Source organism: Pan paniscus, chromosome X, assembly GCF_029289425.2.
Source record: "Pan paniscus chromosome X, NHGRI_mPanPan1-v2.0_pri, whole genome shotgun sequence".
Taxonomy (NCBI): domain Eukaryota; kingdom Metazoa; phylum Chordata; class Mammalia; order Primates; family Hominidae; genus Pan; species Pan paniscus.
This window is the reverse complement of record NC_073272.2, coordinates 73,235,469-73,379,647: the sequence shown is the minus strand read 5'-3', so window position 1 is coordinate 73,379,647 and position 144,179 is coordinate 73,235,469. Positions and strand designations below refer to the sequence as shown.

Sequence of the window (144,179 nt, the reverse complement as noted above, 5' to 3'; positions counted from 1 at the left end):
GTTTTTCCCTTCAAATATGGATGTTAAGAGTATCAGTTTAAAGGTTCATTTATTTGAAATTTTCTTTCCTTAGCCACCAAAAATAATCAGCCGGAGGAAAAAAGGCCTCTAAAAATCTCCCCAACAACTGAAAGTACCAAGCCTTTGTAATTTTTCACTAACTCCTCTTTCTATTTGGCCCCTGTTATGTACATCCTATTTTAGTTTATTAAACCTTCACTAGTGTGGGTGTGAAAGAAAATGAAATACTTAAGGCTACGGCTTTACAGTCAGGATACTGTGAGAGGATTGCACACCCACCTGTTAAAAATAAAGCCACAGGATGTTCCAATATATTTGGATAACAACAGACGTCAGTATCCTCCAGTTTTCAACATATCTCAGCTGGGAATACCCTAATTTACCAATCAGAATGGGTTTGCAATTTAGGATTTCTGCCCAGACAGTAAACTGCCTCTGAAAACAACATTTTTTTGTGTGTGTGGAAATCATTCCCATTTAAATAAAGCTTTCCCGTGCTTGTCTCTGGGTGTGTTATTCAGGGTTGCCCTGACTTTGTGTACCTGGGTTGCAATTCTTTGTTATTCAAATAAATGGTATTTTCTCTGAATTTTGTATCAATATATATTTTAGTTAACATAGCTGGATTACAGAAGTCAGACCTTAAGTGATTTTACCTTCCAGTGGACTTCTGTTTTCTGAAATCAGGTGATGTACCCACAAGAAAGAGCTCCTTATGCTCTCCGTCTCTTCGGATTGCTGATATGGTCACTGGTAAGTCCTCTCAGGCCCCAACCTCCTTCCCTTTAGTTGAGGACAATGCCTTTGAGAGTTTGGGAACAGCTGTTCCAATTGTTCTGGCAAAAGCTCTTACCTTGTGCAGGAGTTTTCCTGCTTTGTCAGAAAATTTCATATTGGTTAGGAGTTCTTCCATTGATGAGTAAAATTAGCATTATAAATATGGGATTCTTTAATTCTAAACTTTGTAATTATTGTCCCCCTTCTGGGATTCAAGATAGTTATATGTTCAAAAATTATGGACTCTCCACATGTGTTTATCTGGAACCATGGATCTTTTACATAAAAGACATTTTGAAATTACAATGGCCAAATTGGTGTTCCTTTGATTTATTTAAACTAGGTTTTCTCTGAACTAAATGGAGAAGACCATGGTTTTAAAACAATAAAACCTAAATGAGGTGCTGATTTTAATTAGATTTAGAAGTGTCCAAACTCATTCAGGACTCTAAAATTGCCTCCCTCCAAAACAAAGTCTCTAAACTCACAAAGGTGAATAAAAAAATTGAAAGAAAGGAAAAGTCCTCAAGGCCCAGGTTTCTTCCCCTTACTCTCATTTTTCTACTTCTCCTGCTCCTCAGTCTCTATATCCTGTACTTGCTGAACTTCTGTTCTTCTCATCCCAAAGCTTCCCTTGATTCCCTCATTCTTCTAAACCTATTCAAATTCACCTATTTAAGCTCCATCCAAATAATAATGGCCCTCTCTTAAACATTTCCAAACACCTTGGACAAAAGCTGAACCTAGGCCTATAGTTAAAGAGTTCCCCAAAGTTACTGAGAGCCCTCATGAATTTGCTGAAGAGTTTCAAATTGTTATCCAGTCTTATGAACCTGGTTTCTCTGACCTTTACCAATTAAAGCACATGCTTGTTGGAGAAGGTCAGCCACAACACTGGATGGCAAAAGCAGGTAGGAACAATCATCTAACTGATATCCAACACAATATGCCTCCCAATAGGGGAAATGCCCAAGAAAGAGCCAAAAATTTACATGAAGGCATTCCTTTAGCATTCCCTAAGCCACTAGAATAGAACAGTATTCTGGCTGGTGCTCAAAAGGAAGGTGAGGCACTACATGATTATTACAACAGACTTGAAATAGTTTTGAGGAAAACTGGACTCCCTTGGATGTGGAATCTACCAAAGTGGTCTTTAATTCTACGTTTATAAATGGCCTAGCTGAAGAGCTTGTAATTCAGTTAAATTGGCTCAACTTAATTGGGAAACAATATCCACCTCTGACTTAGTTAACCTGGACAACAAGTTAACCTGAAAAATTTCTATGACCAATAAAGCAAGGGCAAAGAAAATACCCTTTATAATAAAACATGGCAGTCTAATGCCATAAACCAAACCTTTAAAACTTGTTTTTAGGTTTGGAGGTACATGGGCAGGTTTGTTATATAGGTAAATTGTGTCACGGGGTTTGTTGTACAGATTGTTTCATCATCCAGGTACTAAGCCTAGTACCCAGTAGTTATTTTTTTCTGCTCCTCTTTCTCCTCCCACCCTCCACACTCAAGTAGGACCCAGTGTCAGTTGTTCCCTTCTTTGTGTTTATGAGTTCTCATCATTTAGCTTACACTTACAAGTGAGAACATGTGGCATTTGTTTTTTTGTTCCTAAGTTTGCTAAGGATAATAGCCTCCAGCACCATCCATATTCCTGCAAAGAACATGATCTCATCCTTTTCATAAAACCAAATCTTAAATGGGTTTGCCACTACTGCAAAAAGTCTGGACATTGAAAAATAGTATACAATTAAAACCTGCTAAAAGTCCCCTTAATAAACTGCCCTCTATGTTGCTTATGGACTGACAGTGGTCTGAGAAAACACAGTTGATTTTTCCAAATTTGCCTCTTAATCATTTGGGCAAAATATTCCTAATGACTGAAAAAGAGGTTCTCACTGTCATTACTGGCATTGGAGCAACTCCCTGTGCATAACCTCACCTGCCTCAAGCAGCCCCTTCCTTGGAGTATTGAGAACATTCAAATGGTGGGAGTTTCTAATACACCTATAACAGTTTACAAATATTTACCCTTGCTTTTTCAGTTAAATCCTCGACAGGACAGTCATTCTTTTTTCTAGCTCCTTTGACCCCAGTTAATTTACTCTGAAGGGACTTAAAAATGTCATGCTGCCATTTCCTTTTCCCAAAAGGGGGAGAGTGTTCTTGGAATGGACACAACCCTTACTTTAACTGACAACAGTGAAAATTCCTCAACATCTTTGTCCAATTTTGCCCTTAATCTAAATAACAAAAATGAGAGATTAGCTCTTTTAAAAGAGGTTTTTGAGGACCTTTTGGCTAAATCACAACAGACATTGGATGAATCCATTTGGCTTCCCCACTAAAAAATTCAAATTGACCCAAACAAGCCCCTTCCTAATATCAGACAATACCCCCTAAACCCTGAAGCCCTTGCTTTATTGCTTTTTCATTCAATTGGTTTATAATTAAACCAAGTATAGAAGAATATAAAGCCAATCATCTTATAGTGCCTCACACAAGCATCTGCAAAACCCCTATCCTTCCCATAAATAAACCTCATGGATGAGGATGAAGAGTTGTACAAGACCTAAGAGCCACTAATAACATTGTCATTCCTTGATGCTGTCATTTCAAATCCCCATAACTTCCTTACTTCCATCTTCACAGAAAGCAAGTTTTTCACAGTAATAGATCATGGTAGTGCTTTTTAAAAAAGCATTCTTGTGAACCCTGTGAGTCAATTTTTATTTGCTGTTACATGGGAAGGACAACAATATACCTGGAGAGTAATGCCTATACTGAAAGTCCCTCTTTTCATAGATACTGAAGACAGATTTAACAGACATTTTTTTCCCTCCAAGGATCTTCTTTCTTGCAGTATGCTGATAATCTCCTTCTCTGTCCCCTTCTAAAGAGGTCTGTGAACATGATAGCATTCAAATCCTTAAACTTCTAGCAGACAAAAGCCATAAAAGGTTTCCAGAGAAAAACTCCAATCTATTCAGGCCCATATCAAATATTCAAGACACTAGATATCAAACCAAGGACTTCTCTTGGATCCTGATAAACATTTTAAGCTTTCCTCAGTCTTAGACTAAGAGACAATTACAAGGGGGTTTGGGCCTGGCAGTGTTCTGTCAAAACTGAATACCTAATTTTTCTTTGATAGCTCAACCATTATACACTCTTCTGAAAGTTAGCAAACCGGATTCCCTGGACTGGGAAGAGAATGCTTGTATAGCCTTCTATCAATTCAAAGACTTTCTGAGTTCTGCCTTAGGGCACCCCAATTATGAGCTCCCCTCCTTCCTTTTCATGCATGTAAGAGAAGGACATGCATTAGAGGTCTTTACCCCAAAATGTGGAGATCAATACAGACTCCTTGGCTATTATAGCCAGCAATTAGATTCAGTAGTTAAGGGACTTTCTCCCTGCATGAGAGCTATATGAGCCACTGTGGCTTTGTCTAAATATATGAAAGAAATAGTCATGGGATCACCTCTCAGTATCTATGTTCCTCATGCTGTAGAAACTTAACTCTTATGATACTCAACATCTATCTGCAAGAAGACTCATTTGTTCTAAGAAGTTGCTTTTGATTTTTCCTGGTATTATTCTTTCTGACTGCAATAATCTTAATCCAGCAACCCTCCTTCCCCCACCTGATGAAGACACCTCATGACTGTCTAAATTGAATTGACTAGCCACTAAAGCCTAGAGTTGATTTACAAGAAACTCCTGTACCAAACATATAACTTTCATGGTTTACTGATGGATCATATATGATATGTAATGAAGAAAACTATGCTGGATATTCTATCACTATCCTTTATGAAGTAGTTGAATTAGCCCTGCTCTTGATGGCTACTTTGGCCCAACAAGCAGAATTTATGGCTTAACCAGAGTTTGTGTCCTGCAAACCTTTACACTGGTAGCCATTATGCCTTTGGGATTGTTCATCAGTAGCATGCTTTGGAAATGAAGAGGAATTTTTTTTTCCTCCAAAGGGAATCAAATTAAAAATAAAACTTTTGCCAATAATTTATAAAATTCAACATCCCCCCTGCCTTGGCCATAATTGAAATTTCTGGGCAATAATTTATCCTTTGTGTTACAAAATCCAGTTATACTCTTTTAGTTATTTTAAAATTTACAAGTAATTAAAATTGAAATCTGATGAGGATAAAGGAAACAACTTGGCTGATCATGCAGTAAAAGTGACTGCCTTGAGTTTTACTAAGACTGAAAACCTTACAGCTAACATTATTTTCCAAAAAAGGATATAAATGATGTTGTTAAACATGGTCAGTCTTGAGTACCACATAAATAAAAATTTATTTGGGCTGATAATGGTTGCATTATTTGCCCAACAAGAGATTTATGGTATGGTTCCAATAATAAATTGGTATTATTAGAATCTATGAAAAAAACCCTACTCAGAATGACACATAAGAGGACTCACTGTTCAACAAAGTTATAAGTTATTTTTTCTTTTTCTTTTTATTATTATTATTATACTTTAAGTTCTAGGGTACATGTGCACAATGTGCAGGTTTGATACATAGGTATACATGCGCCATGTTGGTTTCCTGCATCCATCAACTCATCATTTACATTAAGTATTTCTCCTAATGCTATCCCTCCCCCAGATCCCCACCCCGCAACAAGCCCTGGTGTGTGATGTTCCCCGCCCTGTGTCCAGGTGATCTCATTGTTCAATTCCCACCTATGAGTGAGAACATGTGGTGTTTGGTTTTCTGTCCTTGTGATAGTTTGGTGAGAATGATGGTTTCCAGCTTCATCCATGTCCCTGCAAAGGAGATGAACTCATCATTTTTTATGGCGGCATAGTATTCCATGGTGTATATGTGCCACATTATCTTTATCGAGTCTATCATTGGACATTTGGGTTGGTTTCAAGTCTTTGCTATTGTGGATAGTGCCACAATAAACATACGTGTGCATGTGTCTTTATAGTAGCATGATTTATAATCCTTTGGGTATATACCCAGTAATGGAATTGCTGGGTCAAATGGTAATTCTAGTTCTAGATCCTTGAGGAATCGCTACACTGTCTTCCACAATGGTTGAACTAATTTACACTCCCACCAACAGTATAAAAGTGTTCCTATATCTCCACATGCTCTCCAGCATCTGTTGTTTCCTGACTTTTTAATGATTGCCATTCTAACTGGTGTGAGATGGTATCTCACTGTGGTTTTGATTTGCATTTCTCTGATGGCCAGTGATGATGAGCATTTTTTCATGTGTTTTTTGGCTGCACTGATGTCTTCTTTTGAGAAGTGTCTGTTCATATACTTTGCCCACTTTTTGATGGGGTTGTTTTTTTCTTGTAAATTTGTTTGAGTTCATTGTAGATTCTGGATATTAGCCCTTTGTCAGATGGGTAGATTGCAAAATTTTCTCTCATTCCGCAGGCTGCCTGTGCACTCTGATGGTAGTTTCTTTTGCCATGCAGAAGCTCTTTAGTTAAATTAGATCCCATTTGTCTATTTTGGCTTTTGTTGCCATTGCTTTTGGTGTTTTAGTCATGAAGTCCTTGTCCATGCTTATGTCCTGAATGGTATTGCCTAGGTTTTCTTCTAGGGTTTTTCTGGTGTTAGGTCTAACATTTAAGTCTTTAATCCATCTCGAATTTATTTTTGTATAAGGTGTAAGGAAGGGATCCAGTTTCAGCTTTCTACATATGGCTAGCCAGTTTTCCCAGCACCATTTATTAAATAGGGAATCCTTTCCCCATTGCTTGTTTTTCTCAGTTTTGTCAAAGATCAGATGGTTGTAGATGTGTAATGTTATTTCTGAGGCCTCTGTTCTGTTCCATTGGTCTATATATCTGTTTTGGTACCAGTACCATGCTGTTTTGGTTACTATAGCCTTGTAGTATAGTTTGAAGTCAGGTAGCATGATGCCTCCAGCTTTGTTCTTTTTGCTTAGGATTGTCTTGGTAATGTGGGCTCGTTTTTGGTTGCATATGAACTTTAAAGTAGTTTTTTCCAATTCTGTGAAGAAAGTCGTTGGTAGCTTGATGGTGATGGCATTGAATCTATAAACTACTTTGGGCGGTATGGCCATTTTCATGATATTGATTCTTCCTATCCATGAGAATGGAATATCCTTCTATTTGTTTGCATCCTCTTTTATTTCACTGAGCAGTGTTTTATAGTTCTCCTTGAAGAGGTCCTTCACATCCCTTGTAAGTTGGATTCCTAGGTATTTTATTCTCTTTGTAGCAATTGTGAAAGGGAGTTCACTCATGATTTGGCTCTCTGTCTGTTAGTGGTGAATAGGAATGCTTGTGATTTTTGCACATTGATTTTGTATTCTGGGACTTTGCTGAAATTGCTTATCAGCTTAAGAAGATTTTTGCCTAAGATGATGGGGTTTTCTAAATATACAATCATGTCATCTGCAAACAGGGACAATTTGACTTCCTCATTTCCTAATTGAATACCCTTTATATCTTTCTCTCATCTGATTGCCCTGGCCAGAACTTCCAACACTATGTTGAATAAGAGTGGTGAGAGAGGACATCCTTGTCTTGCACTGGTATTCAAAGGGAATGCTTCCAGTTTTTGCCCATTCAGTATGATATTGGCTGTGGGTTTGTCATAAATAGATCTTATTATTTTGATATGTGTTCCATCAATACCTAGTTTATTGAGAGTTTTTAGCATGAAGCGCTGTTGAATTTTGTCAAAGGCCTTTTCTGCATCGATTGAGATAATCATGTGGTTTTTATCATTGGTTCTGTTGATGTGATGGATTACGTTTATTGATTTGTGTATATTGAACCAGCCTTGCATCCCAGGGATGAAGTTGACTTGATCGTGGTGGATAAGCTTTTTGATGTGCTGCTGGATTCTGTTTGCCAGTATTTTTTTGAGGATTTTTGCATCGATGTTCATCAGGGACATTGGTCTAAAATTCTCTTTTTTTGTTGTTTCTGCCAGGCTTTGGTATCAGGATGATACTGGCCTCATAGAATGAGTTAGGGAGGATTCCCTCTTTTTCTATTGATTGGAATAATTTCAGAAGGAATGGTACCAGCTCCTCTTTGTACCTCTGGTAGAATTCAGCTGGGAATCTGTCTGGTACTGGACTTTTGGCTATTAATTATTGCCTCAATTTCAGAGCCCATTATTGGCCTATTCAGAGATTCGACTTCTTCCTGCTTTAGTCTTGGAAGAATGTATGTGTCCAGGAATTTATCCATTTCTTCTAGATTTTCTAGTTTATTTGCATGGAGGTGTTTATAGTATTCTCTGATGGTAGTTTGTATTTCTGTGGGATCAGTGGTTATATCCCCTTTATCATTTTTTTATTGCATCTATTTGATTCTTTTCTCTTTTTTTCTTTATTAGTCTTGCTAGCAGTCTTTCAATTTTGTTGATCTTTTCAAAAAACCAATTCCTGGATTCATTGATTTTTTGGAGGGTTTTTTGTGCCTCTATCTCTTTCAGTTCTGCTCTGATCTTAGTTATTTCTTGCCTTCTGCTAGCATTTGAATTTGTTTGCTCTTGCTTCTCTAATTCTTTTAATTGTGATGTTAGGGTGTCAAGTTTAGATCTTTCCTGCTTTCTCGTGTGGGCATTTAGTGCTGTAAATTTTCCTCTACACACGCTTTAAATGTGTCCCAGAGATTTTGGTATGTTGTGTCTTTGTTCTCATTGGTTTCAAAGAACATCTTTATTTCTCCCTTCATTTCGTTTTTACCCAGTAGTCATTCAGGAGCAGGTTGTTCAGTTTCCATGTAGTCGTGTGGTTTTGAGTGTTTCTGAATCCTGGGTTCTAATTTGATTGCACTGTGGTCTGAGAGACAGTATGTTGTGATTTCTATTCTTTTACATTTGCTGAGGAGTGCTTTACTTCCAACTATGTGGTCAATTTTAGAATAAGTGCGATGTCGTGCTGAGAAGAATGTATATTCTGTTGATTTGGGGTGGAGAGTTCTGTAGATCTCTATTAGGTCTGCTTGTTGCAGAACTGAGCTCAGGTCCTGGATATCCTTGTTAACCTTCTGTCCCATTGATCTGTCTAATATTGACAGTGGGGTGTTAAAGTCTCCCATTATTATTGTGTGGGAGTCTCAGTCTCTTTGTGGGTCTCTAAGAACTTGCTTTATGAATCTGAGTGCTCCTGTATTGGGTGCATATATATTTAGGATAGTTTTCTCTTCTTGTTGAAATGATCACTTTACCATTATGCAATGGTCTTATTTGTCTCTTTTGATCTTTGTTGGTTTACAGTCTGTTTTATCAGAGACTAGGATTGCAACCCCTGTTTTTTTTTTTTTTTGATTTCCATTTGCTTGGTAGATCTTCCTCCATCCCTTTATTTTGAGCCTATGTGCATCTTTGCTCATGAGATGGGTCTCCTGAATACAGCACACTGATGGGTCTTGACTATCCAATTTGCCAGTCTGTGTCTCTTTTAATTGGGGCATTTAGTCCATTTACATTTAAGGTTAATATTGTTATGCGTGAATTTGTTTCTGTCATTATGATGTTCACTGGTTATTTTGCCCATTAATTGATGCAGTTTCTTTATAACATCGATGGTCTTCACAATTTGGCATGTTTTTGCAGTGGCTGTTACCGGTGTTTCTTTCCACGTTTAGTGCTTCTTTCAGGAGCTCTTGTAAGGCAGGCCTGGTGGTGACAAAATCTGTCAGCATATGCTTGTCTGTAAAGGATTTTATTTCTCTTTCACTTATGAAGCTTAGTTTGGCTGGATATGAAATTCTGGATTAAACATTCTTTTCTTTAAGAATGTTGAATATTGGCCCCCACTCTTCTGGCTTGTAGGGTTTCTGCTAAGAGATCCGCTCTTAGTCTGATGGGCTTCCCTTTGTGGGTAACTTGGCCTTTCTCTCTGGCTGCCCTTAACACTTTTTTCTTCATTTTAACCTTGGTGAATCTGACGATTATGTGTCTTGGGGTTGCTCTTCTTGAGGAGTATCTTTGTGGTGTTCTCTGTATTTCCTGAATTTGAATGTTTGCCTGCCTTGCTCAGCTGGGGAAGTTATCCTGGACAATATCCTGAAGAGTGTTTTCCAACTTGGTTCCATTTTCCCCATCACTTTCAGGTACACCAATCAAATGTAGATTTGGTCTTTTCACATAGTCCCATATTTCTTGGAGGCTTTGTTCATTTCTTTTTACTCTTTTTTTCTCTAACCTTGTCTTCTCACTTTACTTCATTAATTTGAGCTTTAATTACTGATACCCTTTCTTCCACTTGATCGAATTGGCTGTTGAAGCTTGTGCATGCATCACTAAGTTCTCATGCCATGGTTTTCAGCTCCATCAGGTCATTTAAGGTCTTCTCTACACTGTTTATTCTAGTTAGCCATTCATCTAATATTTTTTCAAGGTTTTTAACTTCCTTGTGATGGGTTTGAACATCCTCCTTTAGCTTGGAGAAGTTTGTTATTACCGATCTTCTGAAGCCTACTTCTGTAGTCATTCTCCATCCAGCTTTGTTCCATTGCTGGTGAGGAGCTGTGATCAGAGGTGCTCTGATTTTTAGAATTTTCAGCTTTTCTGGTTTGGTTTCTCCCCACCTTTGTGGTTTTATCTACCTTTGATCTTTGATGTTGGTGACCTACAGATGGGGTTTTGGTGTAGATGACCTTTTTGTTGATGTTGACACTATTCCTTTCTGTTTGTTAGTCTTCCTTCTAATGGTCAGGTCCCTCAGCTGCAGGTCTGTTGGAGTTTGCTGGAGGTCCACTCCAGACCCTGTTTCCCTGGGTATCACCAACAGAGGCTGCAGAACAGCAAATATTGCAGAACAGCAAATATTGCTGCCTGAGCCTTCCTCTGGAAACTTTGTCACAGAGGGGCAGCTGCCTATATGATGTGTCTATTCACCACTACTGGGAGATGTTTCCCAGTTAACTACACAGGGGCCAGCGACCCACTTGAGGAGGCAGTCTGTCTGTTTTCAGAGCTCAAATGCCATGCTGGGAGAACCACTGCTCTCTTCAGAGCTGTAAGAGAGGGAGGTTTAAGTCTGCAGAAGTTGTCTACTGTCTTTTGTTCAGCTATGCCCTGCCCACAGAGGTGGAGTCTAAAGGATGTACTCAAGGCTAAGACTTCAAAGTGGAGTCAGGAGATTGTGAGATGATTGCACCCTCACCTGCTGAGTAAAGCCACAGGCTGTTCCAATAGACCTGGATAATAACAGAAGTCAGTATCCTCCAGCCTTTAACATCTCTCAGCTGGGAGTACCCTAATAAAACAATCAAAATGGGTTTGCAATTTAGGATTTCTGCATAGCCAAAGAACTGTCTTTGAAGAAAACTTTTATGGAGAGCTGGTAAGGAAAAACCTTTCCTGAGCTTCTTTTTTTTTCACTTTGCACAACGTATTTTTATTTTTATTTATTTATTTTTATTATTATTATTATACTTTAAGTTTCAGGTTACATGTACACAATGTGCAGGTTTGTTACATATGTATACATGTGCCATGTTGGTGTGCTGCACCCATTAACTCGTCATTTAGCATTAGGTATATCTCCTAATGCTATCCCTCCCCACTCCCCCCACCCCACAACAGTCCCTGGTGTGTGATGCTCCCCTTCCTGTGTCAATGTGTTCTCATTGTTCAAGTCCCACCTATGAGTGAGAACATGCAGTGTTTGGTTTTTTGTCCTTGCGAACGTTTGCTGAGAATGATAGTTTCCAGCTTCATCCATGTCCCTACAAAGGACATGAACTCAACATTTTTTATGGCTGCATAGTATTCCACAGTGTATATGTGCCACATTTCCTTTCTTTTCTTTTATTATTATTATACTTTAAGTTTTAGGGTACATGTGCACAATGTGCAGGTTAGTTACATATGTATACATGTGCCATGCTGGTGTGCTGTGCCCATTAACTCGTCATTTAGCATTAGGGATATCTCCTAATGCTATCCCTCCCCCCTACCCCCATCCCACAACAGTCCCCAGAGTGTGATGTTCCCCTTCCTGTGTCCATGTGTTCTCATTGTTCAATTCCCACCTATGAGTGAGAATATGCGGTGTTTGGTTTTTTGTTCTTGCGACAGTTTACTGAGAATGATGATTTCCAATTTCATCCATGTCCCTACAGAGGACATGAACTCATCCTTTTTTATGGCTGCATAGTATTCCATGGTGTATGTGTGCCACATTTTCTTAATCCAGTCTATCATTGTTGGACATTTGGGTTGGTTCCAAGTCTATGCTATTGTGAATAGTGCCGCAATAAACATACGTGTGCATATGTCTTTATAGCAGCATGATTTATAGTCCTTTGGGTATATACCCAGGAATGGGATGGCTGGGTCAAATGGTATTTCTAGTTCTAGATCCCTGAGGAATCGCCACACTGACTTCCACAATGGTTAAACTAGTTTACAGTCCCACCAACAGTGTAAAAGTGTTCCTGTTTCTCCACATCCTCTCCAGCACCTGTTGTTTCCAGACTTTTTAATGATCGCCATTCTAACTGGTGTGAGATGGTATCTCATTGTGGTTTTGATTTGCATTTCTCTGATGGCCAGTGATGATGAGCATTTTTTCATGTGTTTTTTGGCTGCATAAATGTCTTCTTTTGAGAAGCATCTGTTCATATCCTTCACCCACTTTTTGATGGGGTTATTTGTTTTTTTCTTGTAAATTTGTTTGAGTTCATTGTAGATTCTGGATATTAGTCCTTTGTCAGATGAGTAGGTTGCAAAAATTTTCTCCCATTGTGTACGTTGTCTGCTCACTCTGATGGTGGTTTCTTTTGCTGTGCAGAAGCTCTTTAGTTGAATTAGATCCCATTTGTCAATTTTGTCTTTTGTTGCCATTGCTTTTGGTGTTTTAGACATGAAGTCCTTGCCCAGGCCTATGTCCTGAATGGTAATGCCTAGGTTATCTTCTATGGTTTTTATGGTTTTAGGTCTAACGTTTAAGTCTTTAATCCATCTTGAATTAATTTTTGTATAAGGTATAAGGAAGGGATCCAGTTTCAGCTTTCTACATATTGCTAGCCAGTTTTCCCAGCACCATTTATTAAATAGGGAATCCTTTCCCCATTGCTTGTTTTTGTCAGGTTTGTCAAAGATCAGATAGTTGTAGATATGCGGCATTATTTCTGAGGGCTCTGTTCTGTTCCATTGGTCTATATCTCTGTTTTGGTACCAGTACCATGCTGTTTTGGTTACTGTAGCCTTGGAGTATAGTTTGAAGTCAGATAGTGTGATGCCTCCAGCTTTGTTCTTTTGGCATAGGATCGACTTGGCAATGTGGACTCTTTTTTGGTTCCATATGAACTTTAAAGTAGTTTTTTCTGATTCTGTGAAGAAAGTCATTGGTAGCTTAATGGGTATGGCATTGAATCTATAAATTAACTTGGGCAGTATGGCCATTTTCATGATATTGATTCTTCCTACCCATGAGCATGGAATGTTCTTCCATTTGTTTGTATTCTCTTTTATTTCATTGAGCAGTGGTTTGTAGTTCTCCCTGAAGAGGGCTTTCACATCCCTTGTAAGTTGGATTCCTAGGTATTTTATTCTCTTTGAAGCAATTGTGAATGAGAGTTCACTCATGATTTGGCTCTCTGTTTGTCTGTTATTGGTGCATAAGAATGCTTGTGATTTTTGCACATTGATTTTGTATCCCGAGACTTTGCTGAAGTTGCTAATCAGCTTGAGGAGATTTTGGGCTGAGACGATGGGGTTTTTTAGATATATAATCATGTCATCTGCAAACAGGGACAATTTGACTTCCTCTTTTCCTAATTGAATGACCTCTATTTCCTTCTCCTGCCTGATTGCCCAGAACTTCCAACACTATGTTGAATAGGAGTGGTGAGAGAGGGCATCCCTGTCTTGTGCCAGTTTTCAAAGGGAATGCTTCCAGTTTTTGTCCATTCAGTATGATATTGGCTGTGGGTTTGTCATAGATAGCTCTTATTATTTTGAGATATGTCTCATCAATACCTAATTTATTGAGAGTTTTTAGCATGAAGGGCTGTTGAATTTTGTCAAAGGCCTTTTCTGCATCTATTGAGATAATAATGTGGTTTTTTCTTTGGTTCTGTTTATATGCTGGATTACATTTAGTGGTTTGCGTATGTTGAACCAGGCTTGTATCCCAGGGATGAAGCCCACTTGATCATGGTGGATAAGCTTTTTGATGTGTTGCTGGATTCTGTTTGCCAGTATTTTATTGAGGATTTTTGCAGTAATGTTCATCAAGGATATTGGTCTAAAATTCTCTATTTTTGTTGTGTCTCTGCCAGGCTTTGGTATCAGGATGATGCTGGCCTCATAAAATGAGTTAGGGCGGATTCCCTCTTTTTCTATTGATTGGAATAGTTTCAGAAGGAATGGTACCAGCTCCTCCTTGTACCTCTGCTAAAATTCGGCTGTGAATCCATCTGGTCCTGGGCTTTTTTTGGTTGGTAAGCTATTAATTATTGCCTCAATTTCAGAGCCTGTTATTGGTCCATTCAGAGATTCAACTTCTTCCTGGTTTAGTCTTGGGAGGGTGTATGTGTCGAGGAATTTATCCATTTCTGCTAGATTTTCTAGTTTATTTGTGTAGAGGTGTTTATAATATTCTCTGATGATCGTTTGTATTTCTGTGGTATCGGTGGTGATATCCCCTTTGTCATTTTTTATTGCATCTATTTGATTCTTCTCTTTCTTCTTTATTAGTCTTGCTAGCGGTCTATCAAGTTTGTTGATCTTTTCAAAAAAAACAGCTCCTGGATTCATTGATTTTTTGAAGGGCTTTTTGTGTCTCTATTTCCTTCAGTTCTGCTCTGATCTTAGTTATTTCTTGCCTTCTGCTAGCTTTTGAATGTGTTTGCTCTTGCTTCTCTGGTTCTTTTAATTGTGATGTTAGGGTGTCAATTTTAGATCTTTCCTGCTTTCTCTTGTGGGCATTTAGTGCTATAAATTTCCCTCTACACACTGCTTTGAATGTGTCCCAGAGATTCTGGTATGTTGTGTCTTTGTTCTCATTGGTTTCAAAGAACATCTTTATTTCTGCCTTTATTTTGTTATGTACACAGTAGTCATTCAGGAGCAGGTTGTTCAGTTTCCATGTAGTTAAACAGTTTTGAGTGAGTTTCTTAATCCTGAGTTCTAGTTTGATTTCACTGTGGTCTGAGAGACAGTTTGTTATAATTTCTGTTCTTTTACATTTGCTGAGGAGTGCTTTACTTCCAACTATGTGGTCAGTTTTGGAATAGGTGTGGTGTGATGCTGAAAAGAATCTATATTCTGTTGATTTGGGGTGGAGAGTTCTGTAGATCTCTATTAGGTCTGCTTGGTGCAGAGCTGAGTTCAGTTCCTGGATATTCTTGTTAACTTTCTGTCTCGTTGATCTGTCTAACGTTGACAGCGGGGTGTTAAATTCTCCCATTATTATTCTTTGGGAGTGTAAGTCTCTTTGTAGGTCACTAAGGACTTGTTTTATGAATCTGGGTGCTCCTGTATTGGGTGCATATATATTTAGGATAGTTAGTTCTTCTTGTTGAATTGATGCCTTTCCCATTATGTAATGGCCTTCTTTGTCTCTTTTGATCTTTGTTGGTTTAAAATCTGTTTTATCAGAGACTAGGATTGCAACCCCTGCCTTTTTTTGTTTTCCATTTGCTTGGTAGATCTCCCTCCATCCCTTTATTTTGAGCCTATGTGTGTCTCTGCACGTGAGATGGGTTTGCTTAACACAGCACACTGACGGGTCTTTACTGTTTATCGAATTTGCCAGTCTGTTCCTTTTAATTGGAGCATTTAGTCCATTCACATTTAAGGTTAGTATTGTTATGTGTGAATTTGATTGTGTCATTATGATGTTAGCTGGTTATTTTGGTCGTTAGTTGATGCAGTTTCTTCCTAGCCTCGATGGTCTTTACAATTCGGCATGGTTTTGCAGTGGCTGGTACCAGTTGCTCCTTTCCATGTTTAGTGCTTCCTTCAGGAGCTCTTTTAGGGCAGGCCTGGTGGTGACAAAATCTCTCAGCATTTGCTTGTCTGTAAAGTAATTTATTTCTCCTTCACTTATGAAGCTTAGTTTGGCTGGATATGAAATTCTGGGTTGAAAATTCTTTTCTTTAAGAATGATGAATATTGGCCCCCACTCTCTTCTGGCTTGTAGAGTTTCTGCTGAGAGATCAGCTGTTAGTCTGATGGGCTTCCCTTTGTGGGTAACCCGACCTTTCTCTCTGGCTGCCCTTAACATTTTTTCCTTCATTTCAACTTTGGTGAATCTGAAAATTATGTGTCTTGGAGTTGCTCTTCTGGAGGAGTATCTTTGTGGCGTTCTCTGTATTTCCTGAATTTGAATGTGCTATGGTGGTTTGCTGCATCCAGCGACCTGTCATCTACATTAGGTGTTTCTCCTAATGCTGTCCCTCCCCTAGACCCTCACCCCTTGATAGGACCTGGTGTGTGATGTTCCTCTCCTTGTGTCCATGTGTTCTAATTGTTCAACTCCCACTTATGGGTGAAAATATGTGGTGTTTGATTTTCTGTTCTTGTGTTAGTTTGCTGAGAATGATGGTTTCAAGCTTCATCCATGTCCATACAAAGGACATGAGCTCATCCTTTTTTATGGCTGCATAGTATTCTGTGGCGTTTATGTGCAACATTTTTTTTAATCCAGTCTATCATTGATGGGCGTTTGGGTGGGTTCAAAGTTTTTGCTATTGTGAATAGTGCTGCAATAAATATACGTGTGCATGTGTCCTTATAGTAGAATTACTTATAATACTTTTGGTATATACCCAGTAATGGGATTGATGGGTCAAATGGTATTTCTGGTTCTAGATCCTTGAGTAATTGCCACACCGTCTTCCACAATGATTGAACTAATTTACACTCCTACTAACAGTGTAAAAGCATTCCTATTTCTCCACATTTTCTCCAGCATCTGTTGTTTCCTTTCTAATGATCTCCATTCTAACTGGTGTGATATGGTATCTCATTGTGGGTTTGATTTGCATTTCTCTAATGACCAGTGATGATGAGCTTTTTATCATATGTTTGTTGGGTGCATAAATATCTTCTATTGAAAAGTGTCTGTTCATATCCTTTGCCCAGTCTTTGATGGGGTTTTTTCTTGTAAATTTAAGTTCTTTGTAGATTCTTGGTATTAGCACTTTGTCAAATAGACAGATAGCAAAAATTTTCTCCCATTCTGTAGGTTGCCTGTTCACTCTGATGATAGTTTCTTTTGCTGTGCAGATGCTCTTTAGTTTAATTAGGTCCCATTTCTCAATTTTGGCTTTTGTTGCCATTGCTTTTGGTGTTTTAGTAATGAAGTCTTTGCCCATGCCTGTGTCCTGAATGGTATTGCCTAGGTTTTCTTCTAGGGTTTTTATGGTTTTAGGTCTTACGTTTAAGTCTTTAATCCAACTGAGTTAATTTTTGTATAAAGTGTAAGGAAGGAATCCAGTTTCTGTTTTCTGCATACGGCTAGCCAGTTTTCCCAACGCCATTTATTAAATGGGGAACAATTTCCCCATTGCTTATTTTTGGCAGGTTTGTCAAAGATCAGATAGTTGTAGATGTGCAGCATTATTTCTGAGGCCTCTGTTCTGCTCCATTGGTCTATATCTGTTTTAATACAATACCAAGCTGTTTTAGTTACTATAGCCTTGTAGTATAGTTTGAAGTCAGGTAGCATGATGCCTCCAGCTTTGTTCTTTTTGCTTAGGATTGTGTTGGCTATATGAGCTCTTTTTTGGTTCCATATGAAATTTAAAGTAGTTGTTTCTAATTCTGTGAAGAAAGTAAATGGTAGCTTGATGGGGATAGCACTGAATCTATAAATTACTTTGGGCAGTAGGGCCATTTTCATGATATTGATTTTTCCTATTCATGTGCATGGAATTTTTTCCATTTGTTTGTGTCCTCTCTTATTTCCTTGACCAGTGGTTTGTATTTCTCCTTGAAGAGGTCCTTCAAATCCATTTTAAGTTGTATTCCTAGATATTTTATTCTCCTTCTAGCAATTGTGAATGGGAGTTCACACGATTTGACTCTCTATTATTGGTGTATAGAAATGCTGTGACTTTTGCACATTGATTTTGTATTCTGAGACTTTGCTGAAGTTGTTTATCAGCTTAAAGAGTTTTTTGGCCGAGACGATGGGGTTTCTAAATATACAATCATGTCATCTGCAAACAGAGGCAATTTGACTTCCTCTCTTCCTATTTGAATACCTTTATTTTTTTCTCTTGCCTGATTGCCCTGGCCAGAACTTCCAATACTATACTGAGTAGGAGTGGTGAGAGAGGGCATCCTTGTCTTGTGCCAATTTTCAAAGGGAATGCTTCCAGCTTTTGCCCATTCAGTATGATATTGCCTGTGGGTTTGTCATAGATAGCTCTTATTATTTTGAGATACGTTCCATCAATACCTAGTTTATTGAGAATTTTTAGCATGAAGCCTGTTGAATTTTATCACAGACCTTTTCTGCATCTATTGAGATAATCATGTGGTTTTTGTCATTGGTTCTTTTGATGTGATGGATTACATTTATTGATTTGCATATGTTGAACCAGCCTTGCATCCCAGGGATGAAGCCGACTTGATCATGGTGGATAAGCTTTTTGATGTGCTGCTGGATTTGGTTGCATTTTATTGAGGATTTTCGCAGCAATGTTTATCATGAATATTGGCCTGAAATTTCCTTTTTTTTTTTTTTTTTGTTATGTCTGCCAGGTTTTGGTATCAAAATGATGCAGGCTTCCCCCATAAAATAAATTAGGGAGGAATCCCTCTTTTTCTGTTGTTTGGAATAGTTTCAGAAGGAATGGTACCAGCTCCTCTTTGTACCTCTGGTGGAATTCAGGTATGAATCTGGCGCTGGGCTTTTTTTGGTTGGTAGGCTATTAATTACTACCTCAATTTTGGAACTTATTATTGGTCCTTTCAGGGATTCGACTTCTTCCTGGTTTAGTCCTGATAGGGTGAATGTGTCCAGGAATTTATCCATTTCTTCTAGGTCTTCTAGTTTATTCACATAGAGGTGTTTATAGTATTCTCTGATGGTAGTTTGTATTTCTGTGGGATCAGTGGTGATATCCCCTTTATCATTTTTTATTGTGTGTATTTGATTCTTCTCTTTTTTCTTCTTCATTAGTTTGGACAGTGGTCTAACTATTTTGTTAATCTTTTCAAAAAACCAGCTGCTGGATTCATTGATTTTTTGAAGGATTTTTTGTGTCTCTATCTCCTTCAGTTCTGCTCTGATCTTAGTTATTTCTTGTCTTCTGCTAGCTTTTGAATTTTTTGCTCTTGCTTCTCTAGTCCTTTTAATTGTGATGTTAGGGTGTCAATTTTCTTTCTCTCCTTTTTTCTCTTGTGGGCATTTAGTGCTATACATTTTCCTCTAAATAGTGCTTTAGTGGTGTCCCAGAGATTCTGGTACATTGTGTCTTTATTTTCATTGGTTTCAAAGAACTTATTTATTTCTGCTTTAATTTAGTTACTTACGCAGTAGTCATTCAGGATCAGGTTGTTCAGTTTCCATGTAGTTGTACTGTTTTAAGTGAGTTTCTTAATCCTAAATTCTAATTTGATTGCACTGTGGTCCGAAAGATTTTTTTTTTTATGATTTTCATTCTTTTGCATTTGCTGAGGAGTGTTTTACTTCCAATTATGTGGTCAATTTTAGAAGAAGTGCCATGACATGCTGAGAATAATGTATATTCTGTTGATTTGGGGTGGAGAGTTCTGTAGATGTCTATTAGTTCTCCTTGGCCAGAGCTGAGTTCAAGTCTTGAATATCCTTGTTAATTTTCTGTCTCATTGATCTGTGTAATACTGACAGTGGGGGGTTAAAGTCTCCCAATATCATTATTTGTGAGTCTAAGTCTCTTTTTAGGTCTCTAAGAACTTGCTTTATAAATCTGAGTGCTCCTGTATTGGGTACATATTTAGGATAGTTAGCTCTTCTTATTGCATTGATCCCTTTAGCATTATGTAATGCGCTTCTTTGTCTTCTTTGATCTTTGTTGATTTACAGTCTGTTTTATCAGTGACTAGGATTGTAACCCCTCCTTTTTTTTGCTTTCCATTTGCTTGGTAAATATTCCTCCATCCCTTTATTTTAAGCCTATGTGTCTTTCCACGTGAGATGGGTTTTCTGAATACAGCACAGCAATTGGTCTTGACTCTTTATCTAATTTGCCAGTCTGTGTCTTTTAATTGGGGCATTTAGCCCATTTATATTTAAGGTTAGTATTGTTATGTGTGTATTTGGCAATTTTATTCCTACATTTTTTTTTTGCCTGCACCCAGCCCCAATTAGCAGCTCTAAGTAATGTGTCTGTTAATTCCTGCTCTTATTTCTCCTCATCTATCCAGCAGAAGACATGCCCAGTTTCAGAATGTATCTCCCACACCTTTCCTAAATCAATTTTGCAATACAGACTTCATACTCATTCAACCAATAATCAATTTATAGAAACCAATATGAAGGAAATGATCAGACTGAGGCAAAGATTTCTGTATAAAGATGCTCATGAAGTCATTATTCATTGTCGTAAAATACTGAAAACAGATGAAATACCAAATAATGGGAAATAATGAAATTATAGTATATTCATACATTGTGCTGCTATATAACCATAATTTAGTTTTGAAGAATAGATATATGGAAAAATGTTAAAATGTAAAAACAGTATTCAATAGACAATATAATTAACTACCAGTTACATATTTACTGGTAGTTAATATATTAACTACCAGTATTTACTGGTATATACTAACATATAATTTACTGGTATATACTAATATATAATTAACTACCAGTTATATATTTACTGGTAGTTAATATATAATTAACTACCAGTTATATATTTACTGGTAGTTAATTATATAATTAACTACCAGTTATATATTTACTGGTAGTTAATATATAATTAACTACCAGTTATATATTTACTGGTAGTTAATATATAATTAACTACCAATATTCAATAGACAATGTAGTTAACTACCATTTGACCCAGCAATCCCATTACTATTAAAGGAACTATTACTAGTAAAGGAATAGACCCAGCAATCCCATTACATTTGAAGAAACTATTACTATTAAAGGACTAGAAATCATTCTATTAGAAAAATACATGCACATGTATGATTATTACAGCACTATTCACAATAGCAAAGACATGGAACCAACCCGAATGCCCATCAATGATAGACTGGATTAAGAAATGTGGTACATATACACCACAGAATAGTATGCAGCCATATAAAAGAATGAGATCATGTCCTTTGCAGGCACATGGACGAAGCTGGAAGCCATCCTCCTCAGCAAACGAACACAGGAACAGAAAACCAAACACATGTTCTCACTCATAAGAGCTGAACAAGAACACACGGACACAGGGAGGGGAATAACACACACCAGGGCCTGTCGGGGCAGGGAGGGAGGGAGAGCATCAGGATAAATAGCTAATGCATACCGGGCTTAATACCTAGGTGATGGGTTGACAGGTGCAGCAAACCACCATGGTACACATTTACCTATGTAACAAACCTGCACGTTCTGCACCTGGAACATAAAATAAAAATTTTAAAAAGTACTAAATGCATATACATAAGTAATACAGTGCAATTTTAAAACATTAAAATGGCAGTAGATGGTTGGGTTAATGAGAGATATTAATTTTCTTCTTCATAATTGCTATTAGAAAATGTATTTTTATAATAAAGAAAAAATTCTGTTAACAGCCATATCTCTCATTCATCAGACACTAATACAGGCCTTATGGAAAAAAAAAAAAACCTAATTTAGTCCTGGTTGCAGTGTCTAAACTTAATGAGTTAAGCCTATTTTTGAAATAAGAAATTTTCATTTAGATTAATGCCAATTTGGTTCAATGTAATGTAAGAAAAAAATCCCAATCAGTAGTCTTATCCACATAAGAAAATAAAAGGCAGGTTTTATAGATTCCCACCAAGAGTTTTTTTTTAACCATGTTAATATCGCCTTGGGCAATATCACCCTTGGGAGATAACAAAGCCAATGCTGCTTTGGGTGGCTGACCAAACTTTTGCTGAAAAGATATGAAGTAAAAAAACGGTTCTAAAATAATGTGTTGGTCTTCCCAGCTTGTGGCTATGTTTCACTAAAAGGAGTCTGTGATGCCACTATTCTATTTGAAAGCTTAGCAAGTTTCATAAACAGCATCCATTCATCATCATACACACACTTTCAAAGGCATAATGATTTCAAATACCCCAATGTTCTAAGAATCATTTCATGGAAACTCAATGTCAGAATTAGATGAGACTTTAGAGATTGTCTCTAAGGGATCTCAGGGATCATGAAATCCAGTGCCCACAATCACCAGCTAACAACAATGAATGAAGCAGGTCATTTTCAAAATGCTTCCCTTTCACATACATACACAGCAGTCTCTTCATTTCCATCTCCCTCAATTTTTGTAAATAATATATGTAGCTATCATGGTCTGTATTTTTTTGATTTTGAAAGGAACATGGGTTCAAGAGATATTTTGCTTTCCTTTTAACTGAATCATAAGAAAACTTGGATTTCAGAAAGACAAGAGGGAATGGTGGTGACCATGGCAAAACAGAAAATAAATCTTCCATCTAAAAGGGACAGGCTGTTACTCAGCTCTAGCTGATTGTCCATATGTGAAATTCAAAGAAAGCCAGAAATCTGGATTTCCATATGAAGACTTTTAAGTTTGTTACGATGTGTAAAAGAAATTCTGTATGTCAAAAACACATGTCTGAGGACTGGATACAGCTCAGCTTACAACCTTGATCTAGCTCAACCTCCTACCTTGGGTATGACAGACAAAATTAGGCTCACTGAGTGTACTAAGTTTTAGCTAGAGGTAACCTAGGTGACCAAGGATTTTAACTCAAATTCCTAGTAATTATAACTGGAGCATTCTACTATCCCCCAGAGAATTTCCTACATTTATGTAAGTGAAGTATCTTATGAAGCACTAAGTATTTAATAATAGATGTAATGTCATGTGGCTTCTGCCCTCAATGTAAAGTTGAATGTAAAAGTATTTCCCACATAGCATATTCTACTTCACATCTAAGAAGTCATCAATAAAAGTATGCTTTTTTGCCCCATCCATATAATAAAGCTTTGAAAAAAAATTTAAATAATTATGAAACTTTTATATAAGTTTAAGTGTGTTATCATCTCTGCTTTAACATTTTGAAATTTATAATCTTTTTGAAATACTCGGTAAAATTACCAAAAATATTGGGAAATATTAATGTTTGTCTTGTATATGTTGAATTTGCAAAAATTAGGCATAACCTTAAAAAATCTATTATTGCATAAAATCAGCTTGAGTAGTAACTGAAGTAGAAGATATTAACACTTGAATTTCTTACACAGTCTGAAGAAGTGTCAAAACGTTTGCCAAGTAGCTTCACATTTCCACATCCCTGCACTAAAAATTTATGCTCAATAAGGTGGAACTATACTTATACTTAAATTTTACAGTTTATAGGTAGCTATGCAGGGTAAATGCAAAGTCATTTAGAAATAACTTCCTACTTAGCCAAATGCCAAACGCTGGGAACAACACAGGTCTCCAAACCCAATATACAAGCAAAGCTCGTGTTACTGTGCTTCATTTTGTTGTGCTCTGCAGATATTGTGGATTTTACAAATTGAAGATTTGTGGAAACTCTGCATTGAGTAAGTCTATTGGCACCATTTTTTTCGAACAGCATGTGCTCACATCATGTCTCTGTCACATTTTGTTAATTCTTAAAATATTTCAAACTTTTTCATTATTAAAATCTGTTATGGTGATTTATGATCAATGATCTTTGATATTACTATCGTAATTGTTTTGGGGGACCATGGACTGCACTCATGTAAGATTGCAAACTTAATAAATGTTGTGTTTTGACTGCCCCACTGATGTGCTGTTTCCCCAGCTCTCTTCCTCCTCAGGCCTCCCTATTCCCTGAGACAAAATAATATTGAAATTAGGCCGGCTAATAACCCTACAATAGCCTCCCAGTGTTCAAGTGAAAAAAAGAGTTGCATGTTTTTCACTTTAAATCAAAAGCTTGAAATGATTAAGTTTAGCAAGGAAGGCATGTCAAAAGCTGAGAGAAGGTGAAAGCTAGGCCTCTTTCACGAGTTAGCAAATTGTAAATGCAAAGAAAAATGCCTTAAAGGAAATATAAAGTGCTATTCCAGTGAACACATGAATGATAAGAAAGCAATACAGCCTTATTGCAGATATGGAGAAAGTTTTAGTTGTCTGGATAGAAGATCAAAGATCCAACTAGCCACAACACACCCTCAAGCCAAAGCTTAATCCAGAGCTAGGCCCTAATTCTCTTCAATTCTATGAAGGCAGACAGAGGTGAGAAAGGAGCAGAAGAAAAGTTTGAAGCCAGCAGAGATTGGTTCATAAAGTTGAAGGAAAGAAGTTTTCTCTATAAAAGTGCAAGGTGAAGTAATAAGTTATCCAGAAGAGTTAGCTAAGATCATAGATGAAGTTGGCTACACTAAATAACATATTTTCAATGTAGGCAAAACAGCCTTATATTGAAAGACGACACCATCTAAGACTTTCATAGCTAGAGAGGGGAAGTCAACGCCTGGCTTCAAAGCTTCAAAGGACATGCTGACTCTCTTGTTAGGGGCTAAGCCAATGCTCGTTTATCATTCCAAAAATCCCAGGACCTTTAAGAATTATGCTAAATCTTCTCAGCCTGTGTCCTACAAATAGAATAACAAAGCCCGGATGACAGCATGTCTGTTTACAGCATGGCTTACTATTTTAAGCCCACTATTGAGACCTACTGTTCAGAATAAAAAAGATTCCTTTTAAAATATTACTGCTCATTGACAATGCACTTAGTCACCCAAGCTCCGATGGAGATGTACAAGAAAATTAATGTTGTTTTCATGACTGCTAATACAATATCGATTTGGCAATCCACGGATCAACAAGTAACTCAACTTTCAAGTCTTTTTAAGAAATACATTTTGTAAGGCTATAGCTGCCATAGATAGTGATTCCTCTGATCGATCTCTGGGCAATGTAAATTGGAAATCTACTGGAAAGGATTTACTGTTCTAGGTGCCATTAAAAACATCTGTGATTCATGGAAGGTCAAAATATCAATGTTAACAGGAGTTTGGAAGACATTGATTCCAACCCCTCAAGGATGACTTTGAGTGACTCAACACTTCAGTGGAGGAAGTAACGGCAGGTGTGGTAAAAACAGCAAGAGGATTAGAAGTAGAGCCTGAAGATGTGACTGAATTGCTGCAATTTCATGATAAGGCTTGAATGGATGCTCATCTTACAGATTAGCAAAAAAGTGGTTTCTTGAGATGGAATCTACTCCTGGTGAAAATGCTGTGAATACTGTTGAAATGACAACAAATGATTTAGAATATTACATAAACTTAGTTGATAAGTAGTAGCTAGGTCTGAGGGGACTGACTCCAATTTTGAAAGTTCTGTGGGTAAAATGCTATCAATCAGTATTGCATGCTGCAGAGAAATCTCTTGTGAAAGGAAGAATCAAGCAATATGGCAAACTTCACTGTCTTAGTTTAGGAGATTGCAAAAGCCACCCTAACCTTCAGCAATGACCTGCCCCATCAGTCAGCAGCCATCAACACTGAAGCAAGACCCCCCACAAACAAAAATATTATGACTCATGGAAGGCTCAGATGATCACTAGTATTTTTTTAGCAATACAATATTTTAAATTAAGGTATGTACATTTTTTAAGAAATAATGTTATTGCATACTTAATAGACTACATTATAGTGTAAACACAAATTTTATATGCACTGGGAAACCCCAAAATTTGTGTGACTTATTTTGGTTGTCTGGAACTGAATTCACACTTCTCTGAGGCATGTGTTTATAGCATAAAATACTTACAGGATTGAACATTAACACTAGTATATGTGGAAAAAGGCCAGATATAAAATGCAATTTTTAAAAGGAAGCCTAAATTAATTGCCTTATAATGATGGACATATAGGGAAGGGAAGAAAGGAAGATGCATCAAAAAAACACAGAATTCAATTCATTAACATAGATTTACACTTTATTTTAAATTTGCATCCTGAGATAATAAAATTTTATCTGACAAGTGAACAATGACAGAAGCAGCAGTGAAAGTTTCGGAGAGGCAGGTATCCTTCATTTTGGCACAGCTGTATATAGATTGAGTTTTTCCAGGGAAGTCATTCCTGGACTCAAGGGAGAAAAAATGAATTCATTCCACAGGCTATGTAACAATGCAAGATGCATGAAAGTTCTTAGTTTGGATGAACATATCCGCTATTATTCTTTTCTGGTAAAGCTGTCCCAACAGGAATCCTCTGACAAAAAGTTGAAATCCTAGGCTTCTCCACCAGATATTTTTATCAATGCCCACTCTCTAGTTACCTGGATATCCTGTTCTTGCAGCCAGATTCATATTTGTATGTGGTTAGTCCAAGGAGGGCAAATTCGCTCGTAGATTATATACTTTCAAACACTTGTTACTTGTTTCAAAGTCCAGGCATTAAAACAATTTTACACTATTTGCGTACTAGAAAAAATGGAAAACAAAAAGTCGAGATAAAAACAAAGAAATAAAAGAACATTTGAGAAATTATTGCCTTGATTCATCATGTTGAATTTATACACAGAACTACTTTAAGAGTCAGAAATTGATATTTAGTCCAATGCTAGAATATGACATTATAACATTTTCCACATTTGTAATCCTATATGTGTGTGTATGTATGAGCAACATGTACACACCTAAATAAATTAGGCCAGTGATATTCTAAAACAGAAAAAAAACTGAAGGCAAATTCTAACCTGAAGTTATATAGCCTAATATAGCCAAAACACACAAACACACACATTTCATTATTTAGAGACTAGGTAAGCAATCTGTGGAGGGGGTCAAATAATCTTAGTTCCTTTATAAAAGTGGTTCCCAACATTTTCACCATAAGAATCCCTTCATTATTCTTTTCCCATGTTCCCAAGTATTTAATAAGTTGCACATAATAGGATTTCTTATTTTATTATTAATCAAAAACATACTGCCATTCACAGCTTTTGAGAGAATATAGGCAAAACGAATGGAAATTCAATGTCTTAATTGACTTGTGAAGCAGGAATATTATGGGTAAATGTATAATTTCTAATATACTTTTTGAAATATTACAAAAAGCTCAAGGATACCCTCCACTGCTATCATCTGCTGAAGTTGGGAATCACTGATTTACATCCACCTGCTTTTCCTCCCTAAGTATGTATTAACATAATACAATTACCCACGTTTAACACATAGGAGATTAATAACAAAATTTACTATTAAAACAATAGACCAAGTGCCAATAGTCATTCTGTAGGACCTGACTGAAAAAGAAAACATAGCATGGATTTAAAGAAATCTATTTAGAAATTATATAATTATGATATCCAGTATATCTTTCAGTCAACTTCAAAGCACACTAATATATGAAAATATCCTCAATTCCCCTGTGAGGTAGGTCCAGATTATTGTCCCCACTTCGACAATGAGGACGTGAGGTACAGAGGAATTAAGCAGCAGAGCCAATAATTAAACCAGAAGTGACTTGTATTTGAGTCCCATACCACTTTCCTTTCCACCTAATTTTATCAATTTGTTCCAACAGATCTTTTTGAGGGTATGGAATTTGATTAGACACTAAAGTAAATGTTGGATAGGATATGAAATCTTTACATAAATGCCAAAGTGGGTCCTCCAATATTTCCATTGTTGTTACAGCTAAAATTCTTGCCTGAATACCAACTGCATAGACAGATTCTACACAGGCAAAGGACACAGACCTCAGTGCTCAGTTCCTAGGAAAACTACATTTACTCTTAGCATCACCAAGGAACTAAGGTCTAGCAAGCATCAGGTTCTTGGAGTCTGTGTGATAATTAACACATGTCAGCCAGTCGGCAAATCAAACTTTTACTGCATGCAAGGCACTGTGAGAGTTTCCACCAAGGACAGTAGATCTGAGAATAATCATTCTGAGATTCTATAGAGTAAAAATGTCCTAAGAATTCCTTGAATCACAGAATGTTAAGTGATCTCTAATTTTTTGTCCAGCTCTAGGTTCCACCTCATCATTTTACAGAAGAGACAGACATGCAATTAAGATGACCTGCCTGGGGCCCACAATATTAGATCATTTCCTCATATAGTATGAATTTGACAAAGTTCACAGAAAATGGAACATACTCACAGGGTGCCATCAAAACAAAAAGGCTGGCTCAGAATCAGGTAAGAAAAATTTGGGGCAAGATAAGATCATTCATTTTTATATACAGATATATATCAATTGTTTTAGTCCACATACTACATGAACAGGTATTAATAAAACCTATTCATTTTTGTGGAAAATTTCCCAATTGTTTGCTATTTAAAGGAACCCAAATAATTTGACAGTTGTTGCAAAATATTTTTAAAGTATACTTTTATAGGCATGAGAATCTAATTTCAATAAATTTGAGCACTTATAATCAAATTAGCAAAAAGTATTTCCACTATGTGAAACTGCTCCAGTTAATCAGGTGAATATAATTTCTATATCCTCCTAGGTCAATATAGTACATTTTAATACAATATTGTTTGGGAGCTTTATGTTCAAGTAGTGAGGTTTTATTTTTTTAAATGGCAGCTTATTTGTAAACAAAATAAAAATGCTAATGATCTTTTAAAGCTTTCATACATTTGTTCAAAGGTTTACACGTTTTTAAACTTTATTCAAATTTCATCAAAAATGGCAGATAAAACAGTTTGATTGCTCAGATATTAGTGTTTACAGGCCATAATAATATGAATAGTATGTACATTAAATACTTAAATGGGTTTTGGTGGGGCTTTAATCAAAGACAACTGTCCTTCCAGAACTAAATTAAATTACATGTTTACTAGCATTAGAATTATACTGTTTTTTTAAGTGACTGATAGTCCGGTTCTGTAATATTTTGTCACTAATATATCATGATTGGGGAAAAGGAAGGAAAGAAGCTTTACATAATAAATAAAAGATAATACACTAGTAAAGTATTCTTAGACCTAGTTGAAAAGGATGATTTCTAATCTAATCATCTACCAATTCATTTATTATGCTTCCTTACACGTAATGTGTTATCTTTGTTCTAAAAAGACAAGGCACTTCTCCATCTTCTTCTAAAGTTTTACTACAGTGGTCTCTTTCCTAAATTAGCATTAGGAGGGAACAAAGAGTGGAGATATATCTGGGATGGAGTTAATAAATCTGTAAATAACACTTGCCCATATTAGTTATTAGGAATAAACATGTTATTGGCTTTTAGGACAAGCTTAAAAATAGCCAGTTGGACAAATTTATGAAGCCAGAATCTTGGGCCAAATGAGAAACATTGGAACATTAATTTTAAAAAACAATTTTAGCTTGTAATCTTAAAGCCTTGTGAGATTTATATACTTTGGCAAATACATGTTTTGCTCTGGAAACTATCACAAGTTTCATAAAGGAATATTATGTAACAAAGAAATTCAAAATTACTTTCTTCAGTCTAAAAACAACTTTCACAAAAGTATGTTACTAACCTAATGGAAAATTACAAGTATGTTCTATCCTAAGCATAACAGAAAAAAGGCTCCATGGGGGAGGAATTAATCACCAGTGTGCTGTGTCATTTTAGCATTCATTGCAACCAATTTCACTGAAAACAAAGCAACCCCGCCCAAACATTACAAAATACTCAATTGCTAATCAGCCCCCTGCAAAGGAAAACAGTTTGAAAAAGTAGTCATACAAGAGAGGAAAAAAATTGGTATTTTTTTGGGTAGTTGAAGAAACTAAGATGAGTCAACCAGCATAGCGAACAATAAAATAATAAACTGGAGTGAATAGAATAGGCTTTAAAATTAAGTTTACACATGCTGACAAATGGTTTTTGTGACAAATGCTACTGTAACTTGTATTATACTGTGTCATTTCCAGATATACTGTATTCCCATTCTCAATAATTGTTTCATGGAAACAATTCACCACTTCATGCTGTTCTTTGAGCAAAACCAAGTGTGATTTATACATGGCAGAAAAAGTTCCTATGACGATCATATGATCAAATTCTAAGGTTATAGAAAAAAATAAGATTTCTAAGGATCAACACTTAAAAGCAATTATTCTATCAGTGAAAATGAGATATTTTGTATTATGCTGAAAATCGATTTTGGTATTAAAATATCACAGTTTGAAGCATAAATTTGATAACATTAGCTGGAACATAAACCTCAGATACAATTTTTCCCTGACCTTAGCTATAAAACAAGACATTTGGTATACATTTTCAGAGGCTTCTACCTTGTCTATAAAAATACACCTTCAATTTTGCAGCAGGCAAACACATAATATTTGCAGGCATACACATTACTAAAGGTTAGAGATTTGGGGTGACTGAGTGGCACAGAGGTAATGGGGCACAGAGGAAGGTGGAAAAGTGTTTGTGCAAACAATTATAATCACATATAAAATAGTGTCTTCTTTTTCCTCTCTTTTTTAAACTGGTCAAGGACTGTGGATTTCAAATTAGGCATAAATTTTAAGAGTGGCTTAAAAAGGCTTGACCTTCTATGAAGAAATGATTGTTCACTTCACTGAGATGAATCTTGCCTAAAAGGTTTACTAAAAGCAGTAAGAGTAAGATGACAAAATATTACTGAGCCCTAGACACTTTTATTTTTAGCACTATGAATTACAAATAATGCCTACAAACAGGCATACATTTGCAGTTGAATTAATGTGATATAAAGCTTTCATTATACTGAATTTTCAAATTCTAGTTGTGTGGTGCTAGCAATCATTTTAATTGTGAAGAAAAATAGAGAAATATGGACCAAATAAATGTTACATATGTGCTGAATTTATAAACTAAAATACTTTTGTCTAAACACTTGTCTTTCCTCATTAATGTTTTATAAAGGATCATCAAAAACAGAATTGAGAATTTTTTTTCAATTATGAATCAGCTGCTATATACTCTTTAGCTACAGCTTCTCAAATAGTTCTCTCTCTTTCTCAAACTAGAATATCAGAACTGCAGAAAGGTGTTAGTGGCTTTCAAGAGGGTCTAGATACCTTATGAAGATGTCTGAAATCTCAAAATACTCCTTAAAAGTCATAATTGTGTGTATTTTCAAAGGAAGAAAAGGCTAATAAATGCAGGATAGTGAGACTGTGAAATGTGTCAGATGTCAAATAATTTTTTTGTGGGAAGGAGTAGAGAACAAAATGGAAATTATTAAACGAAATGGAAAAATAAAGGTCATGGTTTCAGGTGCAATACAGAATATCTGAGATAATAATTTCAATTTTAATCCACTTGTTACAAAGGGCAACCTTGCCCTACACCTGAAATTCTTAACATACTCATTATGGCCTTGCCACAAAACAGCATGTTAGCAGTTTCTACATTCAAAGGGATGCTTGCAAACTTCATTCATATTAAAATCTATGTAAAATTGTTGGCAATACAATAAGAGTAATATTACATTATGTAAACCATGGCATACCACATTTTACATTATGCAAAGAGGCAATATTTACAAGTCTTTAGGAGTTTAAATATTTTATCCACTAACATAAGTGATAAAGCAAAGTGCAGGACAAAACCAGTGCCATTAATTGCATGTCCTTTAAAAGCATGTCCTTTAAAAGCAGAGTAAAACCATTTCTAAAAGCTACCAAAAGCTTATTTAAGTTTGTCCAGTAAGGGATTACAGAGCATCAAGTAGCCTAGAAAAATGATGCGAGTTTAGAAACAATGAGTATGAAAATTATAAGGCAGCATGCTCAGAACAAGTTTTTGTTTTTTAAACACCAACACTGATGATTTATCTTTAATGGCAACTATCTATATATGTATATGCACACACGCATGTGTGTGTATTTAAAATTGAGAGTGCAAAACACAAGCCTCATTGAAAGACAAAAAAGATGTGCAAATTTTCTTCATAAACCAACACAAAAGAGCGAGAAGAATATTCTACCATTATAAAGAATAAGTTGAACACAGCAAAGGAGACCATCTTCATTCCAAATCTACAAGGCACTAAGGGTAGGAAATGACAGGTAACACAGAAGTGACTGGATAAAACTCCTCAGTCAGGTCGGAATATGGGATATTTTGGTAAGAATTCTATTAGTATTACCTGCAAAATAAAAACAAGAATATATTTACAAAATATTTTTCATTTAATATAACTTATAAATAACCCAGAAAGTCTATAATCGTTTTTCATAGGACAATATTTCAATCCTGAACCATATAAAGTAAGTGAAATACATGAAAAAATTATGTAAAGAACTTAAACCACAAGTTGTTATTAGATTGGCAATTTAAAAATTAAGCTGGCAAACAAAACTACTTATTGTAGCTAACAGATTTTACTATCTGATTTACAATAACTATTTGTCTAGGTTAACAGGAGCAAACTCCATTAAATTATATTATGTTTTTCCCCCACACCCCTATCTCTTTGTTAGCAAAGTAGAGATTAAAAAAATGCTATACAGATTAAAAAATGCCTTTATATTAGATTTATATATTTTTCAATTAAAGAAACTGATATTAGTTGGAGATTACTATCGTTCACAAGTTGTGAAAAATTAATGTGCCCAAATGGATTGAGTAAAACATATTAATTACAAAAGGTTTGAAAACATAATTTTAAAAAACTCGGATATTTTTGAATGCTTTATCTATAATGAATTTTAGACTTGTGGTCATATGCATATTTTCCCCAAAATTATTCAAAGTGTAGAGAGATACCATAATAATCCTTACTTATGAAACACACATGGAATGTTTATTATTAAATATGTACTACATATTGGAAGTTTGGATAAATGTAATATTCTTTTCAATGTTAATTATGCTAAATTGATCACATTGGCTATATGTGAATTTATGTCTTATGACTAAGATTGTATAGCATTCAGTTAAAACAAAAATTAGAACCTACAGTTTCTTCACTAAAAGTTAAATGTCAGCCAAAAAAAAAAAAAAAAAAAAAGCCAGTAATAGGAATCCAGAATGCAGATATCAACTCCTATTTTATGCAAGTTTTGACAAGATTACATTTAGAAATATTTGTTCAACAGCAGCTTTCCCCACCACCACATGCTATGGTTTGTGCCTATGTTAAATGATTAAGGTTGTACAATGTTTTCATTTTAGCATACTAACTGAAACTTTTCTAAGATCCAAATGATTGTTAGCTTTCAAGATATTTTAGGTTGGCTACAAATCTAAAGAAGATAGAAGAAAACCTCTATATTTCAATGGACAAAAGTTCTGGCTGAGGAGAAAAAAGAAGGAATAATTGACAAATGATAAACACAGGAAAATGGTACATTTAGAATGAATAAAAAAAAATTAAAAACAACCTCATACTTACATACTCCATCATATTGCTAGTTTCACATTTCCTCTTAGTCAACTTCCAGTGCAAAGCAAGCTAAGAAAGTATAGTCTTGTTAAGAATTTTTATATTAACTTAAACTAATTACAACCTATACATTTGAATAAATCACTGAAAACAATCCAGGAAAAGTACAGGATACAAAACAGAGCACTTAAAAATACCTTGTAAAGAATATATATTAAAAATTGAGTATTAATTCTCTAATCCATTCCTTTGTGGCCTAAAAATTCCCATTTTGTATTTATTTTTCAATTTAATGCTGCAAATATATGAATGGGGCACTTATGTGCTTAAAATTTCTTACCTTGTGATATAATCTGTTATTTTCCCATTCTATTAACTTCTGAATTGATCTTCTGGTCTAAGAAAAATGATCAAGACTTTGTTACAAGATGACCTGAAGAGCTTTGTAAACTATGTGCATCTATATTTTTCTGCCTACTTGTAACATCCCATTACTATCTCCTTGTTTTTCTATTAGAAATGAGAAATAAGCAATATCAGTGGCAGAAAATGCTAAAAAGGAGTAAGATTTGGATGACTATTATAATAAGATTATCTACCTATCAATCAATCAATCAGATTTTTATATATGCTTTCTAAAATGAAATATGTATGAATTTCTTTGTGTTGTGAGGCCATCCACTGGACTACTGTGAAAACCTAAACTATATACTAAGTTGAGATTTTAGTAGTCCATTTATGAATTTAATCTAGATTTTCACATAACTGTCTTAGGATTACTTTAAATAATCATCTAATGCCAAGCTAATCTAATTTCTCATGGAAAGTTTTCCTACCACAGCTCCTGGCACAATACCTGTCATATAGCATTCAGTCAAGGTCTATAGGCTGAATAAAGAAAGCCAACATATATCAGAATTTCCACTGAAAAGAACATGTTAAAAACAGCCAGTGGAAAAACTTATACTTAGAAAAATATAAATCAGAGAAGCAGTAATGTAGCAAAGAGGGGGACAGAGACTGAGTTTCTTCATTTAGAATCTGTATATTTTGTAAGGAGTACATAATGTTAAAAAAGCTTTTCAAAACATTAAAATAAAAGATGAAACCTACCTAGCCCATCATGGACATTGCCAACACCAGTGTGCCCTACCTGAGAACTAATGGACCCACCCACTGGCCCACTGCAGACACTGCCAGCACCTACGTCCTCCCCCCAGGACCCCAGGGACTATCTGGCCTGGGAGCCTGAAGAGCAAACTTCTTGGCCCACTGGGACCTGCATGCCCTGAGGGAGGGCCTGAGGACTGGCCCACCCAGGGCCTGCTGCCACCACTTTTTACACCTGCATGGCCCACCCATGGTCCAAAGACTGACATACTCAGGGCAAGCCAATGCCAGTGCCCACATGCACTATCTAGGGGATTGAGGACCAGTCTACCTGGCACTGCTGTCCCAAACAAAGCCTTACCACAGCCTCCACAATCAACTGCAGCCTGAGCCACTAAGCAACTCAAAGACACTGCTGAAACTGATTACAGCTGAAGTAATCTAAGGAGATTACACTGTGCTGCCCATGCAGAACCAAAGCCAAAGCACCCTACCCAACCAACATTGTAGATACATCTACAGGAAAAACTCGTTCTTTATGGGAGCAACTCCATACAAATGAATGAAGTGGCAATTATAGCAGATGTGGATATCAATGTAAGGACAAAAAAAAAAAAAAAAAACCAACCTCCAAAAGGACACAATAATTTTCCAGCAACAGACTCCAAAGAAAATTAAATTTATGAAATTTCTGAAAAAGGCATTAAAAATGATCTTAAGAAAATTGAGAGGGAGGAGCCAAGATGGCCGAATAGAAACAGCTCTGGTCTACAGCTCCCAGTGTGAGTGACGCAGAAGACGGGTGATTTCTGCATTTCCAACTAAGGTACCGGGTTCATCTCACTGGGGAGGGCCAGAAAGTAGGTGCAGGACAGTGGGTGCAGCGCACCGTGTGCGAGCCGAAGCAGGGCGAGGCATCACCTCACCTGGGAAGCGCAAGGGGTCAGGGAATTCCCTTTCCTAGTCAAAGAAAGGGGTGACAGATGGCACCTGGAAAATCGGGTCACTCCCACCCACATACTGCGCTTTTCCAACGGGCTTAAAAAACAGCACACCAGGAGATTATATCCTGCACATGGCTCGGAGGGTCCTAGGCCCACAGGGTCTCACTCATTGCTAGCACAGCAGTCCGAGATCAAACTGTAAGGTGGCAGTGAGGCTGGGGGAGGGGTGCCTGCCATTGCTGAGTTAGTTGTTTGATTAGGTAAACAAAGCAGCCGGGAAGCTTGAACTGGGTGGAGCCCACCACAGCTCAAGGAGGCCTGCCTGCCTCTGTGGGCTCCACCTCTGGGGGCAGGGCACAGACAAACAAAAAGACAGCAGTAACCTCTGCAGACTTAAATGTCCCTCTCTGACAGCTTTGAAGAGAGTAGTGGTTCTCCCAGCACACAGCTTAAGATCTGAGAACGGGCAGACAGCCTCCTCAAGTGGGTCCCTGACCCCCGAGTAGCCTAACTGGGAGGCACCCCCCAGTAGGGGCGAACTGACACCTCACAGGGCCGGGTACTCCTCTGAGACAAAACTTCCAGAGGAATGATCAGGCAGCAGCACTTGCAGTTCACCAACATCTGCTGTTCTGCACCCACCCCTGCTGATACCCAGGCAAACAGGGTCTGGAGTGGACCTCTAGCAAACTCCAACAGACCTGCAGCTCAGGGTCCTATCTGTTAGAAGGAAAACTAACAAACAGAAAGGACATCCACACCAAAAACCCATCTGTACGTGACCATCATCAAAGACCAAAGGTAGATAAAACCACAAAGACGGGAAAAAAACAGAGCAGAAGAACTGGAAACTGTAAAAATCAGAGCACCTCTCCTCCTCCAAAGGAACGCAGCTCCTCACCAGCAATGGCACAAAGCTGAACAGAGAATGACTTTGACAAGTTGAGAGAAGAAGGCTTCAGATGATCAAACTACTCTGAGTTACCGGAGGAAATTCGAACCAATGGCAAAGAAGTTAAAAGCTTTGCAAAAAAATTAGACAAATGGATAACTAGAATAACCAATGCAGAGAAGTCCTTAAAAGACCTGATGGAGCTGAAAACCAAGGCACGAGAGCTACGTGACGAATGCAGAAGCCTCACTAGCCGATGCGATCAACTGGAAGAAAGAGTATCAGTGATGGAAGACGAAATGAATGAAATGAAGCGAGAAGAGAAGTTTAGAGAAAAAAGAATAAAAAGAAACGAACAAAGCCTCCAAGAAATATGGGACTATGTGAAAAGACCAAATCTACATCTGATTGGTGTACCTGAAAGTGACAGGGAGAATGGATCCAAGTTGGAAAACACTCTGCAGGATATTCTCCAGGAGAACTTCCCCAATCTAGCAAGGTAGGCCAACATTCAAATTCAGGAAATACAGAGAATGCCACAAAGATACTCCTCGAGAAGAGCAACTCCAAGACACATAATTGTCAGATTCACCAAAGTTGAAACGAAGGAAAAAATGTTAAGGGCAGCCAGAGAGAAAGGTCGGGTTACCCACAAACGGAAGCCCATCAGACTAACAGCTGATCTCTCAGCAGAAACTCTACAAGCCAGAAGAGAGTGGGGGCCAATATTCAGCATTCTTAAAGAAAAGAATTTTCAACCCAGAATTTCATATCTAGCCAAACTGAGCTTCATAAGTGAAGGAGAAATAAAATCCTTTACAGACAAGCAAATGCTGAGAGATTTTGTCACCACCAGGCCTGCCCTAAAAGAGCTCCTGAAGGAAGCACTAAACATGGAAAGGAACAACCGGTACCAGCCACTGCAAAAACATGCCAAATTGTAAAGCCCATTGAGGCTAGGAAGAAACTGCATCAACTAATGAGCAAAATAACCAGCTAACATCATAATGACAGGATCAAATTCACACATAACAATATTAACCTTAAATGTAAATGGGCTAAATGCTCCAATTAAAAGACACAGACTGGCAAATTGGATAAAGAGTCAAGACCCGTCAGTGTGCTGTATTCAGGAAACCCATCTCACGTGCAGAGACACACATAGGCTCAAAATAAAGGGATGGAGGAAGATCTACCAAGCAAATGGAAAACAAAAAAAGGCAGGGTTTGCAATCCTAGTCTCTGATAAAACAGACTTTAAACCAACAAAGATCAAAAGAGACAAAGAAGGCCATTACATTATGGGAAATGGATCAATTCAACAAGAAGAGCTAACTATCCTAAATATATATGCACCCAATACAGGAGCACCCAGATTCATAAATCAAGTCCTTAGTGACCTACAAAGAGACTTAGACTCCCAGACAATAATAATGGGAGACTTTAACACCCCAATGTCAACATTAGACAGATCAACGAGACAGAAAGTTAACAACGATACCCAGGAATTGAACTCAGCTCTGCACCAAGTGGACCTAATAGATATCTATAGAACTCTCCACCCCAAATCAACAGAATATACATTCTTCTCAGCACCACACCACACCTACTCCAAAACTGACCACACAGTTGGAAGTAAAGCACTCCTCAGCAAATGTAAAAGAATAGAAATTATAACAAACTGTCTCTCAGACCACAGTGCAATCAAACTAGAACTCAGGATTAAGAAACTCACTCAAAGCTGCTCAACTACATGGAAACTGAACAACCTGCTCCTGAATGACTACTGGGTACATAATGAAATGAAGGCAGAAATAAAGATGTTCTTTGAAACCAATGAGAACAAAGACACAACATACCAGAATCTCTGGGACACATTCAAAGCAGTGTGTAGAGGGAAATTTATAGCACTAAATGCCCACAAGAGAAAGCAGGAAAGATCCAAAATTGACACCCTAACATCACAATTAAAAGAACTAGAAAAGCAAGAGCAAACACATTCAAAAGCTAGCAGAAGGCAAGAAATAAATAAGATCAGAGCAGAACTGAAGGAAATAGAGACACAAAAAACCCTTCAAAAAAATCAATGAATCCAGGAGCTGGTTTTCTGAAAAGATCAACAAAATTGATAGACCGCTAGAAAGACTAATGAAAAAGAAAAGAGAGAAGAAACAAATAGATGCAATAAAAAATGATAAAGGGGATATCACCACCGATCCCACAGAAACACAAACTACCATCAGAGAATACTATAAACAGCTCTACACAAATAAACTAGAAAATCTAGAAGAAAGGGATAAATTCCTGGACACATACACCCTCCCAAGACTAAACCAGGAAGAAGTTGAATCTGAATAGACCAATAACAGGATCTGACATTGAGGCAACAATCAATAGCTTACCAACCAAAAAAAGTCCAGGACCAGATGGATTCACAGCCGAATTCTACCAGAGGTAGAAAGAGGAGCTGGTACCATTCCTTCTGAAACTATTCCAATCAATAGAAAAAGAGGGAATCCGCCCTAACTCATTTTATGAGGCCAGCATCATCCTGATACCAAAGCCTGGCAGAGACACAACCAAAAAAGAGAATTTTAGAACATCGATGCAAAAATCCTCAGTAAAATACTGGCAAACCGAATCCAGCAGCACATCAAAAAGCTTATCCACCATGATCAAGTCGGCTTCTTCCCTGGGATGCAAGGCTGGTTCAACATATGCAAATCAATAAATGTAATCCAGCATATAAACAGAACAAAAGACAAAAACTACATGATTATCTCAATAGATGCAGAAAAGGCCTTTGACAAAATTCAACAACCCTTCATGCTAAAAACTCTCAATAAATTAGGTATTGATGGGACGTATTTCAAAATAATAAGAGGTATCTATGACAAACCCACAGCCAATATCATACTGAATGGGCAAAAACTGGAAGCATTCCCTTTGAAAACTGGCACAAGACAGGGATGCCCTCTCTCACCACTCCTATTCAACATAGTGTTGGAAGTTCTGGCCAGGGCAATCAGGCAGGAGAAGGAAATAAAGGGTATTCAATTAGGAAAAGAGGAAGTCAAATTGTCCCTGTTTGCAGACGACATGATTGTTTATCTAGAAAACCCCATCGTCTCAGCCCAAAATCTCCTTAAGCTGATAAGCAACTTCAGCAAAGTCTCAGGATACAAAATCAATGTACAAAAATCACAAGCATTCCTATACACCAACAACAGACAAACAGAGAGCCAAATCATGAGTGAACTCCCATTCACAATTGCTTCAAAGAGAATAAAATACCTAGGAATCCAACTTACAAGGGATGTGAAGGACCTCTTCAAGGAGAACTACAAACCACTGCTCAAGGAAATAAAAGAGGATACAAACAAATGGAAGAACATTCCATGCTCATGGGTAGGAAGAATCAATATCGTGAAAATGGCCATACTGCCCAAGGTAATTTACAGATTCAATGCCATCCCCATCAAGCTACCAATGACTTTCTTCACAGAATTGGAAAAAACTACTTTAAAGTTCATATGGAACCAAAAAAGAGCCCGCATCGCCAAGTCAATCCTAAGCCAAAAGAACAAAGCTGGAGGCATCACACTACCTGACTTCAAACTATACTACAAGGCTACAGTAACCAAAACAGCATGGTACTGGTACCAAAACAGAGATATAGATCAATGGAACAGAACAGAGCCCTCAGAAATAACACCACTTACCTACAACTATCTGATCTTTGACAAACCTGAGAAAAAGAAGCAACGGGGAAAGGATTCCCTATTTAATAAATGGTGCTGGGAAAACTGGCTAGCCATATGTAGAAAGCTGAAACTGGATCCCTTCCTTACACCTTATACAAAAATCAATTCAAGATGGATTAAAGATTTAAACGTTAGACCTAAAACCATAAAAACCCTAGAAGAAAACCTAGGCATTACCATTCAGGACATAGGCGTGGGCAAGGACTTCATGTCCAAAACACCAAAAGCAATGGCAACAAAAGCCAAAATTGACAAATGGGATCTAATTAAACTAAAGAGCTTCTGCACAGCAAAAGAAACTACCATCAGAGTGAACAGGCAACCTACAGCATGGGAGAAAATTTTCGCAACCTACTCATCTGACAAAGGGCTAATATCCAGAATCTACAATGAACTCAAACAAATTTACAAGAAAAAAACAAACAACCCCATCAAAAAGTGGGCGACGGACATGAACAGACACTTCTCAAAAGAAGACATTTATGCAGCCAAAAAACACATGAAAAAATGCTCATCATCACTGGCCATCAGAGAAATGCAAATCAAAACCACTATGAGATATCATCTCACACCAGTTAGAATGGCAATCATTCAAAAGTCAGGAAACAACAGGTGCTGGAGAGGATGTGGAGAAATAGGAACACTTTTACACTGTTGGTGGGAATGTAAACTAGTTCAACCATTGTGGAAGTCAGTGTGGCGATTCCTCAGGGATCTAGAACTAGAAATACCATTTGACCCAGCCATCCCATTACTGGGTATATACCCAAATGACTATAAATCATGCTGCTATAAAGACACATGCACACGTATGTTTATTGCGGCATTATTCACAATAGCAGACTTGGAACCAACCCAAATGTCCAACAATGATAGACTGGATTAAGAAAATGTGGCACATATACACCATGGAATACTATGCAGCCATAAAAAATGATGAGTTCATGTCCTTTGTAGGGATATGGATGAAACTGGAAACCATCATTCTCAGTAAACTATCGCAAGAACAAAAAACCAAACACCGCATATTCTCACTCATAGGTGGGAATTGAACAATGAGATCACATGGGCACAGGAAGGGGAATATCACACTCTGGGGACTGTTGTGGGGTGGGGGGAGGGGGGAGGGATAGCATTGGGAGATATACCTAATGCTAGATGACGAGTTAGTGGGTGCAGCGCACCAGCATGGCACATGTATACATATGTAACTAACCTGCACAATGTGCACATGTACCCTAAAACTTAAAGTATAATAAAAAAAAAAGTAAAAAAAAAAAAAAAAAAAAAGAGCATCAACATATGATAATAGGAGTACCAGAAGGAGAAGAGATAATTTAAAAAAAAAATTGAAGAAATAATGACTGGAATCTTCCAAATTGGCTGAAAATATTAATCTGCACATCCAAGAAGCTCCATAAACTCCAAGTATCAATGGTGAGCAGAAGAGGAGCAGGGAATGATGAAAGACCACACATTCTCCAAAAGTCAGTAAGCACTGTCTGCAGATGGAACATTCATATTTTCACATAGTATAAGTCATATGATCTTTGATCCTCCATGTATTGCTATCCAGCCATTTACTTTAGAATGTCAGCCTTTATACTGATATCACACACATGTTGTAAAATGTAGTGAAGATAAACGGGTGAAGTTAAACTTAAAAAAAAAAACAAAAACAAAAACAAAAAAAAACTCTCAATAAATTAGGTATTGATGGGACATATCTCAAAATAGTAAGAGCTATCTATGACAAACCCACAACCAAAATCATACTGAATGGGCAAAAACTGGAAGCATTCCCTTTGAAAATGGGCAGAAGACAGGGATGCCCTCTCTCACTATTCCTATTCAACATAGTGTTGGAAGTTCTGGCCAGGGCAATTAGTCAGGAGAAGGAAATAAAGGGTATTCAATTAGGAAAAGAGGAAGCCAAATTGTCCCTGTTTGCAGATGACATGATTGTATATCTAGAAAACCACATCGTCTCAGCCCAAAATCTCCTCAAGCTGATAAGCAACTTCAGCAAAGTCTCAGGATACAAAATCAACGTACAAAAATCACAAGCATTCTTATACACCAATAATAGACAAACAGAGAGCCAAATCATGAGTAAACTCCCATTCACAATTGCTTCAAAGAGAATAAAATACCTAGGAATCCAACTTACAAGGGAAGTGAAGGACCTATTCAAGGAGACCTACAAACTACTGCTTAATGAAATAAAAGAGGATACAAACAAATGGAAGAACATTCCATGCTCATGGGTAGGAAGAATCAGTATCGTGAAAATGGCCATACTGCCCAAGGTAATTTATAGATTCAATGCCATCCCCATCAAGTTACCAAGGACTTTCTTCACAGAATTGGAAAAAACTACTTTAAAGTTCATATGGAACCAAAAAAGAGCCCGCATCGCCACGTCAATCCTAAGCCAAAAGAACAAAGCTGGAGGCATCATGCTACCTGACTTCAAACTATACTACAAGGCTACAGTAACCAAAACAGCATGGTACTGGTACCAAAACAGAGATATAGATCAATGTAAAAGAAAAGAGCCCTCAGAAATAATGCCGCATATCTCCAACTATCTGAGAAAAACAAACAATGGGGAAAGGATTTCCTATTTAATAAATGGTGCTGGGAAAACTGGCTAGCCATATGTAGAAAGCTGAAACTGGGTGCCTTCCTTACACCTTATACAAAAATTAATTCAAGATGGATTAAAGACTTACATGTTAGACCTAAAACCATAGAAACCCTAGAAGAAAACCTAGGGAATACCATTCAGGACATAGGCATGGGCAAGGACTTCAAGAAAAAACAAACCACATCAAAAAGTGCGCGAAGGACATGAACAGACATTTCTCAAAAGAAGACATTTATGCAGCCAAAAAACACATGAAAAAATGCTCATCATCACTGGCCATCAGAGAAATGCAAATCAAAACCACAATGAGATACCGTCTCACGCCAGTTAGAATGGTGATCATTAAAAAGTCAGGAAACAACAGGTGCTGGAGAGGATGTGGAGAAATAGGAACACTTTTACACTGTTGGTGGGACTGTAAACTAGTTCAACCATTGTGGAAGTCAGTGTGGCGATTCCTCGGGGATCTAGAACTAGAAATACCATTTGACCCAGCCTTCCCATTACTGGGTATATACCCAAAGGATTATAAATCATGCTGCTATAAAGACACATGCACACGTATGTTTATAGTGGCACTATTCACAATAGCAAAGACTTGGAACCAACCCAAATGTCCAACAACAATAGACTGGATTAAGAAAATGTGGCATATATACACCATGGAATACTATGCAGCCATAAAAAATGATGAGTTCATGTCCTATGTAGGGACATGGATGAAACCGGAAACCATCATTCTCAGCAAACTATCGCAAGGAGAAAAAACCAAACACCGCATGTTCTCACTCATAGGTGGGAATTGAACAATGAGAACACGTGGACACAGGAAGGGGAACATCACACACCGGGGACTGTTGTGGGGTGTGGGAGAGGGGAGGGATAGCATTAGGAGATATACCTAAAGGTAAATGATGAGTTAATGGGTGCAGCACACCAACATGGCACATGTATACATATGTAACAAACCTGCATGTTGTGCACATGTACCCTAAAACTTAAAGTACAATAATAATAAAATTAAAAAAAAGAACAAGCACAAAAAATAAAAATAAATAAATACTAATAGAAAAAGGAAACTGAGATATAAGATAACAAACAAGATTTAAAACTCAGGAAAGCAATTAAAAATCTAGATGAGAAATCCAACAAAGATATCATTAAAAAGAACAAAACAGAAATTCTAGAACTGAAGAATTCAATGAATGACATTAAAGATACAATAGAGAGCTTCAACAATAGACTAGACAGGCAAAATACAATTTCTGAACTTGAAGACAAATCTTTTGAAATAACCTAGGCAGGAAAAACAAGATAAAAGGAAAAAGAATAAAGAAAGCCTTTGTGACACCATCAAGCAAACAAATTTTTGACGTGTGGGAGTTCTAGAAGAGAAGAGATGGATGAAAATCGTATTCAATGAAATAATAACTGAAAACTTCCCAAGTCTTGGGAGAGATATAGACATCCAAATACAGAAAGCTCAAAGACTCCAAAAGAGATTCAACTGAAAAGGTCGTCTTCAAGGCACATCATAGTCAAACTGTCAAAGTCAGAATCAGAATTCTAAAAACAGCAAGAGAAATGCAGCAAGTCACATATAAGGGAATTCACATCAACTAACAGGAGATTTCTCAGCAGAAACCTTGCAGGCCAGGAGATACTAGACAGATCATCTGAACAGAGAAACATCATGAGACTTAAACTGCACTATAAAACTGCACTTAAAAAACAAACATCAGACTTAAACTGCACTATAGACCAAATAGACCTAATAGACATTTACAAAACATTTCATCCAACAATTGCAGGATACACATTCTTCTCATCAGCACATGGAACATTTTCCATGACAAAAAACATGTTAAGTAAAAAACTGTCTCAAATGTAAGAAAATCAAAATCATATCAAGTATCTTCTCAGACCACCACAGAATAAAACCAGAAATCAATAACAGGAGGAAATTTGGAAACTGTACCAATACATGGAAATTAAATAATGTGCTCCTGAAAGACCACTAGGTCAATAAAGAAATTAAGGAGAAAATAAGTTTCCAAAAACAAATAAAAAGGAAAAACATACCAAAACCTGTAAGATACAGCAAAAGCAATACTAAGAAGTTTATAGCAATAAATGCCTACATCAAAACAGTAGATTTGAAAGAAAGAATATAAGATAGAAAGAAATATAAGAAAGAATAGAAGAAAGAAAGAAAGAATATAATGATGCACCTCAAGGAACTAGAAAAGCAAGAACCAACCAAACCTAAAATTAGTCTACTAATTTTAGTAGAAAAAATAATATAGATCAAAGCAGAAAAAAATAGAGACTAAAAAATATGAAAGATAAATGAAAGAAAAAGTTGGTTCTTAAAAAGATAAAGTAGACAAACCATCAGCTAGACTAAGAGAAAAAGAGAAAAGCCAAATAAAGGGGAGGGCCAAGATGGCCGATTAGAAGCAGCTGTGGTCCACCACTCTCAAGGAGAGGAATGAAAGGGGTGAGTGAATATAGCACCTTCAACTGAAATATCTAGGTTCTCACGTTGGGACTGATTAGAGAAATAACTCGACACACAGAGAACAAAAGCAGGGTGGGGCAATGGCCCACCTGGGAGTGACATGGAGCCAAGAGAAACCCCACCCCCAGCCAAAGGAAACAGTGAGTGACTGTGTGACCCTGGGAAACCATGCTTCTCTCACGGATCTTTGCAACCCACAGGTCAGGAGATCTCCTTGTGAGCCCATGCCACCAGAGCCTTGGGTCCGACACAGAGCTGTATGGAGTCTTGCAGAGTGGCTGCTCCGGCATGCACAAAGACCCAAGAGCTTTGCATACTCTGACCCGGAGATCCCCAATGAATGTGTCTGCAACTCAGGCAAGACAGGAGGTCTGCATATATGCCTAGGAAGGGGGTAGAGTCCAGGGAGCCGAGCAGCATGTTCTGCAGGCCCCATTTCCACCTCACTTCACAAGATAATAACCACTGGCTTGGAATCCTAGTCAGCCTCAGGCAACAGGGAGAGGGATAGGTGCCATCTCTGCCATTTGGTCGACTCAGCTGTTCTAGCCTGTGGGCTTTGTAGAGTCCAAATGGTCTGGAGGAGAAAGGGGTTCCCCAGCAACGCAGCACAGTGGCTTGGCCAGATTGTCACCAGACTGCTTCTTTAAGTGGGACCAAATCCATTCTTCCACACTGGGCAGGACCTCCCAGGCGGATCCTCCAGCCACGCCTGCAGGCAACTATTAGGGATAGAGCTCTGATCTCTCCCTGAGACATAGTGTGGTGGGGGGTGGGCAGGGGGTGGAGGAGGAGGGTCACCACCTGGGTTGATTGGACAGCTCAGCAGTTCCACCATGTGGGCTTAGAGAGTCCAAACAATTCAGATGAGGAAGGGTCCCCTGAGTAATGCAACATAGTGGCTTTGCCAGATTGTAGCCAGACTGCTTCTTTAAGCAGGGCACTGATCCATTCCTCCTCACTGGGCAGAACCTCCCAGCAGGACCTTTCAGCCATGCCTGCTGGAACCTATTAGGGACAGAGCTCTGATCTCTCCCTGGGATGGAGTGCCCGGGAGAGAGGAAAGCCACCACTTGGGTTGGTTGGTCACTCAGCTGTTCCAGCCTGCTAGCTTTGGAGAGTCCAAGCGCACAGGGGCAGACGTGATTCCCCACTATGACACAGCTGTTCTGTTAAGGCATGACCAGACTGCTTCTTTAAGTGGGACCCTGATCCACTCCTCCTCCTGAGGTGCGTCCTCCCAGCTGGAACTTCTGGCCACCCCTCCCCACCTCTCCCTGGGATGGAATGCCTGAGGGGCGAGGCAGGCTGCCAACTTGGCTGTTTGGGCTTATCAGCTAGTCTAGCCTGTGGTCCTCGAAAAGCCCAAACTGACCGGGGGCTGAAGGGATCACCAACACAGCACAGCTGCTCTGCCAAAATGCAGCCAGAATGCTTAAGTAGGTGCCTGATCTTGTTCCTCCTGACTGGGAGAGACCACCAAACGGGTCTCCAGTCACCTCCTACAGACATGTTCAGGCTGGCAAAAGGTCAGTACTGCCCTGGAATGGAGCTTCCAGAGGAATAGGCTGACTGCCATCTTTTCTGTTTTGCAGTATTCACTAGTGATACCTCCAGGTATGAGAAAACTGAGGCAACTAGGGTCTAGAGCGGACCCCCAGCAAACTGCAGCAGCCCTATGGAACAGAGGCCAGACTGTCAGAAGAAAAACAGAGAGAAAACAACAATAAAAAAACACAAAAACCCCATCCAAATGTCAGCAACCTCAAAAATCAAAGGTAGATAATCCCACAAGGATGAGAAAGAACAAAAAAATGCTAAAAACTAAAAAATCCAGAGTGCCCCTGTTCCTCCAAATAACCACAACACTTCTCCAGCAAGGGCTCAGAACTGGACTGAGGCTGACATAGCTGAAATGACAGAAGTAGGCTTCAGAAGGTGGGTAATAATGAAATTTGCTAAGCTAAAGGAGCATGTTGTAACCCAATGCCAAGAAGCTAAGAATCATGATAAAACAATACAGGAGCTGACAGCCAAAATAGCCAGTTTAGAGAGGAAAATAACTGACATGTTAGACCTGAAAAATATACAAGAACTTCACAACAGAATCACAAGTATTAATGGCAAAGTAGACCAAACAAAGGAAAGAATGTCACAGCTGGAAGACTATCTTTCTGAAATAAGCCAGGCAGATGACAATACAGATAAAAGAATGAAAAGGAATGAACAAAACCTCTGAGAAATATGGAATTATGTAAAGCGACCAAATCTATGACTGATTGGGGTACCTGAAAGAAACTGGGAGAATGGAACCAAGTTGGAAAACATACTTGAGGATATCATCCAAGAGCACTTCCCCAAACTAGCTAGACAGGCTAACATTCAAATTCAAGAAATGCAGAGAAACCCAGTAAGATACTCCACGAGATCATCCCCAATGCATGATCATCAGATTCTCCAAGGTTGAAATGAGAGAAAAAATGTTAAGGGTAGCCAGAGAGAAAGGCCAAGTCACATACAAGGGGAAGGCTAAGAGCAGTCTTCCATGAGACTAAGAGCAGACCTCTCAGTGAAAAACCTTACAAGCCAGAAGAAATCAGGGGTCAATATTCAACATTCTTAAAGAAAAGAATTTCCAACCCCCAAATTCATGTCCAGCCAAACTAAGCTTCATAAGCAAAAGGGAAATAAAATCCTTTTCAGACAAGCAGATGCTGAGGGAATTTGTTACCTCCAGACTTCCCCTGCAAGAGCTCCTGAAGAAAGCACTAAATATGGAAAGGAAAAACTGTCATCAGCCACTACAAAAACATACTTAAGTACATAGACCAGTGACACAATGAAGCAATCACATAAACAAGTTTGCAAAATAACCAGCTAACATCATGATGAAAAAAATCAAATCCATACATAATAACACTAACCTTAAATGTAAATGGCTAAATGCCCCAATTAAAGGACACAGAATGACAAGCTGGATAAAGAACAAAGACATATTGGTATGCTGTCTTCAAAAGACCCATCCTACATGCAAAGACAAAAATATGCTAAAAATAAAGGGATGGAAGAAAATTTACTAAGCAAATGAAAAGCAGAAAAAAGCAGGGGTTGCTATCCTAGTTTCTGAAAAAACAGATTTTAAACCAACAAAGATCAAAAAAGACAAAGGAGGGCATTACATAATGGTAAAGGGTTTAATTCAACAAGAAGAGCTAACTACCTAAATATATATGCAACCAATACACTAGCACCCATATTCATAAAGCAAGTTTTTAGAGACTTTCAAAATGCTTAGACTCCCACACAATAATAGTGAAAGACTTTAACACCCCACTGGCACTATTAGACAGATCATTGAGATAGAAGATTAACAGATATTCAGGACTTAAACTCACCTCTGGATCAAGTGGACCTGATAGATATCTAATAACTTTCCACCCCCAAAACAACAGAATATACATTTTTCTCATCGCCACATGGTATTTACTCTAAAATTGATCACATAATTGGAAGTAAAACACTCCTCAGCAAATGCAAAGAACAGAAATCATAATAGTCTCTCAGAGCACAGAACAATCAAATTAGAACACAAGATTAAGAAATTCACTCAAAACCACTGTGAGGGTTATTACTGAGTGTCAACTTCGTTGGACTGAAGGATACAAAGTATTGATCCTGGGTGTGACTGTGATGGTGTTGCCAAAAGAGGTTAACATTTGAGTCAGTGGGCTGGGGAAGGCAGATCCACCCTTAATCTGGTGGGCACAATCTAATCAGCTGCCAATAAATTTAAAGCAGGCAGAAAAATGTGAAAAGGATAGACTGGCCTAGCCTCCCAGCCTACATCTTTCTCCCATGCTGGATGCTTCCTACCCTTGAACATTGGACTCCAAGTTCTTCTGTTTTGGGACTTGGATGGTCTCTCCTTCCTCCTCACCTTGCAGACAGCCTATTGTGGGACCTTGTGATTGTGTAAGTTAATACATAATAAACTCCCCAATACAATCACACAACTGCATCGAAACTGAACAATGTGCTCCTAAATGACTCTTGGGTACATAAAGAAATTAAGGCAGATGTAGGAGATTGGTTATGGTGGTGGGAGAAATTATAGGAAAAATGCAAACCTTCTTGGAAGGCCAGGAGGTTTTGCAAAAGCTTCGAAAGATAATTTGGTTGAAGGCAGCCAAATTCTCTTATCCAGAGCCTGAGAGCAAATAGTATATAACAAGGAAGTGTAAAGGAATTGATCTAGATAGGTTAGTTTACTTAGGCCTCAGAACCTGGCCTTTAATCATTTGTTTGCAGGACTGCTCTCTCCAGGGGGGCGACCATGTTAATTACCCACAAGTGTGTTGACTCAAAGCCTTTGTCATTAAATCTGTACTAAATAAATCCCTGCAGCACTGGCTTGTCAGGGCCGTGGCTGTTGGGACTCTTTATGATGCCCTCCTTGGTGTCTGTGGGTGCCCCAGTCCCCTAGCCATGCGACCAGGCAAAAAACCTGTGTCTGCGTACATTTTTTCATCTGTCACTCTGCCACGGTCTGCTGGTCAGACCCGGCAGCTGGTGCCCTGTGTGAGAAATAGCTGCAATGGGTCGCAACGGAACCCTTGAAAACGAAGATGAAGAGACTGCACAGTCAGTAAGTCACTGGTGCCTGCTCGGGGTTTGCAAGTTTGAGGACGTTGTTCAGGCTAGGGTTTCATCATGGGACAACAGTTATCAGCTCAACAGCAACAGTATATAAAAGTATTGAAACAGCTGCTTAAAGCTAGTGGAGCCTCGGTTTTGCAGGCTCAATTAAGGAACCTAATGCAAACTTTTGTTTCCCATAACCCATGATTCCTGGAAGAAGGTATGGTAGATGTAGAGCTCTGGGAACAAGTGAAGAGAAATCTTCAAGAACATCATGTACAAGGGCAATGGGTCCCAGTAACATCTCTAACAGTATGGGCTTTAGTAAGGGCTGCTTTGGTCCCACTATACACAGAAGAGCCTAAAAGGGGGAGGGAAGAGGAACCATCACCTACCTTTCCACCTCCACCTCCCTCAGCCTTGCCGTTTCTGGGCAAAAATAACAAAGAGGAAACGGAGGTTTTGCCTGAGCCCCGTCCTCCAATAAATTGGAAAAAAGACAAGGGATACACTGCAGCTATGGGACCCTGTCTTAGGCAAGTGGCATTAGAAGGGGAGCTCTTGGCCTGCCTGTTAATGCAAAATTGACAAGGCAATCAGGTATATGAACCCATTTCTTTTAACGTTTATAAAAAGATAAAAAGCATTAAAGCAAATGGAGTTGCTAGCCCATTTATGAAAGGAATAATTGAAGCCATGGCAGACAACTTCTGTATGACCCCATGGGACTAGTCAGTGCTAGCTAAAACAACTTTGGAGCCCAGCCAATACCTCCTCTGGAGGGCAGAATATGATGAGTTGTGCGAACAACAAGCCAACCAGAATCAAGTGGCCAGGCGAGACACAACCACTGCTATGCTCCAGGGGAGGGGGTCCCCATTCGATGAACAACAACAACTAAATTTTGATCCCCAGGTCTATACACAAGTGTCTTTGTGTGATCTCAGGGCTTGGGACTGAATTCCCCAAAGTGGAGTTCAACAGGGATCTTTTGTAAATGTTCGACAAGGGCCTCAGGAGCCATTTGTTGAATTTATCAATTGGTTAACCCAGGCAATTAAGAGACAAATTAGTCACACCCAGGCCACTAGTATCTTATTGTTGCAACTGGCTTATGAAAATGCTAACATCAACTGCCAGCAAGCAAGGCAGGCAATCAGAGGAAAGGCAGCCACAGTTGGGGAACTTATACGAGCATGTCAACTGGTGGGGACTAAAACACACAAAGCAAAATATTGGCTATGGCATTAAGGCCTCCTGAAGTGAAAAGTGAGAGGAACCCAAATTGTTTTCTACGTGGAGAGCCAGGTCATATGAAGTGGGAATGCCCCCCAATAATAGAGACTAAGGTAACTCAGGAAAACAACCCCTTTCTATATGCCCCGATGCAAAAAGGGAAACATTGGGCAAATCAATGCAGGTCCAAATTGATAAAAACAGCAACCCCATAAGTAATCAGGTGGGAAACTTCATGAGGGACTGGTCCCAGGCCCTGTTCTAAATTGGAGCAATGCCAGTGGCTTTCCTCGGTCAGATGAAAAGCCCACAGTCCTCTCTCTCAGAGCTGCCACCACTGGGAGCACAGGACTGGACTTACTCTGCCCCAAAGAATCAGGGCTAAAAGAAGGAGAAGACCCTAAAAGGGTTGCAACTGGGATCTGGGGCCCCTGCCTCCAGGAACAGTGGGATTAGTCCTAGGGCGATTAAGTCTATCCAGTAAAGGAATTAATGTGCTTACTGGGGTAGTGATTATCAAGGTGAGATACTAGTTATGATGGAATGTAAAGGTCTGCATATTCTTCCCCCTGGATCAAAGATAGCTCAGTTAATACTTTACCGTACTGGGTCCCCAATGCCCAGGGAAAAGAAAGGGGAAAGGGAAGTTTTGGAAGCACGGGAGCCACAGGAGTATATCTGAACCAATTAATCACTGATCAGAGACGCATGATTACCTTAAAACTTGGAAATAAAAATTTTTCTGGCTTATTGGACACAGGGGCGGACATTTCGATAATTAGTCATCAAAACTGGACAGAAACTTGGCCTTGGGTCACTCAGAAACAAAAAATTGTCAGCGTCAGGGAAGCACACACAGCCAAGCAGAGCACATGCCCCCTAACATGTTGCAATTCAGAGGGAAGAAAGGCACTTATACAACCTCTAATCATGCCCATCCCTGTTAATCTTTGGGGAACGAGACCTATTAGCCCAATGGGGGAGTCACTCTGCAGACCCCTTTCTAATAAAGGGCACTGTTATTATCCTTCCCCTACCCCTGACATGGCTCTCTCAAGATCCAATTTGGGTAGCACAGTGGCTTTTAAAGGGAGAAAAATTACAAAGAGCCCATGAATTAGTTGAGCAATTAAAAGCCGGCCACATAGAACAATCAAAAAGCCCTTGGAATTCGCCCATTTTCGTCATTCCCCAAAAGTCTGGTAAATGGAGACTTTTGCATGACCTATGGGCTATCAATGCTAATTTGCAACCTATGGGACCCCTTCAACAGGGCCTCCCTTCCCCCATGGTGATTCCTCAAGATTGGCCTTAGTTGTTATTGACTTAAAAGACTGTTTTTATACTATTCCCGTTGCAGAACAGGACAGAGAAAAATTTCTGTTTACAATACCAGCTATCAATAATGAAAGGCCAGCTCGCCAATTTCACTGGAAAGTGCTTCTTCAAGGAATGCTGAACAGTCCTACCACGTGTCAGTATCATGTAAATCAAGCTTTGATCCCCAATAGAAAATAATTTCCTAATTGCACAATTATTCATTTTATGGATGATATTCTACTAGCAGCCCCAATGAGCCAGTATTTTTAAGTTTATACGCCCCTGTTGTAAAGAATACAGTTAAGAGGTTTAATCATAGCACCTGAAAAACTACAAATGTTCTCTCCTTGGAAATATCTCAGGTACATACTAACTTCCTGGTCAGTAAGACCTCAGAAGAGTTAAATTAAATACTAGCAACTTGCACATCTTAAATGATTATCAGAAATTACTAGGCGATATTAACTGACTTCACCTCATCTTGGGCAAAACTACTGATAAGTTACAAAACCTGTTTTCTATCTTAAAGGGTGATGCTTCCCTAGACTCTCCAAGGTATTTAACTCCTGCAGCAAAAAGGGAAATAGAAGAAATAGAGCAAGCTATTTCTCAGAGGCAACTAGATCGCATAAGATCCACAATATTCAGTTCAGTTGTTTGTTTTTCCCACTAAACATTCCCCAATAGGGTTAACAGGACAGATGCCCCCAGGGCTGAGCTTTCTAGAACAGGTTTTTTTGCTCACTACTGGGACTAAAACACTCTCTCCCTATATCCAAATAGTTAGTAAAGTCATCCATTCAGGTGGCAGACAATGCAATCAGTTGCTAGGTTATGACCCTGATGTCATCAGAATTCCTTTAAGTAAAAAGCAATTCGAAGCAGTATTGCCATTATCTTCAGACCTGCAAATAGCACTTTCTGATTACCAGGCCATATAGAGCATGCCCTTCCTGCTGATAAACTACTTCAGTTCTTACCTCATACTTCTTTTTTTTAATTGTTTATTTATTTTTATTTATTTATTTATTTTTATTTTTTTATTTTTTATTATTATACTTTAAGTTTTAGGGTACATGTGCACAATGTGCAGGTTAGTTACATATGTATACATGTGCCATGCTGGTGCGCTGAACCCACTAACTCATCATCTAGCATACTTCTGTGGTTTTGCCTACAAAAATATTTCACTCCCCCATACCTAACGCTTTAACACTGTTTACGAATGACTCTGGTAAACATGGAAAAGTGGCTGTTTGGTGGAGACCGCATAATTCCCTCACTCATTCTGGATTTACTAGCACTCAGAGCTGAAGTTGGAGCCCTGGAAACTTTTTCTGCTCAGCCCATCAATATTGTTAGTGACTCTGCTTATTCTGTTTATTTACTGCAGAACCTTGAAACAGCCCTCATGAAGTCCACTCTGGAGCCCACTCTGTGTGCGCTTTTTCTTCGACCTCAGCAACTGCTAGATCAATGTACACATCCAAATATCACATATTTGAGCCCACAGCTCACTGCCTGGCCCATTGGCTAATGGCAATGATCAAGCAGACTTACAAGTTATGACATCACTGCTTGATCAAGCCACCCAATTGCATCAATTTTTCCACCAAAATTGGAGAAACTTAACAATTTCAACTTACCCAGAGACTAGCTAAATAAATTATCCTGCAATGCCCAGATTGCCAGCTCACAGGCATGTCCCCTCCTTCAAGAGGTGTTAACCCTAGAGGACTAAAACCTAATCAGTTATGGCAAACAGATGTTACACACATCCCTGAATTTGGAAAACTAAGATATGTACATGTATCTGTTGATACCGATTCTCACTTAATTAGCACTCATGCCTTTCCTGGAGAGTCCACCTGACACGTCATTAAACATCTTCTTTTAACTTTTGCCTTTATGGGGCAGCCCACAAAAATTAAAACTGACAATGGTATGGCTTATGCCAGCTCACAATTTCAACAATTTTGTCACACATGGAACATCCAACATTCCACAAGCATCCTGTATAACCCCCAAGGACAGGCCATAGTAGAACGTACCCACGCCACCCTTAAAAATATGCTCAAAAAACAAAAAAGGAGGACTATGAGTAAGGACCCTGCAACACCACTAGCACAAGCCTTATTTACCCTTGATTTCTTAAATTTAAATGATAAATTTCAATCAGCTGTAGAAAAGCACTTTGCTAAAACCTCTCAAGACATAAAGCCCACCGTTTTATGGAGAGACATAAACAGTAATGTATGGTGTGGTCCAAATAATTTGTTAATGTGGGGAAGAGGATATGCTTGTGTTCATACCCCCTCAGGTCCTCTTTGGATTCCAGCACGATGCATCAAACCATACCATGGCGTGGCTAGGACCCAACCCGGTACCAGAAATGAAGAAAATGACCCTGCAGGATCTGCAGACCCAGATGATGCAGCTCCCTTGGACGACACAAGCCCTGGACATTATCTGGGGAATGCTGAAGAAGACAACTCTGGAGGCTGAGCAAATTCTGCTCTGGACACAAGACACCATTCACTCCAGATAATCTGTTCCTTGCTATGCTCTCTGTTGTACACTGCAACTCGCGTAGGGTATTAATCCTTTTTATGCTCTTGCTTTGTCTGCAACCTGTACCTGCTACACTCTATTGGGCTCATACCTTGCATCCGCCTTTCTTCCGCCCTGTCACCTGGGCAGACACCCCCTTTCCAGCCTCTAATAATGTAACTGCTTGGCTAGGAGGAATAGATTTACCCCCAGTGGGGTCCCTCATTAATGGCACACATTGGACTAAGGTGCCAGGTAACACTACATATCACTCCACTATCCTCCTACTGTGTGTAAATTATAAAAGTTCTAACCCTTACTGTGTACCTGCCCAAACACAATTATGGCTACATCATGGTAAAGGAAATGCCTTAACAGTCTTAGTTGCAGGTAGCCTCAAACTGGGCAATGCCACCAATGCTACTTTCCCCAGCATTCCTCTCTGTGCTAAAGAACAAAGCCAAGAAAGTAATGGATTCCACTTTGGCTGGGAGGTCTGTCTTGGGGGACAAGCCCGTAGCCTCCAGTTAGGCAATTATAACATCTTAGACTGGAGCTCCCACAGCCATTTCAGGGTGATCATACTGATGTCCGCGTCTATCATGGCATCAATGACAGTTTCGTAGCCACGTCCTGCTCCCCTATAATTTGGGCCGATAGGGTAATGGGGTATCCCAGACCCCAAGTAGAGTCCATGCCACCCCAAGACACTTTATGGTGCCTGGGACATCTTAGCACCTCCCTTAACACCTGGCATGGGACATATCATAATTCCAGTCACAATTACACTATGACATTTTTTCATAATCACACTGATCAGTGCCTGATTTGCACTACCCAACCATATGTTTTCCTTATGGGAACCAATATTTCCATTACATCCCAAAACTCCACGTTTGTGACCTGAGTGCAGGGACAGGCTTGGTTCGCCTCTTGTATCACTAATTACAATATATCTAATTTAAATTGCAAGTGTCATGGTATTAAGGAGACAATCTAAGGCATTCCTGCCAGTCAATTTGACATGCGATTGGCAAGGTTCCTCTGCTCTTATCACCTTAGAACGTGCCCTGTCCCAGGTCGGACACAAAAGATTCATAGTTACATTGCTGCACACATCTGTACTCTTCAATCAACAAAATTCCTGATGCAAAAAAAAAAAAAAAAAAAGAAAAGGGGAAAATGTAGGAGATCATTCAGGGTGGTGGGAGAAATTATAGGAAAAACACAAACCTTCTTGGAAGGCCAGGTTTTGCAAAAGCTTTGAAAGATAATTTGACTGAAGGCAGCCAAATTCTCTTATCCAGAGCCTGAGAGCAAGAGGTAGATAACAAGGAAGTGTAAAGGAATTGATCTAGATAAGTTACTTTACTTAGGCCTTGGAACCTGGCCTTTAATCATTTGTGTGCAGTGCTGCTCTCTCCAGGGAGGTGACCATGTTAATTACCCACAAGTACGTTGACTCAAAGCCTTTGTCATTAAACCTGTGCTAAATAAATCCCCGCAGCACTGGCTTGTCAGGGCCATGGCTGCTGGGACTCTTTATGGCACCCTCCTCAGTGTCTGTGGGTGGCCTGGTCCCCTAGCCACACGGCCAGGCAAAAAACCTGTGTCTGCATAAATTTTTTCATCCATTGCTTGGCCAGGGTCTGCCAGTCAGACTTGGCAGAAAGAAATCAAGAAGTTCTTTAAACAAATGAGAACGAAGATAAAATGTGCCAGAATCTCTGGGATGCAGCTAAAGCAGTGTTAAGAGGGAAATTTATAGCACTAAATGCCCACATCAAAATGCTAGAAAGACCTCAAGTTAGCAACCTAACATCACAACAAAAAGAACTAGAGAACCAAGAACAAACATGCCAAATTTAGTAGCAGATAAGAAATATGCAAGATCAGAGTGGAACTGAAAGAGATAGAGACACAAAAAGAAACCTTCAAAAAACAAATCCAGGAGATGGATTTTTTTTTAAATAATAAAATAGAATTCTACCTAGACTAATAAAGAAAAAAAGAGAGAAGATTATCAAGTAAACACAATCAGAAATGATAAGGAAAATAACACCACTGACCACACAGAAATACAACAAACCATCAGAGAATACTATAAATACCTCTATACACATAAACTAGAAAATAAAGAAGAAACGGATATTTTCCTGGGCACATACAACCTCCCAGGACTGAACCAGGAAGAAAGTGAATCCCTGAATAGACCAATAATGAGTTCTGAAGTTGTGGCAGTAATAAATAGCCTACCAACCAAAAAAAAAAAAAAAAAAAAAAAAAAAACCTAGGACCAGGATTCACAGCTGAATTCTAGCAGAGGTACAAAGAAGAGCTCGTACCATTCCTACTAAAACTATTCCAATAAATTGAAAAGGAGAGACTCCTCCCTAATTTATTTGATGAAGCCAGCATCATCCTAATACCCCCAAAATGGCAGATACACAACAACAACAAAAAAACCTTCAGGCCAATATCCTTGACGACATCAATGCAAAAATCCTCAACAAAATACTGGCAATCCAAATCCAGCAGCACATTAAAAGGCTTATCCACCATGATCAAGTTGTCTTTCTCCCTGGAATACAAGGTTGGTTCAACGTATACAAATCAAAAAATGTGATTCATCACATAAACAGAAGTAAAGAAAAAAACTACATAATTATCTCAATAGACAAAAAAAGGCCTTCAATAAAATTCAACATCCCTTTATGTTAAAAGCTCTCAATAACCTAGACATTGAAGGAATATACCTCAAAATGATAAGAGCCATAAATGAAAAATCTACAGCCAATATCATACTGAATGAGCAAAAGCTGGAAGCATTCTCCTTGAAAATTGGGAAAACACAAGAATGCCCCCTCACCATTCCTATTCAACATAGTATTGGAAGTTCTGACTAGGGCAATTAGGCAAGAAAAAGAAATAAAGCATATTCAAATATCAAGAGAGGAAGTTAAACTATCTTTATTTGCAGTTGACCTGATTCTATATCTAGAACATCCCAATGTCTCAGCCCAAAAGCTTAAGTTGATAAGCAACTTCAGGAAAGTTACAAGATACGAAATCAATGTGCAAAAATCACTGGCATTCCTATACACCAACAACAGGCAAGCCAAGAGCCAAATCATGAATGAACTCCCATTCACAATTTCCACAATAAGAGTATAAAATACGGCTGGGCGCAGTGGCTCACACCTGTAATCCCAGCACTTTGGGAGGCCGAGGCGGGTGGATCATGAGTTCGGGGATCAAGACCATCCTGGCTGACATGGTGAAACCCTGTCTCTACTAAAAAATAAAAAAAAGTAGCCGGGCATGGTGGCGGGCACCTGTAGTCCCAGCTGCTCCAGAGGCTGAGGTGGGAGAATGGCGTGAACCCGGAAGGTGGAGCTTGCAGTGAGCCGAGATCGTGCCACTGCACTCCAGTCTGGGTGATGGAGTAAGACTCTGTCTCAAAAAAAAAAAAATTAAAAAAAGAATATAAAATACCTAGGAATATAGCCTACAAGGGAAGTAAAGGACCTCTTCAAGGAGAGCTACAAAACACTGCTCAAAGAAATCAGAAATGACACAAACAAGTGGAAAAAATTCCATGCTCATGGATAGGAAGAATCAATATTGTGAAAATAACCACACTGCCCAAAGCAATTTATAAATGCAATGCTATTCCCATTAAACTACCACTGACATTCTTCACAGACTTATAAAAACTATTTTAAAATTCATATGACACAAAAAAAGAGCTTGAATGGCCAAGGCTATCCTAAGCAAAAAACAATAAAGCTGGAGGCATCACGCTACCTGACTCTGAACTATACTACAAGGCTACAGTAATCAAAACAGCATGGTACTGGTACAAGAACAGACACACAGACCATTGGAACAGAATAGAGAACCCAGAACTAAGACTGCACACCTACAACCAACTGATGTTTGACAAACCTGAGAAAAACAAGCAATGGGAAAGGATTCCATGTTTAAGAAATGGTGCTGGGAGAACTGGCTAGCCATATGCAAAAAACTGAAAATAGACCTCTTCCTTATACCATATATAAAAATCAACTCAAGACTGATGAAAGACTTAAATATAAAACCCCAAACTATAAAATCCCTAAAAGAAAATCTAGGCAACACCATTCAGGAAATAGACAGGAACAAACATTTCACGATGAAGATGCCAAAAGCAATTGCAACAAAAGCAAAAATTGACAAATGGGATCTAGTTAAACTAAAGAGCTTCTGCACAGCAAAATAAACTATTATCAGGGTGAACAGAAAATCTACAGAATAGGAGAAAATTTTTGCAATCCACCCATCTGAAAAGGTCTAATATCTAGCATCTACAAGGACCTTAAACAAACTTACAAGAGAAAAACCCATTAAAAAGTGGGCAAAAGACATAAACAGACACCTCTCAAAGGAAGACATACAAATGCCTAACAAACATAAAAAAATGCTCAATATCACTGATCATTAGAGTAATGCAAATCAAAACTACAATGAGATACCATCTCACATCAGTTAGAATGCCTATTATTAAAAAGTCAAAAAACAACAGATGCTAGTGAGATTGTGGAGGCAAAGGAATGCTTTTACACCGTTGGTGGGAGTGTAAATTAGTTTAACCATTATGGAAGAGAGTGTGGCAAGTCCTCAAATACCTAGAGGCAGAAATACCATTTGACCCAGCAATCCCATTGCTGGGAATATACCAAAGGAATATAAATCATTCTATTATAAAGATAAGCATGCATATGTTAATTGCAGCACTACTCACAACAGCAAAGAGAGAATCAAAAGAATCAATGGAATCAACAGAAATGCCCATCAATGATAGACTTGATAATGTGGTGTGTGTATATATATATATACACACACACACACACACTATATATATACACACACACTATATATACACAATATTGTATATATACATATGTATATATATGCACACACTATATATACACAATATTGTATATATATGTATGTATATATATACACACACTATATATACACAATATTGTATATATATGTACATATATATACACACCCACAATATTGTGTGTATATAGTGTTTGTATGTGTGTATATATAGTGTATATATATAGTGTGTGTGTATATATATACATACACACATACACACACACACGCACACACACACCACCACCACGGAATATTATGTAGCCATGAAAAGGAATGCGATTGTATCCTTTGAAGTGACATGAATGGAGCTCGAGGCCATTATCCTCAGCAAATAATGGAGGAAGAGAAAACCAAATACCCACATTCTCACTCATAAATCGGAGCTGAATGATGAGAACACACAGACACACAGTGGGGAACAACACACTGGGGCTTGTCAGTGGGTGGGAGGTGAGAATGAAGAGTATCAGAAAGAACAACTAATGGATGGTGGGCTTAATACCTAGGTGATGGGATGATCTGCACGGCAAACCATCATGGCACACATTTACCTATGTAACAAACCTGCATATTTGCCACATGTACCTTTGAACTTAAAATAAAAGAAAAAGCCAAATAAATAAAATCAAATTGAAAAAGGAGACGTTATAAGGGATACTACAGAAATAAAAAGAATCACTAGAAACTGTTATGAACTATATGCCAACAAACTGGAAAACCAAAATAATGGACAAATTCCTGGACAAATTTACCAAGACGGAATCAGAAAGAACACTAAAATCTGAACAGACCAATAATGTGAAATGTGATTCATTCACCAATAAAACATCTCAAAACAACAAAATGCCCAGGAGTGGATGGCTTTATGGCTGAATTCTGCCAAACTTTTAAAGAAGAACTAATAACAATTCCTCTCAAACTACTCTAAAAAACTGAAAACAAAGAAATGCTTCCTAATTCATTCTACAAGGCCCGCATTAACCTGATACCAAAGCCAGAGAAGAATACAAGAGAAAAACTACAGGCTAATATACGTCATGAACATAAATGCAAAAGTCCTCAACAAAATACTAGCAAAATGAATATCTAGCAACACATTAAAAAGATAAATACCATGATCAAGTGGGATTATCCCAGGAATGTAAGGATAGCGCAACATACACAATCAGTAAATGTGATAAACCATATCAACAGAATAAAAGAGTAAAAATATAAATCATTTTAATCAGTGCAGAAAAAGCATTTGATAAAATTCAACAACCTTCAAAGTAAAAACTCTCAGCAAACTGAGTACAGAAGAAATATATCTCAAAAACAATAATGCCCATATATGATAAAACCACAGCTAACATTATACTAAATAGGGAAAAATTGAAAGTGTTTCCTTTAAGATCTGGAACAAAACCAGGATGTCCACTTTCACTATTTTGACCAAAATTTTACTAGAAGTTTTAGCCACAGCAATAAGGCAAAAGGAAGAAATATAAAGCAACAAAGGAAGAAAGAACTAAAACTGTCCTATTTGCAGATGACATGATCATATATAATTAGGAAAGCCTAAAGATGTCACCAATCTTTCAAATTCAGTAAAGTTGCAGGATGCAAAATCAACACATGAATGTCAGTAGCATATCTATATGCCAACAATAAACAATCTGAAAAAGAAATTTCTAAAAATCCCATTTACAATAGATACAAAAAATTTTTTAGGAATAGATTTACTCAAAGAGGTAAAAGATTTCTGTAATGAAAATCATAAAACATTGATGAAAGAAATTAAAAAGGGCACACACACAAAAACACGGAAAGACAGCCCATGCTAATAGGTTAGAAGAATTAATATTGTTAAAATGTCCATACTACCCGAAGCAATATACAAATTCAGTGCATTCCCAATCACAATACAAATTACATTCTTCATAGAAAGAGAAAATAATTATAAAATGTGAATGGAAATACACAACACCCTGAATAAGCAAAGCAATCTTGCACAAAAAGAACAAAGCTGTAGGCACTAAAATAATTTCAAAATATACTACTAAGCTACAGTAACCAAAGCAGCATGAAACTGGCATAAAAAACAGACACATACACCAGGACAGAACAGAGTACCCTGAAGTAAATCCACATATTTTACAGCCAACTGATTTTCTTTTTATTTTACTTAAAGTTCCGGGATACATGTGCTGAACGTGCAGGTTTGTTACATAGGTATACATGTACCATGGTGGTTTGCGGCATCTATTGACCCGTCCTCTAGGTTCCCTCCCCTCATCCCACACCCCCCAACAGACCCCAGAGTGTGTTGTTCCCCTCCCTGTGTCCATGTGTTCTTATTATTCAACTCCCACTTATGAGTGAGAGCATGAGGTGCTTGGTTTTCTGTTCCTGTGTTAGTTTACTGAGGAAGAAGGCTTCCAGCTTTATCCATGTCCCTGCAAAGGAAATAATCTCTTTTTATGGCTGCATAGTATTCCATGGTGTATATGTACCACATTTTCTTTATCTAGTTTAAATTGATGGGCATTTTGGTTGGTTCCATGTTACTGCTATTGTGAATAGTACTGCAATAAACATATGTGTGCATGTATCTTTATAATAGAATGATTTCTGTTCCTTCGGGTATATATCCAGTAATGAAATTGCTGGGTCAAATGGTATTTCTGGTTCTAGGTCCTTGAGGAATCACCACACTGTCTTCCACAATGGTTGAACTAATTTACATTCCACCAATAATGTAAAAGCATTCCTATTTCTTCACAGCCTCACCAACATCTGTTGTTTATTGACTTTTTAATAATTGCCATTCTGACTGGCATGAGATGATATCTTATTGTGGTTTTGATTTGCATTTCTCTAATGATCAGTGATGTTGAGCTTTTTTTCCATATGTTTGTTGGCCACATAAATGTCTTCTTTTGAATAGCGTCTGTTCATATACTTTGCCCACATTTGGATGACATTGTTTTTATCTTGTAAATTTAAGTTCCTAGTAGATTCTGGATATTAGACCTTGGTCAGGTGGGTAGACTGCAAAAATTTTCTCCCATTCTGTAGGTTGCCTATTCACTCTGATGATAGTTTCTTTTGCTGTGAAGAAGCTCTTTAGTTTCATTAGATCCCATTTGTCAATTTTGGCTTTTGTTGCAATTGCTTTTGGTGTTTATGTCATGAAGTCTTTGCCCATGCCTATGTCCTGAATGTTATTGCCTAGGTTTTTTTCTAAGGCTTTTATGGTTTTGGGATTTACATTTGAGTCTTTATTCCATCTTGAGTTAATTTTTGTATAAGGTGTAAGGAAGGGGTACAGTTTCTGCTTTTTGCATATGGGCTAGCCAGTTCTCCCAGCACCATTTATTGAATAGAAAATCCTTTCCCTGTTGCTTGTTTTTGTCAGGTTCATCGAAGAATGGATGGTTGTAGATGTGTGGTGTTATTTCTAAGGTCTCTGTTCTGTTCCATTGGTCTGTCTGTCTTGGTACCAGTACCATGCTGTTTTGGTTACTGTAGCCTTGCATTACAGTTTAAAGTCAGGTAGTGTGATGCCTCCAGCTTTGTTCTTTTTGCTTAGAACTGTCTTGGCTATATGCGCTCTTCTTTGGTTCCATACGAACTTTAAAGTAGTTTTTTCTAATTCTGTGAAGAATGTCAATGGTAGTTTGATGGGAAGAGCATTAAATCTATAAATTACTATGGGCAGTATGGCCATGTTCATATTGATTCTTCCTATCCATGAGCATGGAATGTTTTTCCATTTGTTTGTGTCCTCTCTCATTTCCTTGAGCAGTGGTTTGTAGTTCTCCTTGAAGAGGTCCTTAAGGTCCTTCACATCCCTTAGTAGCTGTATCCTTAGGTATTTTATTCTCTTTGTAGCAAGTGTGATTGGGAGTTCACTCATGATTTGGCTTTCTGCTTGTCTATTGTTGATGTATAGGAATGCATGTAATTTTTGCACATTGATTTTGTATCCTGAGACTTTGCTGAAGTTACTTATCAGCTTAAGAAGTTTTGTCGCTGAGACAATGGGGTTCTCTAAATATACAATCATGTCATCTGCAAACAGAGACAGTTTGACTTCCTCTCTTCCTATTTGAATATCCTTTATTTCTCTCTCTTGCCTGATTGCCCTGGCCAGAACTTCTAATACTATGTTGAAAAAAAAGTGGTGAGAGAGGGCATCCTTGTCTTGTGCCGGTTTTCAAAGGAAATGTTTCCAGCTTTTGCCCATTCAATATGATATTGGCTGTGGGTTTGTCTAATTCTGTGAAGAATGTGAATGTTAGTTTGATAGGAATAACATTATATCTATAAATTATTGAGATATGTTCCAACAATATCTAGTTTGTTGAGAGTTTTAACATGAAGGAATGTGAAATTTTATTAAAGGCCTTTTCTGCATCTATTGAGATAATCATGTGGTTTTTGTCTTTGGTTCTGTTTATGTGATGGATTACGTTTATTGACTTGTGTATGTTGAACCAGCCTTGTATCCCAAGGATGAAGCTGCCTTGATCGTGGTGTATAAGTTTTTTGATGTGCTGCTGGATTTGGTTTGCTAGTATTTTATTGAGGATTTTTGCATCGATGTTCATCAGGAATATCGGCCTGAAGTTTCCTTTTTTTGTTGTGTCTCTGCCAGGTTTGGGTATGAGGATGATGCTGGCCTCATAAAATGAGTTAGGGAGGAGTTCCTCCTTTTCAATTTTTTGGAATAGTTTCAGAAGAAATGGTACCAACTCCTCTTTGTACTTCTGGTAGATTTCGGCTGTGAATCTGTCTGCTTCTGGGCTTTTTTTTTTTTTTTTTTTTTGGTTGGTAGGCTATTAATTACTGCTTCAATTTCAGAACTTGTTATTGGTCTATTCAAGAATTCGACTTCTTCCTGGTTTAGTCTTGGGAGGGTGTATGTGTCGAGGAGTTTATCAATTTCTTGTAGATTTTCTAGTTTATTTGTGGAGAGGTGTTTATAGTATTCTCTGAGGATAGTTTCTATTTCTGTGGGGTCAGTGGTGATATCCCCTTTATCATTTTTCATTGTGCCTATCTGATTCTTCTCTGTTTTCTTCCTTATTAGTCTAGCTACCAGTCTATTTTGTTAATTTTTTCAAAAACCAGTTCCTAGATTCATTGATTTTTGGAGGGTTTTTTTGTGTCTCTATCTCCTTCAGTTCTGCTCTGATCTTAGTTATTTCTTGTCTTCTGATAGCTCTTGGATTTGTTTGCTCTTGCTTCGCTAGTTCTTTTAATTGTGATGTTAGGGTGTCGATTTCAAAGCTTTCCAGTTTTCTGATGTGAGCATTTAGTGCTATAAATTTCCCTCTTAACACTGCCTTCGCTGTGTCCCAGAGATTCTGGTACGTTGTCTCATTGTTCTCATTGGTTTCAAAGAACTTGATTCCTGCCTTAATTTTGCTATTTATCCAGGAATCTTTCAGGAACAGGTTTTTCAATTTCCATGTAGTTGTGTGGTTTTTGAGTGAGTTTCTTAATCCTGAGTTCTAATTAGATTGCACTGTGGTCTGAGAGACTGTTATGATTTCCATTGCTTTGCATTTGTTAAGTAGTGTTTTACTTCCAATTATGTGGTCAATTCTAGAATAAGTGCCATGTGGCACTGAGAAGAATGTATATTCTGCAGATTTGGGGTGGAGAGTTCTTTAGATGTCTATTAGTTCTGCTTGGTCCAGAGCAGAGTTCAAGTCCTGAATATCCTTGTTAATTTTCTGTCTTGTTGATCTGTCTAATATTGATAGTGGGGTGTTAAAGTCTCCCATTTTTGTTGTGTGGGAGTCTAAGTCTCTTTGTAGGTCTCTAAGAACTTGTTTTATGAATCTGGGTGTTCCTTTATTGGGTGCATATATGTTTAGGATAGTTAGCTCTTCTTGTTGCATTGATCCTTTTAGCATTATGTAATGTCCTTCTTTGTCTGTTTTGATCTTTGTTGGGAAGTTTGTTTTATCAGAGACTAGGATTGCAACCCCTGCTTTTTTTGATTTCCATTTGCTTGGTAAATATTCCTCCATTCCTTTATTTTGAGCCTGTGTCTTTGCACATGAGATGGGTCTCCTGAATACAGCACACTGATGGGTCTTGACTCTTTATCCAATGTGCCACTCTGTGTCTTTTAATTAGGGCATTTAGCTCATTTACATTTAAGGTTAATATTGTTATATGTGAATTTGATGCTGTCATCATGATCCTAGCTGGTTATTTTGCACACTAGTTGATGCAGTTTCTTCATGGTGTCATTGGTCTTTACATTTTGGTGTGTTTTTGCAGTGGCTAGTTCCAGTTTTTCCTTTCCATATTTAGTGCTTCCTTCAGGAGCTCTTGCAAGGAAGGCCTGGTGGTGAAAAAAATCCCTTAGCATTTGCTTGTCTGGAAAAGATTTTATTTCTCCTTCAGTTAAAAGCTTAATTTGTCTGGATATGAAATTCTGGGTTGACAAATCTTTTCTTTTAGAATGTTGAATATTGGCCGCCACTCTCTTCTGGCTTGTAGGGTTTCTGCTGAGAGATCCACTGTTAGTCTGATGGTCTTCCCTTTGTAGGTTAACTGACCTTTCTCTCTGGCTGCCTTAACACTTTTTCCTTCATTTTGACCTTGGAGAGTCTGATGATCATGTGTCTTCGGGTTGATCTTCTCATGAAATATCTTAGTAGTGTTCTCTGTATTTCCTGAATTTGAATGTTGTTCTTACTAGGTTAGGGAATTTCTCCTGGGGTGTGTTTTCCAGCTTGTTTCCATTCTCCCCGTCTCCTTCAGGTACTCCAGTCAATCATAGATTCAGTCTTTATATAGTCCCATATTTCTCTGAGGCTTTGTTCGTTCCTTTTCATTCTTTTTTCTCTAATTTTGTATGCATGCCCTTTTTCAGCAAGATGGTCTTCAAATTCTGATATCCTTTCTTCCACTTGGTCAATTCAGCTATTGATACTTGTGTATGCTTCACCAAGTTCTTGTGCTGTGTGTTTCAGCTCCATCAGGTCATTTATATTCCTCTCTAAAATGGTTATTCTAGTTAGCATCTCCTCTAACCCTTTATCTACCTTCTTAGCTTCTTTGCATTGGGTTAAAATATGCTTCTTTCACTCAGAGAAGTTTGTTATTACCCATCTTCTGAAGCCTACTTCTGTCAATTCGTCCATCTCATTCTCTGTCCAGTTCTGTGTCCTTGCTGGAGAGGAGTTCAATCATTTGGAGGAAAAGAGGCACTCTGGTATTTTGGGTTTTCAGTTTTGTTGTTGTTGTTGTTGTTGATTCTTTCTCTTCTTCATGAGTTTGTTTAAGTTTTGATTTTTGGAGTTGCTGTCCCTTGGGGTTTTTGTTGGTACTTTTTTTGTGGTTGATACTGCTGTTGTTGCTTTCTGTTTGTTTTTCTTTCAATGGTCAGGTCCCTCTTCTCTACAACTGCTGTGGTTTGCTGGGGGTTCACTTCAGGCCCTATTCATCTGGTTCTCTTCCACACCTGGAGGCTGGAGAACAGCAAAGTTGGGTGCTTATTTCTTCCTTTGGGATCTCTGATCTCAAGGGACATTGACCTGATGTCAGTAGAATTGCTCCTGTATAGGGTGTCTGACAACTCCTGTTGAAGGGTCTCACTCAGCTGGGTGGCACAGGGAACAGAATCCATTTAATCATGCACTTTGACTGTCCCTTGGTGGAGGGGATGTACCTCACTGGGCAGAAACCCACTGGTCTAGGCTGCCTGGATTCCTCAGCAGTAGCAGGAGGAAAGGCTAAGTCTGCTGATCCACAGAGACTGTGGCCATGCCTTCCCCTAGGGGCTCAGGCCCAGGGAGATCAGAGTTCTGTCCCTGAGCCCATGGATGAAGTTGGTGGAGTTCCTGCAGGGAGGCCCCACCCAGTGAGGAGGGATGGGTCAGCATCAAGCCTGAAGAGGTGCTCTGGCCACAGTCTGCCACATAGCCAGTGTGTTAGGTTGTGGGGGACATCCCTTGGGACCAAGTCATCCAGCCTCCCTGGCTCCAGCAGGGGAAAATTGTGGCCTCAAGCTATAGAGATGGCTCCCACCCTTCCCCTGCCCATGGAGCTTAGTGTGTTAGGCAGCTGTCAGTCCCAGTGCTGGCGGTTGCCTCTCCCCCCAGGGAGCTCAATCAGCTTAACAGGCAGCTGCAGCTGTGGTGCTGGTCACCCATCTCTCCAGGAACTCAGCAGGGGAGTTCTAGAAACTCCCTAGAACTGAACTCTAGTTAAGTTCTAACTAGAAACTTAATCAGATTCTAGCTGAGATGCTGTTGAGAATCTGCATGGCTCTGATGTTAGAACCCTAGTCCCTGGTGGCATGGATTTATAAGTGGGATCTTCCAATACGTGGGTTGCACAGTTCTGTAGAAAAAGCATGGTTTCCCTAGCTGGGTAGCACGCTCACTCCCCACCTCCATTCAGCCAACTGACTTTCAATGAAGGCACCAAAGACATACCATGGGTAAAGTGTATCCTCTTCAATAAATGGTACTGGGAAAACTGGATATCCATATGCAGAAGAATGAAACTAGACTCCTATCTCTCACCATATACAAAAATCAAATAGAAATGTATTTTAGACTTAAATGTAAGACCTGAAACTATGAAACTACTATAGGAAAAGTTGGAGAAATGCTTCAAGGTATTGGTCTGGTCAAAGATTTTATGGATAAAACTTTGAAAGTAAAAATAGACAAATGGAATTACAACAAAGAAATAAAAGCTAACAAAGTCAAAAAGACAGAAGTGAAATTGTCTCTGTTTGCTTATGACCTTATCCTATAAATAGAAAACCTGACAGATTCCACCAAAAAACTGTTGGGAGTTGATAAACAAATTCAGTAAATTTACAAGATACAAAATCAACATACAAGTTTCAGTTGTGTTTCTGTATGCTACAAACTAAGAAAGAAATTAAGAAAGCAATTCCATTTACAATAGCATCACAAAACTGTACTCAGGATTAAAGTTCACTTAGGATGTGAAAGATCTGTATCCTGAAAACTGCAAAACAATGATAATAGAAATGGAAGAACACACAAATGGAAGGATATTTTGTGTTTGTGCAATTCCTATGAAAATTCCAATTTTATATTTCACAAAAATAGAAAAAGCATTTCCTAAAATTCACTTGGAACCACAAAAGATTGCAAATAGCCAAAACAGTCTTGAGAAAAAAGAACAAAGCTGGAGACCTCACACTACCTGATTTCAAAATATATTACAAAGCTATAAAAATCAAAACTGCATGGTAACAGCATAAATACAGACACATTGGACAACAGAACAGGATAGAGTGCCCAGAAATAAACCTATGTTTACTCATGGTCAAACCATGGTCAATTGGTTTGACAAAGTTGCTAAGAACACACAATACAGAAAGGACAGTCTCTTTAATAAATGATATTGGAACAACTGAATATCCACATGCAGAGGAATAAAATTGGACCCTTACCTCATACCATACATAAAAATCAGCTCAAAATTGATTAAAGACTTAAATGCAAGACCTGAAAATATAAAACTACTAGAAGAAAACATAGGGTAAAAACTCCATGACACTGGTCTGGGTAGTAATTTCTTGGTAAAAGCGCAGGCAACAAAAGCAGAAATAAATGAATAGGACTGCATGAAACTATTTCCTTTGCTTTGCAAAGGAAATAATTAACAGAGTGAAGAGACAATTGCATGGATTGAGAGAAAATATTTGCAAACCATACATCTGACAAGGCTAATATCCAAAACATAAGAAACTCAAACTGTAATAAAACAATCCAATTACCAAAAATAGGTGGAGGATCTGAATAGATACTTCTCAAAAGAAGACATACAGGTAGCCAACAGGTATATAAAAAGGTGCTCAACATCACTAATCATCAGGGCAATTCAAATGAATACCATAATGAGATATTACCTCACACCTATTAGAATGGCTACTATGAAAAAGACAAAAGATAACAAGTGTTGGTGAGGATGTAGAATAAAGGGAATTCTTTGACACTGTTGACAGAAATGTAAATTAATACAGCTGTTATGGAAAACAGTATGGATGTTCCTCAAAAAACTAAAAATAGAATTCCCATATAATCCAGCAATCCCACTTCTGTGTATACATCCAAAAAAATTGAAATAAGTATGTCAAATGGGTATCTGAACTCCCATGTTCACTGCAGCATTATTCACAATAGCCAAGATAGAGAGATACGTAAGTGTCCATCAATGGACTAATGAATAAAGAAAATGTAGCACATATACATGATAGAATTCTATGCAGCATTAAGAAAAGAAAATTCTATCATTTTTGACAACATAGATAGCCTGAAAGACATTATGTTAAGTGATAAAAGCCAGGCACAGATAGATACTGTGTGATCTCACTTATATGTGGAATCTAAAAAAACTGATCTCAGCTTCCGGAGCCAAGATGGCCGAATAGGAACAGCTCCGGTCTACAGCTCCCAGAGTGAGCGACGCAGAAGACGGGTGATTTCTGCATTTCCATCTGAGGTACCAGGTTCATCTCACTAGGGAGTGCCAGACAGTGGGTGCAGGACAGTGAGTGCAGCACACAGGGTGTGAGCCGAAGCAGGGCGAGGCACTGCCTCACTCCGGAAGTGCAAGAGGTCAGGGAGTACCCGTTCCTAGTCAAAGAAAGGGATGACAGACGGCACCTGGAAAACTGGGTCACTCCCACCCTAATACTGCGCTTTTCCAAAATGGGCTTAAAAAAACAGCAAACCTGGATGACAGACGGCACCTGGAAAATTGGGTCACTCCCACCCTAATACTGCGCTTTTCCAAAATGGGCTTAAAAAAGAGCACACCTGGAGATTATATACTGCACTTGGCTTGGAGGGTCCTACGCCCACGGAGTCTGGCTCATTGCTAGCCCAGCAGTCTGAGATCAAAATGCAAGGCGGCAGTGAGGCTGGGGGAGGGGCGCCTGCCATTGCCCAGGCTTGATTAGGTAAACAAAGCAGCCAGGAAGCTTGAACTGGGTGGAGCCCACCACAGCTCAAGGAGGCCTGCCTGCCTCTGTAGGCTCCACCTCTGGGGGCAGGGCACAGACAAACAAAAAGACAGCAGTAACCTCTGCAGACTTAAATGTCCCTGTCTGACAGCTTTGAAGAGAGTAGTGGTTCTCCCAGCATGCAGCTGGAGATCTGAGAACGGGCAGACTGCCTCCTCAAGTGGGTCCCTGACCCCCGAGCAGCCTAACTTGGAGGCACCCCCCAGTAGGGGCAGACTGACACCTCACATGGCCGGGTACTCCTCTGTGACAAAACTTCCAGAGGAACGATCAGGCAGCAGCATTTGCGGATCACCAATATCCGCTGTTCTACAGCCACCGCTGTTCTGCAGCCACCGCTGCTGATACCCAGGCAAACAGGGTCTGGAGTGGAACTCTAGCAAACTCCAACAGACCTGCAGCTGAGAGTTCTGTCTGTTAGAAGGAAAACTAACAAACAGAAAGGACATCCACACCAAAAACCCATCTGTACGTCACCATCATCAAAGACCAAAAGTAGATAAAACCACAAAGATGGGGAAAAAACAGAGCAGAAAAACTGGAAACTCTAAAAAGCTGAGCGCCTCTCCTCCTCCAAAGGAACGCAGCTCCTCACCAGCAACGGAACAAAGATGGACGGAGAATGACTTTGACGAGTTGAGAGAAGAAGGCTTCAGAAGATCAAACTACTCTGAGCTACAGGAGGAAATTCAAACCAAAGGCAAAGAAGTTAAAAACTTTGAAAAAAAATTAGACGAATGGATACCAAGAATAACCAATGCAGAGAAGTCCTTAAAGGAGTTGATGGAGCTGAAAGCCAAGGCTCGACAACTACATGAAGAATGCAGAAGCCTCAGGAGCCGATGCGATCAACTGGAAGAAAGGGTATCAGTGATGGAAGACGAAATGAATGAAATGAAGCAAGAAGGGAAGTTTAGAGAAAAAAGAATAAAAAGAAACGAACAAAGCCTCCAAGAAATATGGGACTATGTGAAAAGACCAAATCTACGTCTGATTGGTGTATCTGAAAGTGACGGGGAGAATGGAACCAAGTTGGAAAACACTCTGCAGGATATTCTCCAGGAGAACTTCCCCAATCTAGCAAGGCAGGCTAACATTCAGATTCAGGAAATACAGAGAACACCACAAAGATACTCCTCGAGAAGAGCAACTCCAAGACACGTAATTGTCAGATTCACCAAAGTTGAAATGAAGGAAAAAATGTTAAGGGCAGCCAGAGAGAAAGGTCGGGTTACCCACAAAGGGAAGCCCATCAGACTAACAGCAGATCTCTCGGCAGAAACTCTACAAGCCAGAAGAGAGTGGGGGCCAATATTCAACATTCTCAAAGAAAAGGATTTTCAAAACAGAATTTCATATCCAGCCAAACTAAGCTTCATAAGTGAAGGAGAAATAAAATACTTTACAGACAAGCAAATGCTGAGAGATTTTGTCACCACCAGGCCTGCCCTGAAAGAGCTCCTGAAGGAAGCACTAAACATGGAAAGGAACAACCGGCCTGCAATGCCAAGTCAATCCTAAGCCAAAAGAACAAAGCTGGAGGCATCACGCTACCTGACTTCAAACTATACTACAAAGCTACAGTAACCAAAACAGCATGGTACTGGTACCAAAACAGAGATATAGATCAATGGAACAGAACAGAGCCCTCAGAAATAACACCGCATATCTACAACTGTCTGATCTTTGACAAACCTGAGAAAAACAAGCAATAGGGAAAGGATTCCCTATTTAATAAATGGTGCTGGGAAAACTGGCTAGCCATATGTAGAAAGCTGAAACTGGAGGCCTTCCTTACACCTTACACAAAAATTAATTCAAGATGGATTAAAGACTTAAACGTTAGACCTAAAACCATAAAAACCCTAGAAGAAAACCTAGGCATTACCATTCAGGACATAGGCATGGGCAAGGACTTCATGTCTAAAACACCAAAAGCAATGGCAACAAAAGACAAAATTGACAAATGGGATCTAATTAAACTAAAGAGCTTCTGCACAGCAAAAGAAACTACCATCAGAGTGAACAGGCAACCTACAGAATGGGAGAAAATTTTCGCAACCTACTCATCTGACAAAGGGCTAATATCCAGAATCTACAATGAACTCAAACAAATTTACAAGAAAAAAACAAACAACGCCATCAAAAGGTGGGTGAAGGACATGAACAGACACTTCTCAAAAGAAGACATTTATGCAGCCAAAAAACACATGAAAAAATGCTCATCATCACTGGCCATCAGAGAAATGCAAATCAAAACCACAATGAGATACCATCTCATACCAGTTAGAATGGCAATCATTAAAAAGTCAGGAAACAACAGGTGCTGGAGAGGATGTGGAAAAATAGGAACACTTTTACACTGTTGGTGGGACTGTAAACTAGTTCGACCCTTGTGGAAGTCAGTGTGGCGATTCCTCAGGGATCTAGAACTAGAAATACCATTTGACCCAGCAATCCCTTTACTGGGTATATACCCAAAGGACTATAAATCATGCTGCTCTAAAGACACATGCACACGTATGTTTATTGTGGCACTATTCACAATAGCAAAGACTTGGAATCAACCCAAATGTCCAACAATGATAGACTGGATTAAGAAAATGTGGCACATATACACCATGGAATACTATGCAGCCATAAAAAATGATGAGTTCATGTCCTTTGTAGGGACATGGATGAAATTGGAAATCATCATTCTCAGTAAACCATCGCAAGAACAAAAAACCAAACACCACATATTCTCACTCACAGGTGGGAATTGAACAATGAGAACACATGGACACAGGAAGGGGAATATCACACTCTGGGGACTGTTGTGGGGTGGGGGGCGGGGGGGAGGGATAGCTTTAGGAGATATACCTAATGCTAAATGACGAGTTAATGGGTGCAGCACACCAGCATGGCACATGTATACGTAGGTAACTAACCTGCACATTGTGCACATGTACCCTAAAACTTAAAGTATAATAATAAAGAAATTTTAAAAAATTGATCTCATAAAAGTAGAGAGTGGAACGGTGGTTACCAGTAAAAGGGGTTTGGGGAAGAGGAAAGGTGAGATATTGGTCAAAGGATACAAAGTTTCAGTTAGATCACGGCAGAAAATTAACAAAGATATAAAGGTCCCAAACTCAACATGACCAAATGGACCTAATCAATATCTACGAACTCTTCACTCCAAAACAATGCGACATACATTCTTCTCATTGCCACATGGCACACATTATAAAATTGACCACGCAATCAGACAAAACATTCCTCAGCAAATTAAAAAAAAATCTACCAACCACAATCTCAGACCACGGCACAATAAAAACAGAAATAAATACTGAGAAAATAACTCAAAACCATACAGTTACAGGGAAACTAAACAACCTGTTCCTGAATGACTTCTAGGTGAAAAATAAAATTCAGGCAGAAATCAAGAAATTTTTTGAAACTAATGAGAACATGATAATAATGTACCAGAATCTCTGGGACATGCCTAAGGCAGTGTTAAAAGGGAAATTTATAGCACTAAATGTCCACATCAAAAAGTTAGAAACATCTCAAATTAACAACCTAAACCACAACTAGAAGATCTAGAGAAGCAAGAGCAAACTAACCACAAAGCTAGCAGAAAACAAGAAATAACCAAAATCAGAGCTGAATTGAAGGAAATTCGAGAGAAAACCATACAAAAGATCAACAAATCCAGGAGTGTCTTCTTTGAAAAAATTAGTAAGGTAGACTGCTTGTTAGACTAATAAAGAAAAAAACAGATCCAAATAAATACAATTAGAAATAACAAAGGGAATATTAGAAATGACACATAAATACAAAAAGAATCCCATCAGAGAGTACTATAAACACCTCTATACACAGAAACAAGAAAATTTAGAAGAAATGGACAAATTCCTATACACATTCATCCTCCCCAGACTGAAGAAAGAAGAAACTGAATCCCTGAACTAACTAATAACAAGTTCTGAAACTGAATCAGTTGGCAGAGACACACACAAAAAGAAAACTTCAGGCCAATATCCTTGATGAACATAGATGTAAAAATCCTCAACAAAATACTAGCAAACTCAATCCAGCAGCACAGCAAAAGGGTAATCTGCCATGATCAAGTAAGATTTATCCCTGGGATGCAAGCTTGGTTCAATATATGAAAATAAATAAATGTGATTCATCACATAAACAGAACTAAAAACAAAAACCACATGATTATCTCAATAGATGCAGAAAACGCTTTCACAAAATCAATATCCTGTCATGTTAAAAACCCTCAATAAACTAGGCCATTGAAGGAATATACTTTAAAGTAATAAGACACATCTAGAACAAACCCACAGCCAACACCATACCGAATAATGGATGAAAGCTGGAAGCATTCCCATGGAAAACTGACACAAGACAAGGATGTCTTCTCTCACCACTCCTATTAAATATTGTATTGGAAATCCTGGCGAGGACAATCAGGTAAGAAAAGGAAATAAAGAGCATCCAAATAAAAAGTGAGGAAGTCAAACTATCAGTTTGCAGATGACAAGATTCTTCATCTAGAAAGCCCCATATTCTCTGCCTAAAAGCTCCTTGAGCTGATAAACAACTTCAGCAAAGTTTCACAATACAAAATCAACATACAAAAATCAGTAGCATTCCTATATGCTAACAACATTCAAGCTGAGAGCCAAATCAGAAATGTAGTTCAATTCACAATTACCATAAAAAGAATAAAATAACTAGGCAAACAGCTAATTAGGGAGGTGAAAGACCTCTACAACAAGAGTTACAAAACACTGGACCACTTTCCTACATCATATAAAAAATTAACTCAATGAATTAAAGACTTAAATGTAAAACCCAAAACTATTAAAACACTGGAAGATAATCTAGGAAATACCCTTCTGGACGTAGGAACTGGAAAAGATTTAATGATGAAGATGCCAAAAGTAACTGCAACAAAAGCAAAAATGGACAAATTGAACCTAATTAAACTAAAGTGCTTCTGCATAGCCAAAGAAACTATCAACAGAGAAAACAATGTACAAAATGGGCAAAACTAATTTGCAAACTATGCATTCAACAAAGTTTTAATATCCATAATCTAGAAGGAACTTAAATTTCCAAGAAAAAACAAACCACCCCATTAAAAAGTGGGCAAAGGACATGAATAGATACTTTTCAAAAGAAGACATAAATGTGGCCAAGCAACACATAAAAAATCAATATCACTAATCATTAGAGAAATGAAAATCAAAACCACAGTGAGATACTATCTCACGTCAGTCAGAATAGCTATTATTAAAAGGTCAAAAAATGAGAGGTGCTGTTGAGGTTGCATAGAAAAGGAGATACTTAACTGCTGGTGGGAATGTAGAAAATGTGAAAACCACTGTAGAAAATGGTGTGTTGATTCCTCAAAGAGCTTAAAACACAATTATTGTTTGTCCCAGCAATCCCATGACTGGGTATATACCCAAAGGAATATAAATTGTTCTACCATAAAGATACATGCACACATATGTTCACTGCAGTACTGCTGACAATAGCAAGGACATGGAATCAACCTAAATGCCCATCAACAGTAGACTGGATAGAGAAAATGTGGTACATATACTCCATGGAATACTATGCAGCCATAAAAAATAAGATCATGTCCTTTGCAGCAACATGGATGAAGCTGGAGGACATTATCCTAAGCAAACTAACACAGGAATACAAAACCCAATACTGTATGTTCTCACTTATAAGTGGGAGTTAAACAACAAGAACACAGGGACACAAAGAGGGAAACAACAGACACAGAGGCCTACTTGAGGAAGGAGGGTAGGAGGAGGGAGAGAATCAGAAAAAATATGTATCAGGTACTCTGCTAATTACCTGGGTGACAAAATGATCCATACAACACACCTCTCAGAAACACATTAACCTATATGACAAATGTGCACATGTACCCTGAACCTAAAATTTTTTTTTTTAAAGAAAAGACATCTTCAAAATGGGGGGAAAGGTTTTGTGGCATTTTTCCTTGCTCTCTCCTTGCCTTACCCCACCATGTATGGCAGAATTCTTGGTCTGAATGAGGTAGGAACTCAGATCTCAATTCTCTCTCTTGAAACAGAGAAAGAAGAGCAGACGTTATTTCCAATGTTCTAACCTGTCTGAAGACAAATTGAAGGACTGATCTCTTTTTCACCTACCTTGGATCTCAGGTGGGGAAAGCAGAAGGCACTCCTGATAAACACTGCAGAGAGGCAACAGACATGTAGAAGGCTAGGGCAAGAGATTACAAGTCAATACATAAAAACAGACCAGCTAAAGTTCCAAAGATGAGACTGGTTGTGAAATTAAGACAATGAAACACAGTCATGTATACGGGGAATTGAGAAAGCCACACACAGGCCCAGGCAACATGCATACTCAGAAAATACCTGAGAAGATCTTAGCTTTTCATCTCATTCCTATGCTAAGATCAAGCTCTGGTAATCTGTTAAGAACTGCTCCTGAACAGAGCCAGTCTGCAAAGATTGGCAGATGAGGTTGTTTTTTCAAATTCCCAGTGTTCAACAACAACGAGATAACAGGGCATACAAGAAAACAAGAAGGCATAGCCCACTCCTAGGAACAAATAAACTGGCAGAAAACATCCACAAGAAAGTTCAGACATTGCACTTATGTGACAAAGACTTTAAAAGAGCTTTCTTAAATATTGTTAAAGAACTAAAGAAAAACATAAATACAAAAATAAAATCAAGAAAATGATAAAATTAAAATTAAAAAAAAGAGATAGAAGATGTAAAAAGAAACCACACCAAATTCTGGAGTTGAAAAACACAATAACTGAAATAGAAATTCAATAGAGGGAGTTGAAGAGCAGAGTTGAGCAGGCAGAAGAATCAACAAAGCAGAAGTTAGGACAATGAAGTTACTGAATCTGAAGAGAAGAAAGAAAATGAAGAAAAATGAGCAGCGACTATGGGACTTGTGAGACACCATTAAATGGACAAATATGTGTATTATGGGCTTCCAAGAAGAGACTTGGGATATAGGAGCAGAAACTTTGAAGAAATTATGGCTAAAACCTTCCCAAATTTAATGAATGAAATGAATTTCCAAATCCAAGCTCAATGATGTCCAAGTGTGATAAATCCAAAGAGACCAACACCAAGACCTACTCCAACTATCAAAAGAAAAAGACCAAAAAAAAAAAAACAAACTTAAAATCAGCAAGAGGAGTAACTTGTCATATACAAGGGATCCTCAGCAAGATTTTTGCTGATTTCTCAGAAGAAACTTTGGAGGCAAGAAGGCAGTGAAGATATACTTAAAGTATTGCAATAAAAACACCTGTTAACATAGAATTCCATATGCAGCAAAACTTTCCTTCAAAAATAAAGGAAAAATTAAGACGTTCTAAGATAAACAAAAGCTAAGGAAGTACATTACCATTAGATCTGCCCTACAAAAAATGCTAAACGATGCTAGAAAGTAACTCAATGCCAGAGGTCAATATAAACATCTCTGGTAAAGGTAAACACATGCACACATATAAAAGACATCATTATTATTATATTGTAATATACTGCATTTTTTATTTCTATAAAACAAATGATAAACACATAAAATAATTGTGAGCCTACACTAGTGGGTATACAATATATACAATGTAATTTGTGACATCAATAACAAAGTGTCAGAGGAACAGATATATATATAAATAGAGATTCTGTATCTGATTTATGTTCAGTTGTTATTAATTTAAAGTGGATTCTTGTAAATTTTTAATGTCCTATGTAACCTCCACGGTAACCACAGAGATAATATCTATAAAATAAACACAAAAGACAATTAGAAGAAAATAAAAATGTGTCATTACAAAAAAAAAGAACTAAACAGAAAATGGTAGTAAGGGAAACCAATAAGGGACAAAACAGTTATAAGACATGAAGAAAAGAAATAAATGGCAAAGTAAGTTTTTACTTACCATATTTTTTAAAATGTACATTGATTAAACTCTCTACCAAAATTTCAGAGATTGGGGGAGTGGATAAAAAGTGCTCTCAGTTGGGTGCAGCAGTGGGTACCTGTAGTTCCAGCCTCTCAGGAGTCTAAAGCAGGAAGATTGCTTGAGGCTAGGAGTTTGAGGCTGTACTGCACTGTGATCATTCCTGTGAATAGCCACCTCACTCCAGCTGGGACAACACAGTAAGACGTCATTTTTAGAAATATAACACATAAAGAAATGCTATCTATAAAGACTCACTTTGGATTAAATACACAAATAAATGGAAAATAAAATGATAAAAAATATTACATGCTAATAGTAACCAAAAGAGAGCAAAAATAAATACACTAATGTCGGACCAAATTGGCCTTAAGTAAAAATCTTACAAGTGACAAAGAACAACATATTAAAAAATGGTCAATGTAGCAGCTAAGAATACATAAAAAGTATAAAAAGATATATACCAAACATCACAGATCTAACCATATGAAGCAAACACTGACAAAATTGAAGCGGTAATAGCTTCAGACTTCCATACACCACTTTCAATAATGATGTTAACAACAAGAGAGAAAGAAAAGAGAGCACTTGAATAACATCATGAGCCAACAGGACCTAAGAGACATATACACAACACTCCATCCAACAGCAGAATACACATTATTTTCAATGGTACAAGAAACATCCTCCAGGATAACCCAAAAGTTAGTTATTGAAAAAGATAAACAAAATTGACAAACCTTTAGCTAGACTGATGAAGAAAAAAGAGAAGACTCAATAAAATCAGAAATAAATGTGGGGACTTTACTACTGGTTTAAAAAAATAAAAAATGAATTGTAAGAGAATATGGTAAATAACTATATGCAAATTGGCTAGCCTAAATGAAATGGCTAAATTCTTAGAAACACAAAAACTACTAAGGCTGAATCAGGAATAAACAGAAAACCTAAATAGAACACAATAGGTAGTAAGATGATTTAATCAGAAAAAAAACCTCCCCCAAATGAAAGACCTAGACAATATGACTTCATTGGTGAATTATTCCTAACATTTAAAGAAGAATTAACACCAGTCCTTCTCAAACTCTTCCAAAAATTGAAAGAACACTTAACTGATTCTCTGAGGACATTACCCATTTAACAAAGCTATTCAAACACACTACAAAGAAAGAAAACTAGTCTTACATCCCTTATTGATACTGATGCAAAAATTCACAACAAAATAGAAGCAAATCAAAGTCAGTAGCATAATAAAAGGATTGTAAACCATGATCGAGTATGATGTATTCCTGCAATGCAAGAATGATTCATCATATGAAAGCCAGTGTGATATACTACATTAACAGAATGAATGAAAACAACCACATGATCATTTACATTGATGCAAAACAAACATTAGAAAAATTAAAGAGTAACACCACCAAGATGGCAGAACAAGAGGTTCCAGCTTTCAGTCCCCTACAGATACACTAGTTTTGGCAACCACCCATAGATGGCAATACTTTTGTGGGAGCCAGAGTCTAACTAAGGTTTCAGCACTGTAATACAGCAAAAATCCTGAAAGTGGACGCATTAAAGAGGGTAAAAACTACAGTTTCAATTTACCCATGTCATCTCTCCACCAAGATGGCACAGCTTGATGCCAAAAAAGCCCCCCTCCTTAACCTGCAATTTCTACCACGGAGAAAAGTTAGAGTTAACATTTTGCTTCCTCAGACTTGCAGGATATGGCCCAGGAGGCCATATCTATCTCTCTGCACCTTGAATACTGAGGGAATCTGTATGGTTAAATTGCCTGGGGACAACAAGAAGCAAAAAGAAGGGGAGGGAGAGCACAACAATCAGTGTGCAGTTTAAAACAGTGGCTATAGATCCTGTTAACTTGCTTAAAGACTCCACCACAAGGCCCACCCAAGAAATCTGAAGAATGACTTGCCTGAGGAACCCCCCAACTAGCCAACATGAGCTGTGAGCACTTAATGAACCCCTACAACCTTGTGGATGGTGCCCATACTTCCCTGAGCACAGCCTGCCTGACCTCCCACAGACAGTACTCGAATCTCAATAGCAGGTACATATCTTAATAGCTGGCTTGACTCTTTTGGTTTGAGAAAAGGCATGAAACCTTGTTCATGCTTGGGCAGTGCCATAGGGAAAAGAAACAGGAGGCTTATCACCATACCTGGCTTGACAGGATAGAGTAAAGGCACACAATCCTAACACTTGTCCCCTAGGACAGAACAAGTGAAGCAGGTGGGCACATTCACAGAAAAGTTCTGAGACACCTTTGGAATCTCTACCTAGGCTCATTGGTAAAGGTCTATCTCTCCTGAAGCCAAAGAGTAAAGACTGGAGAAGGTGAGTGTTCCTTCAACTGTGAAGACGGCAATGTGTGGCTAAAAGGAAAATAAAGAATCAAGGAAATATGATACCACAAAAAGAATAAAATAAAGTTCCAGTGAAGACCCTGAATAAATAGAGAATCCACAAAGAGCTTGACAAAAATTCAAAATAATCATCTTAAGGAAACTCATTAAGAAGAGAACACAGAAAATTACACAATATCAGAAAAACAATACATGAACAAAATGAAAACTTCAAAAAAGCAGTAAAAAATCTATTAAAAAACCCCAGAAATCCTGGAGCTGAAAATCACAATGACTGAAAAGAAAAATTCAATAAAGACCACCAATGTCTGACTTGATCAAGCTGAGGACAATATCAGCATCCTCAAAGACAGATCATTTGAAATTATCCAGTTATAGGGAGAAAAAGAAAAAAAAATGAGAATGAGTAAAGAAAGCCAACGAGACTTATTGGACAAAAGCAAGTGAACCAATATAAACATTCTGGGAGTCAATGAAGGAGCAGAAAAAGAGAAAGAACAGAAAGCTTATTTAAATAAATAATGATGGAAAACTTCCCAAATCTGGAAAAGGAAATGGACATCCAGATGCATGAAGCTTAAAGAACTCCAAATAGGTTGAGAGCCAAGAGGTCTTCACTGAGACATGTTTTAATGAAATTGTCAAAAGTCAAAAACAGATGATTTTGAAAGTGAAAACAACTCATCACATCTAAGGGAACTATTCACCATTGCCCCAATAAGAAAATCAGCAGATTTCTCAGCAGAAACCTTACAAGCCATAAGAGAGTGAGATCATATATTCAAAGTGCTGAAGGAAAAAAAAAACTGCCAATCAATAATACTGTACCTAGTAAAGCTGTCCTTTAGAAATGAAGGAGATAAAGAGATTTCTACACAAATGTGGGGGGGCAGTGGGGGTAGGGATGTAAGTTCATCACCAGTAAATCTGCCTTGTAAGAAATGCTAAACGAGGTTTTTCAAGTTGAAATAAAAGAATGCTTATTAGCAACATAAAAACATATAAAAGTATAAAACTCACAGTAAAGGTAAGCAGAGTCAAGTTAAAAATAACAATACCGGCCAGGCGCGGTGGCTCATGCCTGTAATCCCAGCACTTTGGGAGGCTGAGGCTGGCGGATCACGGGTCAAGAGATTGAGACCATCCTGGCTAACACGGTGAAACCCCATCTCAACTAAAAATACAAAAAATTAGCTGGGCGTGGTGGTGGGTGCCCGTAGTCCCAGCTACTTGGGAGGCTGAGGCAGGAGAATGGCATGAACCTGGGAGGTGGAGCTTGCAGTCAGCTGAGATTGTGCCACTGCACTCCAGCCTGGGTGACAGAGTGAGACTCCGTCTCAAAAAAAAAAAAAAAAAAGAATAACAATACTGTAATGGTGGTTAAAATCACATCTCTATGATAAAAGTTAAAAGACAAAGTATTACAACTATAGCTACATTAATTTGTCAATGGATACATAACATAAAAAGGAAAAAATAACCTCATGGTAACTTCCAAAGAATAAAACCTATAGTAGACACACAAAAGATGAGAGAAAAAAAATAAAAGCATACTACTATGGAAAAAAAATCAACAAATGAAAAGGAGGACAGCAAAAGAGGAAGAAACTACAAACCAGTCAGGAAATGCTTTAAAAAATAGCAATAACAAGTCCTTACCTACCAATAATTAATTTAAATGTCAACACATTAAACTCTCCAATAGAAAAATAGATCTGCTGAATGCATTAACAAACAACACCCTATTATATGCTGCTCACGAGACACACACTAGGCTGAAAGTGAAGAATGGAAAAAGACAGTCCATGCAAATAGTGAACAAAAATTAGCAGGGGTAATTATACTGGAAAAAATATTTTCAGTCACAATCTGTCACAAGAAACAATGGACACTATATAATAAAGTGGTTAATTTATCAAGAGGATATATATCAAGAAGATACTATAAATGCATATGCTCCCAAGTTCAGAGCACGTAAATATACATTTATAAACCACTTGCAACAATGGATAAATCATACAGACAGAAAATCAGTATGGAAAGAGTGGACTGGAATAAGAATGTAAAAGAAATAGACCTAACAGACATTCGCAGAAAATTCCATCCAACAACAGCAGAATACACAATCTTCTCAACTGCATATAGAGCATTCTCCAGAACAGAGCCTACATTAGGCCAGAAAATGAGTCTTAACAAATTTCACAAGATTAAAATCATATCAAGTATATTTTCCTAATACAATTGTACAGAACTAGAAATAACAGGATAAAAATTGGAAAACTCACAAATATGTGGAAATTAGGCAAGATACTTCTGCACAACCAATGGGTCAAAAAAATCAAAAGGAAAGTTTGAAAACAATTCTGAGATGAAAAAAAATGGAAACAAAACATATCACAACTTATGAGATGCAACAAAAGCAGTTCTAAGAGGAAAGTTTATAGTGATAAATGCTTACATTAAAAAAGATATCAAATAACTTTTTTTTTTTTTGAGATGGAGTCTCTGTTGCTCAGGCTGGAGTGCAGTCTGCAATCTCAGCTCACTGTAACCTCTGCTTCCTGGATTCAAGTGATTCTCCTGCCTCAGCCTCCTGAGTAGCTGGAATTACAGGCATGTGCCACCACGCCCAGCTATTTTTTTTTTTTGTATTTTTAGTAGAGATGGGGTTTAAACAGGTTGGCCAGGCTGGTCTCGAACACCCAACCTCAGGTGATCTGCCCGCCTAAGCCTCCCAAAGTGTTGAGATTACAGGTGTGAGCCACTACGCCCAGCCTAAACAACCTAATTTTACACCTCAAGTAAATAGCAAGAATAGAATAAAGCAAGCCCAAAGTTAGCAGAATGAAGGAAATAATAAAGATAGGAACAGAAATAAATAAAATAGAATCTAGAAAAACAATTTAAAAGATCCAAAAAACTATGAGTCTTTTTGAAAAGATAAAGAAAATTGACAAACCTTTTGCTAGCTTAACCAAGAAAAAAGGAGAACGCTCAAATAAATAAAATCATAAATGAAAGAAGAGCCATTACAACTGATAACAGAGAAATACAATAGGTCAGAAGACACTATTATGAACAATTATAAGTCAACAAACTGGATAGCCTAGAATAAATGGCTAAATTCCTAGAGAAATATAATATACCAAGAAACACCAAGACTAACCGTGAAGAAACAGAAAATATGAACAGAACAAAAAAGAGCAAGGAGATAAAATCAGTACTCAAATATCTTCCAACAAAGAAAAGCACAGGATCAGATGGCTTCATGGGTAAATTCTACCAAGCACTGAAAAACTAATTAATGCCAATCCTTCTCAAACTGTTCCAAAAAACTGAATAGGAGGAAACAATTCCAAATATATTCTACAAGGCCAGCATTACCCTGATACCAAAGCTAGGCAAGGACACAAGAGGAAATTAAAATTATAGGCCAATATCCCTGAAGCAAATAGATGCAAAAATCTTGAACACAATATCAGCAAACCAAATTCAACAGCACATTGAAAGGATCATACACCACAATCATGTAAGATTTTTCTCTGGAATGCAAGGATGGGTCAACATACTCAAATCAATAAATGCAGTAAACAATACTAAAAGAATGAAGGATAAAAATCATGATCATATCAATATGTACAGAAAGAACATTAACAAAATTCAACATCATTTCATAATAAAAATTCTCAACATATAGGTAAATAAAATTATACTCAATATAATAAAGGCCATATATGACAAGCACACAGGTAACATCATATGCAATGATGAAATCCTGAGGAATAAGACAAGGATGCCTACTCTTGACACTTTTATTCAACTTACTACTGGAAGTCATAGCCAGTGCAATTAGGCAATAAGTAAATAAATAAGTTAATTAAAATTAAAAGGCAACAAAATCTAAAAGAAGTAAAATTTTGTTTGCTAATGACATAATCCTATATATAGAAAATCCTATAAAGACTCCACCAAAAAATTGTTAGCACTGTAAAATGAATTCAGTAAAGGTTTGAATACAAAAACAACATACAAAAACAGTTGTGTTTCTATACAGTATAAACTATCCAAAAGAGGAATTAAGAAAACAATTCAGTTTACAATAGCTGACTAAGGAGATGAAATATTTGTATAGTGAAGTATAAAACACTAATGAAAGAAATTGAAGAAGACACAAATACACAAAAAAGATATCTCATTCATGGACTGGAAGAATTTATATGGCTAAAATGTCCATACTACCCAAAGCAATCTACAGATTCAATGCAATCCTATGAAAATTCCAATGGCATTTTCTTCCCACAGAAATAGAAAAAACAATCCTAAAATTTACATGGAACCACAGAAGATCTTGGATAGCCAAAAGAATCTTGAGAATAAAGAACAAAGCTGGAGGCCCTAATCTTCCTGATTTCAAACTATACTTCCAAGCTATAGTAATCAAAACAGTATGATACTGACATAAAAGTAGACAAATACACCAACAGAGCCCAGAAATAAACTCATGCATATATGGTCAACTAATTTTTGAAAAGGAAAACAAGCATACACATTGGAAAAAGGATAATCTTTTCAATAAATGGTGTTGGGGAACTGTATATCCATTTGCAAAGGAATGAAACTGTACACTTGTCTTATACCATACAAAAATTAACTAAAAATAAATTAAACATTTAAACATGACTTAAAAATGTAAAACTCCTAAAAGAAAACTTAGGGAATAAGCCCACTAACATTGCTATTGACAATGATTTTTGAGTTGTGATTTTAAAAAACACAGGCAACAAAAGCAACAATAAGACAGACAACATCAAACTAAAAAGCCTCTGCACAGCCAAGGAGACAATCAACAAAATAAAAAGGCAATCTATGGAATGTGAGAACATAAATGCCAACAATATATCTGATATGAGGTTAACATCCAAAATATATAAGAACATCATGAAAGAAAAATAACTGAATAGAAAAAAAATCCTGATTAAAAAATGAGCAAAAGAAAAAAGACATATAAATGGCCAACAGCTATATGAAAAGGTGCTCAACATCACTGATCATCAGAGAATGCAAATCAACACCACAATGATGTATTACCTAAAACCTATTAGGATGCCTATTATTTAAAAAAAGATAACAAGTGTGGGCAAGGAAATATAGTAAAGAGAATCTTGAACTCTACTGGTGGTAATATAAGCTAGTAGAGTCAATAGGTAGAAGAGTATGGAGTTTCCTCAAAAATTAAAAAAATATTGGGAGAAAAATGGCACAATAGAAGGCTCCACCAATCGTCCTCACCCCCACAAGGATAGATAGTTAACAACTATCTATAAAGAAATAACACTTTCATAGGAACCCAAAATTAGGTGACCACTCATAGTACCTGGTTTTAACTTCATATCACTGAAAGAGGCACTGAAGAGATACAAAAAACACTCCAGAATCACAGAAGCCACCCCTCCCCCAACCCTGACAACAGTGGTGTGGTGCAGAGAGCATCTCTGCTTGCTAGGGAAGAAAGAACACAGCAAGTGTGAGGCACTAAACACAGTGCTGTCCTGCTAGAGCAGATAGAAAAACTGGACCAAACTCAGCTGATGCCCACCCACTCACGGAGGGAGCATTCAAACCAGCCCTAGCCAGAGGGGAATCGCAGATTCCAGTATTCGGAACTTGAGTTTCTACAAACCTTGCCACAAAGGGCTACAGCCCTCTGTCTCCAGGTAAACTTGAAAGGTGGTCTACCCCATAAGGACTGAAACTTTTAGGTGAGTCCTAGTGCTGAAATAGTCCCAGAAACAGTGGACTGTGAGTCACACAACATGCTGAGACGCCAGCTGGAGCGGTCAAGGGAGTGCTGGTATCATGACTTCCCTAAACTCAGGCTGCACAGCTCTTGGCTTCAAAAGAGACCCCCTCCTTCAACTTGAGAGCAAAGGAAAGAGTGGGGAGAACTTTGTCTTCCATCTTGGATACTATCTTAGCCACAGCAGAACAGGCCACCAGACAGTTGTGAGGCTCCCGTTCCAGGACCTAGCTCCTAGACATTTCTAGACACACCCTGGGCCAGAAGGGAACCCACTGCCTTGAAGGAAAGGACCAAGTCCTGGCAACATTTATCACCTGCTGACTGAAGAGCTCTTGAACTCGAAATAACCAGCAGCAATACCCAGGTACAACATCGAGGGCCTTGGGTGAGCCTCTGAGACTTGCTGGCTTCAGGTGAGACTCAGCACATTACCAGCAGTGGCTGTGGGGCAAAACTCCTGACTAAGAAAAGCAGAGGGCAAAGTAAAGAAGACTTTCTTAGATACCACCACGACCAGGGAAGGGCAGAACACCAAGCTGGCTCTTGGGGTCTCTGATTTCAAGACTTGACTCTTGGACAGCATTTCTCAACCTACCATGGGCCAGAGGAGAGCACACTGCCCTGAAGGGTGATTTGAAGGCTGGGCAGCTTTCACCACAAGCTGACTTAAGAGCCCTTGGGGCTGAAGGAAACATTGGCTGGTGCTCTGGTAGAATTCTTCGTGGCATGAGGTGGCAGTGGCTATGGGGTCAAGCTCCTCTGCCTTTGGAAAGGGAAGAAGAGTGGGAAGGACTGCGTCTTATGGTTTCAGTGCCAACTTAGCCACAATACCATAGAACACCAGGTAGGCTTCTAAGGTTTTTGACTCTAGTCCCTGACTCTAGGACAGCACCTCTGGACCCATCCAAGGCCTGGGTGATCTTGCCATCCTGAAGGGAAGGACATAGGCCTGGCTGGATTTGCCACCTGATTGTAGAGCTCCAGGGCCTTGAGTGAACATAGGTAGTAGTCAGCGAGTGGTTACAGAAGGCCTTGGGCTATGCCCAGTGCTGTGATGGCTTCAGGTCTGACGAAGCACAGTCATAGTGATGGTGGCCACAGGGGTGCTTATGTCACTCCACTCTCAGCTTTAGATGGCTCAGAACAGAGAGAAAAAGACTCTTTTTTTTTTTGGGAGAACTTAAAGAAAGAAGAAGAGTCTCTGCCTGGAAATACAGATAATTCTTCCAGATCTTGCCCAAGACCAAAAAGGTGGTATCTCTACGAGTCTGCAAAAACCACAGGGTTAGTAGGCTCAGGATGCCCCATATGCAGACACAGTTTAGATCACAACACCCAAGCCCTTTAAAATATCTCCAAAACCTTCTCAAGAAGGATGTCTACAAATAATCCCAGACAATTAAGACTGCAATAAATACCCAACTCTTCAATGCACAGACACCAAAGAATATCTACTAGCATCAACAGCATCCAGGAAAACATGACCTCATCAAATGAATGAAATAAGGCACTAGGAACCAATCCTGGAGAAACAGAGAAATGTGATCCTTCAAACAGACATTTAAAAATAGCTGTGTTGAGGAAACTCAAAGAAATTCAAGATAACAAAGAGAAAGAATTCAGAATTCTATCGGATAAATTTAACAAAGAGATTGAAATAATTATTAAAAATCTAGAAGAAATTCTGGAGCAGAAAAAAGCAATTGGCATACTGAAGAATACATGAGTCTTTTAACAGCAGAATTAATCAAGCAGAAGCAAGAACTAGCTTTTTGAAGAAAGGCTATGAGAAAATGCAGTCAGAGGAGAAAAATGAAAATAAATAAAAAACTGTAAAGCATGCCAACAGGATCTAGAAAATAGTATCAAAAAGGCAAATCTAAGAGTTATTGGCCTTAAAAAGGAGATAGAGACAGAAGTAGTAAGTTTATTCAAAGTGATAATAACAGAAAAGTCCCCAAACTTGGAGAAAGATACCAATATCCAAGTACAAGAAAGTTATAGAACACCAAGCAGATTTATCCTAATGAAGACTACCTCAAGACATTTAATAATCATACTCCCAAAGGTAAACAATACAGAAAGAATCCTTTAAATGCAGCAAGACAGAGGAAACAACATACAATGGAGCTCTGGCTGTTCCGCTATGGAGTAGCCATTCTTTTATTTCTTTACTTTCTTAATAAACTTGCTTTCACTTTATGGATTCACCTCAAAATCTTTCTTGTGCAAGCTCTAAGAACCCTCTCTTGGGGTCTGGATCCGGACCCCTTTCTAGTAACATCTTCCTGGCGAACCATGAAGGGATGATACTGAGGAGACCCCCGATCCAAAGGAAATAGACTGCAGCAACAATTGACTGACTTTGGGTAAGTGGTGGGGTATCCAGTAAAGGATGGGATTGAGTTAGAGGCCCAATTTAGGGGAGTTAGAGCCTCTCCTAGAAACAGAGAGGGTTAAAGCACTTTCTCTAGAGACAGACAAGGTTAAAGGCCCCTCTTAAAAGGCAATGACACTTGACCAAACTTGGGTTTGAGGCCCAACTTAGGAAGGTTACAGACCTTCCTAAGATTTAGGGGGTTAGACGATCCTCTCAATAAAGTCCCTGTCGGCTAAAAAATTGATTTGACACTATGGGATGTTAACTGTTACTCTCTTTGGATTAATCTGCCTTGCACTCTGCTGATGGCTGTGACAGGATTAGGCAGGTACAGGATCATGGGATAAGGGGAGCTTTTTTTTCCCTAAAGGGGAAAACTTGAGAGCTAATGGGAATGCTGGAGAAGATCCTTTGTGACCAACAAACAGCTGCCTGAACTTTTGATTAAATGTCACTGCAATGGGTGGGTCTTTCTCTAGCCTCCCTGAGCTCTTCGCCTTCCCCACCTTGCAGCAAGCAATGCTTTTCTCTCTCTCTCTTCTTTCCCTTTATTATTTTTTCTGTTACTTGGGGTGACCATCTTGCCCAGAGAACCACATGTTGAAACTATTTTAATCCACTTTGAATGGATTAAAGGTGACAGAGCCCATCAGGGGACAAGTTTGAGCTTTGCCAGCTCAATATTTGTATGGTTTGTCATATGTATTTTTCTCTGGCTGAATGGAAAATATTAATTCAGGTCACCCATGCAACCAGTTGGGTGGCCACTTGCAAAATTGAGAGGCTTTTGCCTGTGGTTCCATGAAACAGAAAAAAAAAATTCTTTTGTGTTGTGGCTTGGCCCCAAGGGCTTTGATGTAGCAAGCAAGGTTACTAGGGCTGCTCAGGGAAAGAGAACCCAGAAACCTGACATGCTAGCAAAAGGGTAAGGATTTCTTACTGATCAGACTTCTGTCCTCTTTCTTTATGCAAACTGGTTGAATGAATGGTAAAAATCACTGTTTATCTCCTCTGTAAAGTTTTGATTAATAGGAAAAACAATTTGTGAGGCTAGTCTTAAGCTGTAGCAAATCTGGTGTGCTTTGTGTGTCTTTCTGTATCATTCTGTCATAAAGAGGAATACCTTAGGATAGAACATGGGCTTAGGATCTCAGTTACAAACTGCTGCAGGTCTCTGAAACAACAAAAAAATTGGATGAAGTTTCCTTCTCATCTTGTTTCATATCCTTGGGAGCTTGACCTTGTAACCATGTGGTGGTACTCTCTTGGTCTCTGCTATCCAGGAAACAGAAATTTGAGGGCTCATGTCATAGTTAGCCATAAAAATTATATTGAGCAGTTAAAAGCCTATGCAAGCTCAAAACTGACTGCTCTAGGATCCTTCTGGGAAGAGCAATAGAACTGTCCAGTGCTGTAGCTTAGTAGCTAAGGCTTATTAGTTTCACCTGGGAGAAAGTTCAAAAGCCAGAAATATTGGCCATTGGCCTGGCTAATGTCAGGTAATAAGAGATTAAAAAAATTTTTCTTTAAAGAGCACTATGGTTAAAAGTCAGCTTAATTAAAATCAGATAGATCCCTCTCAAAATCTAAGCCTCTGTTCTGTTTTGCATTATGTTATCTGATGGTTTTGACTTTTGGGGGTATCACATTATGAGAGAAACTTGGTGTGTAGTAACTAGGTAGAAAATGTACTTTTGAAAACAGCTAATGGCAGTTATGAAAAAATACATGGCTCTTTGCATGTTTGGATTAGAGAAGCATGCTCTTGACCACCTAGAAGTTATGGAAATTTCCCCACCCCCACCTGAGAGATAAGACTCCCATGGGGAATGGGCTAATTCCCTATTTTTTAAGATCCAGTATCTAGTATAAAAATGAGATCCTTAATTTTGGGGGATTTCTTTTGCCTTCCAGCTGTGCCTGCTTATTAGGCCCTAGTAACTGCATACTTTAAAGAGAAACTTTAAAACTGGCAAATGAGGCTGGGCGCGGTGGCTCACGCCTGTAATCCCAGCACTTTGGGAGGCTGAGGCGGGCGGATCACGAGGTCAGGAGATCGAGACCATCCTGGCTAACACGGTGAAACCCCGTCTCTACTAAAAATACAAAAAATTAGCCGGGCGTGGTAGCGGGCGCCTGTAGTCCCAGCTACTCGGGAGGCTGAGGCAGGAGAATGGCGTGAACCCGGGAGGCGGAGCTTGCAGTGAGCCGAGATCGCGCCACTGCACTCCAGCCTGGGCGACAGAGCGAGACTCCGTCTCAAAAAAAAAAAAAAAAAAAAAAAAAAACTGGCAAATGAAAACCCTTACAACTACTGGATCTTCTTTTATCTGTGTATTTATACGTGTTGTGTGTGATGTTTATATATGAAAGAGCTTTAATTGGTTTAAAATAATAAAAGGTTAAATCAAATATTTTGTCAAAAAAGTAAAGTGTAATGCCTTTTAGTTTATGTGACTTAGGTAATCTTTGGGAAATAAAAACAGTTTTATAAAAGGTGTGTAAGAAAAGTGAAATGTATTTTTGGTAAAATATCATAAGAAGTTAAAGAAATGTAAATTTTTTTTGCTAAGTTTAGAGGGTTAAAATATTGTTTTAAGTTAGATAGGATAAAGCTGAAGGCTTAAGCAAGTTGTGGAAGATTTGTGAAAAATCAACCTTGTAAAAAATTCTACGTGTGTAGGCTAAAAATAAAGGATGGAGGAATGTTTACTAAGCAAATGCAAAGAAAAAAAAAACAGGTATTGAAATCCTAGTCTCTGATAAAACAGACTTTAAACCAACAAAGATCAAAAAAGACAAAGAAGGGCATTACAATAGGTAAAGGGATCAATGCAACAAGAAGAGCTAACTATCCTAAATATATATGCACCCAATACAGGAGCAACGAGATTCATAAAGCAGGTTCTTAGAGACCTAGAAAGAGACTTAGACTCCCACACAATAATAGTGGGAGACTTTAACACCCCACTGTCAATATTAGACAGATCAATGAGACAGAAAATTAACAAGGATATTCAGGACTTGAACACAGCTCTAGACCAAGCAGAACTAATAGACATTTAAAGAACTCTCCACCCCAAATCAAGAGAATATACGTTCTTCTCAGCACCACATCACACTTATGCTAAAATTGACCACATAATTGGAAGTAAAACACTACTCAGCAAATGCAAAAGAACAGAAATCATAACAGTCTCTCAGACCACAGTGCAATCAAATTAAAACTCAGGATGAAGAAACTCACTCAAAACCACGTAACTACTTGGAAACTGAACAACCTGCTCCTGAATGACTACTGGGTAAATAACGAAATTAATGTAGAAATAAGTAAGTTCTTTGAAACCAATGACAACAAAGACACAACATACCAGAATCTCTGGGACACAGCTAAAGCAGTGTTTGGAGGGAAATTTATAGCACTAAATGCCCACAGAAGAAAGCGGGAAAGATGTAAAATTGACAGTCTAACATCATAATCAAAATGACTAGAAAAGCAACAGCAAACAAATTAAAAAGTTAGCAGAAGACAAGAAATAACTAAGAACAGAGAAGAACTGGAGGAGACAGAAACACAAAAAACCCTTCAAAAAGTCAATGAATCCAGGAGCTGTTTTTTTCAAAAGATTAACAAAATAGTTAGCCTGCTAGCCAGAACAATAAAGAAGAGTGAAAAATAAAATACACACAATAAAAAATAAAGTGGATATCACCACTGATCCTACAGAAACACAAACTACCATCACAGAATAGTATAAACACCTCCACACAAATAAACTAGAAAATATCAAAGAAATGGATAAACTCCTCAACACATAAACCCTCCCAAGACTAAACCAGGAAGGAGTCGAATCCCTGAATAGACCAATAACAGGTTCTGAAATTGAGGCAGTAATTAATAGCCTACAAACAAAAAAGCCCAGGGCCAGACAGATTCACAGCCGAATTCTACAAGAGGTACAAACAGGAGCTGGTACCATGCCTTCTGAAACAATTCCAAACAATAGAAAAAGAGGGACTCCTCCCTAACTCATTCTATGAGGCCAGCATCATCCTGATACCAAAACCTGGCAGAGATACAACAAAAAAAGAAAATTTCAGGCCAATATCCCTGATGAACATCAATGTGAAAATCCTCAATAAAATACTGGCAAACCAAATCCAGCAGCAAATCAAAAAGCTTATCCACCATGATCAAGTCTGTTTCATCCCTGGGGTGCAAGGCTGGTTCAGCATATGCAAATCAAAAAATGTAATCCATCACATCAACAGAACCAATGACAAAAACTACATGATTATTTCAATAGATGCAGAAAAAGCCTTTGACAAAATTCAACAGCCCCTCATGCTAAAAACTCTCAATAAACTAGATATTTATGGAATGTATCTCAAAATAACAAGAGCTATTCATAACAAACCCACAGCCAATATCATACTGAATGGGCAAAAGCTGGAAGCATTCCCTTTGAAAACCAGCACAAGACAAGGATGCCCTCTCTCACAACTCCTATTCACCATAATATTTGAAGTTCTGGCCAGGGCAATCAGGCAAGACAAAGAAATAAAGGGTATTCAAATAGGAAGAGAGGAAGTCAAATTGCCTCTGTTTGCAGATGACATGATTGTATATTTAGAAACCCCATTGTCTCAGCCCCAAATCTCCTTCAGCTGATAAGCAACTTCAGGAAAGTCTCAGCATACAAATCAATGTGCAAAAATCACAAGCATTCCTATAAACCAATAATAGACAAACAGAGAGCCAAATCATGAGTGAACTCCCATTCACAAATGCTACAAAGAAAATAAAATACCTACAAATACAACTTACAAAGGATGTGAAGGACCTCTTCAAGGAGAACTATAAAGCACTGCTCAAGAAAAAGAGAGGACACCAAAAAATGGAAAAACATTCCCTGCTCATGGATAGGAAGAATCAATATTGTGAAAATGGCCATACTGCCCAAAGTAATTCACAGATTGAATGATATCCCTATCAATCTACGATTGACTTTCCTCATAAAATCAGAGAAAACTACTTTAAATTTCATATGGAACCAAAAAAGAGCCTGTATAGCCAAGACCATCCTAAGCAAAAAGAACAAAGCTGGAGGCATCACTCTACCTGACTTCAAACTATACTGCAAGGCTACAGTAACCAAAACAGCATGGTACTGGTACAAAAACAGATATATAGTCCAATGGAACAGAACAGAGGCCTCAGAAATAATGCCACACATCTACAACCATCTGATCTTTGACAAACCTGAAAAAATAAGCAATGGGGAAAGGATTCCCTATTTAATAAATGGTGTTGTGAAAACTTGCTAGTCATATGCAGAAAACTGAAACTGGACCCCTTACTTACACCTTATGCAAAAATTAACTCAAGATGGATTAAAGGCTTAAAAGTAAAACCCAAAACCATAAAAACTCTAGAAGAAAACCTAGGCAATACCATTCAGGACATAGGCATGGGCAAAGACTTCATGACTAAAACACCAAAACCAATTTCAACAAAAGCCAAAATTGACAAATGGGGTGTAATTAAACTAAAGAACTTCTGCACAGCAAAAGAAACTATCATTAGAGTGAACAGGCAACCTACAGAATGGGAGAAAAATTTTACCATCTATCCATCTGAGAAAGAGCTAATATCCAGCATCTACAAGGAACTTAAACAAATTTACAAGATAAAAACAACTCCATCAAAAAGTGGGCAAAGGATATGAATAGACACTTCTTAAAAGAAGGCATTCATGCAGCCAACAAACATGTAAAAAAGCTCATCATCACTGGTCATTAGAGAAATGCAAGTCAAAACCACAATGAGATACCATCTCATGCTAGTTAGAATGGCAATCATTAAAAAGTCAGGAAACAACAGATGCTGAAGAGGATGTGGAGAAATAGGAACGCTTTTACACTGTTGGTGGGAGTGTAAATTAGTTCAACCATTGTGGAAGACAGTGTGGTGATTCCTCAAGCATCTAGAGCCAGAAAAACCATTTGACCAAGCAATCCCATTACTGGGTATACACCCAAAGAATTATAAATCATTCTACTCTAAAGACACATGCACATGTATGTTTACTGTAGCACTGTTCACAATAGCAGAGACTTGGAACCCACCCAAATGCCCATCAGTGATAGACTGGATAAGGAAAATGTGACACATACACACCATGGAATACTATGCAGCCATAAAAACAGATGAGCTCATCCTTTGTAGGGACATGGATGAAACTGGAAACCATCATTCTCAGCAAACTAACACAGGAACAGAAAGCCAAACACCGCGTGTTCTCACTCATTAGTGGGACCTGAACAATGAGAACACATGGACACAGGGAGGGGAACATCACACACCAGGGCCTTTTGGGGGGTGGGGGAAAAGGGGAGGGATAGCATTAGGAGAAATATCTAATGTAGATTACAGGTCGATGGGTGCAGCAAACCACCATGGCACATGTATACCTATGTAACAAACCTGCACGATCTGCACATATATCCTAGAACTTAAGTATAATAATTTTAAAGAAAAAAAGTGGGAAGGATAAAGTTAAAATGTAGAGTTTTTATTAGTTTTCTCTTTGCTTGCTTGTTTTTATATAATTGTTAACTTGTCATCAGTTTAAAATAATATATTATGTTATTTGCAAGCCTTATGGTAACCTCAAATCAAAAATTAAACATACAACATATAACAAAAAGAAGCTAGACATTAAAGAACAGCAGTAGGGAAAATCACTTTCACCAAAAGGAAGACAGGAAGGAAAGAAGGAGGGAAGAGAAGACAATAAAACACCAGTAAACAAGAAAATGAAAGGAGTAAATCATTACTGATCAATAACACTGAATATAAGTGGATTAAACTCTCCAGCGAAAAGAAATAGAGTGGCTGGGGAGAGGAAAGAAAAACGGCAGATAGGAGGCAGGACTAAATTGCAGCTCCCACTCAGAAGGACAGAGCAGTGTGTAGAGATTCACATTGTGAACTCTTGCTCCAAGGACTACTGCATGAATATACAAAGAAAGCTAAGAGAATCCATAGACCCTTTGAAGGAAGTAGATTGCTCCTGCATACCCTGGGAGACAGCCCAAAACCTGTGAGTCCCCAAAGTGTAAAAGTGTGAAAGGTGGATCATCTTACCCCTGAACACACACCCTCACTGGGGAACCTAAGGTCCAGATCATGGGAGAAAGATTTGACCTTACCTGGAACTGAGACGGTTTTAGAGAGCCGAGCAAAATGCAGGGGTAGAAGAAGCAGCAGGAAGTGCCCTGTGGGCTCTCTTGGCCCCCAAAGAAGCCATTTCTGACTTTGTCTTGCAGAGGTCCTTAAGGAGGGCTGCCAGAGGAACTGGGAAAAGACCAGAGGAAGGAGAAAACTTCTAGCTGAACTTTGTAAAAAAGAAAATCGACCTAGTGTGAATTTTCTTGGACAGAAATCAGGGGAGGAGGTGAATCCAGAGTGCAGATATAGCACAGAAGCCACAGCAGGCGGGGAGGAATAAAACCTGAAAGCCCTGCTTGCTTTCGCAGCCAGGAGGCTGGTAGCCTGGGGCAGGTTATCAGCCCTGCTTACCTGCTGCCTGAAAACCAACTTGGTGCTGTTGGGGGTGGGGCATGGTGGAAGTGAGACCAGCCTTTTGGGCTGCATGGGAGCTGGATGAAGCCTGTAATGGCTCTCTTTCCCCCAGTTCCCTGACAACCTGCATGACACAGCAGAGGCAACCATAATCCCCTGGGAACATAACTCCACTGGCCTGAGAACCACACCCCCAGCCCCTACGGCAGCCACAGCAGACCCCACCCAAGGAGAGTCTGAGCTCAGACACACTCAACCGTACCCTCATGTGATAGTCTTTCTCTACCCACTCTGGTAGCAAAAGACAAAGGACATATTATCTTGGGAGTTCTAGGACCCTGTGCATTGCCTGATCATCCCTATACTACTACAGCTGATGCTCTATTGAAAGTGCCACCTCCTGGCAAGCCAAACAGCACAAAACTAGTGCAATAAAACTACAACTAAGGACCCTTGCAGAGTCCATTTCACTCCACTGCCACCTCCATCATAGTAGGTATGGCTATCCATGGCGGAGAGACCTGAAGACAGTTCACGTCACAGAACTATGTGCAGACACCTCCCAGTACCAGCCAGGAGCCTGGTAGCTCCGCTGGGTAGCTAAATCCAAAAAAGAAATAATCACTGCAGTTCAGCTCTAAGGAAGCCACATACCTAGGAAAAGGGGGAGAATACCACAGCAATGAAGCACTCCATGGGACAAAAGAATCTGAACAGCAGCCCTTAAGACACAGATCTTCCCTCTGACATAGTCTACCCAAATGAGAAAGAACCAGAAAAACAATTCTGGTAGTATGACACAACAAATTTCTTTAACACTCTGATATGGTTTGGCTGTGTCCCCACCCAAATCTCATTTTGAATTGTAGATCCCCTAATTCCCATGTGTTGTGGGAGGTATGTGGTGAGAGATAATTGAATCATGGGGGCAGTTTCCCCCATACTGTTCTCATGGTAGTGAATAAGTCTCATGAGAACTGATGGTTTTATAAGGGGAAATCCATTTTGCTTGGTTCTCATTCTCTCTTGCCACCACCATGTAAGAAGTGCCTTTTGCCTTCTGCCATGATTGTGAGGCCTCCCTAGCCATGTAGAACTGTGAGTCCATTAAACCTCTTTTTCCTTATACATTATCCAGTCTCAGGTATGTCTTTATTCGCAACATGGGAACAGACTAATACAGTAAATTGGTACTGGTAGAGTGGGGTCCTGCTGTAAAGATACCTGAAAATGTAGAATGACTTTGGAACTGGGTAACAGGCAGAGGCTGGAACAGTTTGGAAGGCTCAGAAGAAGACAGAAAAATGTGGGAAAGTTTGGAACTTTGTAACTTGTTGAATGGCTTTGACCAAAATGCTAATAATAATATGGACAATGAAATCCAGGCTGAGGTGGTCTCAAATGAAGATGAGGAACTTGTTGGGAACTGGAGTAAAGGTGACTCTTGCTATGTTTTAGCAAAAAGACTGGCGGCATTTTGCCCCTATCCTAGAGATTTGTGAAACTTTCAACTTGAGGGAGATGATTTAGGGTATCAGGCAGAAAAAAAATTTCTAAGCAGCAAAGCATTCAAGAGGTGACTTGGGTGCTATTAAAATTATTTACTTTTAAAAGGGAAACAGCATAAAAGTTCAGAAAATTTGCAGCCTGATGATGTGATAGAAAAGTAAAACACATTTTCTCAGAAGAAATTCAAGCTGGCTGCAGAAATTTGCATAAGTAAAAAGGAGCCAAATGTGAATTGCCAAGACAATGAGGAAAATGTCTCCAGGGCATGTCAGAGACCTTTGTGGAAGCCCCTACCATCACAGGCCCAGAGGCATAGAAAGAAAAAATGGTTTTGTGGGCCAGGCCTAGGGGACCCCTGCTGTGTGCAGCCTAGGGACTTGGTGCTCTCCATCCTAGCTACTCTAGCCATGGCTAAAATGGGCCAAGGTACAGCCTGGGCCATGGTTTCAGAGGAAGCAAGCCCCAAGCCTTGGCAGCTTCCATGTGGTGTTGATCCTGTGGGTGCACAAGAGTCAAGAACTGAGGTTTGGGAACCTCCACCTAGGTTTCAGAGGATGTATGGAAATGCCTGGATGTTCAGGCAGAAGTTTGCTGCAGGGGTGGGGGTCTCATAGAGAACATCTGCTAGGGCAATGTAAGGAAAATGTGGGGTTGAAGCCCCCCCACAAAGTCCTCACTGGGGCACTGCCTAGTGGAGCTGTGAGAAGAGGGCCATTGTCCTCCAGACCCCCGAGTGGTAGATCCACCGACAGCTCTCACCATACACCTGAAAAAGATGCAGACATTCAACGCCAGCCTGTGAAAGCAACTGGGAGGGAGGCTGTACCATGCAAAGCCACAGGGTAATTAAGATACCTCCAGTGTTGTACATTCCCACTGCAGACTACTGCAATTCCAGCCACAGGAGAGCCCCTAGATGCTTATGGGTCCTAAGGCTAACAAAGGCCTGCCTGGAGATCATGTGAAGGCACTGCTCCATAGAGGGTAGTCACATTGGGTCCCATGCCCCCACAAGTCCTAAGCAGCTACAGTAAGGTGCACACTGAGAGCCCAGCCCCTACTATACTGCCTCCTGCCTGGGGGGAGGGGGGCCAATAACCCTGGAATCTCCAAATTCCTAGAGCTCCATTGATCTTCCCTACCTGCAATACCTCTGTGACTGTCTGTCCCAACCAGGGCTGACCCCTGAATCATTGGTAACAACCCCACTGCCCTCAGCAGCAAACCCACCACATAGCTGTCTCTACTGCGAGCTGCCACCACCAGGGCCAAAGCACAAGCAAAACACATGCCCCCTAGCCACCTGCATATAGCCACTGACACTAAAAGCAACCCCACCTGACCCAGGAACAAGGCTGTGGTACAATCACTGTTGCCCCCAGCCAAACATTCCACCAGGAGCCTGGAGATGACCCTGCCACTGTGTACCAAACCAAGCACTTGCACACACTACCAGAGGGCCTGAGGACACATCCATCTGGACCAGCTCCACCAACCCCACCCCCCAAGTGCCCAAGCATATTTTCCAGCAGCCTAGAGACCACCAACCCCACAATACCATCATTGACACCTGAGAACTCCTCCTAGGAGGCTATGGTCAGGCCTACTCAACCACTAGTACCACAGCTGACATCCAATCACAAGCACCATTTGAAGGCCTGGGGACTTGTCTGCTCAGCCCAGTGCAGGCACTGCCAACACCAGTGTGGACATTTTAGGAGCCAGAGGGTTGTCCTGCCACTCCTACTGCCATTGTCTTTGCCACGTCCACTACCCCCCAAGATCCCGTCCACCCAACCGGCCCACCACTGTAACTACCAGCACTGAAGCACCCTGACTGGAGACCAAGAATTGGTTTGACTGGACCTGCTAACACTTGTGCCAGCATACGCTGTCTGGGGACCCGCTGCTGTCACCACTGGGGCAAAAAAAGGCTTACATAGTGTTGTCATCCCCAGCAAAACTTCACCACAAGCTCTACTAACAACCACACCCTAAGCCACCAAAGGAATCAAAGACACCACTGATGCTTTTACAACTGAAAATACCATGAAGACTAGACTATACATCAAGAATTAAAGCCAAAGTGCTCTACCCAACCAACACCATAAAAACATTTTTTAAAAAAAGTCCTCCCCTAAAAAGCAAATTTGAAAATTTGGAAGAAGCAACTGTTATATCAGATGCATACATATCAACATAAGGACACACACAAAAAAACATCAAAAAGCAAGGAAGTTTGACATCTCCAAAGAACACAATAATTCTCCAGGAACAGGCTCCAATCAGAAAGAAATTTATAAAAACTTGGAAAAAGAATTTAAAACAGTGATATAAAAAAAAGCACAGTGAGATACACAGAGTAGAGTAAAACAATACAAAGAATCAGAAAAACAATTGGGTATCCGAATAAGAAATTTATTGAAGAGATAGATACCATAAAAAAGATTTAAACAGAAGTTCTAGAAATAAAGAATTTATTACATAAAATAGAAAATGTAGTCAAAATCTTTAACAGAAAAGTTCAAGCAGAAGAAATAATTTCAGAACATAAAGACAGGTCTTTTGAAATAACCTAGTCAGACAAAAATAAGTAAAAAAGAGTAAGAAAAAAATGAACAAAGCCCACATGACATGGGACAGCATAAGGTTACTAAATGTTTGAATTTTTGGTGTCTAAGAAGGTGAAGAGAAAATGAAAGGGATAGGAAACCTACTTAATTAATAGCTGAAAACATCCTAAGTTTCCTAGCAAGAGATTTAGACATCCTGATACAGGCCACGTCTGTAGACATTTTTGGTTGTCAGAACTGGCGGAGTGCTACTGGCATCTGGAAGAAGGTAGAGATCAGGGATGCCGTTAAAGTCTGTTTTATCAGAGACTAGGATTGCAACCCCTGCCTTTTTTTTGTTTTCCATTTGCTTGGTAGATCTTCCTCCATCCCTTTATTTTGAGCCTATGTGTGTCTCTGCACGTGAGATGGGTTTCCTGAATACAGCACACTTTTAGACCAATATCCTTGATGAACACTGATGCAAAAATCCTCAATAAAATACTGGCAAAACGAATCCAGCAACACATCAAAAAGCTTATCCACCATGATCAAGTGGGCTTCATCCCTGGGATGCAAGGCTGGTTCAATATACGCAAATCAATAAATGTAATCCAGCATATAAACAGAGCCAAAGACAAAAACCACATGATTATCTCAATAGATGCAGAAAAAGCCTTTGACAAAATTCAACAACCCTTCATGCTAAAAACTCTCAATAAATTAGGTATTGATGGGACGTATTTCAAAGTAATAAGAGCTATCTATGACAAACCCACAGCCAATATCATACTGAATGGGCAAAAACTGGAAGCATTCCCTTTGAAAACTGGCACAAGACAGGGATGCCCTCTCTCACCACTCCTATTCAACATAGTGTTGGAAGTTCTGGCCAGGGCAATGAGGCAGGAGAAGGAAATAAAGGGTATTCAATTAGGAAAAGAGGAAGTCAAATTGTCCCTGTTTGCAGATGACATGGTTGTATATCTAGAAAACCCCATTGTCTCAGCCCAAAATCTCCTTAAGCTGATAAGCAACTGTAGCAAAGTCTCAGGATACAAAATCAATGTACAAAAATCACAAGCATTCTTATACACCAAAAACAGACAAACAGAGAGCCAAATCATGAGTGAACTCCCATTCACAATTGCTTCAAAGAGAATAAAATACCTAGGAATCCAACTTACAAGGGATGTGAAGGACCTCTTCAAGGAGAACTACAAACCACTGCTCAAGGAAATAAAAGAGTATACAAACAAATGGAAGAACATTCCATGCTCATGGGTAGGAAGAATCAATATCGTGAAAATGGCCATACTGCCCAAGGTAATTTACAGATTCAATGCCATCCCCATCAAGCTACCAATGCCTTTCTTCACAGAATTGGAAAAAACTACTTTAAAGTTCATATGGAACCAAAAAAGAGCCTGCATTGCCAAGTCACTCCTAAGCCAAAAGAACAAAGCTGGAGGCATCACACTACCTGACTTCAAACTATACTATAAGGCTACAGTAACCAAAACAGCATGGTACTGGTACCAAAACAGAGATATAGATCAATGGAACAGAATAGAGCCCTCAGAAATAACGCAGCATATCTACAACTATCTGATCTTTGACAAACCTGAGAAAAACAAGCAATGGGGAAAGGATTCCCTATTTAATAAATGGTGCTGGGAAAACTGGCTAGCCATATGTAGAAAGCTGAAACTGGATCCCTTCCTTACACCTTATACAAAAATCAATTCAAGATGGATTAAAGACTTAAACGTTAGACCTAAAACCATAAAAACCCTAGAAGAAAACCTAGGCATTACCATTCAGGACATAGGCATGGGCAAGGACTTCATGTCTAAAACACCAAAAGCAATGGCAACAAAAGACAAAATTGACAAATGGGATCTAATTAAACTAAAGAGCTTCTGCACAGCAAAAGAAACTACCATCAGAGTGAACAGGCAACCTACAAAATGGAAGAAAATTTTCGCAACCTACTCATCTGACAAAGGGCTAATATCCAGAATCTACAATGAACTCAAACAGATTTACAAGAAAAAAACAAACAACCTCATCAAAAAGTGAGCGAAGGACATGAACAGACACTTCTCAAAAGAAGACATTTATGCAGCCAAAAAACACATGAAAAAATGCTCATCATCACTGGCCATCAGATAAATGCAAATCAAAACCACAATGAGATACCATCTCACACCAGTTAGAATGGCAATCATTAAAAAGTCAGGAAACAACAGGTGCTGGAGAGGATGTGGAGAAATAGGAACACTTTTACACTGTTGGTGGGACTGTAAACTAGTTCAACCATTGTGGAAGTCAGTGTGGTGATTCCTCAGGGATCTAGAACTAGAAATACCATTTGACCCAGCCATCCCATTACTGGGTATATACCCAAAGAACTCTAAATCATGTTGCTATAAAGACACATGCACATGTATGTTTATTGCGGCATTATTCACAATAGCAAAGACTTGGGACCAACCCAAATGCCCAACAATGATAGACTGGATTAAGAAAATGTGGCACATATACACCATGGAATACTATGCAGCCATAAAAAATGATGAGTTCATGTCCTTTGTAGGGACATGGATGAAATTGGAAAGCATCATTCTCAGTAAACTATTGCAAGAACAAAAAGCCAAACACCACATATTCTCACTCATAGGTGGGAACTGAACAATGAGATCACATGGACACAGGAAGGGGAATATCACACTCTGGGGACTGTGGTGGGGTGGGGGGAGGGGGGAGGGATAGCATTGGGAGATATACCTAATGCTAGATGACAAGTTAGTGGGTGCAGCGCACCAGCATGGCACATGTATACATATGTAACTAACCTGCACAATGTGCACATGTACCCTAAAACTTAAAGTATAATAATAATAATAAAAAAAAGAGAAACGCAAACCAAAACCACAATGAGATACCATCTCATGCCAGTTAGAATGGTGATTATTAAAAAGTCAGGAAACAACAGATGCTGGAGAGGATGGAGAGTGTAAATTAGTTAAACCATTGTGGAAGACAGTGTGGCAATTGCCCAAGGATCTAGAACCAGAAATACCCTTTGACCCAGCGATCCCATTACTGGGCATATACCCAATGGTTTGTAAATCATTCTCCTATAAAGACACATGCACATGAATGTTTTCTGCAGCACTATTCACAATAGCAAAGACTTGGAACCAACCCAAATGCACATGAATGATACTCTGGATAAAGAAAATGTGGCACATATACACCATGGAATACTATGCAGCCATAAAAAAGAATGAGTTCATGTTCTTTGCAGGGACATGGATCAAGCTGGAAACCATCATTCTCAGCAAACTAACACAGGAATAGAAAATCAAACACTGCATGTTCTCACTCATAAGTGGGAGTTGAACAATGAGAACACATGGACACAGGGAGGGGAACATCACACACCAGGGTCTGTCAGGAGGTGGGGGGCTAGGGGAGGGATAGCATTAGGAGAAATACCTAATGTAGATGACAGGTCGCTGGGTGCACCAATCCACCATGGCATGTGTATACCTAGGTAACAAACCTGCACGTTCTGCACATGTATCCCAAAACTTATAGTGTGTATATATATATGTGTGTGTGTGTGTATATATATATATGTGTGTGTATATATATGTGTGTATATATATGTATATATATAATTATGTTATATATATATAAATATATATTTTTTAAGATATAATGCCTAAGCCCAGGCAAGAAAAGAAAACTAGTTTAATGGGACTTCATAAAAATCAACAATTTTGTGCATCACATGGCACTATTAAGAGAGTGAAAAGACAAACCACAGAACAGTAGAAATTATTTGTAAATTATATATTTGATAAGAGATTAACAAGATTATATAAAAACACCCACAACTAAAGAACAAATAAACAACCTAGAGAGAAAATGGACAAAGGATGTAAACAGACATCTCTTCAAAAAAGACATACAAATGAAAAGACACTAAATATCACTAATCATGAGGGAAATGTATGTCGAAATCACAATGAGACACCATTTTATGCTCACTAGGGTGGCTGTTATAAATGAAATGGAAAATAACACACATTGATGAGGATCTGCATAAATCTGAACTCTTCTGCATTGCTGGTAGGAATGTAAAATGATATCGCTCCCATGGAAAAGATTGTGGTGTACAGAAGCTCTTTAGTTTAATTACATCCCATTTTTCAATTTTGGCTTTTGTTGCACTTGCTTTTGGTATTTTGGTCATGAAGTCTTTGTCCATGCCTATGTCCTGAATGGTATAGCCTAGGTTTTCTTCTAGGGTTTTATGGTTTTGGATCTTACATTTAAATCTTTTAATACATCTGTTGTTAATTTTTGTATAAGGTGTAAGGAAGGGGTCCAGTTTCAGTTTTCTGCATATGGCTAGCCAGTTTTCTCAACACCATTTATTAAATAGGGTATCCTTTCCCTATTGCTTGTTTTTGGCAAGTTTGTCAAAGATCAGGTGATTGTAGGTGTGTGGTGTTATTTCTGAGGCCTCTGTTCTGTTCCATTGGCCTATATATCTGTTTTGGTACCAGTACCAAACTGCTTTGGTTACTGAAGCCTTGTGGTATAGTTTGAAGTCAGATAGTGTGATGCCTCCAGCTTTGTTCTTTTTCCTTAGTATTGTCTTGGCTACATGGGCTCTTTTTGAGTTCTATATGAAATTTAAAGTAGTTTTTTCTAATTCTGTGAAGAAAGTCAATCGTAGCTTGATGGGGATATCATTGAATCTATAAATTACTTTGGGCAGTATGGCTATTTTCACAATATTGATTCTTCTTATCTATGATCATGGAATGTTTTTCCATTTGTTTATGTCCTCTCCCATTTCCTTGAGGAGTGGTTTGTAGCTCTCACTAAAGAGGTCCTTCAGATCCCTTGTAAGTTGTATTCCTAGGTATTTTATTCCCTGTGTAGCAATTGTGAATGGGAGTTCACTCATGATTTGGCTCTCTGTTTGTCTATTATTGGTGTATAGGAATGCTTGTGATTTTTGCACATTGATTTTGTATCCTGAGACTTTGCTGAAGTTGCTTATCAGCTTTAGAAGTTTAACTATCATCAGAGTGAACAGGGAACCTACAGAATGGGAGAAAATTTTTGCAATGTATCAATCGGACAAAGAGCTAATATCCAGAATCTACAAGGAACTTAAACAAATTTGCAAGAAAAAAGCAACCCCATCAAAAAGTGGGCAAAGAATATGAACAGACATTTCTCAAAAGAAGACATTCTTGAAGCCAAGAAACATATGAAAAAAAGCTCGTAATTATTGTTCATTAGAGAAATGCAAATCAAAACCACAATGAGATACCATGTCACTCCAGTTAGAATGGTGATCATTAAAAAGTCAGGAAACAAAAGATGCTGGAGAGGATGTCCAGAAATAGGAACACTTTGACACAGATGTTGGGAGTGTAAATTAGTTCAACCATTGTGGAAGACAATGTGGTGATTCCTCAAGGATCTAGAACTAGAAATACCATTTGACCCAGAAATGCCATTACTGGGTATATACCAAAAGAATTATAAATCATTCTACTACAAAGACACATGCACACGTATGTTTACTGCAGCACTAGTCACTATAGCAAAGACTTAAAACCAACCCAAATGTCCATCAATATTAGACTGGATAAAGAAAATGTGGTACATATACACCATGGAATACTATGCAGTCATAAAAAAAGAATGAGTTCAGTCCTTTGCAGAGACATGGATGAAGCTGGAAACCATCATTCCCAGCAAACTAACACAGGAACAGAAAACCAAACACTGCATGTTCTCACTTATAAGTGGGAGTTGAACAATGAGAACATATGGGCACAGGGAGGGGTACAGCACACACCGGGGCCTGTCGGAGGGTGGGGGTAAAGGGGAAGGATAGCATTAGGACAAATACCTAATGTAGATGATGGGTTCATAGGTGCAGCAAACCACCATGGCACGTGTATAGCTATGTAACACACCTACATGTTCTGCACATGTATCCCAGAACTTAAATATAATAAAAAAAGGGAAGATTTTGGTGGTTCCTCAAAAAGCTAAACAATTGCCATATGACCAGCAATTGTACTCCTAGATATATACCCAAAAGAATTGAAATCAAAGACTCAAACAGGCACTTGTATAGTAATGTTTACTACAGCATTATTCCCAATAGCCAAAAGGTGGAAACAACTCAAGTGTCCATCAATAAATAAGTGGATAGACAAAACTATGACATTTACACAAAATAGAATGCTATTAAGCCATAAAAGGGAATGAAATTCTGAAATATGATATGGATTAACTCCGAAGACTTTATGGTATGTGAAATAAGCTGAATCTAAAAGAAAAAATATGGCATTATTTCACTTACATGAGGTATCTAGAATAGGCAAATTTGTAGAGACAGAAAGTAGATTAGAAGTTAGCAGAGTATGAAGAAAGGAAGAATTGAGAAGTTATTACTTAATGGCTACAGAGTTCCTATTTGGGGTAATGAAAAAAAATTGGAAATAGGTATTGGTAATGGTTCCACAACAGTATAAATGTAACTGAGGGCTCCAAGTCGTGTACTTGAAATGCATATGCATTGAAATACAAAAGAGGCACACTACTGAGTAAAATCCTATCTGCTGGCCCTTACATTTAAACTCTATCTACTGGATTGCAACCTGAATTATAGCAGCAAACAAAAATAAATTTCTTCAGCATGCAATGCCTATGAAATCCAATGCAGAAAACTAAGGAACCCATACAGAACCATGACCCTCTGAAAGCACTCAAAAAGAAAGCAGGCGGATCACCTGAGGTGAGGAGTTCAAGACCAACCTGGGCAACATCGTGAAACCCCATCTCTACCCAAATACAAAAATTAGCCGGGCATGATAGCTGGTGCCTGTAATCCCAGCTACTGGAGAGGCTGAGGCAGAAGAATTGCTTGAACCCAGGAGGCAGACATTGCAGTGAGCTGAGATCATGCCTTTGTATTCCAGCCTGGGTGACTGAGCGAGACTCTGCCTCAACAAAACAAAACAAAACAAAACAAAACAAAACAAAAGGAAAGCACCTGTACACAACATTCACCAGTCAAACCTTCAAGAGGGAAAAAAAACCCTATAAAATAAAAAAGTCCCATCCAAATAATAGCAATTTCAAAATGAGAAACACAAGAACCCCCAGAGCAGAAAAAAAAATCAATGCAATAACTCCAGCAATTCAAAAAGTCAGTGTGTTTACTTATCTAACAATGATTGCACTATGTCCCCAGAAATGGATCCTAAACAGTTTGAAATGTCTGAAATGACATAGAATTCAGAATTGGATGGCAAAGAAATTCGAAGAGATTCAAGAGAAAGTTGAAGTCCAATCCAAGGAAGCCAGTAAAATGATCCAAAAATTGAAAGATGAAATGACCATATTAAAAAAGCACCAAACTGAACTTCTGGAATTGAAAAATTCACTACAGGAATTTCAACATAAAATTAGAAGCATTAAAAAGATTAGATCAAACTCAAGAAAGAGTTTCAGAGATTGAAGACTGGCCTTTTCAATCAAGCCAGTCAGGCAAAAATAAAGAAAACAGAATTATAAAAAAGGAACAAAGTCTCTGAGAAATAGGGAATTATGTAGATAGACCAAACCTATGACACATTAGGACTCCTGAGACAGAAGGAGACAGAGTAAGCAACATGGAAAACATATTTGAGGATACAGTCCATGAACATTTCCCTAATCTTGGTAGAGGTCGACATGCAAATTCAAGAAATTCAGAGAACCTCTCCGTGATACTATACAAGACAATCATCCACAAAACACAAAATCTCTAGGATGCAGCAAAAGCAGCATGAAGAGGAAAGTTTACAGTGCCAAATGCCTACAGTCAAAACTTAGAAGGATCTCAAATTATCAATCTAACATTGCACCTAGAGGAACTAGAAAAACAAAAACAAACTAACAAAGCTAGCAGAAGAAAACAAAAATCAGAGGAGCACTGAAAGGAACTGAGACCCCAAAATCCATACAAAGGGTCAATGAAACCAAAAGTTGATTTTTTGAAGGAATAAACAAGATCTGTAGATTGATAGCTAAATTAACAAAGAAAAATGAGAGATGATCCAAATAAGCACAATGAGAAATGACAAAGGAGACATTACAACCAATCTCACAGGAATATAAAAGATCCTCAGACACTATTATGAACACCTCTATGCATACTAATTAGAAAATCTAGAGGAAATGAATAAATTTCTGCAAACACACAGGCTCTCAAGATTGAATCAGGAAAAAAAAATGGAAACCCTGAACAGAACAATAATACGTTCCAAAATTGAAACAGCAATTAAAAACCTACCAATGAAGAAAAACCCTAAACCAGATGGATTCACAGCTGAATTCGACCAGAAGTACGAAGAAGAGCTAATACCAATCATACTAAAATTATTCCAAAAAATAGAGGAGGAGAGACTCCTCCTTAATTCATCCTATGAAGCCAGCATCATCCTGATACCAAAATATGGCAAAGACACAATGAAAAAAAACTTCAGGCCAATATCCCTGATGAACATAGACACAAAAATCCCCAACAAATACTAGCAATCTGAATCCAGCAGCACATCAAAAAATTAATTCTCCACAATCAAGTAGGCTTTAATCCTAGGATACAAGGTTGGTTCAACATATGCGAATCAATAAATGTGATTCACCACATAAACAGGACAAAAAACAAAGACCATATAATCATGTCAACAGACACAGAAAAAGCCTTTGATAAAACCCAATTTCATTTCATAAAAACCCTTAACAAACTAGCCATCAAAGAAATATATCTCAAAATAGTTAAGAGCCATCTATGGCAAACCCATAGCTAACATCATATAGAACAGGCAAAAGCTGGAACCATTTCCCCAGCCTTTTTGAGAACTGGAACAAGAAAAGGATACTCACTCCCACCACTCCTATTCAACACAGTACTGGAAGTCCTAGACAGAGCAATCAGTCAAGACAAAAAAATAAAAGGCACATAAATAGGTAAAAAAGTGAAACTACCTCTTTTTGCTGTTGGTATTATTCTATACCTAGAAAAACCCAAAAGACTCTGCCAAAAGGCTCCTTGAACTGATTAAAAAAAAAAACTTCAGTAAAGTTTCAGAATGCAAAATCACAATGTTTTGTGATTATTGAAAAAATGATTCTAAAGTTTATATGGAAAAGTAAAAGATCCATAATAGTCAACACAGTATTTAAGGAGAACAAAGAGGACTGATACTACTTGACCTCATGACTTACTATAAAGCTACAGTAATCAAGATAGTGTGGAATTGGTGAAAGAACTGATTAGCTATTCAATGGAACAGAATAGAGAAGGCAGAAATAGACCTCTGACAAAAAGGCAATTCAAGGAAATTGTTGTCTTTTCAACAGATGGTGCTGGTACAAATGGACATCAACATGCAAGGAAAACTGAATGTGTTCACATACCTTACACCTTTCACAAATGCCAAACTCTTAAAATTCCTAGAATATAACATAAAACAAAATCTAGGTGACCTTGGGTTTGGCAATGAATTCTTACATACAACACCAGAAAGCAAGATGCATAAAAGAAAACATTAATAAGGTGAAATTCATTAAAATTAAAATGTTCCACTCTACAAAATATACTATTAAGAGAGTAAAAAGACAAACCACAGGCTGAGAGAAAATATTTGCAAAACACATACTTTGTAGAAAACTGGTATCCAAAGTATACAAATAACTCTTTAACAACTCAACAATAATAACATAAACAACCCAATGAAAAAGTGTGCATAGGCTCCTCAGTCCTCACCCCTCTAGAGTCTCCTCCAGAAATTGGTGAGTGAGGGAATTTGGAGGCCACTAAGCCCTCTTTTCCTTCAGGAACCATCCTGTACCCATGTCATTAAAAAAAGGGGGGTCATAGGCCTGATCAGAAACCTCTTCAAAGAAGATACATAGAAGGAAAATAAGCTTGTAAAAAGCTGCTCAATATCGTATGACTATGCAGAATTAGAAATTAAAACAATAGTGAGATATCACTACCTACATTTTAGAATGGCCAAAATCCACAATACTGACAACACCAAACGTTGATGAAGATGTAGAACAACAGGAAGTCTTATTCATTGCTGGTGGGAATACAAAATGGCACAGCGACTTTGCAAGACAGTTTGGCAGTTTCTTACAAAACTAAACATACTCTTACCACATGATCCAGCAATCATCAAATGAGTTCAAAACTGTCCACTCAAAAACCTGTACTTGAATGTTTATAACAGTCTTATTTATGATTGTGAAACCTTGGAAGTAACCAAGAAACCCTTTAATAGGTGAACAGATAAACTGGCAAATCTCAAAACTGGAATATTATTCAGTGATAAAAAGAAATGAGCTATCAAGCCAGAAAAAGACATGGAGGAACCTTAAATGCATATTGGTAAGTGAAAGAAGCCAATATGAATATATTCTATATAATTTCAACTTATATGACATTCTGGAAAAGGCAAACCTATGGAGACAATAAAAAGTTAGGTGATTGCTCAGGATATGCGGGTGGGATGAAATAGGTGTAGCATAATGGAGTTTTAGGGCAGTGAAACTGCTATTCTGTATGATACTATGATGATGGCTACATATCATTATACACTTGCCAAAATCCATAGGATGTAGAACACAAAGAGTGAAGCCTAATGTAAACCATGGACTTTAGTTAATTATAAGATATCAATATTGGCTCATCAATTGTAACAATTGTACCACACTAACGTAAGATCTCAATAGTAGGGGAAATTGGTATTGGATGAGGGGGTTTATGGAATCTGTGCTTTTTGCTCATTTGTTTTCTGTAAACCTAAAATTGTTTTTAAAAATCTATTAATTAAAAATTGCATATTAAAAAGTGAAGACAAAATAAAGACATTCCTAAATAAAAACTGGGAGTATCTGTGGCCTGCAGACCCAGCTTATGTGAAACACTAAAAGAAGTTCTTAAGGCTGGCATCAAGTGACACCAGATATTAATTTGAAACTGCACACAGAAAAAAAACATTCCAAGAAGCCAAATAAATTCCAAGTAGGATAAACTCAAAGTGAACCATACCAAGATAAAGTATAATTAAACTGTTGAAAGTAAAAAACAAAGAGGGAAATCTTGAAAGCAGTAAGAAAGAAGTGACTTGTTAAGTACAAGAGACTCTCCATAAGATTAACGGTTAATTTCACATCAGAAACCATGAAGGTCAGAGGCAGTGGGATGGCATATAGTATTTAAAGTGCAGAAATTACAAAACAAACAAGCAAACTGTCAACCAAAAATTCTATACTGAGCAAAATTATCCTTCAAAAAAAGAAATGAAGAAATTCCCAGACAACCAAGGGCTGAGGGAGTTCATCACTATTAGGACAGCTTTTTAATAAATTCTAAAAAGAGATCCTTAGGCTGAAATGAAAGGACACTAGACAATAACTTGAGGCATGTGATAAAGAACACTGGTAAAGGTAACTGCACAAATATATTTAAAAGCCAATATTGTATTTTTGGGTTGGAACTCTTTTTCCCGTATGATTAAAAGACAAAATGATAATCATAAATCTGTTAATGGACACACAATATATAACATATAATTTGTGATAACAACAACATAAAAGGGGAGGTATAGATATATATAGCAGTAGAATTTACATACTATTAAAGCTAAGGTGATATTAATTCAAACTAGTGTGTTATAAGTTTAAGATGTTAATTGTAACAACTAAGAAAATAACTTAAAAAGATACAGAAAAGGAAATAAGGTATACAGTACACTAAAAAACTCAATTAAACATAAAATAAATAAGTAATGAAGGAATTGAGGAACAAAAAACATACGACATGGAAAACAAATAGCAAAATAGTGGAAGTCCTTCCTTATGTGTTATGGGCTGAATTATATTCCCTCAAAATTCATACAATGAAATCACAACTCCCAGTATCTCAGAATGTGAGTAAGCAATGTTTCAAAGAAAACTGAGGGCAGTAAATGCCTACATTAAGAAAGAAGAATGATCTCAAATCAATAACCTAAATTTAGACCTTATGGAACTAAAAAGAGCAAACTAAACCCAAACATAGCAGAAAAAAGGAAAAAATAGAGTGGAGAGAAATGAAATACAGAATAGAACAACAGAAAAAATGAACAAGACCAAAAGTTTTTTCTTTGAAAAGAAATTTGACAAACTTTCAGCTACAAGGATTAAGAAAAAAAAGAAGACTGAGATGACTAGAATCAGAAATGAAAATAGGGACATTACATATTACTCTTACAGTAATTTAGAAAAAAATTAGAAGTGAATACTAAAAATAATTGTAGGCCTACAACCTAGACGAAATGAACAAACTCCTAGAATTGACTCAAGTAGAAATAGAAAATCTGAATAGACCTATAACAAGTAAATATTGAATGTGTAATCAAAAACCTACCAAGAAAAAAAACTCAAGATCAGATAGTGTCACTGTTATGCCCAAAAGAAAGGAAATTCTCCCAAATGTTTAAAAGAAGAATACCAATCCTTCTTAAACTTTTGTAAAATACAGAAAAGAGGGAAACACTTTTTAACTTCCTGAGGGGAAGGAAAATGAGAAATGACTGCTTAATGGATATGAGATTTTCCTTGCAGGTGATAAAAGATTTCTGAAACTAGATAGTGGATGGTTGCATAACACTGTCAATGTAGTTAATGCCACTGAATTATCCACTTTAAAGTGGTTAAAAATGCAAATTTTATGTCATGTGTATTTTTCCACAAAAAACATTATGCTCAGTTTTAAAAGCCATGAAAGAGTACATATCATATAAAATGTTCAAAAATGCAAACATAAGAGAGAAAGTAGATCAGTGGTTGTATAGGGCTGGGAGGATTGGAGGGAAATTGGGAGTGACAAAAAGTGATCACAAGGTTTACTCTTAGGATGATGGAAATGTTCTAAAATTAGATTATGGTGATAGTTACACAACTCTGTAAGTACATTAATATTCAATGAATTGTTCTCTTAATATGAGTTAACTTTATGTTCTGTAAATTATTTCCCAATAAATTATTTTTTAAACCAGATGGCTGACCCTCAAGCTGACCAGAAAAGTATCAAAGTTAGCTTAATACCAATCACTGTACTTCTGCAGAGCAGATACAATCCTACATTCAATACAATTAGCCAGTAAAGCTAACAAAAAAGGAAGCAAACTTATCAGCTTTTAGTATTAATATGCCATAAACATCATTTTCTTATATATGGCTCAAATGACTCAAGGTTGACACATAAATTAAAAGGTTCAAAGACAGTAAGGAAAAGGCAGTCTATGACCAAGTTATAATACTCTATGCACTCACTTTATGCATGTTGTCTTTGCCCAAGAGCACAAAACGTATTTTATGAAAGGCCTAAATTATACATAGATTACACATAATTTGCTTAATTCTTGGCAGAACTATTTGTCTCTCATTGCAAAGACTGATTTTCTTTTCCAAATGGCATAATGTATGGATGGGGCATTTGTTTCTATCATATGCTTTTCCTTCTTTTTATAATTAGCTACAAAAACACAGAATCAAACAGGACAGTGAATTATAACCTCTATCTCCTAAAACATCATATTTATGTCATGAGTCAGAAAGTAGTCCTTTCCTCTGACCATCTCTCTCAATTTAATGAGTATCAAAGCAAAAAAGGAAAGGATAAAAGTAATTTCAAATTTTGAGTCATAGCATGACTGGGGCTGAAATTGACTATGATATCACAGTTGGTTCAGTGGTAGATAGAAGAACAAGTAAATGAAAAGCCTCATTTAATGTATCATGTAGCTGTGAAATCGCACCAGAGTCAAGAGAGATTAGGGGGAACTCAAGGCACTCTGACCTGTATTTCTTTATCACCTAATTTGCTAGAGAAAATTCTCATGAATTATACTGCCAAAAAATTATAAGGCAGACTATCTACATAAAAATTCTTTTGCTGGAAATATTTTCAATAATTGGCTAATATAGCATCTTCATTATTATTTCCATTTTATTTTGTGAGCAAACAGAGATATGACTTCCATAAAGCTAGATACCCAATTACAGATGGCTAGAGCAAGGTGTCAAACAACAGCCCATAGGCCAGATCTGGCTTGCTGCCTGTTTTTGTAAATAAAGTTTTATGAGAACACAGTAATGCTCACTCATTTACATATGCTTATGGCTGTTTACATGTGACAATGCCACAGTTGAGCGGTTGCAACAGAGACCTCTGGCTCACAAAGGCTAAAATATTTACTATTTGGTTCTTTAAGAAAAAGTTTTCTATCCACTGCTAAAGAATTAAAATTCAGTGGGCTGTTTATTATACAACTTACGCAAACATTTCTGGTCTCAGGACTAGTCAATTTGATGTAAGAAACATGATGTAGTCAAGAGGATGCAGTATTAAAGACAAAAACAAAAACAAAATAAAGCAAGGATTATTTTTGTGGCTGTGTTATTTGCCATGTGATTCTGAGAAAGTCACTTCACCCTCTGGATTTATGTCCACACCTGTAAAATAAGGGATTTGAACTATATGAATGTGAATCATACTTCCAATTAAACTATTATAGTCTATTCAACTTATTTTACATATTAGAAAATCAGTAGTGAATGTATAAAAATTCTTAATTATATTTTATATTTCTTCATGTAGACAAAAATCTTTGAGTTGCTTTAAATTTCATCATAAAACCATGTTAAAAGTAACTAGTAGTGTCCTGATTTTATAGGTGAGAAAACTTGAGGCTACAGAAAGAACAGTGACTTGCACAAGGTTACCAGCATGTTCTTAATGTTTTGCTGTCTAGTATAGTGTTGACAACATGGCACATACAAAATCAGAGGCCGTGAACTATAATGCTTACAGAGCAAGGCAGATAATGTAAACTATGGGTGGTTTCTAAGATGAACCAGAGAATGTATGTTCTACTTAAAGGAAGCAGCCACTACTCAGAGCCAACTGCTGACATATAGCCATGTGGGCCCGGTATTGCCAGATCTTTAGATTTTACAAGAGGCTGTATATCATGAATTTTATTTTAAATATTACAATGTTTAAATGTTGGCAAACTGATTAAAATGTTTAAAAACAGAGTGGGCTGGATTTGGCTCATGGATGACAATTTGCAAATCTATATTAAATAATTTTTTTAAATTGACAGATCTGCGAACCAGAATATACTGATGCCTCAACTTCACTATGAGCTTTTAATTATCCAAAGTAATGGAGGATAGGAGAGATCACAGCATCAGTATTATCTTAGTTTCCATTGAATATTCTATTCAAAGTATTGATAGTAAAATCAAATGACTGAAAAAAAATGTTTCTCCTTATTTCAGGCCTTCCGGTGAAGGTATTAACAAATAGACAAAGTGTAAACAGGTCATCAGAAAAAGGGATAGTCCTGGATAATACAGAAACAAACAAACAAAAAAATCTGTTCTTAAGTAACTGAGATTAGCTGTATTTACATGATGGGAAATTCAAACATGATTATTTCATACTGAGGCTTTTAAAATAATAGGGATGGGTAGGAGTTATTGATTGTGACTTTTAAAAGTAAGATATGACAATTAAGAAAAGGAATTTATGCTGTCAGCTTTTTTTTATTTATAGAAAACCATTTGAGAATACTGTACCTGCTTTGACAAACAATAGACTAAGCAATATTTAAAGTGAAGCTCTGACCTACTTGTGATTACCAACAGACTAAAATGCTTAACTTTTCCATTCAAAGAGTCATAGAGTTGGCAATATTTCATTATTTGTCTTTTTGAAGTAAACATTAAACCAGGCAGGAAAAGAATGGAGATAAAAAAATAATGAGTACTTCTTGGGAATATTTTTGGCTTTAATGAAATAACTGCACCACTAATTCTTCTTCCACGAGGCACTATAATTTTGAATCTGATTTCATTGGCTACTTATTATTTAAAAGTTTAAATGAAATCATTCATACAGTACTAGGAAAAACACTTTAGGTAAAATGAATTAATTTTCCTCATTGGCTTCAATTAAAATATTTTAAAGGCATCTTCCCACCAGAGGAAAAAATTTACAAAAACTAATGTGAAATTTTAAAGAAGACAAGATTAAGACAGTACTCTTAAATCCATGACATAAGTAGTAATGCTATGCTAGCATGTTATTGTAACATGTTTAAAACTAAGGATTTGCCCTGCAAACTTTGTAGGTTACTCTCACTTTTGCCTTTCTTCAGATCAGAAGCTCTCCTTCATACCTATAACTTGGAAATACCTTAAGTCACAGCATCAGGTATTTTAAAAAGAATAAGTAGCCCACTTACATTTATAATTACTTAATATTTAACTTATACTGCTTTTATGTGAAATGATGGGAACCCATATTAAATGGTAAAGTGTTGACAAAAGTTGGACAAATAACAATGTGCCTGTCCCCAAGTCTCCTTATCTCTAAAATAAAGATAGCATTGTTACAAGAATTAACTAAATTGTGTAAAGTACTTGAAAAGAGTTCATAGCACATAGTAAGTTTTCCATAAATGTTAGTTATTATTATTATTATACAATAAAACAGTTACTCACTCTTTTGTTGAGACAAATAACAGGCCATAGGCTGCAACCCAGTGTGCAACAGCAGCAGAGACAACCACACAGCAGCCATTTCACATTGACCGGGAGAGCCTTTTTCAAACATGCATTCACACGGCCAATGCTGGTTTTAAATTCTTCTGGGGCCACCTACAAGAGGGTACAATCTTTAACAGTTTGTGGGCAGCTTTTCACTGTTTATCTCTAAATCTAAGAAAAACATTTATTACAAATAATTTAAGGAATCACAAATATCTAAATAGATATATTCCCCATAAATATGTTCACGCACTCTAGGATGACGTTGAAAAGCACAACAATATAATTTCAAGTTCATAGAATTTAGCCTGATGTTGAAAAACAATCTTCTGAAATGACCACCAATAAAATGACTGCAATAAAATTGACGGAAAAGGATAACTTTCAAGCCTTTTTCTTACCAAATATTCTCATTATCAAGGCAGTATAATTGATAGTCTCTAGTCATTCTGAGTAAAAGCTGGGTAAGACTAGAAGCATAACACAACAATAAAAAACCCAAATACTACTAGAGAAAATGCAATTAAAATTAGACCTTGGCAATACTCCTGGATTACTTTGAAAAAAGGCAACTCTCAAACCCTTATTCCCTGGCAAATTTGCAATATAACAATTTTAACATTAGCCACTGTTAGTTACACTAACAAAAGACAATGCCTAGTGATTGCATTCAGAACAGCCTGTTAATATTCAGTATAAAATGGATTCATAACTGCGGTAAACTTTCAAAGTTGAAAGGTCTTTAAATACACAAGTTTAATATTTCTAGTTACTACCTCCATTCTTGGAAGTGGCTGCTTGTGCTTCTCTGTAAACAAGGACAAAGTCAGTTCAAAGGCATGCACATGACTGGAATAATTAGATTTATACCAAAAATTCTGCTTGAATGTTATACAATTCAAACGTATACTAAAAATAGTTTGCTTTCAGTGAAATCACATTTCTAGATTACAAAAATGATTCCCTTTCATTTAGAAAGCTGTCAGACTATAAAGTTTATGAAAGAACTTTTAGCATCTGGCTATAAAAGCAAAAATTAGGCAATGGTTAGGAAAAGTAAGGTATTATAAAATAAAAACCGCATTAGCAGGTTAGGAATCAAAAATATAGAGCTTTACTACTACTATTCCAAATAAAAATTGTACTCGAGGAATCAATTTATTACATTTTTGTCTCTTAATAGAGATGTCTTAGAATCAACACTACAAAACATATACCTATTAGCAAATGTTATAAAAATACATGATCACATAATTCAGCACTAAAGTAAGCTAAACATTACGTATATAAGCTTTATTAGAAGTTTTATTAGAATTGTTCATGTCACTCAATAAGGTTAATTGCTTAGCCCATGAATCTGATTTTCTTACTAATATGTTAAACAATAGTTGTGAAATTATAAGGCTCAAAACTGTGTTTACACAGAGCAAGTAAACTAATTTCATTCTCCATCTAGACTGTCAGCAGCATGATGTAAAGACAATCACTGGGTGCAAAGAATTCCAATTAAATGGCAAAATTTCTAAGTAAATATGAAAACAAATTCACACAGCCTTGCCTTATAATTGAAATTAGAAAACACTAACAAACTTAGTGCACAAGAGTGCACTAAGCACATTAAACTAAGACAAACTAAAAACACTGAAAAACAGATCGAGAGACTTGAATTATAGTTACTTATTAGCTATGAAAAATCCTAGGCAAATTCATTTAATTTTTCTGAGTTTCAGTTTCCCACCGATAAAATGAGAATAATAATCTTTGTTTTATATACTTCACAGAAAATGTAAATTAATCCTTGGAAGTAACCTCCTGCCTGAAATGCTTTGAAAAAGAAAGTCCATAAATCATGTCTCTGAGAAGGTTTGGAGAAAGAAAAGAAACAGCTCTCTTCTGCATGAAGTCTCACCTGAAGGCAATGGGTTTACTCAAGTAACTATTAATATTCCATAGTTTTCCTATATACTACATTATAAACAAAAGGATAATTTGTTTATAATCTGCTGCATGTTAAATGCAGATTCAATGCTCTTTAATTCTTCAGCAAAAAAAAAAAAAGAAAAATCAAGCTCTTCTTTCTAAAAACAAGGTACCAAGTTTCTATCTTAAGATTTACCTCTCCAACAGCAATATTCAACTTCTTTTCTCCTAGGGAATCATTGGGCAACCAAATAGAAGTTAAAATAAAGAAAAAATATGTACATATTTAGCTTTAATCTGTAATATTACATTACTGTCAACTCTCTTTAAATTATGTATCCAGAATAGCTAACATATTTTTAAATAAGGTAAATTTTGATATAAACTCATGCAAATCATAAAATTATTAAATCTGTCCATTTACAAATTTAAATGCTTATAATTGGAATTTACATTTTTATTTAAAAAGTAAGTACAAACACAGATGGAAAAAAAATAAAACCAAAAGGTGCAGAAATGAGTCAGTCCAAAAGAAAAAAAATTGTTTATAAGGAGCCTTAGAAAAGAAAGCTCCACTTCTACCAGGGATGAAATAGTGTTAGAAGACTGAGGGAGACAAAAGCTAGAGAATAAAAGAGGGAAGAGAAAATGGCTTTTTATTTCAAACATTGTGAATAAAATAAATTGTATGTTGAGGTATATAAAATTTGTTATAAAATTTGCCTTTTATTATATGCTTCTGGAATTGAAAACAAAAACATTACCTAAAAATGTGGTCATTTTCCTTCTTTCCTGCCAACACTTTCTTCTTTTTAACATATAATGGTCTCAATTTCTATTTTCTTACCATAGACGAATTAAAAACTAAAATATTCAAGTTACTAAAAATGAGAATTCAAATTTTTTTTGAGGTCATAAGACAAATATATTGAAAAGAAAAGCTTTTACTAGAGTTTCAAACAATAAACTAAAATCTGCATTTTGACTTTAAAAGGAGACCAGGATTGTCTTTGAAAGAAATCTGTATTTGAGCAACAGTAAAAGTCATAAAACAGAGCTAAAGACGTAAGAAGTGAGAATTAGTAAACTCAATTTTAAACAACGTGAAAGAAATGTTTAGTTAACTGTGTAGAATCAGAGTTAACATTTTACTCATTTACTTTCATATAATTGAGTGTCTCTAGCAATGAAGGTTAGACAGCAGAAGACCCTTACTTTCTAGCTGAACAGTAGGTTGTAAAGAAACATTTCATTTCTTTTGGCTTTCTTGGAATGAAAAAAGAAAACCACACCATAAAGGTGGGGTAAAGGGTCATAATATTTTATAACAGGATGCAAGAGACTCTGTAAACAGAAGAAACTCTAAGCAAACCCCAGCAGGACTGATCTGCCTTCTTCAATCATGGGGAACACAACCCTATCAATCAGCTGTCATACTGTATCACAATAGTAAAGGTCGGTTTTTATTGCTTACAATCCCCAAACACTGCACACTAGTCTCCCCATAACACAGTTTAATTGTTTCAAGCTGAGGGCCAAAAGCTTTACTTTCTTTTCTAAATTTCTGTGGTTCTTTCCCTTTCTGGTCACTAGAATCTGTGTGTATACATCTGTTCGATATGAAATAGGGAAAACAATCTTTTCTGCACTTAATATAAAAGGTCATCTTTTTGTTTGCATTAAAAGCATTAACACATAAGAAGCAAAAAATTAATATTGAGCTACAGAGCTTGTCAAAATGTTTTTTTTAGGTTTTCAGACTTCCCTCTGCAATTTTGCTTAGCTCAGGCATCAGGCAGGCATAAAAGCTATTTAGAATCACATTCATATTGGAAGACTGATTTCGTAAAAGGTAGATTTTTTTTCTACTTTAGCTATCACAGTTATTCATTTTAAAATATTTTAATGTAAGAGCTGTTAAGTCTGGAATTTAGACCTTTTTTTCTTTTATTTTTTTCCTCAGATATACATTAATTATGTTTGCCTTTTCTCTCCAGTTATCTGAGAAGCATTTTGATAATGCAAAGGAACCTAAACAAATGAAAGTGCCTGTTGGAGAAAAATTATCTCATTAATGAGAAAATGAATAAAGCTAATGTTACCACCATGTGACTTTTAAATCAGATCTTCAGAATTCCTTTTAGTGTTTTTCCCATCACCAAACACATGCTAAGAAAAATATCACAGTTATAATTTATGCCTTATCCAACACATGATAGATTTTGTACACTATACATAATGTACACTTAAATAAATACTCAAGTCATTATGACAATGTGCTACAAAAACAATCACTTGAAAAGAATGGATATATTTATGAGCAGCTCATATCCAGATAATTTAGGTTGTGTGAGTGCATACCAAAAGCAGCTTATTATTCTTACTCCTCTAGTTTAAAACAGTCTACTACCTTTGGGGCCACTGGAATTTTTAGTTTCAGAAGGCTTGTAAAGAAATGAGAAGGTGTGAAAAGATATTCTGAAGATTCCTTGAGCATATAAAATTGGCCAATTTTGAAAATGGATAATTTGTATGCCTGGGAATTTTATACACTGACATATTTTTTTGATTATTCATTTCTAGAATTTCTTGGACCTGTATTTCAAAGCCAATGGTAAAGTTGGATATAACTACACCTACAACACATGCAGCAGCATCAAAGGAAACATGAAGAATAAGTTTTTTACTGAAGTTCTTATAATTCACATTCTCTTTAATTTTAATAATGAATTTGCCATCTTTCTACAAAAATACACTATTATTCAAGATATATTTCCATAGCTACTTTATTCATTTGAAAAAACATTTATGATTAATTCATATAAAACAAATCTAAGTATAGGCTGCCGCTTCAATTGGTAAATTACTCCAATTGATCAGGATAGGAAGGTAGAACGTACTAAAGAGTGAGCCAAAATCTCACACCAAAGGGTTCTTTGTGTCCTAAAATGTTAAATGGCCGCATATTCTCTAAGGCTAACTTAGCCAGGATCTATGATCACCTGTTTAGTATTCTGTGGAATGATTTGATATTATACCTCAGGAGAGACAGAAAAGGTCAACAGTCAACAGAACAAATTAGTGGTGAGGCCAGAGAATAATAATGTATTCTCTTAGAATTAGATGAAGAAAATTTGCAAAAGCAATGAAAAATTGAAAGCCAGTGAGTAGAATGAAAAGCAACCAGGGTGAAACTACAATACAATGATGAAGAATAGTCAACTGCAACTACAAACTAACATTGGGAAGCTAATAAGTACATGACAAAATACTAGGAATTTTATATATGCTGTCTCATTTAGCTCTTAAAAAGTGAGGTAACTATCAGCATCATCTCTATTTTTCACATAAGAACAGGCTCAGAGAAGTGACTTGCCCAAGGCCACACAGTAAGTGACATAACCTGGATTCCAACCCAGATTTGACTGCGAAGCTTGTTTAACTACTATATTCTGTCTCAAGCTACCTCCAATTTTTCAAGGGGAAAATGAGGCAAATAAAGTGTAACATACCTTGCAGGGTTAAATTAAACAGAATTTCTTATGATTTCAAAGATATTCCTTGAAAAAAGAAATAGGTCTGCTGTCTACCCTGCAAAGAGGCTGGGGGGGAAGATTGTGATTAGGCCAAAAGGAAAAAGAGTACATAGTTGGAAAATCCATGACAGAAAGAAGCAAATATCAGTAGAAGCATCTTATCTGGTTTTCAAAGAGTTTAGAACAAGGGACAGTGAATTAAGAAAAAATTAAAGTTCAAAAGGTAATATAGTCACATGGTTTAAAAATGAAAGCAATACTAAAAGATATCAGAAAAGTCTCATCCTTACCCTTGCCTCTATCCATCACATTCCTCTTCTCCCATCAAAGGTAATAACTTTTATTAGTTTCATGTGTATCTCTCTAGAATTTCTTTATGTAAAAATACATTTATTAATGGGCTTATTTCTCCAATTTATTATACATACTAAACACAGTGATTTTCATTTTGCTTTTCTCACCAACAATATGAGAATAATTGACACTACAATAGAATAAAAAGCCTGTTAGATAATGAGATAATTTTAAAATATGACCAAAATCTATACTGACAAATACCATTATTCTAGTACTAAAATTAAATATATTGAATTTAAAGGCTCCAAAATACAAAAAGTTAACTTCCTTTAACCCCTAATCATCTTTTTAGCTATCCAAGCATTCAACTATTAACCATTTGGCAATGACTGAGTATTCTGTAATATAATGGTTTTTCTCTCCTGTTCTACACTTCCTCAAATAACAAACATATGTAAATAACTTTTTGCCTTAGGCAGAGCCTTCTCCTTTGGGCACAGAAAGTTCACATTATTGTCATAAGATGATCTTCCAAATATAGTTTCTTTTTAAAAATTGTATATATTTAAGGTGTACAACATGATGTTTTGATGTACATATACACAGTAAAATAATTATTAGTCAAACACATTAGCATATCCATCTCCTCACAGTCACCTTTTTGTTATTTTGTGATAACACCTGAAATCTACTCTCAGCAAATTTCCAGTATATAATACAATATTATCAATTATAGTAATCAGCCTGTGCATTAGGTCTTTAAATTTATAGTTTTGAATCCTAGTAAATCTTTGAATTTACTAGGAAATACTACTCAATGTAGAGGAACCAGGGAATAGAAAGGTATGAATTTATTACAGTGAGTCCAATCTTACCAACTCCAACTATCTAAAAGTCAGAAAAACATCTAATCAAAAATTTAATTATTTTCATGTATAACAAATCATACCATATGGTACTTTAAAAATTAATAGAGTGATACAGTTAAAAAAATAACTTTAACTCTAAAAGCACTGGAAATTAATGACCCAAATAAAAACAATTATAGCTACCTATGCTGAGAAAAAAAAATGCAAAAGTGAAAAAGCTGAACGGACAAATAAATAATGGCTGGCATTAATGGACAATGAACAAAATAACTGGTCAGAGGCTGGTAGCCATGGCAACAGCTTTCAAACACTATAAACACAGCTTCCAACTACTGAGGCCTCCTATTACTTGACTTCATTAACAATGATTCAAAGCATTTGTCATAACAATGAGTAAGCCATAAAACAATGCTTTAGAACTGAAAAGTTCAAAGCAAATTCTCACTTACCTTCCCTGTTAGAACGGAGGGAAATTCAGTATCAAACTTGTTGCTCAAGCCAAACCTTCAAAACAAACACAGAACAAAATATGTTCTACCCAGCATACTTAAATCTTCCCTTTTTTTAAAAAAAAAGTTATAAACCCATGTATTTTTCTTTTGGCCTTTTAATTTAAAAATGTGCCCTGAAAAATTTTTTATATGACATTTATAGAAAATAAATCTTTGATTATTAATCCAAACTAACATATTTTTTAAAAAGCTTAACAAAAAGCAAACATTAAAGTGGGATTCTAACTCAACTCATGATGTAGGATTAAAAAATAATAAGTTAGAGAAACACATATTGAGCTGGAAGTGTCCATTTTTAACTGAGATGTTTCCGTTAAAACCTACTTTAGCTGATAACTGTTGGAGCTGGATTATGGGTACTATGTGGGATTTCATTATACTATTCTTTCCACTTTTGTGTATGTATGCAAATGTTCCTAATAAAAACTACCCCTCCACAACTAATACAGCCTTTGGAACTACAGAGTTTGACTACTTGTGACCAGTTGCTATTCAGATACTCAAAGTTTAATCCTTATGAATGGCTTTCACGTCTGTGCTCAACCAATTTTGAGAAAACAGATCCCAGACTTGAAAACTCTCTTTTCCAGTACACTCAGTGAAATCTGCATTAAGAAGTCAAAATGAATTTTATAAGGCTTTGCTCACTTGCTTGTTGATTTCAAGGATAACAAAGGTCACTTCCTGAATGTTAGATGATACTATTTCATATTAACTACAATGTTACATTAGCGGAGGATAGGTTGTAAGCAAAAAGGAAAAGACAGTAACATTTACTGAGAACTCCATATGAGGTGGGCAATAACAGTAACAGCTACCAATAACTATGTACTCACCATGGGCTAGACACTGTGCTAAGTAAATATAGTCACATGCTACATAACATGTTTCAAAGATAGAGTGCATATATGATGGTGGTCCCATAAGATTATAATGGAGCTGAAAAATTTCTATTGCTTAGTGTTGTCATAGCCCTTGTAATGTTATAGTCATAGCCTTCATAACATCGTAGTACAATGCATTACACACGTTTGTGGTGATGCTGGTATAAACAAACTTACTTTGCCACCATAGCAAAGTATAGCACATATAATTACATACAATACATAATACATGATGATAACAAATGACCGTTACTGGCTTATGTATTTACTATAGTATACTTTTTATTGTTATTTTAGTATATATTCCTTCTTCTAACAAAAAGTTAACTGTAAAATAGCCTCAGGCAGGCCCTTTTAGAAGTATTCCAGAAGGTACTGTTATCACAGGAGATGACAGCTCCGTGATTATTGTCCCTAAAGACTTTCCAATGGGATAACTGTGAAGGTGGAAGTGATATTGATGATCATGACCCTGTGTAAACCTAGGCTAATGTGTGTGTTTGTGTCTTAGATTTTAACAAAAAAGTTTAAAAAGTAAAAAAAAAATTAATAGAATAAGGATATAAAGAAAATATTTTCGTACAGCTGTACAATGTGTTTGTGTTTTAAGCTAAGTATTATTACAAAAGAGTCGATGAGTTTCTAAAAATTGGACAGTTTATAAAATTAAAAAGTTACAGTAAGCTCAGGTTAATTTATTATGGAACAAAGAATAGCATTTGAAAATAAATTTATTGTAGCCTAAGTATATGGTATTTACAAATTCTACAGTAGTATACAGTAATATTCACATTCACTTACCACTCACTCACTCACTCACTCACACAGAGCAACTTCTGGTTCTTCAAGATCTATTCATGGTAAGTGCCCTATTAAAGGTATACCATTTTTTGTCTTTTATATTTTCTCTGTACTTTTTCTATGTTTAGATACCCAAATACTTACCATTGTGTTACAATTGCCTATAGTAATCAGTACAGTCACATGCTGTACAGGTTTGTAGCCTAGGAGCAATAGGCTTACCATATAGCTTAGGTGTGTACTAGGCTATACCATCTAGGTTTGTGTAAGTACACTCTATGATGTTCACACAATGATAAAATTTCCTAACAATACATTTCTCAGGAGGTATCCCCATTGTTAAGTGACACATGACTCTACATTACTTTTACGCTTTAAAAGCCTTCAAGAGAAGTATTGTCAACCCCATTTTAAAGACAAAGAAGCTAACATCCAGAAAAAAATTTAAAAAATAAATTAAATGACTTGCCCACAGTCATGTATTAAGTGGGGGAAACCAAAACTCCAATGTTGACCCCCTAAATCCTTATTTTATCCTATATTAAGTTCCTTGAAAACAGGAACTATGGGTTATTTTGCTATTTTCTATTATACCTAGTAGCATAATGAAATCTAATCAGTGTTGAAAAATGTTTGTCAAATAATAAACTACTGTACTGTTCAACTGATTTATGGCACTTGGTTGTAGGGTCACTTTAAAGAAATGTTAAGAATCCAATGTCTGATTAAAACTCTATGCAGGACCTAGAGGAACTATGAAAACAAGAACAAAATAACCCCAGAGCTAGCAGAAGAAAATCTGAGACCCAAAAATCCATACAAAGAATCGATGAAATCAAAAGTTGGTTATTTCAAAGAATAAACAAGATTTACAGACTGCTAGCTAGAATAACAAAGAAAAAAGAGAAGATCCAAATAAGTGCAATCAGAAATGACAAAGATGACATTACAACCTATCCCACATAAATACAAAAAATATTCATATAACTATTATGAACACCTAGCACACAAAATAGAAAATCTAGAGGAAATGGGTAAAATTCTGGAAACACACAAGCTCCCAAGATTGAATCAGGAAGATTTGAAGCCCTAAACAGACCAATATCAAGTTCCAAAATTGAATGAGAAATAAAACACCAACCAACCAATAAAAGCTCAAGACCATACTGATTCACAACCAAATTCTATCAGATGTACAAAGAGCTGGTACTAATCCCATTGAAACGATTCCAAAAAATTGAAAAGGAAGGACTCTTTCCCAACTCATCCTATGAAGCTAACATCATCCTTATAGGAAAAGCTAGCAGAGATAGAAGGAAAAAAGAAAACTACTGGTCCATATCCCTGACGAACATAGACACAAACATCCTCAAAAAAATACTAGCAATCCGAATCCAGCAGCACATCAAAAAGTTAATTCACCACGATCAAACAGCCTTTATTCCTGGGATGCAAGGTTGGTTCAACATACACAAATCAATAAATGTAATTTACCACATAAACAGGATTAAAAACGAACAAAAAATGATCATCTTAATAGGCACAGAAAAAGCTTTCAATAAAATTCAATGTCCCTTCATGATAAAACCGTCAACAAACTAATCATCAAAAGAATGTACCTCAAAATGATAAGAGCTATGTATGAGAAACACACAGCCACCATCATACCGAATAAGCAAAAGCTGGAACCATTCCCCTTGAGAACTGGAACAAGAAAAAAAATGTCCACCTCACCACCCCTTTTCAACATAGTACTGCAAGTACTACTCAGAGCAGTCAGGCAAGAGAAAGAAAAAAAGGCATGCAAACAGGAAAAGAAGAAGTCAAACTATCTCTTTTTGCAGACAATATGATTCTATACCTAGAAAACCCTAAAGACTTGCCAAAAGGCTCCTTGAACTGATAAAGAAAAAACTTCACTAAAGTTTCAGGATATAAAATCAATGTAAAAAGTCAGTAGAATTTCTATACACCAATAACGTTTAAGCTGAGAGCCAAATCAAGAATGGCATCACATTTACAATAGTCAAAACAAAACAAAAACAAAACACCCTAGGAATACATCTAACCAAGGAGGTGAAAGATGTCTACAAGGAGAACTATAAAACACTGCTGAAAGAAATCAGAGATGACAGAAACAAATGGAAAGACATTTCACGCTTACGGATTGGAAGAATCAACAACATAAAAATGGCCATACTGTCCAAAGCAATCTGAAGATTCAATGCTACACCTATCAAACTACAAACATCATTCTTCACGGAATTAGAAACAACTATTCTACAATTTATACAGAAACAAAAAAGGACCTAAATAGCCAAAGCAATCCTAAGCAAAAATAACAAAGCCAGAGGCATCATATTACCTGACTTCAAACTATACTACAAGGGTACAGTAACCAAAACAGCATGGTACTGGCACAAAAACACACATAGACCAATGGAACAGAACAGACCACAGAAATAAAGCTGCACACCTACTACCATCTGATCTTTGACAAAACTGACAAATCTGAGTAATGGAGAAGGGCCCCTCTATTCAATAAATGGAGCTGGGATAACTGGCCAGCCATATACAGAAGAATTAAGCTGGAACACTACCTGTCATGATATACACAAATTAACTCAAGATGGATTAAGTATTTAAATGTAAGACTTCAAATTATAAAAATCCTAGAAGAAAATCTGGGAAACACCCTTCTCAACATTGGCCTTGGCAAAGGATTCATGACTAAGTCCTTAGAAGCAACTGCAACAAAAACAAAAATTGATTAAGACCTAGTTAAACTAAAGAGCTTCTGCACAGCAAAAGAAATGATCAATAAACAGACAACATACAGAATGGGAGAAAATATCCACGATCTATGTATCAACAAAGGTATAATATACAGAATCTATTAGGAATTTAAATAATTCAATAGGCAATAAACAAATAGCCCCATCAAAAAGTGGGCAAAGGGCATGAATATACATTTCTCAAAAAAACACATGTAAGTGGCCAACAAACATATGAAAAAATGCTCATCATCACTAATCATTAGAGAAATACAGATCAAAACTACATCTCATGCCAGTCAGAATGGCAATTATTAAAAAGTAAAAAATAACAGATGTTGGCGGGGCTGCTGAGAAAAGAGGACACTTATACAACATTGGTGGGAATTTAAATTATTTCAGCTACTGTAGAAAGCAGTTTGGAGATTTCTCAAAGAATCAAAAACAGAACTACAATTTAAACCAGCAATTCCGTTACTGGGTATATACCCAAGGGAAGATACATTGTTCTACCAAAATTACACACGTGCCCATATGCTCATCGCAGCATTATGCATAGCAGCAAGGATATGGAATTGACCTAGGGGTCCATCAATGGCGGACTAGATAAAGAAAATATGGAACATATACACCATGGAATCCTATGCAGCCATAAAAAAGAACAAAATCATGTTCTTTGCAGTAACATGGATGCAGCTGGAGGCCATTATTCTAAATGAATTAACACAGAAACAAACAAAACCAAATACCGCATGTTCTCACTTATAAGTGGGAGCTAAACATTAAGTACACATGAACATAAAGATGGGAATAATAGACACTGTGGACTACACGAAGGGGGAAGAAGGGAGGTGAGTAAGGGTTGTAAAACTACCTATTGGGTACTATGCTCACCACCTGGGTGATGGGTTCAATTGTACCCCAAACCTCAGCATCATGTAATATACCTTTGTAATAAAACTGCGCATGTATCCCCCAAATCTAAAATTTGACAAAGAAAAAAAAAACCTCTATGCAGGAATTTCATACTGTCCTTGTATCATTTATGCTAATAACTCATTTTCAAGGACACAGGCAGTTTTAAGCACAAAAACTCTCTATATTTAGCAGCTAGTAGCAAGATACATACCTGTATATAAATATACTATATTATGTATGTTTAAAATGTATTTTAAAACAAATTCTGTATTTTAAAATAGTCGAGTAAATAAATCAGCAATTGAAAAAAGATTTTAACTACATTTTAAAAAATCCTTCATTAATTCTGTTCAGGTGTGTCAGTACAACATGTAATGAGAATATTATATGCAAATACATATTCCCTTTAAATCAATACATAGACACAAGAGTATAGCTAAACTGAAAACAAGATGGGACACCACTATGCATGAATTTTTACGGCAATCTTCATCTGCTTCTTGAGAAATTGACATTCTAGTATTAAACCTATTGTAATTATTTGCTAACTTAGCAATCAATAACAAATATTTAATATTACAAGAAATATTTCATTTAAATCTATTTAGCTAGTGAAGTAGTGACTTTATCACTAGTGAAAAGATGCAATTCATTATTACACGAAGAGTAAATTCTTATGTACAAAGACATAGATGCAGTTTTCATTTTTAGAAAGTAGATATGATCATTTAAAATAGACCTGTATTTCCACATCTTGTCTAAATGCCTTATAAATGCAACAACAGTAACATGTTCCTACCTTGATTAGCAATTGCTGCTAATTTAGCTTTTGCCAGCTGTCATTCCCCTACTAGATATCAAATATATAGTCAATACAGACAGATATATCCTTCAAAATGTATAGAATATTTTTGTTTTAAAAATTCTTAGCTTTACTATTCTCTCTTTTCACTTACCACCAGACAAATGAACTGTCCACTGCTTCCATTTCCCTAATATCTCCTTTCTTAAGAAATTTTGAAACTTGATTTTTGATACTGTCATTTTGCTGAAAATAATACCTTATTCAGTAAATTTACTCAAAATGACGAGTCCATCTTGTCTTCTTTATTGCCAAATTCAGTGTCTTCTCAGAACTTTTTCTCTTGACTTTGTTTGCAGCTATGACACTGTTGATCACTTCCTTCCTAACATTCCCATTCTTTCATTCTGCCCTTAGACTCTATACTTCTTCTAAAATTTAGCTTTTAGTCTTCTGCTTTTTTTTTCTTTCTAAGCAAACTACAAAAGTTCATCTGTATTTGACAACTTTGACAATCATTTATCTGTTAATGATCACCAAATCTATAGCTCTAGTAATATATTTTCATACATGCTCTGGTCTCTCATCTTTAATTGTATACTGAAAATTTCTGTTTGGACATCTTGCCACAAAATAATACCACCTTAAGTGAAACTGTCTAAAACTAAATGTTACATTTTCTTGGAACCTGGTTCCCCCTTTCAAATTCATTTCTATCAATGGCACATTACTCTCTTCCTTTAACCTATACCTTGGTATCATATTTGCACCTTCCCTCTCCTATGTTTTGCATCTTGCTTACAGCCAGGTGGTCCCTAAATCCTGTTATTTGCTCCTTTGAAATCATTCTCATAATGATCCCTTCCTTCATTGTCACTGCTACATTGGCTCTTGTCCTTGCTCATGTGGTTCTCCTTGCTTCCCCTCCAAAGTTTAAGTCTAAGTCCTATGCAGCCTTCAAGGCTCAAATCAAGTTCCAACCCCTGCTGTAATGCCTTGAATGCCCAAGCCTTCATGGATTCCTTCTTTGAATACTCACAGCCACTTCTAATGTGCACTATACAATTCAACAGTTAACAAAATGTTGTCTTTTATTCCTTGCTGCTCCATATCAATATCTTAAAGGCAATGTTCCTGTTAGCTTTGTAAAGCAAAGCCTATACTTTGTTTTCTCTATATTCTTCACAGTGTTTAGCCCAGCGCTCAAGTTCTAGAGAAATACTTGCTATATTCACATTACTAACTTTCTTCTCCAATATATAAAGGGATTTCCTTTTCTAAAATATAAAAAGTATATTAGAAATGGTAACTAAAGTGTTGCTTAATTTCTTAAAATACTCCCTTATGACCTAAATGTATCCATATAAAAAAGTATGAAGAAAGGCAAAGTAGGCTTGATACTCTCATAGTTTTGGCTAATAGGCAGCAGCAATCTTGTTCTTGCCTATGAGATATTTTTTCCCTTAACTTTCCCTTTTATAGACTCAGCACACTAAAAAAATACTTAAATAACTTTAGGTACATTTCACTTAGCAGCTACTAGGAAAATGTTGAAATGGCTGCTGCTGAATAAACACCTCAGTTAGGTTTCGTAAACAAACCATTAAGTTAAGAATTATGAGTCCAGAGAGGCTAGACAAACTCATCTACTTATTACTGATCAGTGGTAGAAATTAGCCAAGATGTGGGGCTCAGCAGGCACTTGGGAAGTGTTCACACTATCATTTTATCAACTTCATTAAATATACAATCTACTGTATGTTTGAAGCCGACCCAGCTGGTAGTTCTCAATAATTGTATTTTCTTCATCAAGTGTCTTCAACGCCCACATTTTTAATTTCTTAGACAAATTCTTTGAAGTAAAGGAAACTGAGGCAAAGGATCTATACTCTTAGTTCCTCTTCCCTTTTGTCTCCCTCCCTATACCTCTCACCATTTTTCATATTTGAAAATGGCTATATACCAGCCTTTCAAAATCTTGCACAAATTAAAGTTCACGTACTCAGTTTGTTTAAGAAAATGTCGTAAAATTCTGCCAATAAGACATGACTTCACTAGAAAACCATGCACTTATAGTAATACTGATTCTGAAGCATGTGCACTGAACTCTATTTGCTACACCAAGGAAAAGGCTATGCCACAAAACAAAAGGAGATTTTTAAAAGATTCTAGTTAAATCTCTTCAATATTTCATATGGGAAAAATGTCTTCCCACACTATACAATGGCAAGTTACCATGGCTTCAATATTCTCAAAGCCTAAAACCTTAAAAAAATTCACCTTATATAAAAACAAATTAACAATCATCACTGTAATTTCTCAGACAACTGTTACAGAAAAGGCATTCCATTCCCTGATTTGAGAAGTTATCAATATTTGTAGTGCTAAGTTTTTGGAGAAATGCACTGTTTGGCAAAATTGGCCATCTTTTTCAATTCTATAATCTAATAACTTCAGCTTTCTTAGATTAATTTTAATGAGAATGTTATGAGCCTCTGAGGATCAGTAATATGCTGTCTCTACTAATTTTTATGCAGGTGTAATATCAATGGTAAACATCTATCTATTTTAAGTAATACAAAGAGGGTGGTAATGTCTATAAGGAAAAAACCTCATGTGATGTAATATTTTTTTCTGTATTTCAATACATTAGATCCAAATACTTATCCTAAAAATATCAAGAAGAAATGTGATACTGTTATATTATTCAGATGTATAATATTTTTGAAGCACAATACTTCCAAGAGACATTTCATTATTTCTCTTTCTATAGTCTCAAATCTGTAAGAGTTAATATAATCATATTTTTTAAAATTTGGAAAAAGATCTCCTAATATCCATTTATGATCATCATCTCAGAATTGGAAATACAAGTAGTATGATTAGGTCATTCTACTCTTAAGAAATCATAATGAATTTCATGTTAAAAGACTAATATCTTGTTAAAGTAACTAGAAACCCAAAACATTAAGATAATACTCTGACACACAGGGGATAGCTTAACAAAGCTTTCAGAGGTAAGCTCATGCCATAAACGCCATCACTGGTGATACTGGTACTGGTGATATTGTTGTATTCGTACACATCCATGCTCAGAAACCAGTGCTCTCCACAGCATGATTCAACTAACGTATTTGTTGAGGGCCTATAGTATTGTTTGTACTACGTGGGCACACTGAGTGTTACTAAAGTGAACCAATATTCATTCAACTCACCTCTTGTCAGGTACTGTGCTATGCACTGAGGATTCACAGGGAATCAGAAATTGTTCTTGTCATTGCAATTTACAATTTAGTGGAAAAAAAGAAGACTTGCAGAAGGTGGTGACATACAGAGAGCCAGGGAAATGGGAGCCAGGGAAACGGGAGGTGAATATTAGCATTCTAGGTGGAGGCCCCAGATTGAGCAGAGGCAATGAGATAAAAAAAAAAACAGCATGCTGTGAACGGGAACATACAAGCAGTAAGGGAAATGGCAAAAGTTTAGGCTGATAGATACACAGGGTCCATTTCTGTATGCTCTGTTATGGAGCTTAGTCTCTATCTTGCAGGTGAAGGGAAAAACCACAAGATAATCTTAAGTAGGAAAAGTGGTTTGATTAGATATGTACTTTTTGTGTCTTAATCTAGCAGCAGGCTGCAGGATGGATGTGAGGATGACAAGGATGAAGGCAACATGACTAGCTAGGGTAGTGAAAGGGTCCTGAATCAATGAAGTGGTGGTAGAGAGGAAAAGAAGAAATTCTTAAGCCATGTATTGTTGATATTTGCTAATTGCTTAGCAGTGGGAAGTGTGAGTGGGGAGAACCAAGCATGCTTTAATGGGATAGGTGGAGGTACATTCAACTGAGGTTGAGAATACAGAAATAGGAAGGCTTTTTTGAGCATTTGGGGGTGGGGATATGAGAGGGGTGTCGGAGGTTTTTGTTTATGTCAAATTTAAGATAACAGTAAGCTATTGAGTGAAGAAGCCCAGATAAGAGCCCACACAGAGACTGGTAAAGAAATCCCTACTTGGGAGCCATGAGATAACTGAATCTATGAGAGGTAAGATGAGACCATCTAGGGAGAGCAGGGAATAAGAAGAGTAGTGGGCTGAGAACAAAACTCTAGAGATTGCTGGTATTTAAGGGTCAAGAAGGAAGAGAAGCCCATGAATGAACAGTTAAGAAACTGCCAGAAAAATAAAAGGAACACCAGGAGAGTGAAGTGGCCAAGGAGTTCTGTGATTTTTTTGGCTGGCAAAATGTTTTTTCTTAAATTAGAATTTGAATACCATTAGTTGAGACGTATAACTTTCAGTTCAACTAAAGCCCCATGTCTCCTTATGCTGCACTATTTTCTGTGACCTGCCTTGCCTCTGAAGGCCTGTGTATTTGTGAACCCTGGAGTAGAAGCTTCTAAAAAAGAAGAAATCATCATAAGTGTCAAATGCAGCAGAGAGAACCTGAAGGATAGGGAATGAAAGATGTCCAGTAATTTAGCAACAAGAGGGTCACAGTGATATTAATTAAGGATAGCTCCTCTGTGGTTTTGGTAGCAGAATCCAGATCAGAGAGGGGTAAAGAGAAAACAGATAAGGTAAATGTAGCTACTTTTTTAGAAATTTGAAGGATAAGAAAGAGAGATTGGATAGTAGCTAAAGGGAACATGGGCATAGGAAGGCTTTTGTCTTATTTTGTTTTTTAAAAATTAGAGACTGAATATGGGTACAGGCTGAGAGAGGTAATACTGGAGAGATGGGAGGCCTGGTTGAGCAAGATCTGGGAGGAGGCTGGAAGAGAAAGGTATGGAAGGCACAAATGGACAGGTGAGCATTGGACAAATGGAGGGTCTCCTTGAACTCTGAGATTGAAGGAAGATGGCACAGAAACTCAGAGCTAATTAATATCCAATGCCGGTTTTCAGCAGGAAAGTGACATGATTAAACTGTGTTTTAAGAAAATTAGTTTGGCACAAGCACACAGGATGGACTGGAGTAGGGAGAGGCAGCAGACTGTGGCAATAAGTCAAGCAGGAGATGATGGCAACCCAAACTAGAGTGGTGCCAAATAGGAATGAGAAAATGAAAAATCTAAGAGATATTTCAGAAACTATGATGATATAATTCTGGGGCAGACTGACACAGGGCAATTCAAGGAGAAGGAAGAGTCAAAATGACTCAAAGGTTTTGAATGTTACCCTGGGAGATCAGAATGGTGGCATCAAGGAAAGAAATGAAACAAATGAAAAGCACGGGCAATGTGGAGAGGATGTTGAGCTTAAAATATACTGAGTTTGAGGTGAGGGCTCTCAAATTTTAAACTTTGAGAAGAAACAAAATGCTCTATACAACAGAAGGCTGCACAAAGAATGGAAAAAAATCAGGGCTGGTAGAGAATATTAAATATTTCATTCAGATAGGGTATATAGTTTAAGGCAACTCTAACACTCCTATGCCAGAAAAAAAATAAACAGAAGTTGATATTTTAGAAGTCGCAGAATAAGATTTTAGAAGTCTCAGAATAAGATTACCTACTTCATAAGGATATTACTTTAACTGATAAAAGGAAGGCTTCACTACCATACAAAGACCCATTTCTCAGATCCAGTTAAATTTTCTCCAAGACATGTAATCTCTTTCAAATCCCAAGACATTTAATATCATATGTGATTTCTAGGTATAAGAATGTGTACAATAAAACTAAATAAGTTTCCAAAGTATATACAATGGTTAGTGAGTCTAGTACTGGTTTGCTTCTTTTCAGGTTTTGGTTTCAGTCAATGAATACCAACAGTACTACCCGCATGCTCCTAATTAGAAGGACATTATACCAATCAGAAGGGCCTGGGCATGGCAAGTGTCAGTGTTCTTCTAATGAAGCAAATAGGTTGGTAAGTACCTGTGCAGGGTCGAATGGAACCATAAATAAATTTCAGGTAACTTAAATTTTATTTTCTTGTTCCTTCTCCTTTGCCTGAATTTTGCAAATGTGGAGGTGGAATGTTGGAGTATAAAATTATGGACTAAACGGTCATGTAACATAATCTGCATAAAAGTAACCTTTGGTACCAGCCATCATAATTAGTTTGAGTAATAAATTGTCTCCCTAGTGACAAAAGGAATGGAAGTAAAACCGTGCAAGAAGTGGGCATCTGAATATTGTAGGCTATCTGCAAAATTCTTGGACCAAGAAAAATTGTCTTAAAATTTCCTAATCAAAAAGCAGCTCTAAAACCCTCCCCCAACCCTTCCCCAATTTCAAAATATTTGTTAATATATTTGATGCAAAGATTACGAAAGTATATTACAATTAAAATACTCAACATATCACGCCTGTAGTCCCAGCTACTCAGGAGGCTGAGGCAGGAGAATTGCTTGAACCTGGGAGGCAGAGGCTGCAGTGAGCCAAGATCGCGCCACTGCACTCCAGCCTGGGCAAAAGAGTGAGACTCTGTCTCAAAAAAAAAAAAAAAAACTCAACATGTTAAAAATTGAAGCTAATATAAGGGAGGTAGCATATACATGATTTAATGTAACATGAACTCAATTGAAAGTCAAAGGGACTAGGTGAGCCATTATCAAAACCAGAGGCAGCATGACATAACAACAAAAGGCAACCTATCTTGAAAATGCAGTAAAAGATAGCATAGTTCAGAGGATGAACATGACACAGTACTCAAACTTCCAAATAGTTATGGTCCAAGCAAATAAAAATGAGGAAGCACTCTTTAAAGCCCGGAGAATCATCAACATTTTTGCCTTGTAGCTACGTTATGAAGTCCCTCCCCATTTTATTTTCTGAAATATTCAATTTTTCCTCAAGATTTCAATTTTTTAAAAAACCAACCTGGATAAATTTTAAAGAAATCATGCTCAGCTCCCAAAGTATTAATTTCCATATATATTTAATGCCTGTATATTTCATACTTGGGCATACGAAATCCCTTGGAGGTAAATTATCTCAGAACTGAAAAGCTTTAGAAACCATCTACTCCAAACCCTTCATTTTAGAGATGAAGAAATCAAGGCGCAGAAATGAGAAAAAGCAACCTGACCAAGGTCACAGGGCCAGTAAGAAGCAAAACCGGGACCAGCGTCTAAGAGCCCTGACTCAATCCATTTCTTTTTCTACTTTCCATAGCTGCCTCTCATCCTGAACCTCTAATCGAGTGATATATAAGGAAGGATTCGATAGGAAGAATGGATGGATGAATATGTGGGTGAATGAACATTCTATTATTATTCACAAAATATATCATGTTTCTGTTTTGAAGAATGCAAGCCTAGTTCTTGTCACATGTCACAGCAATTGCCGTTTCCCACAAAGTATCAATCTTGTCAGCAAAAAACCCTCTGGTACATCCTGCAGTTTAGAGACTGTTCACTTGCCAGCATACATACAAGAAAGGAGACTCACCCCTACTCCAATCGCTCTGGCTCCCAAACCCCTAACTTCCCTCTCCTATACTCACTCTTTACCTGGCATTGGTGCATCATATTTACATTCTCCTCACTTCCTTCACACGTATCCACCCATGGTTTCCCCATTTAGACCAGGTGTCCTTTCCTAAGTGTACGCCTCAGTCAATCAGTCAACCCTCCCCCACTCCAAAGGCCCCTCGATCACTTCTCATTCCTCTGTTGCCAAATCTCAGGCATTTCAAGTCCCAAGACCCCCTCTCGCTTACACAGTGATGTGGCCGGCACCCCGCACTAATACAGGGTCGGGAGCATATCTCCGCAGATGCTCCTCGCTCACTACTCGAGGCGGGGGCGGCGCCTCCTCCTCCTCTTCCTCCTCCTCCTCCTCTTCCTCCTCCTCCTCTTCCTCCTCCTCTTCCTCCTCATCCTCCTCGTCATCGTCGGGCCCAGATACCGACGACGACGACGACGGCGACGACGACGACGTTGCCGCTTCTTCTTCCTCCTCCTCCTCCAGTTCCGAGATGGTGTCGAACTCCGCCATGTTGGGCAGCAGGATGCTCATCACGTGACCTCGCGATCGCCGCCACTCTCCCGGAGAAGAGTTTGAACCTGCCGAGGTGCTGCAAGAGGAGGGGGAACGAAATGAAGAGAAAGAGGAGGGGTGTAGGGACAGGATTTGAGGAGACGCGCCTGCGTGTTGGGCAGACGGGGGGGTGGGGGGGCGGCTGCTGGAGGCGGGGGCACTAGAGAGGCGCAAAGTCAGTGTACGCTTGCGCAGCTCCAAGGGGAGGGGGCCGCTAGAGGTGAACTCCAAGGAGTTATCCAGGTCCGGTCTGCGGGTGCTCGCCTTAATACTGCTCTCTGAGCGTCAGCTACTTGTATTCGGGATATCTTCTGATTTTATTGCTTATTAATTAATGCTGGGCATTATTAACCCAACTGCAGGCGGGTGAGAGAAAGCATATTGTATAAAAGTAAGGTTAGAACTTTGTCCAAAATATCTCAAGGTATATACCAATCCCTTACGTTTGTTCAGCATTACAGTTTAAAAGCCTTGCGTCATAACTTTGCCACAATCTTGGGAGGCAGGGTAAGCACTTTTATTAGTATTTTACTTAAAAGGAAACTTTCTACTACTTCTCCTATGTAATACTTAACGGAGGACTTATTAACTCAGGGACTGTGCTAAGTGCTCTGTATGTATATCTCATTTAATCCTCTGCAACCCTATGAGGTATGTATCATGATGATTTTATATTACAGATGGGAAATCTAGGTGCAGAGAAAATAAGTAATTTGTCCAGTGTCAGGGAACTACTAAATGGGAGACCTGGTTTTAAATTTGGTGGTCTCTTCTGATTCCAGAAGCCCAGTACTCTTAACCAAAGGGCTGTACTGCCTGAAGTTGTTTGGAAAGATTTTGTAGAATGGTGCCTCTTGGGCTCTTCCTTAAAAGATGAATCAGAATATGCATGTTTGAATTTTGGAGTGTTTTTTGGGGGAGGGGGCGGATGGAGGGGGTGAAAGGAGCATTCCAACCTAAGGAAACCTTAATTAACATCATCCATTTTCCAGACACTGAGCTAGACCCTCACATACAATATTTCAGTTAACCCTTAATCCTGAGAGGTAGGTATCATTATATCTATTTTATTACATGACAAAAGTGGGTCTCAGAAGTTTAAGTAATTTATTCAAGTCTATGGTGACCTTTTGTTCAAAATTTTCCATTTTAAATGGTCTATCCTATCTTCTTTACACTCACTAAAATGTTGTGGGGATCACATATTTTGCGTTTCTAAATAGTGTGCCAAACTGTTTCATACTTGGCAGCAGCACAAAAATCCATATCATTAAGACAGTAAAGTCACACAGCTGCTAAGTAACAGAACAAACACTGTAATCCAGGCATTCTAATACCAGCTTCACTGCTCTTTCTGCTACTCTACGGCTGCATCCCAATCAGATGGTGTGTCTCTGGGGAAACAGACATAGTCAAACTTTAATTTAGGATGAGCACGACATTATCAGTATAAACAAAGCATTTAATGTGTGTGAAGTAGGAAGAAATTAGTTCTGTAAGAGAAATGAATCAAACCATTATCATCAAGGAGTATGTGTTATTAAAATGAAAAGCCCATTTTTATTCAAAAGTTGGTTTATTTAGGGAACTTTAAAAATAAGTCATAACATTATCAATAAGCAACAAATTATAACTTTTTGTAGTTTAGATAACTGTATCTACTAGCCAGGAATTATAGAAGATAGAACCCTAAAATATTTTGTAGTAGCCTTCTGGCAAGACATATATATCTTTGCTTTTTTGGGGTGTTAATAAATGTGTCAGAGTTAAGATCAAAATTAATACTTTGCAACAGTTCTTCTCTTTCAAGAGGCAAAAAAAAAAAACTGTAAATGACATTTAAAATTTTTCCAAATATCTTATCCACGAAGGTCCACTAAGTCTGTGTCTAGAGGGAAAAGTATTTCACTGACTACTGCTTAAATGGTAGTTTCTCCTCACACTCAAGATTAGGCTAGGAAAGGCTATTTGAAGTACAGGAAGGGAAAGGAGTAGGGGGTGGACTTTGTAATGAGTGCAAGTAAGATATTGGAACTATGGTAAAAGTGGAGAAATTATGGCCTTGAAGAATGAGAAGGAAGGAAAGGGATGGGGAAAATCTGTTAAAATAGAAAGAGGCCCCTCATGTTTAGTCAGATGTCAAAAAGACCAAACATTCAGGGAAGTGCTATACTTGGCTAAACACACAAGTGTAGTCAAATCTGTCCATCTGTTTTCTGGCTTATATGTTGTGATTAAAAGTCATATGTGATTCCAAAGGTAATTTGTTTTGCTTAAATATAGGAGAATTTGGAATTAAGCAAGCTGAAGAAAAATACATTTTGTTTATCTATTGTCAGTAAACACGAGTAACACCATGGTTTCTAAATGATACCTTAGTATTAAGAATAGTAAATTGAGGAGTAGATGGAGAAGAAAGCAGGTCATGTAACATTATGCCTAACTTGCTAAGTGGGGTATGGGGGTATTTCTCCCATATAATTAATAGAGACCTGAGGCATGAGATCATTAACCATCTGAGAGGGTTTCAACCTTAAACAGCTGAAAAGAATTGTAACCTTTTAAAGACAGCTTTATTTTATTTATTTATTAAAGCATTCAATTTATTGATTTTAGTCACAGTTGTGCAACTGTCACTACAAACTAAAACATTTACATCATCCCCAAAAGAAATCTCTGTCCCATTTTTCAGCCATTCCCCATTCATCCCCAACACTTGGTAAGCATTAATCTACCTTCTTTTCTACAGATTTGTTTAATGGACATTTAAATAAATGGGATCATACACTGTGTGGTCTTTGTGTCTAGCTTCTTTCACGTAGCATATAATGTTTTTGTGGTTCATCAATGTTGTTTCATGTATCAGTACTTTATTCCTTTTAATTGATGAATAACATTCCATTGTTGGGATAAATTGCATTTTGTTTATCCGCTTACCAGTTGATGACAGATGGGTTGCTGCCACATTTTGAATGTTATGAAAATGCCACTATGAACATTTACACACATGCTTCTGTTTGAACATAGGTTTTAATTTCTCTTGGATAGATAACCTATGAGTGGAATTCCTGAGTCATATGCTAAGATGATGTTGAACTTATTAAGAAACTGCCAAGCTATTTTTCCAAAGAGACTTCATCAATTTACATTCCCACAAGCAATGCAGGAGAGCTTCACTTTTTTCACATCCTCTCCAACACTTGTTATTGTCTTTTTTATTATAACTATTCTTATGGGTGTGCATCATGGTTTTACTTTGCATTTCCCTAATGACTAGCGATGAACATCTTTTCATGTACCTGTTGTCTGTTTGTATAGCTTCTGTGATGAAATGTCTACCCAAATCTTTAGCCCCATTTTAAAATAAAGCTCTTTTTGAAATACTTGTAGATTCATATGTAGGTGTAAAAAATAATACAGAGAGATCCTGTTTACACTTTACTTAGTATCCCCCAATAGCAACATCTTGCATAACTATTGTTATGCAGATTTAACAACCGCAAAATTGACATTGATACAATCCATCTGTTTTATTCAGATTTTCCATCATAGATGTACTCATTTGTGTCTGTGTGTGTGTCCATTTAGCTCTGTGCAATTTTATCAGAGGTATAGGTTCTTATGACCATCACTACAGTCAATACAGAACAATTACATCACCATAAGGATCCCTCCTGTTATATTTTCATAATACTTCTTACCCTCCTCCTTACATTATGTAAATTGTGTTATACTATATGTAATTTTGGGGGCTTAGATTTTTTTCACTCAGCATACTTATACTGAGAATCATCCAAGTTATTGTGTGTATCAGTGGTTATTTTTATTGCTGTGTAATATTCCACAGTATAGATTTACCACAATTTGTTTAGCTGTTCACCCACTAAAAGGCATGTGTTGTTTTCAGGTTTCAGATGTTATGAATAAACTGCTATAAAAAAATTGTGCAAAGCTTCTTTGCCCTTTAAAAAATTGGGCTATTTGTCTTCTTATGGATTTATAAATGTTCTTTATGCATCCTAGATAGAAGTCCTTTATTACATATATGATGTACAAGTATTTTGTCCCAGTCTTTGGCTTGCCTTTTCTCATGGTTAATGATATCTTTAGAATGGAAAAGTTTTAAATTTTGATCAATTCATCAATTTTTAATCACTTATGCTTCTGATGACATACCTAAGGAATTTTTGGCTAACCCATTATCACAAATATTTGCTCTTATGTTTTCTTCTAAGAGTTTTATTTATTTATTTATTTATTTATTTATTTATTTATTTATTTATTTTGAGACAGAGTCTTGCTCTGTCACCCAGGCTGGAGTGCAGTGGCACGATCTCGGCTCACTGCAAGGTCCGCCTCCTGGGTTCACACCATTCTCCTGCCTTAGCCTCCCAAGTAGCTGGGACTACAGGCACCCACCACCCTGCCCAGCTAATTTTTTTTTTGTATTTTTAGTAGAGATGGGGTTTCACCATGTTAGCCAGGATGGTCTTGATCTCCTGACCTCGTGATGCCCCTGCCTTGGCCTCCCAAAGTGCTGGGATTACAGGCGTGAGCCACTGTGCCCGGCCGAGTTTTCTTGTTTTAACTCTAACATTCAGGTCTGTGATTCATTCTGAATTAATTTTTTGTGTATGGTATTAAGTAAGGGTCTAAATTTATATTTTTGCATTGTGGTTGTGAAATTATTCTAGCACCATTTACTGAAGACTGTCCTGTTTTCATTGAATTGCCTTGATATTGATACAGGAGATAAAAAGAAATTATTTAGGCAAATAGCAAGGGCAAAAGAGTGTCCTCAGCAGAACTTCTTTTCCAACAAAAAGCAGCCTGAGAAATCATTTCTTTTCTGACAAAGGGAAGCCTGGAAGATCGTGCTGCAAACATAGATAGGGAAACTGGAAGCTTGCACAGGGGATGCCAGCAGCTGTACCTATATTATAGAAAGGGCTACCTGGGGCCAGGCATGTCCACCATGGGGTCTCCACCTTCCCTTTTTTGTTAGCATGTGCACAGTAAGAAAGAAATAAGCAACATGGAGTAGCTCAGGCAGAGGACCCACCTGCATAGTAAAAGATTGGGGTTAGGGCTGCCAGAGATTTGCACCCTATGCAGATGGC

The 144,179-nt window shown here is 37.6% G+C and overlaps 1 protein-coding gene across 4 annotated transcripts; it reads right to left on the bottom strand.

Moving 5' to 3' along the window:
• Positions 1–25,873: 25,873 nt before the first annotated feature.
• CHIC1 (cysteine rich hydrophobic domain 1) lies at positions 25,874–141,864 on the bottom strand. Of its 4 annotated transcripts, XR_004668934.3 has the most exons (7): positions 138,740–141,864; positions 124,828–124,882; positions 117,712–117,867; positions 96,619–96,763; positions 33,610–33,666; positions 33,279–33,338; positions 32,013–32,030 (listed from the first exon to the last, which is right to left on the bottom strand). XR_004668934.3 is itself a non-coding variant. In XM_003824385.5 (6 exons), exons 1-6 carry the CDS (start codon positions 139,036–139,038, stop codon positions 31,980–31,982), a joined length of 678 nt encoding a protein of 225 aa, XP_003824433.1. In that variant the 5' UTR covers positions 139,039–141,843; the 3' UTR covers positions 25,874–31,979. The 4 variants fall into 4 exon arrangements, 3 of the variants coding, with proteins under 3 accessions (XP_003824433.1, XP_003824434.1, XP_034806504.1); XM_003824385.5 differs by lacking the exon at positions 96,619–96,763 and having other exon boundaries at positions 25,874–32,030; positions 138,740–141,843; XM_034950613.3 differs by lacking the exon at positions 33,279–33,338 and having other exon boundaries at positions 31,894–32,030; positions 138,740–141,863.
• Between the last annotated feature and the right edge of the window lie 2,315 nt (positions 141,865–144,179).

What these genes read in the sequence shown, in the direction of transcription:
- CHIC1 (XM_034950613.3), bottom strand. Translation starts at nt 139,038, where the DNA reads ATGAGCATCCTGCTGCCCAACATGGCGGAGTTCGACACCATCTCGGAA. An exon ending in TTATTTGTCTCAACAAAAGA is followed by an intron (nt 96,764 to 117,711) that starts GTGAGTAACTGT and finishes GTCTTTTCCCAG; the next exon opens with TTCCTCTGGCAGCCCTCCTT. An exon ending in TAAAACCGTCTCAGTTCCAG is followed by an intron (nt 33,667 to 96,618) that starts GTAAGGTCAAAT and finishes CATTTTTCTTAG; the next exon opens with ACCAGAAGATCAATTCAGAA.